This window comes from Amphiprion ocellaris, chromosome 22 (genome assembly GCF_022539595.1).
Source record: "Amphiprion ocellaris isolate individual 3 ecotype Okinawa chromosome 22, ASM2253959v1, whole genome shotgun sequence".
NCBI classification, from domain to species: Eukaryota; Metazoa; Chordata; class Actinopteri; family Pomacentridae; genus Amphiprion; species Amphiprion ocellaris.
In genome coordinates this window covers 18,719,479-18,862,940 of record NC_072787.1, presented here as the reverse complement: position 1 = coordinate 18,862,940, position 143,462 = coordinate 18,719,479, and the positions used below count along the sequence as shown (strand labels likewise).

The 143,462-nt window shown below is 39.7% G+C and overlaps 7 protein-coding genes, 1 long non-coding RNA gene and 1 pseudogene across 12 annotated transcripts; 4 read left to right on the top strand and 5 right to left on the bottom strand.

Moving 5' to 3' along the window:
• Nucleotides 1–14,202: 14,202 nt before the first annotated feature.
• Nucleotides 14,203–14,677, top strand: LOC111566771 (activated RNA polymerase II transcriptional coactivator p15-like; annotated as a pseudogene).
• A 5,740-nt stretch (nucleotides 14,678–20,417) lies between these two features.
• Nucleotides 20,418–26,022, bottom strand: adcyap1a (adenylate cyclase activating polypeptide 1a). 4 transcript variants are annotated; one of them, XM_023267512.3, is made up of 7 exons: nucleotides 25,701–26,013; nucleotides 25,351–25,455; nucleotides 24,680–24,814; nucleotides 23,958–24,062; nucleotides 22,991–23,125; nucleotides 22,331–22,451; nucleotides 20,418–20,888 (listed from the first exon to the last, which is right to left on the bottom strand). In XM_023267512.3, exons 2-7 carry the CDS (start codon nucleotides 25,446–25,448, stop codon nucleotides 20,880–20,882), a joined length of 603 nt encoding a protein of 200 aa, XP_023123280.1. In that variant the 5' UTR covers nucleotides 25,449–25,455; nucleotides 25,701–26,013; the 3' UTR covers nucleotides 20,418–20,879. The 4 variants fall into 4 exon arrangements, with proteins under 4 accessions (XP_023123280.1, XP_023123279.2, XP_023123278.2 ...); XM_023267511.3 differs by having other exon boundaries at nucleotides 20,418–22,451; nucleotides 25,581–26,020; XM_023267510.3 differs by having other exon boundaries at nucleotides 20,418–22,451; nucleotides 25,701–26,017.
• Nucleotides 26,023–34,006: 7,984 nt separating this feature from the next.
• On the top strand, nucleotides 34,007–60,427 carry LOC111566768 (tyrosine-protein kinase yes). Its single transcript, XM_023267521.3, has 12 exons — nucleotides 34,007–34,249; nucleotides 46,666–46,972; nucleotides 49,086–49,185; nucleotides 49,669–49,767; nucleotides 49,978–50,081; nucleotides 52,089–52,238; nucleotides 52,763–52,918; nucleotides 53,348–53,527; nucleotides 54,332–54,408; nucleotides 54,636–54,789; nucleotides 56,905–57,036; nucleotides 58,867–60,427. The coding sequence occupies exons 2-12, from the start codon at nucleotides 46,675–46,677 to the stop codon at nucleotides 59,073–59,075; spliced, it is 1,659 nt and encodes a 552-aa protein (XP_023123289.2). The 5' UTR covers nucleotides 34,007–34,249; nucleotides 46,666–46,674; the 3' UTR covers nucleotides 59,076–60,427.
• Nucleotides 34,244–37,956, bottom strand: LOC129348010 (uncharacterized). Its single transcript, XR_008600419.1, has 3 exons — nucleotides 37,760–37,956; nucleotides 36,461–36,508; nucleotides 34,244–35,686 (listed from the first exon to the last, which is right to left on the bottom strand). It is a non-coding gene; the product is annotated as an uncharacterized LOC129348010 (long non-coding RNA).
• Nucleotides 60,428–60,513: 86 nt separating the features above from the next.
• enosf1 (enolase superfamily member 1) lies at nucleotides 60,514–67,973 on the top strand. Its single transcript, XM_023267522.3, has 15 exons — nucleotides 60,514–60,687; nucleotides 60,824–60,926; nucleotides 62,594–62,709; nucleotides 64,320–64,406; nucleotides 64,492–64,518; nucleotides 64,605–64,677; nucleotides 64,791–64,829; nucleotides 64,994–65,076; nucleotides 65,150–65,272; nucleotides 65,343–65,477; nucleotides 66,348–66,389; nucleotides 66,476–66,605; nucleotides 67,424–67,523; nucleotides 67,603–67,684; nucleotides 67,801–67,973. The coding sequence occupies exons 1-15, from the start codon at nucleotides 60,607–60,609 to the stop codon at nucleotides 67,891–67,893; spliced, it is 1,314 nt and encodes a 437-aa protein (XP_023123290.2). The 5' UTR covers nucleotides 60,514–60,606; the 3' UTR covers nucleotides 67,894–67,973.
• Nucleotides 67,974–68,219: 246 nt separating this feature from the next.
• On the bottom strand, nucleotides 68,220–72,045 carry tyms (thymidylate synthetase). The gene is made up of 7 exons (XM_023267523.3): nucleotides 71,735–72,045; nucleotides 70,620–70,693; nucleotides 70,354–70,528; nucleotides 69,167–69,268; nucleotides 68,880–69,055; nucleotides 68,723–68,794; nucleotides 68,220–68,632 (listed from the first exon to the last, which is right to left on the bottom strand). Exons 1-7 carry the CDS (start codon nucleotides 71,955–71,957, stop codon nucleotides 68,495–68,497), a joined length of 960 nt encoding a protein of 319 aa, XP_023123291.2. The 5' UTR covers nucleotides 71,958–72,045; the 3' UTR covers nucleotides 68,220–68,494.
• A 931-nt stretch (nucleotides 72,046–72,976) lies between these two features.
• On the bottom strand, nucleotides 72,977–77,368 carry LOC111566773 (clusterin-like protein 1). 2 transcript variants are annotated; one of them, XM_035946917.2, is made up of 9 exons: nucleotides 77,253–77,368; nucleotides 76,482–76,615; nucleotides 76,247–76,395; nucleotides 75,727–75,897; nucleotides 75,201–75,642; nucleotides 74,994–75,122; nucleotides 74,081–74,295; nucleotides 73,562–73,742; nucleotides 72,977–73,202 (listed from the first exon to the last, which is right to left on the bottom strand). In XM_035946917.2, exons 2-9 carry the CDS (start codon nucleotides 76,570–76,572, stop codon nucleotides 73,192–73,194), a joined length of 1,389 nt encoding a protein of 462 aa, XP_035802810.2. In that variant the 5' UTR covers nucleotides 76,573–76,615; nucleotides 77,253–77,368; the 3' UTR covers nucleotides 72,977–73,191. The 2 variants fall into 2 exon arrangements, with proteins under 2 accessions (XP_035802810.2, XP_035802811.2); XM_035946918.2 differs by having other exon boundaries at nucleotides 76,482–76,585.
• A 6,187-nt stretch (nucleotides 77,369–83,555) lies between these two features.
• LOC111584877 (collectin-12-like) lies at nucleotides 83,556–126,876 on the top strand. The gene is made up of 10 exons (XM_055007173.1): nucleotides 83,556–83,823; nucleotides 84,713–84,763; nucleotides 111,495–111,617; nucleotides 119,881–119,967; nucleotides 120,055–121,098; nucleotides 122,031–122,528; nucleotides 123,011–123,147; nucleotides 123,228–123,337; nucleotides 123,853–123,998; nucleotides 126,056–126,876. The coding sequence occupies exons 1-10, from the start codon at nucleotides 83,817–83,819 to the stop codon at nucleotides 126,073–126,075; spliced, it is 2,223 nt and encodes a 740-aa protein (XP_054863148.1). The 5' UTR covers nucleotides 83,556–83,816; the 3' UTR covers nucleotides 126,076–126,876.
• An 80-nt stretch (nucleotides 126,877–126,956) lies between these two features.
• On the bottom strand, nucleotides 126,957–139,413 carry hacd1 (3-hydroxyacyl-CoA dehydratase 1). Its single transcript, XM_023294205.2, has 7 exons — nucleotides 139,216–139,413; nucleotides 134,446–134,563; nucleotides 134,344–134,362; nucleotides 134,155–134,243; nucleotides 133,327–133,448; nucleotides 129,859–130,037; nucleotides 126,957–128,351 (listed from the first exon to the last, which is right to left on the bottom strand). Exons 1-7 carry the CDS (start codon nucleotides 139,332–139,334, stop codon nucleotides 128,269–128,271), a joined length of 729 nt encoding a protein of 242 aa, XP_023149973.1. The 5' UTR covers nucleotides 139,335–139,413; the 3' UTR covers nucleotides 126,957–128,268.
• Between the last annotated feature and the right edge of the window lie 4,049 nt (nucleotides 139,414–143,462).

Sequence of the window (143,462 nt, the reverse complement as noted above, 5' to 3'; positions counted from 1 at the left end):
ACATAATTTAGGCTAATTACCCCTGAGAACAACACAGTGGCATAATTTGATGTCACATTCAGACAATTAGCAAATCTCCCATTTGCAAATTGTTTGACCTCCTCAGGCTCAAAGATTTCAAGCGAGTTTCTGAACATTTTACAATGAGATCCAGACTAATGAGCCAAGATACGGTATCAGTGTCATCTCTCCATACTGAATGCCATCTCTCAAGCGAGTGCTGTGGTTAGCATTGCAAAAATAACTTTTTCGGTACTAGGGAGCCTGACAAAACTGTCAATCATAGTTGATTTGATACTAAATTCAAGTTATCATGAGTCAATGAAATTGGCTTGATAACTATTTTTTCTAGACAGTGGAGCATCTTTTTAAAAAAAATTTGCCAGCTTAAAAACTTGTGTTAATGATTATGACAATTAAGTACACAACACTACAAAAAATCCTTTAAAAAACATAGGAACAATATTTGGAAAAGCTTGATTGCATGAATATTCAGGGAAAAAACTTGTGTTTATGCTGCTAATCATTAAGTAAGTGGTAACAATACATTACATTGCAGAGGAAAAAGTAATTCCCTTACCTCAGTGTAGTTTGTTGGTTGAACATGATTTCATTAGAGGTTGCCAAAGACTTTTGTTGTTGTTGTAGTTTTGTGGTGCCAAAACATGAATTACTTTTTAGAGTGTAGCTTATACATTGGTGTAGATTTCAGGGGATACAGCCTATTCAATATTAAGAACACACACATTTGTGTAAGAACATGAAAGAAGCAAAGGAATTATTTTAGAAAAAAATGTTATGTTTACTCATGAAATCCTACAGAGGCTGATCTAATTTCTTCAGCAGATCAAACACAGAAATGCTTGATAGGGTCTGAATGTGCAGAATGTTTTGAGCAGAAATCTTGCTGAAACACAGATGAATAGTCCAGGCACTTACAGATTAATTAAAATGATGTTAAAAGGAGCCACATATATTGCATTTTAAGACCGGTTACTTCCCAAAACAAACAAAAAAAAGAGAACAGAAGAGTAAATCATATCTGTGTGCTAAACCTGCAGCAATAGTATTAAATGAGAAAGGATGATAAGCTTAAGAGTAAATATTTGAAAGCAATATAGAATATAGGAGAGCCTTACTGCATTATCTTCTATTATATTTTGAATTGTCACCTGGTTCCTGAAATTTGTGTTTTCCTTTACATATATAAAGACGTTTCCACCATACAGTGATGAGGAAGGCACAAACTGGTGCATAAAGACTCACCAGAATGCAGGAAGTTAAAGGTATTGACTTAATGTGTCTCCCACTGTTCAAATGAAATCTACCCCCATGAATTCATGTATTTGTAAAATCTAAACATAATTATTTTCCAAAGATCTAATCTTCACGGCTCTTCCCCTAGATGAAGCTTTACTGTGCTGGTTCTCAGATGCAGCAAGGTCATACTGCAAGTAAACCCCACGGTGAAGAGGCTGCCAAATTATTTCACACAGGGAAGGACAAGTGTCATAAGGACAGGATCATTTTTATCGCTAAATCATTTATGACATTTTTATTCAAATCTTGCCCCTAAACTTAAAAATTTGTGAGGCATGTATAACCAGGACACCGCTAGCAGACAGTGAAGGACTCTCATCTGAGCCAAGTCCATCAATATACCATGAGGCCTGTTTCCTCTGTGGCCTGCAGCCAGGTGAGCTGCAGATACCTGTCCTGCTCGTACATACAGACAGAATGGAGTTTAACAAGTCACTGTTAGCGAAAACATTTTTGAGTTTTCGCTACTTTTAGCCAAGTCTGTGCTGTTTCTATAAAGGTGCAGGATTTTATTTTGCTGTGAAAAATGAATAAAAATGTGACACAAAGACACCCAGAAACTACTTTGGACTCAGAAGGAAAAAGAGAAAACTAAAGGTCTTCAATGCTTTAAAATCACACAAAAAATAATTATTATTAATAAGAATTTTACTGTCAAAAATATTACAAGGATTCTGTAATCAATAAAGCCAAAAAACAGCCTCTCAAAGAAGAAATTCTGGGCATTATTTATTGAAATAAACAGCCATATCTATGAAGTAAACTGATTACATATTGAAGCATTGTGCAGTAGTAAGCCTTATTTTGCCAGTGTACATATCTGGTCTGTTTTATGTTACAAATCTGTATCATGCTTGTGCAGTAATGGATTATTTTCTGTTTTTGTATGTTACTAATTGAGATTTGTCTGTATTTATCTGTAATCAGGTCCAAAAATTATCAGTAAACCTATTTTATTCAAATTTTTTCAACAATAAAACACTAGATATTTTAATATGCTGTCTTTTTCAGTAGATAGAAGTGTGAGTGTGTGAATGTTGAATCTAAATATAAAAGAATATGGATCCTATTCTCAGTCTGAATGACGCTGAAAATGAAAAGGATCTTAATTTTGGGGTTCAGATATGATATGAGTTCTGGATTTACTGGAATGAATCCACATGGTGATTAATGATGAGCTAGCAGACAAGGAGAGCTGCACTCAGGAGTTCAGCCACTAATACATTTTCCACTTTAATATGAATGGCAAGACTCACATCAGCTCATCAGCATACAATGAGGTTAGCCAAGTAGGCTCTGTGGGGGGAAAGAGTGCCGCAGCTTCGTATTATTAAAACGTCTGTGCGCCTGTATTATCCATAGTGCTGTGGGCTTGTCTTATGAAGACATTATGGCTATTAAATGAGATTGTGGAATCATCCCTCTTCGTAGTTTATCACCAAGAGGCTGTGATGTGGTTCAGGAGTTGGCTTCGTGAGCACAAACTTGCCAGGAGTGAACTTTTGAAGGGAGGTCATTTCCTGGACGAATACATTAGAAACAAGCATCAATCCTTATTACGGCATCAAATATTTACTTCTTGTGTTTCTGCAAAACAACAAAATCTGTAAAATTTCCAAGAAGATGTTTAGCTGCGAACAAGACATCAGCTCAGATTAGAACAGATGAGGGTTGGAGCCCTGTGGATCGAGGATCATCGTCCCTTGAGCTGCAGGGGCTCCACACTCATGTTGCCCATAACGGTAGCAAGCCAGACAGCGGCAATTATTCACCATAAAGCAACGTAGCGCTGGCTGGGAGTAAATTACTGAGAGAGCCTCGGCCAATTACTTCTTGTAATGGTGAGACAAATCTCATTTGACACTAAAACGCCCTTGCATTGAATGGAGCAATAATGAGCAAAGTCCTCGGCCCTACAAAGCAGGAGGAGGAAACACTCGTCCTGGTGATGCATCCTCTCAATTAAGCACTGCACGAAGAAAGGTTTCTGACATAATTACACCAAGCTCACTGATACTTTTACTACCGCCTTGTAATGATAATATCCCTTTTTGAAGCAGCGTAATTTACACAACACGTCAACATGACAGCTGGTGGTCAAATCTTGGATCTTTTTCCTCACCAGGTAGATTTTTCTGATCCACCGGATACCCTTGAGGTGTGAAATTCAGTGTGAGTTCAGGCCCAGAGTGTCATTAAAGAAACGTCACTGTGCACAAATGAAAATGTCTCCGTAAGACAACACAAGCCCTAACGAGCACTATTAATAGCACCTTTCGGGATACTACCAGGAGGTCACAGTCTGATGTGAACTTTAGCTTTGCGTGATAATTATCTGTTGAAGCCTGAAAATTACAACGTGGCTACAGGTAAAGGGAGACTATTTATAGCTGGAGTGGGGTTTGCTGTTACGTAACTTTCATCTTGTTTATAAGGAAGTGCCATTTTTTAGCGCATTATAGCTGCTAGAAGAAGACATTTAGTGAAAAATGCATCATCCATGAATGCATTCAAGTGTGATTGAACCTAAATGGTCAAGTTGAGTTTCTAGAAAGCACAAAAATCATTATCAGTAAACTACCATGGGATACGTCAACCTTCTCTGACTGATCTTAGAAGTCAACAGAAACTATTTCGTTCCATTGTCTTTTCTCCTCTCGTTTTTTGGAAGTTACCCAAAGGTTAAGTGCAAAATTTTCCCTAAAGTTTAAGCATTTCCAACTTGCGTGGACATATCTTTGCTAAGTTGGGCCTTTAAACAGTCACCCTCCTCCTAAGATCCAGTCTGAACACAAAGCAGTGATAAACATGTGAATCTCCGGTCCAATAGTGGCCTATTGAGGCATAATTTCGAGGACAGAGTGGTTATAACCAACATAAGAAAATGTAAACATATTACACAGTATATAAAAGCAAGAAAATCCTTTGAGAGCACAGAAGAATAAGGAAGAAACATTTTTTCACCAGCAGTTGAACTTCCTGTTGCTAAGGAAACCGGCACAGTTGCTATAGCAGCCGCAGTTGTTACATCCGCCATCTTATTCAACTTTTGTCAAGAGCAAAAAGGCATTTTATCTATTACCCAGATGCTTTGTTGGAGTATTAACTGGAATTGTTAACCAGCTAACTTCTAACCAAGATAGTCATTAAATTAGCTATCTGTGTTGCTAATGCCACACTCACCTTTAAGTCCTCTGGGTTTTGGGTTGAGGTCTCAGTGGATCAGCTAAAGACTGTATCAATCCTGCTCGATCTTGGGCTCTTTGTTGTGTTCCTCGAGCAGTTTTTGTGGTGTGCGATGCCCTGCAAGCTGCTGCTGTTTGGCAGTGCTGAGGTCTTGGTCTGCAACAATGTTTAGAAGGGTGGAACATGTCAAAGTAACATCCAGATAAGTGCCAGGACGCAAGATTTCCCTGCAGAACATTACATTGCAAGGAGATAATCACAGTTATGCAGGCGACCTGTCCGTTGGGTTAACATTGTGGCTGATCAGTGTATAGGAGCACGTTAATTTACTATACAGCCATCTATTGGTATGCTTTAATATGTACTCAAAACACATTAAATTACGGTGATGTACTTCTTGTGTGGAATTTCTCGTTGCTAATACTGATAATTTGGTCATTTGACACTTTATTAGCCTAATAGCCTTATTCCAGCAAACTCAGGCCTACCACTGAGCCTATTTTTCAACAGAGTGGCATAGTCAGAGGAGTTTTTCTCCATTCTGTATTTCATTTTGAGGTTTTTCTTTGAACTTTAAAATATTAGATTTTTCTTAGCACAGAAACACTGAACTCTACGGCAAAACCTTTAAGTTAATGTCATGGCTTGAGCCTCAAACAGTGGAGAAAAAGCCAGTTAACGGACTTGACTATTGCAGTTGTTCACAAAACATTAAACCCAACCTGCTGAATTCAATCAAATCTGACACAAATTAAAAACTGAATTAATTTAAGCTGTAGATTTACAAAGCAAGTTTATAAAGAGCATCTATTTATGCTCTGAGACAGGATTACTCAAGTCGCATCTACATTTAAATAAAACCAGACCTAGATTATAGGTATCATTTTATTTAAGTATTTTTTGACTTTTGCATTGACTCTTTATCAGTCAATTTTGCTTGAGTTTTCAGACAGGGTTTGGTTAACTTTAGGCACCAGCGCTACCCGCTAATGCTTGCAAAAGGATCTTAATACCTGCACTCTAAATTCTCTTCTAAATTTACCGCATGTTAAAAGCTCCATTTAAAAAGTTGTCATGCACTTATTCACACTAACACAAGGGGCTTCCTACGTTATCTGGAGAACTTTCTCTTTAATATTGATCGGAATGCATAATAACACATCTACTGAGCCTACTAGAAGGTGGAGGAGGTCCTTACTGGTCTATATGTGAATAGATTTGCAGTGATAACAGCCATTTAATGAGCTGATAAAGTCTAAATCAGGTGGTTGTTAATCATTTGAACTGACGACAAAACTGCAAGAGTTTTGTGACAATCTGAACTGTGGAAGACTGTGAAGAACCATGAGTCACCGAACATTTCCTATGGGGATAAATAAATGGGACTTTGATTTCTGGAAACAGACCATGCCTGAAATAGCTCCTCCAGCTCCCAGTAAAGCCTTTAAAGGCCAACTTTGTCTTCAACCTTTATTAGAAGTGCAGCTACACTCATATTGAAGGCAGATGTAAAACATTTCAATGAAATGAAAGGCAGTAAATATGAGGTAGAGATGTTAGAAAATGGTGAAACTCTTTAACATCAGAAGTTGCAGAAGGCTTCAGCTCATCAGGAGCATTGTAGGAATAAACAGTTTGCTGTGAGTAATGTTTGAATTCAGGGTGGATACATAATGGTGCAATAGAAGCATGTGAGCTGTTTATGTTGAACTTATTTCTGATGGTCAGTGATAAGAAATAAGAGTCTCAGTGAGTAAAGAAGTCCTTATGGAAGATCAAGGACATTTTCTACATGATAATAAAAGTACCAAAAGAGTACAGAAGCAGAACTATCAGCCAGTTCATGTCCCATGAAGTGAAATTTTAATAAAAGAGTAAATCTAATGTACAATTTAGACTGCATTTTGCCATGGTTAATCCCAGCAGATGTGTTCACGCCACTATTGTATAGGAAAAAAAATTTAATGTTTAAGGTTTGCATAATTCAGTATTTTTTTCCATTTTAGCTCTGAGTTCAACTAAAGTTTAATTATAGCAATATTAAATTTAGTGTTTCCTAAAACCATGCAAGCTCAAACAACCGCAGTTCCTCCAGAGACAAATCAATGAGCATTATAATGGAACCATTAGCGATTGTTGCACACGCCATCCAGATACATAAATGATACAAACAGACGCATAATTACTGACGATTTCTGTTGCTTCCTCAATGACAATGTCTGGAAAATAAGTTCAGACTCATTGTCAGATAATCTATTTCAACTGTAGTTAAATAATAGCTTGTGATTGATTGTTATATAAAGGTTTAAAGATCGCTCACTAATACTTTATTGATCAATTACGAGCCACTAATAAGAATCACTTATTAGATTGCCAGGTTGTGAAATACTGACTATGACTGGTTGTTGCAGTTTTTGTAATAAATATGAGATGTCTCAAGCCATTTCGTCTTCAGTAATCTTGTTCAAGATTTTCTGCACCTTGTCTTCCTTCACCTCAGTAGACTATTAGAGGGATACAGCAACTCAGACCAAAACAAATGGACATATTAGAAATACCTTCCCTGTTTGTTTGTGTGTCATTGAAATGAGAAAGATTGTGTGAATGAGAGTCAACAAAAAACAATCCAGTCACAACCATTAGCCCACAATGTTACTGTAAAATACGTTGAATGGAGAGATGCTGTCAATTGGAATAAAGTTATCTTCACTTCACCTGTCTCTCCTTCCATTTGTTCATGTCTGTTCCACTCTGTTTGTGTCTGTTTTCGTGGTTTGTCGAAGCGGAGTAGAGCCATGGACAACTTGGGTCGACTCTTGGAGTGGATCTTTAAGTGGAAACAAAGACACAAAAAACTGTAGTGGAATAGAGATCAGCAGAAATAAAGCTTCGGAGAATAAAACAAACAGCAGCAGAGACTCTTACATTGAGCTGAAAGGAAACAAACAAGCATTAATAAGGTAAAAAAAAAATGCAAAAAGCAATTGGTTTTCAAATTTGTTGATTTTTTAGGGCACTGTGTGAACTTTGGATTGTACTTTTGCCTTTGCTTTGTGGTGTAGGAAGTCACTATTGATCTGTTTTTACAGTACAGAGGGCCAACAGTTTCAATGGGAGGGACTCACATGCACGAACATGAATGAGTGGCTGAAGATAAGATAAATTTTTGTGCTGGATATTGCTCAGAAAACAAGATTACATAACATGAAAAGTGCATTGCCCAATAGAAGGCAATAAGCTATATGTACAATAGATTACTGAAAATAAAATAAATACACTAAAACAAGACTAGAATAGAAACGTGACACTGGCAATGACACTGAGGTAGTGAAGTTAAATCGCACATAATAATGAAATGAAATGGAGCAGAGAAGCCCAGATTACAACATACAGAAATACTATATAGCCGGTATTTTGTTTCCTGCTATATGAATGATGTATTTATTTTCAAAATCTATATTGCACCTGTAAAGAGTAAAAAGCCTTACAAAATTATGAATGGCTTACAACTGATTGATAAAGGAGTAAAAACAGTTTTTTTTTAACATCAAAACTTGCAGGTTATCAGTGGGATGAATGATAAAAACAAAGCTGCCCGATTACACAGTTGTATTATCTTTTTTTCAAAACTAGCGGAAGTAATGCGAGACAAAAGCCAGTAACAGACACTTTCTATTTGTGCCTTTAACAGTGTGATCATCAATCTAAAAAATGGCTCTTTTGTGAGTCTCGTTAAGTCACATTGGTGCTGGATGGTGCAGTTGTGCAAATACATGACATAATTATATTGTTCAAACAGAGCTCCAAGACATAAGAAAGAGCAGAACGTAGAAGCGATGACACCAATGAGCGTCGCCCCTCCACATGTTCCCAAACACTAAGAACAAGGCTTTGCTGAATGAGTCCGGTGTGTCAGCAAATATAGCACACTCTGTCTTTTTTAATAAGCTCTGAGCTCAACTGTACAGTTCACTGTTTGACAGTAATGGTGCTGATTTTGACATCTGGGTTTTTTGCTGCTCAGCAGAGACTTTCCAGTGTGTGCAGGGGACAAATAAATAAGCATCATGCATTTTCCAAGACTTTAAATTTGATGAAAACTGTCAATTTCATGTGAGGAATACAACTTTTTCCGTTGTCGCACATCTTTAGAAGTCTCCAGCAGTCGTGATGCTGAGTTATTAACTGCTGCCCGCCTTTCTAATACGCTGGGATTATTTATCAGCGACAAAATGATGATGTCAATGCTTTTGAGTTGCTGAAAGTGTTCTGGTTGTTCAGTCATTTGCTCCCCGCTGCTTCATCAACACTTCCGCCCGGCAGCATTACCTCAGGAGGAATCCGACAAGACAAGAGACTTTATTTCAGGAGCAGTCACTGTCTGCTAAGATGAACTGTGAACAGCTAAAGATAGAGGCTCTATTTTGGTAACTGGAGATATTAAAGATACATATGAAAGAGGCAGCAGAGAAGACAAGAATGATAGCGCGCTCATTCAGATAGTATGACGCAACTTTAATGAAATATCCAAAGGTTATCTTCAGACAGTGACCACCAGTGTAATTATGGATGTTTTACTGACAAAGGTTATTGAGGTGCTGATTAGCAGTCAGGTGCAAATTAGCTCAACATCTTATTTTGGTCATTAACCCACTCACTCATCATGTAAGTACATCAAAAAGCCAAACATGTTCTGATTTATTAAAAAAACAAAACAAGAAACTTTGCCTCCTAACAGAAGCTTTTAACATCAGCATAATCCCTGAAATGCACAACAAAAGCCTACAAAAAAAACAAGTGTGACACTGTTAAATGTTCTGCTAGACTGCAAAGAGATGTTATTAATATGTAAAACCCAAAGAGGGATGAATGACTAACTTGCTTAACCGTGAACAGGATAACATTCAGAACAAGCTGCCTAATCATGTATGACAGGAAATTAATTTATGCCACAGAGCAGATTGTAATGGTGGTGTAGCTATTGCTCAGCTGATTTAGAAATATGTTTCAGTTTGAGTCAAATCTAATTAGCTTCCTTATTCATCACCTGTTTGTTTACATGTCATTACGACAGAGGCCACTTAAAGGGGTTAAAAGAATCCATGAAATCTTATTAGGCTGCCAAATCCCCTATAAAGATGAATAACAGGAGTCTTTTCTGAAATGTCAGCCTGCTACGTCTGCTGTGCTGAGGAATGAATGGAGTTCTCATAGAAAGAATGCAGATTTGACCATTTAGATATTCTATTTGGATAAATTATATATTGCACAAACTAAAACAGAATTGCAACCAAATTTTAAAGCTGTTCTCATCAGTATTTTATGGATGATTGAGGCTTGTAATGACAATTATAATCCAACTCTGCAGGTTATCTCAGCGAAGCATTTTAGCATATTTTAGCTATTTGTTTGGTTTAATGATCTTATAGGCTGATTAGTCAAAATAATTACATCCTCTGTCATTTCCTAAAGACTTTCCCTCGATGTCAATGGAAAAAGGAAAGCTGTGAAGGAGAATTCATAACAGCATAGGAAAAGACAGCTTCTGTGCCATGATCGAACATTGCTGTTGCAAGAAATTGCTGGATGGCATTTTCTGCTTTTATTTTGTAAAGGATGGTCCAGTGTATCCAGCTAAAGGAGTTAAGAAAGGAGGCATTGAAGCAACTTTCCTCATCATTTAGAAAATTTATGGCTGCCACTGATATACTTTTTGGACATTTCATGGAGTTAGGATCCTTTCTAAGCAAAAAAAGTAATTCACTGGCAACTAAAGAGACTTAAAAAGTAGGAGACCAAAATAGAGCAAAAAAACAAAAGCAAATATTGGACTCAAATTTGTCAGATGGTCAGAAAACTATTTTAATCTTACATCATGCCAACTTGCTAACACATTCCTCACAAGATAATACTATATCACTATTGCATTTATAGGTTGTTGTGCTGCCTTCAAGTGAAATAACACTCAAAACAAAATTATAGTATCATTACCGAACTGGCAATTTGTGGTTCTGTTTTTGAAGGAACAACTTTACAACTTTAAATAAAACTTTAACTTGCTTTTGACATTATATAAAAATGCCCTATAAATTTAGCGGTTTTATCATATGAAGTGTCATAACTGTCCCAGAAGGTGGGTTTACTTCCACTTAACTTTGTATGCCATCTGGCCTGTGGGACAAAAGGATGAAGCACGTTAACCTGCTCACTTTTTCACAACTTTTAACCACACCCTATGATCTTCAGCAGCAAATCAGTTGCTCAGTTGTTATGCCAATAGCTGCTTGTTGTACCATTTTTTTCTGTGCTGTTTTAAGACTCTCTTGTCCATACTGACTTAAAGGTTTAACTTATTTTCTCCAGAAGGCCATGAAAAGTTAGTCAAAGCTCCTGACAAACTAGTAAGTAGTTTGTCTGTTCAGTTTGTTTCGTTAGCTTCGTTTGACATGTTTTAAATGTCATGCTAAGAACTGGCAACTTATCTTTTGCTGTTTTAAGTTTGCATTATTACTAATTATAGCCCTGAAAAATAAATGTTAGCCTCCCTAAAGGCGGCGTTCACAGATGAACAAACAACACATTTTTTTCATCTTTTTCTTATTAAATAAATTGACTGAAATAAAAAAACAATACGTGGTTAAAATGTCTTCTCAATGGGCTTCAAAGGACCAGAAGAAGAAAGCTATAAACGTGTGCGTACATCACTATTTGATGCTGTTTGTTAGAGATGACTAAATATTCTATTCTGGTAGTGGATGATTTATTTCTGCATGCAGTGTACCTCCAACAAAAGACGACAGGTATGTTCACGTCAGCACAAGTGAGAAAAATTAACTCCAGTTCTATCTTTAGCAGGATTTAGAGAAAGCAGCTGAACTGATTTATGACCACAGTCTCGTTGTTGTCACATGAATGATGCTCATCTAGATATAAAAACTACACCAAGATACTTCACAGCCTTGTTTTCCCTTTTTTGTTAGGTGCAGAATCACACTGTAATGTGCAGAGAAAAGTGTAATTTTAATTGTGTACATTACTGCCAAATCCGCCAAAGTGTCCTTGACCTTCGTCGTCCTGAATGCCTGCAATGCTACAACCGCCGTCCCTCCCGGTGATGATTTCATGAGGTAATACGGCCTGTTAATGGACTGATCGATAGCGTGACGACAGTAGATGCATATTAACGGCGCTGTGACGCGAGTGTGTGTGTGTCCAGTTGAGCTTCGAGACCTAAAGTATCTCTAATGATGGGAGGGAAATGACATCAGGGGTCAGCTGACAAGCCTGGTAATGAGTACAGTGTTAAGTCCAAATCCAGGAACATGCTCCCCAACCTCTGGCCTCTGAACCCAGACTGGCATGACGTCCGAAGCAGGAGAATGCTAATTGGGCTCTGATGTACAGTACAATGTCCACCGGGACAAAGAGAGAGGAAAGGTGGAGGACACACAGGAGGAATGAGCTGGGTGTGTGATACAGATGCAAATTTAACTCGAAGGACTATGGAAATAAAATGCTGTGGTTTTATGTGTTAGATAGGAATCTTTGTTCAGATGAATTCTCCGGTTCGTAATGTAAATCAAATGGCCTCCGACACTTAATGCTTCAGTTGGAAAGGTGGGATGAGAAGCAGAAATTCCAACCACTTACCAAGGTACACTGTGAACTGCTTTCAGCTCTCTGTGTAGCAGCCCCTTGGATGCATTCAGCAAGACGCAAAGAGTTTCAAACGGGTGTTGATTTATTCTCACTCTCGACCAGCACCGGGTACCATAAGCACCGTGAAAACTACAGAATTCAACAGAATACAAAATGCCTCACTGTAGTATCACAAACAATTCACATATAAATCATGTTCACATCCAATACAAATAAATGCAACTCATTTGATAATAATGCATATTTGACATTTCATACCTCACTGCGCCATTCCAAGGGCGCTAATTTAAGTGTTAGCCATCAGCTAGCATGCTCTCCAGCTCGACATACACACACACATACACACACACACGTCGCTGTTCAGAGCTACGAATACAGGATAATGAGGTAAATCACAATGTAAATCTTTCCTTAATACAATTCAAACAGATAAATGTGATGTATAACTACTGTTTTTAGACAGCTTTTACCGTTTCTCCGACGATGCATGAGCACAACGTTGTTTAGACAAAGAAACAGGAAGTTCGGCGTCACAAAAACCGCAGAAGAAGAAGAAACGCGCGTTCAACAAAATAAAAGCGGAACAGACCACAAGGTGGCACTGCAGGACTACAATGTCTTCTTAATACATAAATAATACTGTGCAGGAGAATAATACAATTTATCAGACATTTACTCTGTATTCCCTGTACACTGCACCCAGAGCTCAAATTAAGAGACAAAAACACATATCTATATGCACTCTGTAACTTCTTCAAGCAAAGAGACAGTCTGCTACACCTACACAGAAAATTAATTAATTCTTCAGTTCTTCTGTAAACGAATGACACTTCAATAGAGGATGTGGCTTAGATGTGAGCCAATTAGAAAAGTCAAACATGTAGCGCAAACTTCAACAAACTGACTGTAAATTATGTGAAAAAAATGTATAAAAAAGAGATATTAGCTATGTGAGTGGACAAAATTGAACTTTTTTCACGAGTCTGATGATTTTGCATGAAAAAGTGTTCAAAAACTTTCAGAAACACTCGAGGACAGTTGTGCAAAACAACTGAAAGAATTTGTGTTTGCTAAAGTAGGGAGCACCAGCTTCTGGGGCCTTTTTCCACAGAAAAATACATCTGTTGCCTTGATAACTCACCTTAAAGAGACTGAATTCTCACTGCAGAAGCTTGTATTTGATCCCAAGTCATCCCTTGTCTTTCCCCCCTTTCTTGTCTCTCTTCAGTTGTCCATATAATATAGGCACAAAAGAGCAAAAAGTACTCTTAAAACTGTCCATGTGTGATGCTTTTGTTGAATAAGTGATTGAAAAAGCTAATTTCCTTTGGTGCATTGTCCCTGTATCCCATTTAAATCTTTAAGCACTGCTTCAAGGACAGCCTGCATATCCAAATACATCAAAAAAGCCAACAATTTCTATAGAATATATTTACTTTTTCACATAGAAACACTTGTGCCAACAGCTTTCAAGCTACAGATCACATCAGCATTTACACCTGCATATTATCTTTCCTGAAAAGCAGCATCGCATTGTCACATTGACTCTTAAAACTCTCACTCCCCAGCTATAAGGTAACTAATCCTTCCATTTGCAGGTTGCATTATACATATGTGTGCTGCGTGGGTGTCAGAACATGCAGTGTCCTTGTGTTGCATTCACTCAGTATGTATAAAGGCTTTGTAATGTAAGACACACAACATCACGTTTGCTACTATTGACACTAGACTGGCTGTGCAGCTGCAAAACTCCTGAGAGCAATGAGTAAACCAAGGTTGCCTTTTGTTGCTGTAAATTTAATGTTTCATTTGTAAGAAGAAAAATAAGCAGTTTTTTCCTATCTGGTGGTGTCACGTTGAAGAGGCCTTGAAAGAATCTTTCCTGTGTTTTCTCTGAAAACTTTTCACCATTAGATTTTTTCATAGAAATGTGGCGATTGGTATAAAATGTAGGAGATCTGTTGCTTCACTGCAACAATGCTATTATTGGGCGATGAGGTTAGTCAAATGATTAATGTTTAAATATGTTTTCCTAGCATGCGTAGATATCTGACTGGGTAAATAATGTTAGGAGCACTGTGTGTGTTATTTCCTCATTAAAAAGTTACAGAGCCTAATTTTGAGTGACTAATTAGCCTTAATATACAAAATTAAAAGAAGTACTGTCTTCCACATCTGGAAGTGACTCGGACAGTGAGGTAGGGACCAAGGCTAAGAGAAAGAAGCACCAGAGAAGCCGGTCAAGAAACCAAAAAGTGGAGAGAGTTCCAAGCCAGGAGGCTCATCCAAGGGCAGCGGTAATGGCGAAGACAACATGTTACAGATTGGAAAGATGAGATCTATCAGTGTCACAGACTTCAAGGGTGAAGTGCTGATTGACATCAGAGAGGACTGGATGAACCAAGATGGAGAGATGACACCGGGGGAAAAGGGTATCTCCCTGAGTCCTGAGCAATGGAACCAACTGAAGGACCAGGTTTCAGAAATTGATGATGCCATTAAGAGAGGATGAGCATTCCTTTCAGCGTTATCTGTTGAACTAATTGAACATGTTGGCTAATTAGTTTTGTTAAAGTGAAACTCAAGAATGTTGTTAATGGACATCAGACTCTTCAGAAGCTGAAGCACCCAAAGTCAGATTCTGTCCACTCACATATTGCATTGAAAAAAAGCGACATGTCACCAATGAAAACACAGCAATGGATTCCCATAAAGGCTGAACTTTTGCACTGTGCTGCAGTCAGTCAAGCAGGACCCAGAGGGCGGCACTGATGAAAAGGCTTCACGTGGATTCCCCCTTCAGAAAGCTGTCACTCACAAAGCCCCCCGGAGGAGAAGAGGGGATCCTGAGTTGATGCTCGGAGTTTAAGTTTGTGGCGCACATGTGTGAGAGACAGTCGGAGTATTTTAGGCAGCACTTTGCCAACAGCAAAGTCAGATTTGACCCAAATAGAAACGATGTGGAACAGCGCTGTCTGTAATCTTTTATCCGAAGGCGGCTTAGAAAATGCAGATGTTTGGAGTTTGATTCTGGATACGGCGCTGAAACACTCACATACTGCTTCATGTTTGAAAAGTTTATCCTTGAATTTAACCTTCTAACACGTGGCAAAAACTGCAAATGTTAAAAAAAAAAAAAAAATTCTGTTCTGTTGATTGTACAAACTTTTTGTTCTACAGCTGATGGTAATGTCAGGCTATTGGTTAGTCGATCAACAGACTGAAGCATTTTAGCAACTATTTAATAGATTGCTTTGTCGTTTGTTTGGTTTTTTTACATTGATTTCCCCCTGACTTTTACCTAGTATCACTGGAACATCAAAAATTTCACATTTCCAGTGAAATATCTCAAACTCTAACACATGGATTGGCACAAAATATTAACATTTCCGTTTCTCCTACCATGAATCCTGAAGATTTGTTCGTTGAATCATTGTCTTCTGCTAATCCGGGACAGTTGGTGAAGGAGGTTATTCCAGGTGTTTCTATCCCCAGCAGCGTCTTCCAGTTTCTCCTGAGGGATCCCATGGTGTCCCCGCCTGAAAACCACCTGAAAAATCACACAAACCCGAGGATTGATTGGCACATGATACTTAAACAGAGTCCCTACAAAGACAGTTCAACATAGCCAGACTTTCTTTGTGTTAGTTGGATCAAGTAAACCTAAAATCCCAAGCAGAGATCACAATAGTAGTTTTCAATTTTCCTTTATAACTCCGGTTTCTGTTTTCATAAAACCTGATGTTTGATATATTAACTGAGTCTTCTTCTGCACAAAATGGAGCGATTGTATGCTGTCGACTTCAGTCGAGAAGAATAGGTTGTTATAATGGAGAGCTGTGCACAAGAGAGAAATTATTACAGTAAAAATCAGTTCACTTACTGCAATTGATGCAAGACAGGAATGCTGGTCGAAAACTATTAGTAATGTAAGTTTGGTTTTTTTAATCACTCGGTGCATCCTAATACAGCGACTTATTTCTAACCAGACAGCTGCAAATTAGAGCTCCTACTTCAAACTTCATTCATTCAAACATGATATTCAAGAAGTGCATTTAGGTCTGACACTGTCCCATAATGGACATGTCAGAATCACTTCAATCTTCGTCCAAATGAAAGCTGTGTGAAATTATTGTTATGATTAAATATTCTTTGTGATAAATACAAATAGATTACTCAGTTATCTAATGTGTGTTCTATTAGCTGCAGCACCAGCAAGTGTAAAACGGACTTGGCAGCAAACCAGCACCAGGACAAAGCACATTTATGCATTTTCTGCATTATCAGCTGAATACATGTAGGTTTCTATGACAACGCACACGTACACATATGGGTTTCCTACTGTAGAGCTCAACAGGTTTGCAGATAAAACATATTCCCGCAGCTGAGACTTTGTTTGACTCATACAGAGTCATCAGTAAAAAGAACAGCTGAAGGGGTGGCACGTTTAACAGCTGATTTAAATCCTAAACTCTGAACAGAACCTCGTCTGGAGTAAGTTAGCTGTTCAGCATCACTTAAAGTAAAACAAGAATTAACTCCTCGCTAATCCATTGATCTTGTGTTGTTGTCCTCCCCCCCGGTCAAAATTTCACAATGCTTCATTTACAACCAAAAGACAGCTTCATTATGGACTAAATAGGAAATGTTGTAGCGAGGTGGCAAACATAGTAAACGTAAACACCTGCTAAACATCAGCATGTTAGCTTCCATCCAATAGCTGTACCTGCCTTATAATGTAAAATATCACAGCTGACATCAGACGAGAGGCGGGGACACCACGTTCACAACAGAGCTACACAAACAGACAGACACTTAGGGAAAATTTGGAGTTAATCTACCAATCACCAATTAACCTGCAATGCTGCAACATTTGGTAAGTGGCAGGTGAACCCTGAGAAAAGCCCTACAGGCACAGCGAGAACATAGAAGTTCCACAGAGAAAGGCTCCATGAACCCAGAAGCTTTTTCTATGCAGTTTTAACTCCTTCAGCACCATGTCGTCCTGCATTGAACAAACTGACACATTTAACTCAAATCAGTGCTGTTACTGAATGGAGGCACACAGAGCTGCTAGCATCTTAAGGGCTAAAAATCCTTAAAACAAGACAAACTGACATGTTAAAATCTAATATAGCTTTCATCTGCTTCCTCAGATGTACAATTCGTATTTTCTCCGCAGATTGATTTGACTACTTTAGCACTTTTTCTGTCTGTTACATGTTTTGTCTGTGTGATTCATTTGTGAAAGCCTTGTGTGTGTTCCATGAATCACTACGGATTAGTCAACCCCTGTTTTCCTGAAGCTGAGCCTATTTATCAGCTCCTCCCTGCAACTTGCCATTTCAGCCCGCAGCAGACAACATCGCTGAGACCGAAGGCATTTGAGTGAAATATATCCACCAGTGATCTTTCGGTACTCGGGAAGGCCACTGACACCCCACCCACTCCCCACGCATCCTCCTGGGACCGGTTGCTTGGCAACACTGGCTGATTGGGTTAGCAGGGTTAAGAAAGGGTCTGGCACGGGCCACAGGAATCAGATCACTCCCATTGATCATCCTCTGTGTGCACTCCGCTGAGAGTCGAGGCCGCGGCCGCAAAATCAAAGCCCTGCCTTCATGTCTGAGAGGGGTTATTACGCACACAGGGGAGCCCAGAGAGACACGCCAGGCTTTGTGTGGTCGTCGCTCTAACATCCCATACCGCACATGGCTTTGTGCTGCTGCAAGTACTCACAGTAGCCAGCGATGTGATTGTAATTGAAGCCCTTTAAAGAGATTTCAGGCACTACAGAGGGCAGGTCTGGAGAGCAGAGAAGCCTCCGGCGTCTAGAAATGGTGCTGCTCTCTGGTGACCTATTATCAGATATATGGGGATCTATTTAAGGTCATTAGCTGTAATTGAGACCGACACACATATATAAAATGGTGTCACTTGCGGGGAAAGACCGCTGGGTGGAGGCTGCAGGGAGGGTGGTGGTATTCCAAATGCCAGCCAGTGTGGGAGGCTCAACAGGAGGCAGACACACTGAACTGACACACACATCTGCGATTTGTATATTCAGCCATCTACTGTTGCATTTTTGTTGATAAAACTCAATTTCCCAGCCTGACACGGGACACTGAATGCAGCACGGTCTCACATCAAAATGTGTAATAGTCACACTGGGCCACACTGGAAAACGCTATAAATGCTGAGATGCCACTGTTTTTTAGGGCTATTCTTGCAGTGAGTCACAAACTAGAAAGTAACTTCATGATCTGCATTTGTACAAGTGTATTTCAACCAACCCAAAAAGTATGGTTTCCTAAACTTAACCAAGTAGTTTTGTTGCATAAACCAACAAACACTGAGTTAAAAAAGTGCAAAAATAATGAGACACTGGGCTCAAATTCTACTCTACAGGTTAAAAGTTCTGTTTTTTGTTAAAGCAGCTCCTCCAACCTCCTGATGTGAACTCTGTTGCTCTTTTTCTTTGCAAAGGAGAAAGAAACATGAGAATCATTTGGACAAAGGCCAGTAGAAACGATTGTGTTTGGCAGCGGTACAGTAAAGTTTACTGATAAAACAACATTGCTTATACAGTGACAATGAAACCTTGTCAGAGCACATTTAATCGTGTCATAGCAGGAAAGAGCACAGATGTAACTAAGGAAGCATTAATAATAAGCAAGTTTACAATGTCTACAACTGAAAATACAAGTCTTCTGTATTGGCACTGGACACCAAAAAGAGAGCTAGAAGCTAAACAAGATCTGTACAGAGATATTGTAGACCATTATTGACATCAAAAAGCTATGTGTATTTAACTCAAGACAGACAGGGGCATAATTATAATATATAGAACATAAAGAAAAAGATTGCTATGCCACATCAGCAACCGATGTCTCAAATGAATATGAGCAAATGTCTTGTTGTTTACTTTCAAATGTCTTAAAAAGTGGAAAACTAGACTCTAATATGAGTTTTACATGGATTATATCATCATTGATCGTGACAGTTTTTGTAAATCGTTGTGAAAATGATCATTTGTGTTGCTGTTGTGTTACAAATTAATGACAGGTAAGGCTAATGTCAGTATTTAGTACTACCTATATAATGAATGAACCAGGCTTCACAACCCAGTATCTGTGAATATTAGCACTGTAAAATCACTGTGAAGACTAATGAAGCCTCTGGTAAAAGAATAAAATGAGATGAGAAAATGTTTCAGATGCAGACATTTACCCCAAATGCAGTATATTGGGGAATATTACTGTTGTGTCTTTGACTTTCCTACTGTTGTAGTGTTACTTAGTATGTAAATAATGCATATATGTGACATTTTCCTGGTTGAAAAATGCTGCTAAACTCTGGTTTGGAACTATTTGGGGCACAAAACCTCTAAAATCCCAAATTATTAAATGATCTTTCAATTATTTTTATAGAGAAAAATGTTTTCAGTCCCAGAATTACTTCAGTTTCAGTTTTCTGGGTTCTTGTTTTAGTCGAGTGCACATTTAAATGCTTTAAACGCGTCTCCAAATGTGTGTATTCCCTCATTTCTGTGCACGCTTGGTTCAAACCAGTCCACTCCAGCCCTCTTTCACGTTGTTGTGTTTGGCACTAAGTGCGTGTAGCAGCGTTGACACCGGCCAACTGTTCCATCAGTCCTGCAGGCCTTTGGTGGCGACTGCTGAAGTCCTGGAGAGGTGTAAAGTGCAGCGAGGCAGTGTGTGGCGCCGGCCGGGTGATCCCTCCCACGTCTTTTTACTCATGCTGTCCCGAGGGGAGGCAGACACCCGGCCAACTGGTGTCACTGTTCCGCCGCCAAAACCCACTGAGTCACCACCGAAGTGGGGCAGAAACGTGGGTCTCCTGATCACCGGTTTGCTCTGTTTCGCTGGTTTGCTGATTTATTTTGAAGTTACGGAGAATCCACAAGAGTACAACACATAACGCCCACACTGATGGGGAAAATAGTGATGGACTCTTCTGATTTTTCAGCTTGCAGGTGTGAGTTTTGTCTTATGTATCATGCTGCTAATGTTTCATATTGTTCCCCTCTCCCTTGTCTTATTTGATCTGCCTCCTCTCATGGACTGTAACCTCCCAATAAAACTGTCAAAATAAAGTCTATTTCCGTTCCACTGTTTAGGTTTTCATAGCTAGTCCTCTCAAACAAAAGGGCTTATGGTGATATTGGCTTCAAAGATTAGACGAAATTTTTGTTGTTTACAAAAATTTATTCATACAAATCTTACAACACGTTATTTTTTTTAAACATTTATTGACCTGACGCTTTGCAGATCGCCATTTGAAGTAGTAATCTACTATTCACTTTCCACACAGTAAATATATATATATATATCTTTGAAGATTATTTCATTTTTAGTAAGGCTATTGGCGCTTCTTTCATTATCATACATATAATGTTTCATGGAGAGCAGAAACTGCTCCTTAACCTCTATTTTCACAAAAAATAAAATTAAATAAAAGCCTACATCTAGTGCTCTAAAATCAAAGAAAGCAGTGCAAGCAGGAACGCTTGACGTCTAAGCTGGATGATGCTAAAGGTCCTATCAAACAACTGTGCAACACAAAAACGACAACAAAAGGGTGAAATGTAAGCTGATGATGTGCAGCATTGTAGGGCCACTAAATAGCCATCTGTGATTCATGGCGATTTTAAAGTCGATGCAAGGCACCACAGCCGCAAACTGCTTCCTGCGTCACAAAGCCTAGAGGGGAATGCAAAATTAAAGAAAGATTGATACAGTAAACACAGACCGAAGAATGTTACCCTGCTGTGTGAAAACTAAAATCCTCAAAATCTGTATTCCTCCCTCACAAAATTGTGCAAAACTGGGGAACCAAAATGTTTTTGCTTTGATTGTGTTTGTTCTATGAATTTAGCCTCGTCTAACCTTTCTAAATCAGAATGTTCATTATCATGTGGCCCACTTCTGCTTCTCTTATTTGGCATCTTTCTAACTGTGCTTTCTCCTTGTGTTCTTACATCTTAACCTTCCTCTTTAACTGTAATCATTCTTGGCAGCTTTTGTGCCAAACTTGCAGGTAAAGATAATAAAAAATGACCACTTTAATCATCCACAGCTTTTTCTTCAAACACAATTTAACAGTAAATTACAAAAAAAAGAGCTCTCCACTTGTCTGAGTAACAGAACCTATAAATCATGACATTAGACTGAGAAATTCTTGCCAGCAGTAAAGTACATTCAGAGTGACTCTCCAATGGAGGACAAGGTTTAACATACAGCTCGTGTAGAAATGTAAGTGAGGAGAACAAGAGCACAAAACAACATCCAGAGATGACAGATAATGCATGTTTGTAGTACTCAGAAAGCAAGCAGAACCATCTAGTTGGAGTCGTCTGCACAGATGCGGTGGCTTTAGTGCAATTACTTTAATCATGCAATCTACTGTAGTTTTTTTTTTTTGTTTTTTTTTTTACATTGGTTCACATGACAGAAAAGGGAAGCACAATAGACCCAGAAACTGCCTCGAATGTCTCTCACAAAGAACAAACTGATGGATAAGTCACCATGTAACAAGTATCATTTCTTTTTTTGTCATTTTTTTTCTTAAGTTTTGCCTGATGGTGCTTGAGATGTGAGTGATACTTATTATATGGGCGGAGAGAGACGTGAGAAAGCCTTCAGCAGGATAAGAGGTTTCCAAACACAGAATCCAGTTGATAGAAACACAGGATTGGCACTTTTACATGAGTCAAAGGTGTAAGCTCACTTTGTAAACACTGCAGAAGAAAAAAGGGCAAGAAAAACCTCAGAAGTACTCTGGTCTTCATCTCAGATTTAGTCTATTTGACTAGAACTTAACTAAAAAAGTGGCATTTTGGATGTTTTAAAGCCAACCAACAGGGCTCACATCTGGTTTAACCCAGATCGACTAAAATCAATCAGTCTGTAATGATATGTAAACATATTATCCTCCCCCACATTCAGGCTGCATGTGATACAGGTGGAGCTAAAGGTTCAAATCTGTGAGACTCTCGAGAGACAGGAGCACGAATGAGGTGGAAGAAGAAGAAGAAGTTGGGGTTTGAGTGTTTGGATCACAAGAGTTGAAGGTGAGAAGAAAAAGGGAGACATGAGAAGCCCCCCTGCGAGGACACGGCCTCAGGAAAGAGCCTGAAACTCACCGGAAATTCGGGAGAAAACTGTTTCAGCCAGTCTCCCAAAAAAGCCTCAAACTCATCCCCGTCCGGGAGGGCATCAAAGTCTATGTCTTGTAGGATTTGGTGAAAACCTATGTCTTCAAGGCTGTTGTGAATAAAGACAACTAAACTCTTAATGTCACTTTACAAAAAGCAGCATTCAATACATTGATTGTCTTTTAAACTATTTATTTTCCTCACATTCATATCTCTCCACTAAATGTTTAAAAGACAGGGCTGTTGGAGCATATCATCATGTCAAACAATTGTGTCCTCCTCAATAAATAAGTCTAAAAAAAGTAAATCAATGATTACATAAATAGAGGCTATTGTTTTTTTCTCTCTCAAATGAACAAAAATTGGTCCACAAAGTAGATATGTGCGTCCTCAAGTGCTTTAAGTACAAAATAAAAAGCAATATTATTATCAAAATATTCATTTTAATGGCTTACTTCATACATAAATACATGTTTAAGAACACAAAAGCGATCCACTGATTGGTCAGATCTCAAAATGACTTCATCTGGGGGCTGCACACACTTAAATTTTTTGTGGTTTTTTTTTTTTCTTTTATCAGGAGGGGAGAGAGGAGGATGCTACAAATATGCCAGCCGCCGTCCTTTGTTTCTAATTCTCTGTCTATACCTTTTCCCCAGGACTGCTGCCAGGTATTTCTTGACTGCCATTTGCTTTCGGTAGCGGCTGTAGCTGTCTGTGAAGATCCCGTCTGAGTGTCGCTTGGAGAGGGGCTCTGAGCTGTCGTCCAGGGCTTTCCCCCCGCTGTGTGGAGAGACAAGAGGCAGATCTCAGTACCATCACACTGGTGCATGTGCAGTCATATGAGCCCTCCCCTCCCCACTGTATGGTGCTGAGGAGAAGAGCTTGCATGGACACTTGAAGGAAGATCTCTGTGCCTCCATCTTAAAGGCAAAAAAAAGAAAAAAATCACTGGATGATCCCCATTTTGAGCAGAACACTGCAGCCTGGAGAGCTGCTGTGGAGAAACCTAATCTGTGTCCTCATTTTGGAGCAAATAACCAGATTTAGCAGCAAAAACAGGCAGCAGGAAAGTGCAGCAGCGTCATTTTGCATGAGAGGCTTTTAATTTGGAGACCTGTTCACATTCTCTCCGCTTAACTTTTAACCCTCCCGTGCGTAATTTGGCACACATTTTGCACTACGATGCTGCTCATAAAGCCAGAGCAACTGCAGCCCTCCCTCCTCCTCCTTCTTCCATCGGGAACCACTGGGACTGCGGCCTATAAATTATTCATATGGAAATAAATTTAAACCTGTGCGGGGTAATTCTTCCCTCTGCGCCTCACACTGCAGCGAGCGCAGAAAATGACACTTCCCAAATCAATCAAGTGCCCGTTTGTGCTCTCCCCCGACGACTTTATAGCATTAATAAAGGCTGATTCAGAGGCGGAGGGCGCCAGATTGAGCGGCATGCTGGGAGATAATGGGGGCGCACAGACACGTACAGTACGTAGAACAGCGTGAATTATGAGCTTTTAAGGGATCAGTCAAAAGAAAACGCACAAAGGACAGAAAAGAAACATTAAGTACAATAAAACAAAAGAAGAGGGGACAACCAAGAAGATGTTCTTACCCTACACGTTTTGCCATCAGAGAATGAAGGTATTTCCTTGCTGATAACTGACCCAGCGCTTTCCTGTAGGCTTTATTAAACATGCCGTCTGCATGCCTTTCCGTTCTGGGATGATAGATAGCCACACAGTAAAATCACCACACACCCAGCGCAAGAGGCAACAATGTCAAGTGAGCTACACTGCAAAAAAAAATCCATCTTGGAATAAAAAAATAGGCCTTAAACTCCCCCCTTTTGCCATCTTTTCTGGAATAAACAAAAATCCTACAAGTTACTGTGAGAATATTTCACTTATATTCTACTTAAAATGTGTTTTCTTGCATTGTTTTCTCAGGATATCCTACATTGTTTCCGTTTGTGCAGAATATTTCACAAATTTACAGGAAAAATTTTAAAACTCTACAGACGCTCCCTTGCAGCTAGTTATTGCTGATTTTCTATTCCTTGTGATTTAATCGACTAAGTTTCCCTATAAGGATTCAGTTTAACGAAAAAGACGAGACTAATTTGAACAAAAAAAATAAAAAATCCAAAATGACAGTTAAACAAAAACTCCTTCTGTTTGTTTGGAGTTACATTTCGACGATACGTTGATTCAGACAAAAACATAACAACATACATAGACAGAAATAGGACTACAGTAATGAGATGTGAATGTCTCCAACGCCGAAGAGGGGGAAAGAAAAATAAAAAAGTTTGCGTAAAACGGTGCTGATAGTCACCTTTTCTCCGGTGGGTAGTACAAAGTGTAGACGTCGTCCGCGACAGACGGAGCGCTTCTCACATCCATTTGGTCTCTGTCATAATCCAAGGACGGGAAGGAGTTTCCATCCTCATCATAAACCTCACTGTCAAGTCTGAATTTAAAAAAACAGACACATCTTTACAGTCTCTTTTCCAGCTTGTGCTACATGTAAATATTATTCTCACATTTAAGCAAAAATCATTCTGAAAGAGAGGAGACTTTCATGCGTAAAAACGCGAAGGAACTCTTATCTGTTTCTATCTATTCAGAAATGTTACTTTGAAAAAATCTGAGCTTAAACGTAACTTTTATGACCAAATCGTTTGCTATTAATTATCTAATCATTTAAAATGCTCGATTGATGGCTGCAGGACAGATTGACTGTAATTCACTGGCTCAGTAGCCTAAATTGCATTACCGCCGCTCCCTGGTGAATGTTCCCCAGCCCTATGGATTGGCTGTCAGAGTCAGTAATCCAATAGGCTATTATGGCCCCAGACATAACCAACTGTAAAGCAGATATGCTCTTTAGCCTGTGCCCTGCCGATGCTGCTTAGTACAGTCATGTAAAGCTCTCCTCTCCGTGCGTAAAAATCAGAAATCAGCACCTGGAAAGTGAAACTTGAAGGCAGATGAGAGTGTACATACCTAACACTGGGAAAGCTAAGACCCACAGGTGAGCAGTTGACGCTGTAATGCATTATGATTCCATAGATGAGTAATGCTAAAGTCGCTTTACTAGACATTGTCTTGCTGCAAAAGAAAACAAATGACATCAAGTCAGTGAAAAGGCGCACAATCGAAATCCACTCATTAGAACAGCTCTTGGATGCACTGATTTAGATTCTCTGTGATATTCAATTACTTTTACACCATACCTGTGAGTTTCCTAAGAGCAACCAATCAGCCACACCTGACTTTTTCCAGAAACTCTCCCCACTTTTACGCTGCGTAAAAAACAAAAAACAAAAACAAAAACAAAAAATGCCCCTTCTTACCAGTTGCGAGATGCTGGACGCGATCCGCTGAAGATCTCAACTGGGAGAGTGAGATAGGATCTCTATCTCAGTCTCTCTCTCTCGCTCTCTCTCCCCCTTCCTCTCCTCTTCCTCTATTCCCTCAGTGAAGCGCCTCTTCAGTGTCCTTGTGCTCGTTCCGGGTGTGCAGCCCTCCCGCAGCTCACTTCTCGGGTATTTCTACATGTACTCGGTCCTGCAGCGAATGGAGAGCGCCGAACATTTGTCTGCGGAAAACTTTCCCTGCGTCCTGTGCAACTTAACTCCAGTGGGTTTTTTATCCATGAATGCGAAAGGCATGCCTTTTTCACTTGTCACGTAGGTGCGGGGAGGGAGGGGGGACGGAGAAGGGAGAGGGGGAGGTGGGGAGGTGGGCGGCTGCGTCATCGGCCCCCTGTCCCATTGGAGAGCATCCTTCTTCCGCGTCAATGAAAGACCCCGAGCCAAGTCATAAAAAAAAGAGGAATGGGTCTTCAATTCAAACATTACCATTAATTAAACAGTGAATTAATGTCAACATTTGACGTCACGCTATAAATAGGATCACGTGGTCGGGCCCCTCTGAAGCCCGAGGAGGGGGGAGGAAGGGGGGAGACGTCGAGAGACTAAATCTGCGTCGGAGCAGCTGAAACAAGATTGGCAGGGTTTGTTCTAGAAAAAGTTTCAGAGATCAGTTACACAACCAGATTTTAAAGCATTATTACACCTGAGCAGGTTAAAGCATCCAGAATGTCTGAACTTTTACATTCTTTTAATAGTTGTATTCCCATTATGCATCCACACAGCTCTCTGATTGACATATTTATACACATACACCTTTACACTGTCTTGTGGGGCTGTCCTCTCTTCTAATTAAGGCACCAATAAAGATCTCTGTGGCACCTGACTTAAGCTATAAGCATAAATTTAGTTACTTTTCCCATTTTCACCCAAGTTTGTGGCTGTGTGCCTTATTTCTAGTAATAAATTGCCCTTCAGCTTTCCAAAACAGGTTAATTTTCAGCTACTCCAGAAACCGCTCAGTCCATAAAGAAACTACTAAGGGAATGGCGTTAGTTCATGTCAAGAATCCACAATCACCAAACTCTAAGACAAACTTTGGTTTTCATTTGAGAGCAATGAAAAGGTGTCATTGTAGTTTTTTAATATACAGTCTGTAATAACAGCTGTTGTCTCGTGGAGCTGTCCGGTGCTGAAACACGATTGACAGACACTCAACTCTGACAGTTTCTGCACCAAACTGCTCAGATTAATAATGTCACTATGATTCTTTTTTGCTGCTTTAAATTACACTCATAAAATCAAAAAAATAGCATGAAGAGTTTGAATCTGAGCCACTTAAGTAAGAAAGAAGCACAATTTCAATCACCAACGAACAACAAGAATGCAGTGGAAGAAAAACACTTATCTCTCACTCAAATAAAAGTAAAAGCCCTACTTCAATCAGAAGTATTATCAGCAAAAAGTAAAACTACTCCCTGTGCAGATTGGTCTATTATCACATCACTTTTAATCCTGATTCAACATCATTCTGCTGCAGCTCGTCAGTGTGGAGCTACTTGATGTAAAGGAGTTTCGTCTAGTGGTTCTCAACCTTGGGGGCAGGCCTGTTCTAAAGGCCACAAGAAAGTGACGCAGGAAGGAGGAAAATAAGCAAATTCTCCTACATAGACCTGCTAGACTTTGTTCTAATTGTTGCTTTTTTGGCATATGTTTTATGCTTTTATCCCTTTAGGCCCTGAACAGTTAGTAATTAAAGCATCGGAGAGGTTTGGAGTCGAGTGTTGCATCTTTAAATGTTGGCCCCAAATGAGGAACAGCCTTTAATTCTGCCAAGTTTATTCAATTAATGAGGCATGAATGAAACAAACTGAATCTGAAGTTTAAAGAAGTAAAACTGGCAGCAATTTGACTAACATCTGAAACACGAGGGACTTTTTTTTTGTTTCATAAATGGAAATGAATGTTTTTAAAGTAAAATCTTGCTATCAGGTAACTAAAGTACCTATAGATTCTAAATGAAACTTGTGTTAACTTTTGGTTTGCTGCTCAGCTGATTCTTCTTTCCACACATGCATCAGGACCAAGTGTTGAATCTTTAGTGAGTGATTCAGACCAGTCCATCTTCTTGGGCCTCTGACGTCATGTGACGGTTTCCTTAGCGAAAAGAGAGGCTTCACTTTGAATTCTTTAGAATAATCTCTGACAAAGCTCCTTCTAGCTGAGTTCTTTTCTTGCTCTGAGTCAGCACTGCACCCCAGTGGTTTAGAGAAGAAAGTACACTGTGGTCTATCGGGCTTTTTATGTCATGAACTGCAGGTAGAGATTTAGCAGATTTAAAATAGAAACGTAAAAATATCATTTTCTCTTTTCAGCTGTCATTATTTGCAAAGTGACACTAACTTTAAATCACCATGTTCTCTTTAATTATATTGATTTTCAACTGGGTTACCTGCCCCGTGGACCGTAAATATGATTAACTCAGTTATAAAATGTCTCACGCTGAAATGAATCACCGTAAAATGGTGATTACTCATTCAGCTTTGATCATCTCTTAATAAGTGTTTGTCCTGATGTTAGCAGGATATCGCTTTTCCTAAATCTAATTAAGGCAGATAAGAATATTTATCCAGCAAAAACACATTTTAAGTGCCTTCCTGTAATAATCACGGTGGAATATTAATAAACCTGCTGCCCTGAGCAACCAGTTTATTGTTTATTGTAGTAATTTCATCTCTAAGATGTTTGATTGAGTCTTTTCTGGCCAAAAAGAATCATACTCCCAGTGTTGACGTAACATCTGTAAGTGATAAAGTGGGACATAAAATCCACATACTGTAAGTTTTAGTGGTTGCACCTTACAGTAAGCTAGAAAAAGGTCAGATGAAATGTGCCTCTGTTTGCTGAGATGAGTCTGCAGACAGGAGTTGTATAAGATCATTTGACTGGAACGAGCTGTGAGTAATCAGACCACACAGTGTATGACTGAACATGACAGCAGAAAGAACATATGACTCACTCTAATTTTAGCACTATTAGCTTTTTATAGCGGCGACCAGCAGCGGTGGCGGTGACATGATGTGTTTGAAGACTTTTATTGATCTCACCGTCTCATGGCTCAAGTAGGCGATACTCTGCTCTTTACTGTGACAGGTGTTGACAGAACACGGCTCCTGCAAATCTAATTGTAAGGCGTGGGCTTGTGTATGTCATGTTGTAGGAACATAAATGTGTTTATACAGTCACACAGTGGAGGCTTATAGGCCCTCCTCATGATATAAATCATTACATTTTAGTGTGATGTCTCAGGTTAAGCCTCTTGGAAATGGATGTGTGTCAATGGAAGTGATAAAAACACGACTGCTTGTTTGATTTGTCAGAAATGAGACACTGTGTTTGTTCTTGCTAAATGACTGTTGGTGTTTATGGCTCATCAGTGGTGGAGGATGTATTCACATGCTTTATTAGTACTTTTATCAATAAAAACACTAATGTATCACTGTGAAAATACTCATTGAATATGTTACTTAAGTAAAAGTATTATTATGAAAAAATACTGAAAAGAAAATCACTAAATGTAGAAAAAAGCTTCTTGTGACTCTTCTATTATTATATATCATATATAATATTATGAGATTATTATTATTAATTGTACATTAATGTAAAATCTAATGTAAAAATCTGAAAATCAAGAGGAATCTATGTTTCAATGATAACCAAATAGTTGTCAATTTTCTGTCAATTCACTAATTGATTAACTAACTAATCATTTCAGCTCTACTTTGGTAGTTTATTCAATTGCAAAACTTTTTTAAAAAGTTCTTTCTATATTTTGTATGGAAAAACCTAATTTTCAAACTAATTAAAGCTGGAAGAAGTACTACATTTTCCTTTAAGATTAAGCAGAAGTAGTATAAATAGTAAAATACTTAAGTGCAAATACTTGTACTTGAGTACATATTAATTGTACTGAAAAGAAACCTCCACCATTGTAGCTCATTAATGCAAGTTAATACTTCATATTTTACATGTGAAAATACTTTGAATCTCCAAAAATTCGCCTTTAAAATTTTAATTTACACATTTTTCAAAAGAGTTTTTATTAATTGATATAACTTAATCAACCCATAAGGCAACTGTAAACCTTAAGTTTGGATATTAAGTTAACAAGAAGATAGACAATTTTAAAAATGATTGTTTAAAACCGGGTTGATAGCAAATAAATACTGAGAACATTGATTTACAAGTCTGAAAAGTGCCTGCTGTTGTTTGTCGAGTACGAAGATAAAGAGTTTATTTAATGTAATTAATGTGGTGTTTGTACTAAAAGGGTTCAATAAGCAGATGGGAGGAAGTAAACAGCAGATATCACAGAGCAGCTGTCAGTAGAACTGTTTTATTGTAATTACAGTCTGCTGAAGAGGATACGATCACGAGTGCAACACAAGCAGCATTTAGTGTCAACACCGGGAGCTTCAGATTACAGACACACTATCTCCACTTCATAAAGGTGCACAAAGCTGTTGCAACAACACAGAAATGTTTCTCACTGCATTTTTAGCACTTAGGAGCATCTTGTTAAGGTGTTTTTTCACCGTGAGAATAAGTTTAAACTCTTCTCAGACATGTCATGTAAAGATGTCAGATTTAGACATTTTTGGTTTTAGCAGCTCATCAGTAATAATTTAGGTACCAAAAATAGAGAAAAGCTTTAAAGTTCAGTCAAAAAAGAGCATTTTCCCATTTTTTTTCTGTCTTTGTTCTGAACAAGCTGACATTTTGGATTTCACATTAAAACTATTTTGTAGTATTTAGGCCCTTAAAAGCAAAGTGAGACAACTTTAATTCAAATCTCTGATGTTGTTTTTAAAACAGTCATCCTCTCCTTCATTATAAAAGCAGGAAATTAGAGTCACTACTGATAGGCTAATATACTGTTGTCTTAATAACCGTCTAATCACAGTTGACATAAAACAACTGCAAACTCGTAAACTGTGGGTTATAAATCTGAGATTGTCTTTACCACAGAGAGAAATGTCAATAACCTAGAGATCTTATTGGAAACTATAATATGAGATAGTTTTTTAAAAAGCATACATTGATTTGTCCTTTTTCCCCCAACATAATGTAACTATTTTTGTTGTGTTGTATTAAAGCAAAACAGTCCCAAAGTGCTGCTATAGAGGAATACCCAAAGCAGTGTGGGATTGTTATCTTTATTATTTAAAAGTGCATGTAAATGTTATAAACTCATGTTGTGCCACTCATAACTTTCTTTAAAGGGTTGCTGCAGTGATTCTGTCTTGTTATTAAATAAAATTAGGACACTTTCATAGGGCAGATTTGAAAAATAATTTGTTCAGCAAATGTTATCATTATTTTTAATCAGTAGTATGGGTTTTGTATTCAGAAGAACTAATCAGAAATGTAATCATCATGAGCAATAAAGTATAGAAATGATCTTCAGTCTCAACTAAACTGCATCACAAACTTCTCAAGGGAGACCAGTGAACCTGCATGTTGCTTCTAGTAATATATTTGAAACTAGAATCTGTGCAGATCTTTCATTTTTGGGTAAATTCTGCTTCATGTAAGGCTCCACACTGTAGCTGTTCATTTATCTTTGTACTAAACATCAACAGATCATGTTTGTTTGAACATCCAGTTTGCAGCATAATCTGTAACTCAGGTGTAAACATTTGTCCCACAATGAAACTAGAAAGTCTTTCATTGGATGCTGTCCTTAAGGTGAAAACCAGAATCTATCAAAGTGTCCTTTATAAGGTAGCCTTGCCTTTAAAAACGTGTGGCCTTACTCCATAAATAAAACACTCCTGTTTAGGAGCTGTAAATTTTTATCTTCACACTTAAAGTGATCTGATCATGTCTAAAGTTAGTGGAGTGTCCCTTTAGTGAAGATCTAGTAAGTTTATGTCACCCTCTGAACTGCAAATGAACATGTTGGCAATTTTGCATAAAAACACAACATATTTTTGCTAAATATAATGGCATATAAATAAAGCTAAAAATGAAGAACTAAGCAGTGTAGTTCAACAAATTAAACAGACGATGTATATTTTTCCTGCCATACTACAGAGCTACTTAAGACAAAAAGTATGAACAAAATCTGGACGTATTTCAAGTCAGTTGTATTTATTAATGTGAGGATAACTGTACTCAGCAGCTCAGGTCAGCAAATATAAATAAATGAACACTGTTAACCACCAGGGCGCAGTCAAGTGATAGCTCTAAGTGGCCATAGCCCTCCTTGGACTGCAGGAAGAAGCCTCCTTAGTTCTATAATAACAAAACATGTTCACGTAAGAATATATCTTATGTATATCTAATGTATATCTAATGCATATCTATCTATCTATCTATCTATCTATCTATCTATCTATCTATCTATCTCTCTATCTATCTCTCTATCTCTCTCTCTCTCTCTCTCTCTCTCTCTCTCTCTCTCTCTCTCTCTCTCTCTCTCTCTCTCTCTCTCTCTCTCTCTCTCTCTCTCTCTCTCTCTCTCTCTCTCTCTCTCTCTCTCTCTCTCTCTCTCTCTCTCTCTCTCTCTCTCTATATATATATATATATATATATATACATATTTAGATTCATCTATTAAAGTATTTATTACTGTTTCCTAAAATAGATAATAATATTGCCACCACCATGCTTGATGTTAAGTACACACATTGTTCTTGAGGTTAAAGGCCTCATCTTCTTTCCTCCAGACATACTGTATTTCTCTCATTGTGGCCAAATTGTTCAATTTTTCTTTCATTTGACCAAAGAACTTTCCTCCAGAAGGTTTTTTCTTTGTCCATGGAGGTCACATGGACAAAAGTTTAACTTTAGTTGAGCTTTTAGGTGCTGCTCTTCGAGGAATGATTTCCTTCTTGAACGGCAGAACATGGACATCTGGCCTCTAGCAGTTTTTAATTCATTGCAGATCTGCTTTTTGGCGATTCTTGGTTGACTCTTGCCCGTCCTGACCAATTGTGTCTCAGCAGCAGGAGAAAGTTTGTGTTTTCTTCCTGGTCATGCAGTGACACAACTGTAGCATGTAATTTAAACTTACAAACAATTGTTTGCACAGATGATTTTTGGATCTGCAGCTGCTTTGAAATGGCTCCAAGTGATTTTCTTGATTTATTCAAGTCATTGATTTGCTTTTTCATATGTTTGCTGATCTGCTCAGACTTTTCCACTGCAGGGTTTTTGGGTCTGTGACTCTGACAGGTGTATAAAGTGGGGGCTATTTAAATTGGCTCAGAGGATAGATAGATAGATAGATAGATAGATAGATAGATAGATAGATAGATAGATAGATAGATAGATAGATAGATAGATAGATAGATAGATAGATAGATAGATAGATAGATAGATAGATAGATAGATAGATAGATAGATAGATAGATAGATAGATAGTAATTGACGTGCAAAATGTGCTGGTCAAAGAAATAGCAACAAGGTGCCTAAAATGCTGGTATTTACAGAAATGTGCAAAAATTGGTAGCATTTACAATAAAATAGAGTATTATAAGAGTACAGAATACAATAGAGTATTATTAGGAGCACAGAATACAGTAAAATATAGTATTATAAGAGTACAGAATAAAATAGTGTTATGAGGCGTACAGAATACAATAAAATAGAGCATTATAAAGTATAAAAGGAGCAATGTGAAAATGGAACTAATGATAATGAGTAAAATGTAAATATCTCTTACTATCAAAAGGAATAAAACATTATCCTGACCTGTATGAAGGTAATGCCATGCGTGATGTGTCGAAATGTAAATAAATAAATATTGACGGGTCACTCTGAGCTGCAGTAGCAGTTGTGGACCAGCAGGGGGCGTCACAGACCTGCATGTCGGACTGAAAACGGTACAAATTGAGTCCTTTTTGTACATGAAACCATCCTCCGCTGGCCGGTCTGCTGCGCTTCTCCTCCTCCTCTCACATTTTTCTCCTCTTTCTTGGTCACCTCCAGCTTCAGTGCTCTGCAGCAGCGGCCCTTCTCTCGGCTCTTCCCCCGCTGATGCCTCGGCCGCCGTCGGACCAGCTGCTCCGGACGGATCCGCGTCTGAGGCTCCAGCTGTGAGGCTCCAGCGGTCCCGCAGGCTGCTGGGTCGGCCATGTTGTTGTGTGGGGGTTGATGGAAGTTTAGTAGTAGGAAGTGGAGGAGCTACAAAGGATACTTGCGGATCTGACTTTTTATTGTGATCTCTTTTAGAATAACCGGGTGCCATGCGCTCCTGTGCGCTCCGGGAACAATGACCGTCTCCTCCGCCACCCCTCCTCCAAGACTGCAACACTTGAGCCGCTTTGATTCAACTTCAGCACACAAAAACTGACCACAGTTGCTCTGCTGGATGGATGAAGTGAGGATGAAGGAGGCTCGGTCCCGCTTGGAATAACTCGGGATTTTTTTTAAATTTATTTGTTTGAATTTTCCCTCATTTTATTGAAGGAGAAGAGGAGAGGGGAAACGGAGAAAATACCCAAGAAGGACGCGCATTTGTGAAGGTAAATGTAAAAAAATAAAAATGAAAGTGGTCTTTGTGAGAGCAGCAGGATCAGATAAAGATGGGCCTGTCTGACCTGTCATCAAAGGAAGGAAGCTGTCCTCTGATAAAATGACATAAAGCTGCAGTTTTGCCTGTAAATGTCGTAATTAATGGTTTACATATAAATAAAAGACATCAGTGAAGAGACGGCATGTGCTTTTAATCCCAGAGGAACATCAGTGCAACCATGTCAGATTGCAGATATAAAGTAGCTTAATATGCTCCACTATGATAACATCAGTTATGATAGATATAGTTTAATTATCGTAAACATGAAGCTTAAGGATTATAGTGGTGAAAAAAGACTGAAAATGGAAACTCATCTGTCATTTTTGTAAGCTCTACAAAATGTTCACTTATTTCATCCATTTTCATCACCTTTTCTCATTATTTCTAAATGAAAAGTTGAGGTAAAAGTGCCAAATCCTCATTACAGATATCACACTCAGTCTTTGAATCCTGCTGATTCAGGCTATTATAAGATCAGGATGGGGTTAAGAAGGAAGGAGGTGCAAGAAAAGGAGGTTCGGGTTCTTTCGGTGAAACTGTCATTTTGTCTTAAGTCGCTGATTTTAACAGCTGAGTCACAATCTGAGCTTTATTGTTATTCTAGTCCATCTGCTTTTGCTTTTAAAGCAGTGCAAACTGTCAGGATTAGAGTGACTCGGTAACAAGTCACATCCTGAACAGCTCTGCACTTTTGCACAACTTTGACTGAATCATAGCAGCTTTGAATCCTTATATGGGCTGCTGGACTTGGAGTGAAGGGAGTTAAAGGGGAAAACCACGGTTTTTAATGTTATTAAGATGTGAAACCAACTTGTAGATATGAGCTGGCAGTGATTTTGTCATGCGTTTGTCACACCTTCAAGGTTTCTCCACATAGCAGTGCAAGTTGTTTAAAGGTATAGTATGTCATTTTTCCACCTTAAAATATTTAAAATGGGCACCTAGATTCGGCAAAATGCTTTCAATAGTGTTAAAACTCAGAAGAATCTTTCATTTATCCAATAGCTGTGTCCCATTGCGAAGGATGTGTCCTACTAAGACCACGCCTTCAAAGGATATGAAGGTGCTAAATGGGATGCTTTGGGCTCTAGAGGACTTCCTGTCTCAACAGTCGCGTAGCAACCTTGTTGGTTGAAAATGAAACAAAAACCGAGACTTGTCTCGTTTTGGTAAGATGGAGTCAAAACTTGTGATTTTTTTTGTGTTGTTGATGTAATTTGATCATATACTGGATGAAATGGAGGTGACCCAGTACTTACATTTAAACGTGTAATCTGCAGCTGCCAAAGTTCAGCTTGTGGAGTCTCAGTGTCCTCAGTAGTCCAACTCTCATCCGTGTGCAGTGCATCATGGGATAGGTTGGGTCAATAGGTGGATTGTTGGCAGCCTGGATTAAGAAAGCAGACATTTCTCAGCCACATTTGAAGGAAACAGGACAGGTTGACACATTCGGTCTTCTAATGCAGCCTTAAAAGAATGCAACCTCTAAATTCCATAGCTAACATTTTAGTTTTAGGTTTAAAGATATTATGGCTAAACAAACAAAGGATATCTGATTTGATTCCAGTTTTCTTTTACATACATCACTGTGTGAAACCAACTGAAATCACTTCTATGTAGGGTAGCAGACGACCATTGATCGAATGAAGCGAACTGATAGCAGAAAAACATTATTTTATTTTGGGATTATTGACACAGAATCCATATTTAATGCGGATTCGTCACAATAAGGTCATTTGCTGCTGTATGAGCGGACCAATGCTTCCCTCTAAACAACTCTCTTCTTTTTCATGTTGAACTCTGCATCACTTTACTTGCTTGAGGCTCTGCTTTCTCCGGTATGTGACCGCTGCTCACCATAAATCATCCAAGAAACTAATAGTGAAAAACATATTTTATGTGCAGACAAAAAGCCGAAATTCTTATCAGCAGGCAGTGTAGAGGAGTGGCTATATTACAGTGTAGAAGATTGTTGCCTCACATTGTGCCAAAATCCTATTTCTAAATCTATTATTTGAGAGCAGAGAGTATAATCTAGACTAACACATGGGTTTTACCGTCACTTTACCGGATGCTGACACTTCAAATACCTGGTTCTGTGATGTGCTGACAAATGGATGATTGTAGACACAGTCAGATTTCCAAAATAGCTCACACTCACCTATTCAGGTATTCCCACGAGGCCTCGAAAATGTGTGATGTCTGTTCTCTGGAAACACAAAAAAAAATGACATGAACTCAACCGCAAGCTGTTCAGTGAGGTCTTGTGTTTTGCACACTTGTCAAGTTAAGAGTGAAGTTCAGTGAAATTACTGATGGTACAAATGCAAATACCCAAGACAGCCGCTTGTGTCAAGACTGGAGTTTTAATACTAGAGAGAGAGGAGGGAAAGGGTAGCTGCATTTCAAATAAAAACGGTTGAGCACTCTGCATTCATTTCCAAGAATGATATTCAAGCTGTGTTTAATCGTTCTCAGACTCATCTCAAAGTATTACAGGCCTCAGGATCAGTTTACTGTGAGGACGATCGCAACAGAACTCTATAGCCACAGTGTAAATCTCACTATGAAACATTTATTGATGTTTCCCTCGATGCTCTGAGGCTCCACATCCTCCTCGTCACATGACATTTCTCCAGACCCAGTTTTAACCCTTTGGCATCGGAGGAATGTGGCGGATGGTGGCAGGCAGCATCTGTTGAAGATCTGAAGCCCAGTAAAGCTCCACAGACCCTCCCAGTCTGCAGCGTCAGCCGCTAACAGCTGTCCGGTGAGACGCTGGGCAGGGTTTCAGTCAGACTGCTGGCTGATGGATGGAGAAACTCCTCCATCCAACCACCCTTCAGCTCGGCTGCACCGGCTGTCACCCGGCCAAATATCAGCCTCGTGACCATCCAGATAATTTAAACCTCAGAGGTCTGGAGCCTGTTTGAACTAGTGAGACTCTGGATTTTAAAGTCAGACTTCCGTTCATTTATAATGCATGATATGCAAAAGAAAGATTTCAAAATGCGACAGTCAGATTCAAGTTCTGGGTTAGTTCCACTAATATATACTTCCCCTGTCACTTCTTTGTATTCAGTATTGTGTCAGTATTATATCTCTCTATTTCTGCGTAGGTGTGTCATTTCAACTGGCAGTTAAGCCTTATGAAAATGCTTATAACAGTCCAAAAGTAATAAAAATGTTTGGCGTTTAAAGTGATAAAAAAAGAAGTAAAGATAAAAGCAGAAAATCCTGACTTCTGAGGAGATGGAATCAGCAACGTTGTGGCATTATTGCCAAATATTTTAACAACTATTGCGTTAACTGGCAGAAAGTTGTGGTTTTGAGTGAACAGTGTAAAGGAGCAATATGGAATTTGGTACAGATCTTCGTGTACCCCTAGGGTGACCAGATCTCAATAAATCAATTGTGGGACAAAGAGCATATTTGTGTGGGACAATGTGTGACACCTTACCAAAGCTGAGAGGGGGGTTTCGCATGTACCGTGTCGCTTCACGTCGTATTCCCCACCGTGTGAAACGGAAAACGAACTCTGGAAAACTTCACAGAAAACTCTCTGAGAATCACCTTGCACCGGCTTCACCCAGTGATATGTAGTTTCCCAGTCTTTGTTGAAGCTGCATCCCCTCTTCTTTGCTGTACTTTCCATTATCTCCGCCAAAATCCATAGTTTAGTGTTTATCTCTGCTTTGCGGTGTGTCGCGACCGGTCGCGACTGGCACAATTTACGGCAACTGACAACAAGGTGCGGCAGCAAGACACTGACAGGTTAATCTGGTCGTGATCGCACATCTGCGCTGTTTGACTAACATAGAAAAAAGCCAGATAAAAAACAAAACTCCTAGCATCTGTCCTTTAGAGTTTTAACTTTAAAATTATAGCTGCCAATCAAAATGCGGGACAGCGTCTCAATGGGTGGGACGTGGAAAAAGGGATGAAAATGCTGTGCAGTTCCGCACAAAGCGGGACACTTGGTCACCCTATGTACCCCTCAGAACTAGTTAACTTTGGTTAAACAATTCTTTATCTTGTACAGATAAATCATTACATCATGGTTTTTTTGATACTTTGGTTTTACAGTGGTTTCTTTTGTGTCCAAGTTGCAGTTTAGTATTGCAAATAACACTTTAATTGCTAACTAGGAAATATTAGCATGCTTGCACAAAACCTGAAGTGGTGAGAATGGTAAATGTACAATCATTAGCATCTTAGACTGTTTGTAAAAGTCAGAGGGAACCACCATTGCATCACCCATTGGTTTTTAGACAACTGATTTGAACCCTCAAGTTTGATATTTTAGTTGTAACCATTTTGTTTTGTTTTTTTAATCAGACATGACAGATGAGAACAGTGGGAGATTATTTATGTTTATACATCAGCAACTTGTCAACCACAAGCCAGCCACGCCTAAAACATATCATAATTTATCATCTATTTCACTTCAAATGGGACCATAATTCACTAAATGAGTGTCATGCTATACTGACGGAGACTTGAAACTAGAGACTGAGACCATAAACTCATTAGGTAAATGTTTACTGAGGTAATAAATCAAGTGAGAAATAGTGTCATTTACTCATAGACTTCTATACATCAGACTTGTTTTTGCAACTAGAGGAGTCGCCCCCTGCTGGCTGATAGAAAGAAAGCTGGTCAAAATCGCTTCCATGTTAGCTTCAGTTATTTTATATATACAGTCTATGATTAATACTTGTCCAGTTGCTTTTTAGTCAAGCCCTTGGGATTATCATGACCCGGATGACTGAGAATCTACACAGACAATGACTAAAGCAGTTTGAACTTTAACTGTTAATCATTAAAAGTCTTTTTGTGGAGATTTTTTCCACTCTTGTATCGAGGCTCTAAGGATGTTGTATTGTGTACAGCTTCTTAAACTCCTTGAGGAACATTTTGCGATTTGTGATGGTGGGGTTCCTACACAAAACTGACTTGACATTTTCAGTCAGATTTTAAGTTCAGAATCTGATAATTTACTCTAAGTCAACCTGACAACTGAAAGGAGTTTGTGTAATTTATGTGTAGGTCTGCAAGAAATTTATCAGTTAATCTTTTTAAAAGCTTCTTTAGCCCATCTAACAGTGTGACAGCCAGAAGTGACCAATTAAAATGATACACAACAAAGAAAAACAGCTAATCCTTGCATTAGCAGTAATAATAAGTAGCAGCAAAGTGATGTCCTAGTTTCTGACCACCAGGACTGTAAACACAGATAACACCGCCCTCAAATAATCCTGCACTTTCAGCTTACTCAACTAAACTTTGCCTCTGCAGGCGTCTTTAAAATTCTGAACCATGACCACTGCAAACTTCTTCAGTATTATCAGAGGGTGGGAGTGAGAGAAAAATACTGAGCTCTCCTCCGTCTTATCAGCATTTTGTGAAGCCTCAGTGGAATTATCACAGTGTGGTCGGAGCGGGGGAAGAAGGAAACTTTAGGAAGGTCGTTGATAAGAAGTCTGCAGGTTGAAATTATCACTGTAAGACAAGAATATGTGAAGAATGATTTCACAGCTTTGGAACACAGAGGGGTGGTTTGAACAGCTATGATGAATGTTTTTCTCCTGCAGCTGGTGGTGGATGTTGATTCAACGCTGTATGTTTTTGGTTTAGTGTTTCTGAGCCTCTTATGAACAGCTCATATGGAGGTACATCGACTGAAATCGGGATTATTGGAGCCTATAAATGAACTAATGATAATTAAGTAGGCACCAAGCCTTGATGAAACAGTGAAAGTGTGAGAGTGTGGCTTCAAAATAAGTGAAAGGGTTGTAACTTTTTGAACATCTCAGCTCCTTTATGATCCTCCGACATTCTTGGTCCCTTGAGGGAACATCTGGAGCCTCCTCAGATGTCCGCAAATTATTTTTGGCTTTTTGTTTATTGTGTATTTCCTGTAATGCTCGACAATGCACACAGCCGGTGCTAAACATAGGACAATCTTCAGTCTAAATGCCTGCAAATATGGGCAGGTTTCAGCAAGTCTCTGCTTTGTTGAAGTGTCCTTGAGCAAGACACTGAATCTGTATTAGCTGTCGCTTCTTCAGTGGCTCAATGACCCCACGGACAGAAGAATATCAATCTGTGGCTCTTAACACTGTAAAGAGACGTTGTAATTGCAGAAACAGCAGGTGATAGAAAAGTATTTAAGTGTTTGTGTTCTTACTTTGTCATTTTTCCATACCTTACACTTAAAGCAAGGTTTCTTTGCAGCATTGAATAAGTCTAATACACACCAACCAAAAGAATACACTTTGATATTTCTCTGTGAAACAGCTACACAATGAGAAATCTTCTGCAAATTACAATGCTTTGATTCAAGCTTCCTTAGCCCTCATTTTCTGCCTCTATCTATCTAAGACAATAGCACCAACCCTTCCAATCAGATAGTGAAGGAGCCTTGGTGTATATATGTGTATGTGTGTGTAAACTTCCCCATTTAAACTCTTCACCTTCCTCCCTCATTGTTTCTTTCTGGCTCTAACTGGTGCAACTGGGAGCCTTCTCGTGTTTGCATGCGATCTGCCGTTGTAGGTCATGTTATCGTCCTGGGGGCGGTGGGATGTTGTCCGCAATAAGAGTAAGTTACTATAATTAGCAGTGGGGCAGATTTTCCGTGTGGTTTCATGGCTCCACTGTTCAGAAATGATCCTGCGTTGAGCTGAATGTAAAAGTCAACAGGACATTTTGACATTTAAGATCCATTAAAGCAGCGTCTGGCTGCACAGTTTTGGACTTATTCAGGGGTTTCATTGTGAGTGCTTGACCTTTATGGCCTTAAAATGCCACCCAAGGTGCATTGTCATCTCATCCAGGGTCACTGCATTCACACTATGATGCTGCAAACTGCAGTGCATGTTAAATGTAGACAAAGGCGTCGTTATGTGACGGCTAATCGATTGATTAAGATTAGCCGAGACGCTGTATCATCACAGCCGAGAGATCCTGTCCGACTGAGAGCTCCTTCAGCTCCGCTCATGTGAGAAGCACATGACTGTAACACACATTAACGGCTGCTGCAAGCCAAAGTCACTATAGAGTCTAAAGGGTCCTCAGTCTCAGCTGCAGGCTGGTGGTCACTCCTTTTTTTGTTTTCTGTTATTATCCTCTTAGGGTAAATCCGCTGTCCTCATAATCCTCCTAGTAGTTCCAGCTGGTAGAGCTGGCACTAGTCCCCCCCTCCTCTCCCAGTCAGCCAACCTGCTGTTTCTCACTCCATATACTCTCAATCTCAATCATTTTCTTTCTGCCCACATGGCCACTAATAGGAATTTTATCTGAGTTTTTGGCTCCGCAGTGCTTTACTTATCACCTCGTGCTCGGAGGGAAGGCAGCGTGAGACTTAGATATTGTGTTTATGTGTGTTTTTCACTTCAGCTCAGCTTTCAGTTCAATATGACGGAATATGTATCATGTTTCATACTACTGTGTTAATACAAATCTAATGAGGGAGCAGGTGTGAACCAACACACCCTCTCTGCTGACAGATAAGCTCTACAGCACTCTGGGCTCCAGTGGGAATTTCTGTCTGTTTGTAACAATGTTTAAATCTCAGAATACAAAGAAGAAATGCATCATTACAAGCTTTAAAAAGTTTTTTTTTCTTACTTTGCAAGATATTTCTGCAGAAACACAGAACTTCTACTGTATACATCTATATTATGGATATGATAAATAATAACGGGGATGTTTTTTGTTCCTTCCCATTGTCGCTGAGTGCTTGTTAAAAGGGAATCCAAAACAAACTTTGGATTTGTTGGGTTTCTGCGTTTCCCTGCAATCTGATGACATATATTGTGAATTGTCACTATATAAATAAAACTGAACTGAATTAGGATTGTTACTAACACCTATTTTAATCATTCAGTGATGTATTTGCTACTTTTTAGTTAATTAATTGGTCATTTTCTCTGCAAATTCCTTTTAAACAGCTTACTTACTGTGAACAGAAACCAAACTACTCAATGTTTTGTATTTTATGTAAGATTCTTGTGGCTCTGTGAAGTAGGGGTCGACTGATAAGGCTTTATCAAGGCAGGCATTGATACTGATTATTAGTAATAAAGAATAACAGGTACTTGGAATCGATGTACAGTTGGAGTTACAATGAAAATCCTGGTGTCAAAATTTAGTGTAACATAAACTCCAAAATTTATTTAGTGCTGAAAAGCTGTTGCTGGTGATGTGTAATTATTCAGACAGGGCTGTGGGTGGGACTGTGCTCGAGTGTTGACTACAGATAAAGAAAAATGGCTGCATCAGAGCCACATTAGCGCATTTGTAAATAAAAGCTTTTTTTTTCCCACAAATTGTTATAAAACATACAATAACAATACCAACAAGAAAAAGACTCAGAGAGTGCAGTACCCCTGCCAAGGCTGCTCAGTCGTATGATTTCCAACGAATAAGTCCCGATAAGATTGCAGGGGTGGATTTGTAGTAGGATTGCAATCATGTGATCGTCAGCAAGAAGTAAACGTAGCGTTCACTTGTTGTCATAGTTACAGTGGTGCCATGCCGCTATCTCGCAATGATACAGAAATCGTTAGCGCATCCGTGGATCCAGACTATAAGCCGCATCACTGCCAAAATCTAATGAGGTGGTCCTTGTGACATTTCTGACCTTCCCTGAAAATTTCATCCAAATCCGTTAGTCCGTTTTTGAGTAATGTTGTGCACAGATGGAATAACAGACGGACAGACAAACGTATGCCGATCGTTATATATCTCCGCTGTGTTCCTTGGCAGAGTAATAATCAGCCAGGTTGATAATCAGACAATCCCAAGTAAAAATCTGTAATTGTAGCTTGTAGTATCTCAGCTTTAGCATCTTAGCTTAGCATGTTGGCATGTTAACATTTCTTATTTATCTTTAACATAAGATCTGCTGGTGTTCTGTGTGATACTAAAGCATCTGACATATTCAATCTGATAATGTGGCACATCATCATGGCATATCGAGTCATCAACATCAGTCCATCTTCAACACATTTCACAGCAGCTCATCCAGCAGTGGTACATTATTTCCAGCAAGTATTAAACCAGCATCGCCATCCTTTGTTGCTGAAAACTAACTAAAAAGTTTCAAGCCACTAGACATGTTGATTTATGCACATACTTTTTCTGGGGGCATTTTTATGCTTTTAGTAGAGGTGATGAAAATGAGCGGGACGGGAACGATAAGCTGCAAGGGTCAGCTGTGACTCATCTAACTGCATCAGTAAAAAACATTATGCATAATTATTAAGCAGCCTCCTTGCAATGTATAAATATAAAGTAAAGTAAAGAGGTGAGTTATCTTAAAGTTTATTTTAGAGGCTTCCAAAGTTCAGCTCAGTATTAGTGCATTTATGATAATTTTTGGACGAGTGATGTCACTTTTATGAAACTACTGGTGCCTCGTCTGTCTGATAATAAAATAAAAGCCCACCAGAGTCGACCAAGCCACTAAATGGAGCCCTCTGCTTTCCATGACACCGGTTTCATCTCGAGGTTAACCGGAAGGTTGGCTTGGAAAAAGAAGCTCTTTTTTCCATGCCAACATTCTCCGCATGCTGGCTGCACGTCTGACATCTCGGATCAGATTTATTGGCATATTAAGTTATAAGCTTCTTTTAAAGAAATCTGTATCATTTTGAAACATCTCCGCCACTCATAAAATGGTTTCGTAGAAGACGACTAGTGCCCAACGATCATTATAACCTGCAGTTTAACCGGTTGTACAGTTTTATTGGAGCAAAGTGTTCCGAATCTTTCGAAGGTTTCTGCGGTTTGTCCCCGTTTTGTTGATTTTCTTGGCAGTTCAGCTGAAGAACTCGGTGAACCCTTGATTATGCACCTCCCTCTAGGATGAGGAAAAATCCCTCCCACCTCCCAACGTCAAGGCCACTGTTCCAAAATCAGAGGAAGATGTATTACAGCATCGGTAGATCCTCTTTAACGGATGATTGTATGAATGTGACCCTGTAATTCAATGATCCTTGTCGCTCTGTTTGTGTAGTCTGCTTTCATACATGAACATCCCCCCCTGCCTCAATAAAACCCTCCATTTCACTTCAGTCCTCTATTGTTTTATTTCTTGTAACGTGTCAGCGTCAGTTATCCGGATCGGACTCCTCACGCAGCCGTTGTTCTTGGCGAATGCGACCGTTCTGATCTCCCCCGTGCTCAGACTTCTTTACGAGCGTGTCTGATTGTCTCCACATTTTCCGGGCCTTCACCTCGCCAAAGAATGCCTCAGTGTGACTCCATCCAAATTATGTTAGAAAGAGGAATGACAACCATGCAGATGGAGACACACCGATGTTTTAAATCTTCCAGCGTGGTCTGGCTGAGGCTTAGACAGATTGTGAAACGATGGATCCCTGGGCACAGATGTGTTAAACACTTCCACCCTTCATACAGGGAGCAGGATACACTTACTGGAAGACTCTCTTTGAGTCTATTTTGAGTCTTTGTGTAGACATTTTATGTCTGTTGTCATTTGGAACCTCTTTGTTTGGGTTTTTGGTTATTTATGTATGTTTCTTCTTCTGAATTTGTGGCCATAGTGTGTCTCTTTGTAGTTATTTTGCCATTCTTTGTAATTATTCATCTCTTTGTAATTGTTTTTTGTTTCTCTGTGGTTGCTTTATGTCATTTTGTGACACTTTGTTGCCATCACGTGTCATATTGTGGCGGTTTCATGTGTTGCAGTGGTCACCTTATGTCGTGTTTTGTGTTTCAATAGAGGTTTTGAGTCTTTTGCTGTCATTTCATATCACATTGTAACCAGTTTGCATCTCTTTGTGTTTTGAGCCCATTTGTGTATCTTTGTAGTTATTGTGCATCTTTTTATGGTTGTTCATCTCTTTGTAATTGTTGTGAGTCGTTTTGTAAAAAAAAAAAAGGAAAAAAAAGGTTTTGTGTGTCTCTGTGATTGCTTCCTGTTGTTCTGTGTTCATTTTTTGGCACTTTGTTGCCATTTTGTGTGTTGTTGTGGTGGTTGAAAGTGTCTTCTGTACACTTTCTGTCTTGTGTTGTGTCACTACAAGTGTTTTGAGCCTTTATTGTCATTACATGTCACTTTGTAACCATTTTGCATCTATTTGTAATTGTTTTGAGTCTTTTGTGTTAATTTTGTGTCACTCTGTAGTCATAATGTATCTCTTTGTTGTTATTTCATGTCTTAGTTATTGTGTGTCTCTTGGCAGTTTTTTTTAACTGTTTGAGGTCATTTTGCGTTTCTTTAGAGTTATTTTACATCCTTTTTAGTCATTTATCTCTTTGTTATCATTTTGAGCCTGTTTGTGGTCATTTTATGTCTCTTGTTTTCTGTCTCTGTATATATTGAGTCTTTTGTAGTCATTTCATGCCATTTTGTGCCTCTTTGTGGTGATGTGGTATCTCTGTGTGGCCATTTGCCATCTCTTTGTAATTGTTTTGAGTCTTTGGTGTTATTTTGCATGACTTTGTAGCCATTTGGTGTCCTTTTGTGATCATGTCTTGTGTCTCGGTAATTTTAAGTCTGTTATCTTGCATCTCTTTGCAGTTGTTTTGAGTCTGTTGTAATTTTGTGTCGCTGTTTATATCTTTATGGTTGTTGCAAGTTTGAGGTAATTTTGTATCTATTTGTAATTATTGTACATCTCTTTGTAGTCATCTGTCTGTTTGTAGTTGTTTTGGGTCTTTTGGTGGTCGTTTTGTGTCTCCCTGGGGCCACTTTCAGCCTATTTTTGGTCATTTTGCATCACTTTCTTGTCATTTCATTGTATTTTCAACAAGGAGCAGTCACTGCCACTTAATACAGATGCTCAGGACTACAGGTCCCTAGTAGAACCATTTAGTAACCATGCATGGGCTGAGGACTTTAAGGGGCAGAAGGCAGAAATGTCATAAAAGAAAGAGTGACTTATTTTCTCAAATTCATGGCAGAAAGGTTTCACATCAGATGTAATCTGCCTTTTGTTTGCACACAATAAGAAATGTCTTGCTGAAACAATAATGTCATGCAAAAGATTGCAACAGTAAAAAAAAAATGACAGTCACCTATTTAAGCCTACGTTTTGCACTTTGTACACCTCAGAACATGCGGGTTTGAGTGATGAGTGATTCAAAGCGGATTTAGAATTTGCCCATATGTCCCAGTTACCACATGGCTTATAGTCTTAGTGGTGGTAACAACAACAAAATGATTCACATGATAATATCAGGTCATTACATTTCCATTTTAATAACGTTTGTTGCAGCGCCTACAGGCCTTATGTTGCAGATGTTAATCCCAGACCACCCTTAAAACCCTTCACTTTATTCTATCCCTACTTCTCCACCATCAAATGACCTCTTCTTGTTGTGTCCATGCAGGGCAAGACGATGGGTTGCGTTAAGAGCAAAGAGGACAAAGGCCCGACAATGAAGTATCAGCCAGAGAATTCGCCGGCATCAGACGACAATGCCGTGGCTACCACGCCTCACGTAGGTCACTATGGACCAGACCCCACCCAGCTGCAGCAGAGTCAAGCTGCTTCATCTTCATCTGGCTCTGGGGTTGTAAATTTCAACCACACCCTCACGCCATTTGGGGGATCCTCATCTGCAATGACTCCCTTTGGAGGAGCGTCGTCATCTTTTTCCGGTCCTGTGTCCAACTCGTTCTCTGGTGCTGTCTCAAGTGAGTGGTGATTTACTGTTTAAATACATATTGAATGTATTTATGAAACTTCCATGAAGCCATGTTTGTTATTGTATTGAAATCAAGTTGCAAAGACTTGCCTTGCTGCAGACGGGTAATCCATTGTGTTTTTGGGTCGAGGAGGCAATGGCCATCTGTTGGTTGGCTGGTTCACTTCTATGTCTTAGACTGAAACATCAAAACAACTCCCGGCCCTGCCATAAAATTTGGTACGTTAATGGTCCCCAAAGATTGACGCGTATGACTGTGATGTTCCCTTGATATGGTTCCGTAGACTCTCAGCCGTCCAGGTCATGATAGTCCTGGCTGCTTAAATAGAACGCAAGTGGGTCTCTTCTTTGTCCTTGAAGATATGTCATTCTCGTCCAAGAGGAAGTTCCAAGTCACTTCTTGGTAGTCCCAAGTACTTATATAAGGCCACCTGTAAGTCATGATTCACCTGGGACTTGTCAACAACTCAAAACTCAGCAGTCCACCTGTATCTAAAGAATAAAGGACACTCCTTTGAGGTAACCAATGTCCACATTCTGAACTAAGACAAATGCTTTGAGAGAGGAGTGAAGGAAGCCATCTATGTTAAACTGGAACGTCCATATCGAAACAAGGATGTGGTCTACAGCACCACTTATGAGCCACTTATGATGCAGTCCTGATATCCCTCCCCAGGCAGTTTCACCAACATTCACACTGTAAGTTTTTCTTGGGTCCTTCACAAGTTTCAGGTAACTAACAAGCACCTTGATCTTCCAGTCAGTTAGTTAGAAGGACCTTGGAAAAGATATGAAAAATCCTGAAAAACCAAAAAGTAGTCCAGTTACCTTCCAAAACACCCATATAGGTCCCCTTGATCTGAAACTAGCACCACCGACATGCTGAAAATTTATTGTTTTGTGTGAAAACTGTCAGACAGTTTGGTACACACATTTAGCATAGTAAGCATTATATCTATAAAACAATGGAATATTTGTTTTGTCATTGGTAGCATGTTAGCATGCTGACAGTAACAGCTCAATGCACAGCTGTATTCCTAGATTCCTAGAGCAACTAGCATGACTGTAGACTTACGTTTCATTGAAGTTTTGTACTGTTTGTTGTCATGGTAACAAATGATGGACTACATTTTTACTGGACTGGATTTTAATGTTGTAGCGAAATGAATTGAAAATACTTTCCTGCCATGTAAAGAAATTCAGAAGTGAAAAACATTCCAGCATGCTGTGACAGTTGTCAACACTAATGTAAAGTATTCGTGACTTGTATTACAGTAAACGATAAACGGGATAACACATGCAAACATACTCAGCATTATCTTGACTTGCTGATCTGGCGTTTCGGTGTCACGACTAATGCTGGCCATTGTTATCTTAAGTTGTTAACACGAGTGCTGCTATCAGCTGTGATCATGCAGCTTACAGAGATCCTGAGAGCAAAGAGGACGAGGCTGAACCCTCCTGTTTGGGTGGGATATAGGTTGTAATCCTGCTCCGTGTTGGATTATCTGCTCTCAGAGGGGGATGAAGGTGGCAGTGCCACGGTATTTGCTTTCTGCAGGTGATAATGAGATTACTGTTGACAGCATTGTTGTCAGTGGTGGGTATATGAATGTCATCTGTCTGGGAGTTTGGCTGCACAGTCGGCACAATGGCAGAGAAAGATGAGCTGATTTCTACCGTTAATTACTCAACTAGAACTTGTACGTTTTAATTTGAGCTCCACTTTAAGTGTGACTAATTTGATCTAGATAATTGCAGTAAGAAAGACGATCCTATTAAAAAGTGCTTTCATATACCGATTCTTCTTTATCTTGTGTATGAAAGTCATTGTGTGTCTTTGCATTCACAGTTATATTTCCAAGCAGGCAAAGTGCTTACACAATAAAATTACAAAGAGAATCAATACATGGCGAGACAGATTTATCTAACTAAACTGGCCTTTACACAGTCACACACATAAACAAATCTACCACTGCCTCCTGTACAGCACCATAATGCCCTCTACCTGCATTACTGTCTGCTATCATGTGTTTACAGCACTTATGAGCACAAATTCACAAATTAATAACGTATGTGTGCGTCTGTTTTTGTGTTTTTAGGCGGTGTTACATTCTTTGTGGCCTTGTACGACTATGAAGCCAGAACATCGGATGATCTTACATTTAAGAAGGGAGATCGCTTCCAGATCATCAACAATACGTAAGATTCTCTCTCAGTTTATGGGTCATTTACCAAAAAAAAGAGATTAGTGCGATTCAAGATGCACCTGTTTGCCTCAATGATTGCGTTAGATTGCTGCTTGTTTCCCAATGCTGGCTTTCTGCACAGTACTGTAGATTTTTTGCTCTGGCAGAGATGCCGCCTCAGGTTACAGCATTGTAATGTAAAACAGATTAGTCTCATTCAGTCCCATTGTGACGGCATCATTTGGTCTTTAAAGACAGCATTTGAACTGAATCTAGCAGAACAAATAAGATTCAGGTCCTTTATATGAGCTATGATGGCATGTAAAGTACGGATAATTTTATACAAGGAAGACCCGTAAATTATTCACCACCCGCCATTAACCATTTTTCATCCCGGAAATCGATCACAGTACGACATACGAGTACGAGTCCTTGGTTGACAGTTAAGGGAACGAGTCAGTCTTCTCATCTCTCCCGTGTCATTGTCCCCCTGCAGAGAAGGAGACTGGTGGGAGGCTCGCTCCATCAACACAGGGAAGAAAGGCTACATCCCGAGCAATTATGTGGCCCCTGCTGACTCCATCCAGGCTGAAGAGTAAGACCTTGTTGCTGCCTCTTATAACCTCATTACTCCATCTACAGAACACTAAATGCAATAGGAATGATGGCAGGAGCATGATCTCATCTCATGTGGCTCAAAGCACACAGTCCAACATTACCAGCTGGAAGAAGCTTCATAATGTTGCTGTATCAGTCACCTCAGGAGTTTGATAGGTTTTTTTATCCATATACTGTCTCCTCACAGGTGGTACTTTGGTAAAATGGGACGCAAAGATGCTGAGAGGTTGCTGCTGAATCCAGGGAATCATCGAGGAACTTTCCTGGTGCGAGAAAGCGAAACTACTAAAGGTGATGATCTTCTTCATAAACAGAGCAGCAAAGAGGGTTTCAAGTATCATTTTCTTCGAACAATTGGAGTGCTTGAAGACTTCGATGGACTCAAAACCTTCCCGATTTAGTCTTCATAACAAAAGCTAAGAAGCTGTCTGACCCTTTTTCATGTGGAACATCTGACTTCAAAAATGCAAAACCTCACCCTAGCTTGAAACTTAAGATAATGCTTGATAGGACACCGATAACGCATTTACAAATCTCAATCTTTCATATTCTGGGTCAGTGTTTCTTATTTCTTGGGGCATTTACACCTGTATTAGAGACAGTGTGGGTAGGTAGGAAACGTGGGGAAAGACAGCAGGGGAGCAACATGCAATGAGAGTTTGGTTGGGAATCGAACCACGAACTTACTGCTTAAAGGCATTTACATCCATATAGTATTGTTCCTGACCACTCAGCTATTGGGTCGCCCCAATACTAGTTCAGTGTTAATGAATTTTGCGACTATGGTGCTTTGTTTATTTTCGCAAATGGATTAACAAAGCCCTGTTTGGCCCCTGTGGCTGACTTCTTCTCCATAGCTAAATCAACTAATGATCAAAGGTGTTGTTGTATTTAGTTCACAAAGGAAGCATGCGACATCAAATAGGAAGTAACAGAAGGAAAAAAATGGAAACAAAGAAAGACAATAAAGACAACAACAGCTCTGAGAAACTATACTTCAGTATAACTGGGTTTTAAGTTAAATGCTACTGTCAGTATGCTCAGAAAAGATGGATGTGGCTTGAAAAACCTCAAAAGGGAAGTTAAGCCTGCATTCTACTTTATATCCAGCAAGGGGTGATTCCTCTGGTTACAGAAAAAACATATTGTATACAAATCTATAAGAAAATGACCCTCTTTCTTGTTTAATTTGTTTAATCAGTAAACACTTCCTTTATGAATTTATGATCTCAGTCGCTAGTTTCAAGTCCCCTTGAACACAGAATGATGCTCATTTAGTAGATTATAGTTCCATTTAGAGTTAAATAGTTAAAGCATGGTATGCTTTTTGAGGGGGAGGATACCTTGACAAGTCGCAACTTAACTTGTTTGGGTGTTGATTGTGTTTTTGTCTTTTGACCCTTTCACAGAGTGTTTTCAGTTTCAGAGAGTTGGTGTTTCAGTTTGAGTGAAATTTACAACTATGCATGCACCTTGCTAGCTAGCTAACACTAGCACTGACTGAAAAGCCAGCTCCACCTCTTGTCATGTCCGATTAAAAAAAACAAAAAATCAAGAAGATGTCGACAGCCAAAATGCCAAAATGGAGGCTTCAAAACTGTAGTCCACAAACCAGTGTGAACTCAGAGTAGCTATGGCCATGTCTTGTACAGACTGTGATTTATGGAGTGTAGTGTTTCAATTGTTCACTGCTAAAGTTAGCACATCTTAATTAGTGCTAAAGATGTAGTGCAGGAGACTGGTGGGCAGGTCATTAGTTTTGCCAAGGTATTGTATAAAATTAGCGGATTAGGGTGCTAATTGAAAGGGGTCTGTCAAAGTTGTTGTTTTTCCTCCATATTTCATGCTAATCCATCCAGTGGGTGGAATATTTGAATATATTTTTCACTGCCTGAAGAACAAATTGTCATCACAAAAGCCATGGTACTAATGTGTCTTTAAAAAAATATACAAAAAAAACTCTAAACAATAACTCAGAAAATGAAAAGGTACAGAAGACATTGTTTGTGCCTCACAAAGGCGGCATCAGTACACTGTGATTTTGTCTGACTTCGGTTTTCAGTTTGTTGTCTTGTCAGAATATTTAAAGTCATTCACCATTACAAAGTGACTGAGGGAACAAAGAGTATTACTGTGTTGAGAGGAACAGAAAACTGGGAAAACGGTGGTTAAAAAATGCTGAAAACCAGCGTCTCACCCACTTCGCAGCTCTAAAAATGTGTTTTATAGGTGCCACACTGTCAAATCACAGTCACTTGTGTCTAGATGGATGAAAAACATTTCCTTTGTCTCCCCCAGGCGCTTATTCTCTCTCCATACGAGACTGGGATGACGCCAAAGGAGACAATGTGAAACACTACAAGATCCGTAAGCTTGATAACGGGGGATACTACATCACCACACGAGCCCAGTTTGACACGTTACAGAAACTCGTCAAACACTATACAGGTATGTCGTTTGCAGCACTCGGCGCTCGCTCTCTTTTCCTGTCCCACCTCATTCATTATTCATCGCAGTCTTTCATCACACCTCGAGGAATTATCCTGAAAATTACTCCTAGTCACACCCGCTGCTCTGTGCCATGCAGTTTGCTGTGCTGCCGTGGCGTTACCAAGGGAGACGAATGGCCTTTAATTTTAATAACAATTGATGGTGCAGTTATGATTTTGAGCCTCCCACCTTGTGTTCAGCCTGAGGGGGGCCGAGGTTAAGTCTCCGCGCTCCCACTTCATTTCAGTTCGACTCTGGACAAGGCTCTGGCGTGTTAAAAAGCCACTTCATCTCATTTATATTTTATCACAGTTTGTATAAGAGTGTCTAAATTCATCCACATCAAATGGAATGAACTGATGCACGAAACCGACTGGCTTTAAAACTGTGCACCCTGCTGGTTTGGAGACTCATGTGGGTGTATGTGTGGCACCGCTGGGCGTAATGTAGCGTTTTGATCTCTCCCTCTGGCTGTATCACAGAGCATGCAGACGGGCTTTGCCACAGGCTGACCGCTGTTTGCCCCACAGTCAAGCCTCAGACCCAGGGGCTTGCTAAAGACGCCTGGGAGATTGCCCGGGAGTCCCTTCAACTGGAGCTCAAACTGGGCCAGGGCTGCTTCGGAGAGGTCTGGATGGGTAAGACGTGCAGGGACACGTGAGGAAAAAACGCCTTGTGGTGTCATAAATTGTTTAGTATTTGGTGGTAATTATGCACATGGGGAAATGCAGACACCATGCATCTATATTTGTTGTGTCTATCTTTGACCAAACTGGGGATTTATCCACTTCCTGCAGTTGCTTCCTCTGTTTGTTGTATCTTCTTTATCTTCAGAGATCATCTCACTCAGGACACCAGCGCCGGCCGAATTTATTTGGCAGTTTTTTTAACCCTGAGCTCGTATCCGCTCATCCCTGGGATATTTTTGCAAAGCGTGCACGCATGACGGCACATGTCTGAGCAATTACAAGACCTAATTAATGATATTGTCTCGCTCCCAGCCCATTAACAACACTGATTACCCCTGTGGTCTGTGGGCTTTTCTCTCCCCGTCTTCATCTCTGCAGGCACATGGAACGGCACCACTAAAGTGGCCATAAAGACGCTGAAGCCGGGGACCATGTCGCCCGAGGCCTTCCTTCAAGAGGCTCAGATCATGAAGAAGCTCAGGCACGACAAACTGGTGCCCCTTTATGCAGTGGTGTCCGAGGAACCCATCTACATCGTCACGGAGTACATGGCCAAAGGTACCTGCAGAAGCATACCTGGCAGCCTGTGGAAAAGCTGCAGTTTGGTGTGTTTGTTGTGCAATTACAGTGATTTTCTGAGAGCTTTCCTCCCTAGAGAACAACAGTGCTCAGCTGTTTCCGGTTACATGACACTGATGAGGTCTATTTTTAAAGAAAAGCAAAACAACATCAGGCCTGTGGACTTTTTTTCCAGGCACAAAACCGATCGCATGGCTTCGGTTTGCGACGCACAGGAGTGATGTCACATTAACGCATTTCCTCGAAGGGAAAAGATGTAAATTTTATGGACATTTTAATTAATATGCTGTACATATTGGAAGTCCTTGAGAGTCCCTCGTGGTTCCCTGAAGCCTGGAACTGGAGTGGTTAATAGAAAACTGCAGCACTTTTGTGGGAGGTTTTCATAGCTTCAGCTGCAGTGCATTTTTTAAGGGTTTTATGAGTAAATAGATTTATGTGTGCGTGTAAATTTTAACTCCATGACATGTGCTCCTGTGTGCGTCCAAATGCCTGCAGTTTGTTGATCCACTGTGTGTTGTGATTTCATCAAGCAACCGTTTAAATATTTTCCACAGTTCCTCTAAAATTCCACCTTTGATAGGCCCTAAATGAGAAACATGGATCAGCCATCACTGTGAACCGCATAATAAATTGCAGTGAAGCTTAATGTATTATTCAGTTTGATTTAGCATTTCACATACTGTAGCAGTATATTGGTATGCAGCTCACTCACATCTGTTGCATCTACACTGTATCATGGATCTCCTGCATTTATGAATTCTCACGTTTGCTTTTTTATAGGAAGCTTGCTCGACTTCCTCAAAGAAGGCGATGGCAAATTCTTGAAGCTCGTCTTGCTGGTGGACATGGCTGCAAAGGTGAGACGAACAACGACAGAATTTGTGCCAATGAATGGTTAAGTTGTGAGCTCTATTTTAAGATTTTTAAATAAAGAACCACAGCCTCAGGTAAACACATCTCCCAGATTTGGCTTTGCTTTTGTTCTCACACTTTGTATCACCTTTTCATGTCTGACAGATGCTCAGAGCGTGAGAAGCTAAAAATGATGGCGATTATGAAATGCTGTCAAATGTTTTGTTTGTAGATCGCTGACGGCATGGCTTTCATCGAGAGGATGAACTACATCCACAGGGACTTGCGTGCTGCCAACATCCTCGTGGGCGAGAACCTGGTGTGCAAGATCGCCGACTTCGGTCTGGCCAGGTTGATAGAGGACAACGAGTACACGGCGAGGCAAGGTGGGTGAACGCACAATAACGTGGACTGTGTGAGTCACAGGGGAATGGAAAGAGTGGCGACCTCGCAGCCAGAATGACTCCCTGTTGTCTCCTATCATGGTGAATTAGTCTAATAGTGGAAACCAGATGCTTCTATTCCCTCTGATTAGTAGCGCGTTTTGCACACTGGGAGAATTCCTCTCTGCCATGTCTGCCCCTTAGATAATCAGTTCACCCACCAAAAAACATTTTCACACTTCCCCCTTTTGATATTTACCCATGTGGATAATTTATCTAGTTTTTTTGCCCACATCGAGAGCACCACCACAGATGTCTTCTGCCCCAGATGTTTGCTTGCATGAATATGTAGCGAGCTAAACCCACTTTCAGTCAACAGAAGTTTGCTTCTAACGTTTGTACTGGAACCATACTAAAGACCAAAGGTAACAAGACACACATTCTAGTCATTCTTTGAGGTTGTTCTAAGGTGGCCAAGTTATCTAACATCAGGAAGCTAAGTAATTTGTCTCAAAACGACAGTGCCAAAATGCTGGATTTAGAGCTACTATCTTAGAACTAGGAAAGCGACAAGGCACCCTGAAGAGATTTAAAGAACCTTGATTGCTTTCCAGAGGAACCTTTAAACAGCTCAGTTCAAAGACAAAGCTACTAGAATAACATTTCACAACTCTGAATAGATGTACTGTATAGTTATTTTATGATAAAGAACAAACAAGGCTCAAAGTATTATAATGCTGAAGTGTAGTCAAATATAAAACATTGTTTAAATCTCACTAACAATTAAAAACATAACAAGGAATTATTTGAGGTAATGTTTTTTTTTTTTTTCATTAACTTGTAGAACTCTTTTGAACAGAACTGGTGATGTAGCCTCCTAAATGCACATATTAAAGACTGGTTTTGTATATTTGGGAAAATTGGGATCTTGTCAGCACTAATGTCAAGATCCCCACTTGCCTAAATGTGTTAAAAAAAAAAAAGATTTTTCATTTTACTTAGTAATATCTACAATATTGTTTTAAATTTTTTCTAATTTTTGGGGTAAAAAAACTCATAATAATAATAATGAGTTCATACCGAGAACTCTAATCCAGGCTTCACATTCACAGGTGAGATAGTGTGAAAGCTACAAAGTCCATGGTGGAGGTAAGACGTGGTAGAAAGAGTTCAACAGAGGACTTCAAGTTAGGAGAGTGAGATTTAAATCACAAAGAGGATGTTGACCACTATTTTTGTGTTTATATTCGATCATTTCCTCTTGTAGAAAGGGCTTAGAACTTTGCATTTTCAAATTCTACCTTTATTTGTCTTTCTCCAATTTTTGTCTACTGCAGCTTTAAGCTGGTATAATGTCGGCTACTGTATGTTCACCATAATAGTTTGATTTCTGAGGTAACTGGAACACGTCATTACCGTTGCAGTTTTAACTGAAACTGACTGCTGATCGTTGAACAAGAAATAAAAATTCTACAGAAATGTGTCTGTTTTGTTGGTTAAGCTACAGAATAAGATGGCAGCAATTTCCACAGGGACTATTTCTTTGGTAGGGAGTAGTTTTAAAAGAAATTTTTGCTAGGCTATTGTTTCCTGACAGACAGGGAGTGATCACTTTCAGTGCTTTACGACAGACAAAGAATATTATATTGACCTGTATGGCATTTAGTTGGTGGCAGAACTATCTTAGAGACAGAGTGTAACTTGAGTATTTTTAGCAAACTGACCCGATGAATATTAATGCCAAGTGCCTGTATTTAAAATGACTGAGATATTGCTTTCAAATTTTGGCACTGAAGCATTGCCAAAAAACATTTATGTCATGCTTGGGCTCACAGAGAGCCACTCTGCTGGCCTCATTTTTCACTCTGAACACAAGATCTTCATATGTTATCCTTAAATTATACCCATTCTCATCCACTAAACCTTAAATTTCAGCAGTATACGCCTTATCTCTGAGGAACAAGCCTGCATGGACTTGAATATCAAAATATGACGTCCTAATGATGTAATTGTGGGTCACTGGGCATTGTGATTTCTTGGAACTAAAGCCAGAAATGAAGCCATCTGCCCTCTAGTGGAAGGACGTCACCCCTCTGCTCTCCTTTATTCCACACACAGGAGCCAAGTTCCCCATTAAATGGACGGCCCCAGAGGCTGCACTGTACGGTCGCTTCACCATCAAGTCAGACGTCTGGTCCTTCGGCATCCTGCTCACAGAGCTCGTCACCAAAGGCAGAGTGCCCTACCCAGGTAGGTGACGGGGTCGGCACTAAGACACACACACTGATACACCCCCCCATGTGAATGAAGCTTGCAGCGTGGCAGCAGAAGGCGGTGATTCACGTCCAGAGTCATCATCCTCCAGTCTGTCAGGACACGTCAGGCTGGCGTGCCGGTTAATGTCGGAGGATGAAGTGACGCTGTCTGACATTGTCTGCGCTGGTTGTTTATGCTTTTGCAGGGGGATGCTGACATCCACACACGCACACACACACGGATATCCTTACGCACACATGCACGTTTGAGATTAGATGAGACCATCTGCTGGGGGACGATGGGGAGATTGAACACCACTCTTGTTTATAACCATCTGCCAGACTGATACCGCCCTGGGGAGCCGTGCCAGCACTGCTCTGCACTACCTTCACAAAGCTTGATTTTATAAGAGTATAGACTTAATAGATTAGTCCAGTGATATGAATTATTTTCATGACTGATTGGTTGATAAAAGGCATAAATTGACATTTTGGGAAATATGCTCAGCTGCATTCTTGCCAGTTAGATCAGATACCACTGATGTCTGCACAGTCAATATGACAGCCGCCCATTAGCTTAGCTTAGCATAAAGACTAACAGCCCAACTTGGCTCTGTCCTATCAGCACCTGTGAGGCATATTATTGCGTATTATCTCACTAATAAGTTACAGAATCTGTGTTTGTGTCTGTTCCTCGAATATCTCAGCAACTGTACATCTAATCCAGCACAAACTTGGCAGCTGTATCACTGGGGACCCGAGGGAGGGCAGCGTCGAATTTGAAGTGGATCAAATGGACAGTGGCAGTTATTGGGGGCTGTTTTGGCCTGTAGGTGGAATCTAAGGCCAGTGTTATACTTTCTGCATCCTCCAGGGAAGTACACAAGGATCTACTAGGGACCACGTGTCATAAATTTTGTATTCAACTTAAGTCAGTGAGCATCCCAATCGACTCTCCACATGGCGACTACTCTAAAATGAGCAGTAGCAGTAGTGTTCATGCACAGATTGTTAATTATACAAAAAAAGGGGGTAGAAATAGCAAGTTACGGTTTCATCAGGGGGGTTGTTTCATGGAGTGTTGCTGTTGTCAGTTTTTGTATTTAACACATTTGTTAAGGAGGGTTTTGTCACCTTCAGATGGAGCCAGGTCAGTGTTTCTTCATTCTCAGTCTTTATGCTAAGCTAAGCTAATAGGTTAATGGCTGTAGCTTAATGAACAGATAAGAGATTAGTATCAATGTTCTTGTCTAAAACTCGGCAAAAAAATGGAAAAACATATGTACAAAAGTGACAATCTATTCCTTTAATCATTTAAGTAACTAATCAGGCAAACATTTGCTGATAAACTGAATTAACAGGATGCTGACTGTTGCTTTATGTTCAGATATGATATGACATGAGAGTGGTATCGATCTTCTCATCTGAAACTAGGCAAAAAAAAGTAGAAAAATATCTGTTGCAAAGTCATTTACCAGGCAAACATTTGCTGGCTTTCTTTTTACTCTGCTCTACATTCTTATGAATTTGAATATCTCTGGGGTTCACTTAATTGTGAGGGGTATTTTTTGACACTTTATATGCCAAACATTTAACTGATTTTTTAAAAAAGTATTGTGAGATACATCATAAAAATAGAATCTTTACTTGCAGCCAAAGTAGATCTGGAGACTGAGCCTCTTTCTCCAAGTCATCAGCGATACAGTCCAGCTTTTCTGTATAAAATGTAGCCCTGTGATGCTCTTATCTCTTCTATTTCTGTTTGAAGAAAAATAAATGGCCTGATTGAAAGCTCTAACATCCCTCTGCTTCATGTCCTCCTCAGGTATGGTGAACCGGGAGGTGCTGGAGCAGGTGGAGCGAGGATACCGCATGCCGTGCCCACAAGGCTGCCCTGAATCCCTGCATGAGATGATGAAACTCTGCTGGAAGAAGGAGCCGGATGAGAGGCCCACCTTCGAGTACCTGCAGTCCTTCCTCGAGGACTATTTCACCTCCACAGAGCCACAGTACCAACCCGGAGAAAACCTATAGCCAGCTGTGCATCCCTAAAGACGCAGCAGTCTAGAAAAAGTCGACTGGAAACTGCGTCAGTCGCACAAACCACTACTTGGTCTCCCTTTTTAACAATTATTTTGGTTCTGCATCCAGCCTCCATTTACTTTATGTTGTAGTCTCATAGTTTTTGTTTTCATTCATGGTACTAAACAAGTCTTAGCTGTGTGAATTCTTCATTTTGAAAGCAGATGTAATCACCATAAACAAACTGGCAAAACAACTGCGGTTAGTGGACACAAATCTGAATTACAGCTATGTTTTAAATATACTACATGTGGGATTCTGACTCATGAACACGGTATTACATTTCAGTGAAATAAGCTGTAAAACAGCCTCACAAAAGAAAAACATTGAGAGTAGCTGGCCTTTTATGTCTTTTAATGTGGAAATCTCACACTTATTTGCCTCCAAATTGTATTATCTGTGCTATATTAGTAAATTAAACATAAAAGCGATCAATTATGAAGAAAAATAATATATTTTCCGAACAGAGAGACGTTCTCAGGGGGTCGATGGTTAAGTGATGCTTTCAAATCCACACAGCTCAACTTTATTTACACTTCATCAGTTACTTTGACAGTGCAATCTCTGTGACGTGCTTGTTTTTAACAATGCATTTTTAAAATATTATTATGAATTATTCATATCATCTGGACATAGTTTTATAGCTTCTTTTGAAGACTTTCCTTACAGGCCATCATCACCCACATGAGACTTTTTGTTGATAACAATGCCATATGTCTTTGTGCCCCTCACTGCCCTGGTTATTATAATCTCACTGTAATCACCACAGAGTCATGCTTACATAAAAGTGCTCTGTGTAACGTGTCACTGGTTTGATTGCAACGAAACTCGTGGACTTGTGGCTTCTTGCCAAGCCGGGATGACAGGACACATGCGAGGTTCGTGCCAGTCAAGCACGAAGGAGGACTTTACAGACTACACGGCTATTTTTGAAGCGAACAAAGCTGCCAAATAAGTTGGAAACAACCATTTTATCCTCTGAGATGTGACTGCTGAACAAGCCTCAGACTCTTAACATGTATTCAAGGTGACACTGCATAATCTGTTTGTATTGAGGTGAGATGACAGTTTTTACAGTGATTTTTCTCTTTGCATTTTGCTCCTGTGCGCACTCATCAGGACAATACTATAATGGGAATAACAGCAGTTGACGACAGAGCTTGCAAAGAAGGGCTTTGTATATTATGAAATCCTCATTTTATATGAATATTGATAAAAACTGACAGGACTGCAAATTTATTTGGGGGAGAGGTCATGGGAGGAGGTTTAATGTGGGGAATTTGTACAATAAAAACGTGATTTTACATCTTGTTTTCTTCTTTTTTGAGATTAGATGTTTTGTTGTGTCTCTTTAAGTGTCTTTAGGTAATATTTAAACCGGTGGCAGGGTAAAGTGGGTGGGATCTGCTTCTACAGGTCACCCGAGAAGAAACTACTGCAGACAGGTTCTAAATTACAAGGCAGAGTTGATCTAAGAGTTGAGATGTTGCACAAAATTATTAATTTGACAGTGAGAGATGTGAGATTCCCGACGTCTTTGGAGCAGCACGGCTCAGATGCGATGGTAAGGAAGTTTCTGCAGCTTCTGCAAGAATGCTGCACCGTGTTGCATATTCTCCAGACTCATGCATCGTGCTTACATGTACGTTTTTAAACCAACTCAAACTATGAGGCCTTTCCTGTTTCTGTCCACACTGCAGCACAGCGACCCGGATTATTCCGCCGCTTACGTGGTTCTGGACACGGACTGCGGACTGAAAGGCTTCGGCCTCACGTTCACTTTAGGAAAAGGCACTGAGATCGGTAAGATTTACACCGCAACGCTAATAAATCCTAAAACAACTCATAACCCAGTTTCAAGACAGAAACCACCACAACAACGCTAACTTACTGCTGCGTTCAGGTGCACCTAATATGCTCAGAATTTAGACCGTTTCTGAATTTGACCTGAAGGTTGCTGGATAAACTGAAATATTTTTATCTAATTAGAAGCAATACGTAACATAAATACCCTTCATAGCTTTAACAAGACTACATTGGTGTATAATGTGTATATAACTGAGTTGTTCTGACCAGCCAAGTGACTATATATGCTAATTAGTTTGATGCTAAATTGTGGTACGTACGGTGCATCATCTGATGACTTTATTTCTAGAGGCTGTACCTTTTAGATAAGTAATACCAATGATAAGCCAAAGCAAAATTATGCAAAAATCAAACATAATATAGACTCGCTACCTCTAAAAATGCTGCTTAATATGAAGTATTTTAGATGTTGTCATATTTCTGACTGTACTCGAACGTCACATTTGTTTCCGCTTAGAGCTGAGCTCAACGTCGCCATCTTGTGGAAATGTTAGCTAACACATACGTAGCATCTTTTCAAAAAACACATTTAACAAACTGTACACTCAGCTGGAAGTTTATTAGGTACACATACCGAAAATAAAGCAGTCATATACAAGATTGAAATAATTAGATTTTGTAATAATGGCGGTTAAACGGTCATCGTACTGCCTGCTGCTGGAACCGATTTCTCTTGTAGGATTTGCTCCAAAAGTGGCCATTTAAAAAAAAAAAAAAAAAGAAAAAAAAAGTCAGTTTAAGACAGTTATTTTTTATACTGTTTTTAATTACTCAGTTATATTTAATAAAGTCTGGTCTAAGAAGACATTACTTTCAAAACTAAACTTGCCTGTACTTTAATTCACTTTATTTAAATATTTTTTCTGTTTTTTTGTGTACTTTGTTGTTTTACATGCTTTTCTCACCTTTTTTTTCTTTTACCGCCTTTTTCTCAATCAGTTCTAATTATTTTGTGAAATTTGTGCACATATCTTACTGTATTGTCTTTTTAAGTTAAGTTTTAATTGATTTTTCTTCAATTGACCATTCTGTGTACATTCATTAAATTTTAGTAATTTAACTTAGCCCTGCTGTTTTGTACTGTCTTTTAGATGTGTTTTTGTTGCCTGTTAAGCACTTTTAATAACCTCTATGTATAAGGTGCCATATAAATAAACTTGCTTGCTGATAAAACAGTCCAGCAATTAATCACACCTTTATGAAAATGTCTTTTTTTTTCCTTGTAACTGTCTTAAATCGGGACTAACAACTGCCCTCGTACTGAAAATAAAGTAGAAATGGCTACTGAAAGACAAAAATAATCAGCTTTAACATGAGCTATAGTGCAGTATACAGAGAGGTGTTTGTCTCCTCTGATATAAATGGATGAAATAACAGAAACATCAGTCAGTATAAGGCACTAAAGTTCAACAGCATCACAACCTGCAGCCTCCACAGCTGAATCAACACCACTTTTAAGACAGTTAGAGAAGATTGATGCAGGATTGTTGTTTTAGACCGCCTTCATTCTAGCTTGACTTACCAAACAAACCATCACTGAGGCTTGGTGACACTGCAGGGGTCTCTGGCCGCTTTCATCCTCTTAAAGGCTGTTTTCGTTGCAGTGGTGTGTGCTGTCAAGGCCCTGGCCGGACTGGTTGTTGGGAAATCTTTGCAGGAGATTGTGAGCAACTTCCGTGGGTTTTACCGCCTGCTGACCAGCGATGGCCAGATGAGATGGGTAAGAACAGGCACTGATAAACATCATGTTAGCAGACGTGGATAAAACTGAACCCTTCATTTTTTTTCTGATATGCAGGATGAGAATCAGGGACTAATAATATCATTCGTCTTTGTTACATCACATTACTGCACTTGTCCAATCTTAAGAGAATATTTCAAGTATCAACTACAAGTTATTACAGTTGTAAACAAAATTGGGTAAATTTCATATTTGTTTGCATTTAAAAGGAGCCTTTCTTAAAACAGCAACTTAAAAGACAAAAATATATAATATAGCTGTGGCCAGGCAGGACTAGTCCGCTATGTAAGCACTTTTTGTCTGCTTTCTGAAAGTAGTTAATGGTGTATTTTGAGGTCTGCTGTAGAATCCAATCTCTTTGCACTTTACTGACTGCTGGACATTTGCACCCAGAATTTGCTGATATTCACTTCATGCTAAATTAAATGTGTCACCTGCTGCTACACAACCCCTCAGCTTAAACCTTAAACCCCATTCCTAACGGTGTGAGAAGAAATCTTTCCTTTTTTTTTTTTTTTTTTTTTTGCTATAGGGGTTCCATTACCTTCTTTTCACTGCATAAAATCAACAATATATGGAGTTTGCCCAGAGGTACTCAAACTTTTACAACTGCACCTGGCCTGTCTACTTATGCAGAACTTTTTAACTTATGAACCTTGCCTGGAACCATAAATAAGGAACACTCAAGCCCTGTTGAGTCACTGATTTATGTTCTTTTTAAATATGAAACGGAGAGGTCAAGACAAACAAAGGTGTTTCCACACTTGAATTCAGGCTTTTCAAGTAGTGTCAGGATTAAATAATGCCCTCACGCTGATTAAAAAAAAAATGTCTTCATACTGAAAAAAAGTAAAAACTGCTGCTATAACCCTCCTGTTGTCCTCATTTATGGGCACCAAAAAATATTATTTTCTTGTCTGAAAAAAAAAATCAAAAAATTCAGCAAAAAATTCTCCAAATTTCTGAAAATTTGCAAAACCTTCAGGAAGAAAATTCCAATATTTCCTTAAAAGTTTCCCTTAAAAGTTTTATTTAAAAAAAAAAAAAAATCCCCCAAATTTGGCAAGAAAATTCTTGTAAATATTTTCAAAAAATGAGTAAAAATCTTCCAAAAAAATCCTAAAAATATCTAAAGTGATTATATACATATCAGTAAAACTTCTAATATTTTCTTTAAGAACATTCACAAAAAAATCTATCAAAATCCAGCGAAATTTGCTGGATTTTGGTAATTTTTTTGTGAATGTTCTGAAGAAACATTTTTAACATTTATTTTTTTCCACCAAAAAATGTTCAAAGATTTCCCAAAAATGTTGAAAATGTGGACATCAGAAGTTTCACTGTGAAAATATACATATTTTTTCCACATTTTATAACTTTAAACCAGGTTAATTTTGACCCGCAGGACAACACGAGGGTTAAAGGCAAAAATAATCAGCTGTAACATGAGGAAATGGTGACAAATATATCTTTCCTATGTTAAACACACAGTAGAGTAAATTACTCTCCAGTTGTGCTTTCAACCCAACGTTGAATTTATTAAGTTTACTACGACGGTGGCTTTTTAAATCTGTGTCCTTGTCTGACAGTTGGGCCCAGAGAAAGGAGTGATCCACTTGGCTACTGCTGCCGTCCTGAACGCTGTGTGGGACCTGTGGGCGAGAGCCGAGGGCAAGGTGGGACCTCCAGCTGGGGCTTTATGACTAAACACATTTTCTCTCATGTCACGACTCACAAGCTGTTGTCATCATTTTCCTGTAGCCGCTGTGGAAGCTGCTGGTCGACATGGTGAGTCACAGGTTATTTAGACCATCGATTTATGCCCCAGGGTCTGATCTCGAGGGAAATATGTCGTCTCGCATGTGTCAATCCAGGATCCAAAGCGGATTGTGTCGTGCATCGACTTCAGATACATCACCGACGTGCTCACAGAGGATGAAGCTCTGGGTGAGGCAGCTTTATGACGTGCAGTATACGTCCAGCACGGTTCAAGAAAAGAAATCCCTTCTTTCTGTGGGCAGTGAACCAGCAGACTCTTCCTGCTTCTCTTCCATTTTCAGACATACTTGTGAAAGCGCAGGAGGGCAGGCAGCAGAGAGGTGAGTACACTGGAAGGAGCCATTAATTACATGGCTGAATGGGACTTTGCAGAATTAAAGTGCCTCCTTAGAAATTAGCTGGAGAGCTTTGAGCAGAAATGGCCCATTTTCTCCATTCAAACACACTTCTAGTGGAGTATTTACTGCCTGTGTGTTTCTGTCAGAGGATCAGATGCTGAAGGAGGGTTACCCGGCGTACACCACCTCCTGTGCTTGGCTCGGATACCCAGACCAGCAGCTCAAACAGGTCTCTGTGCTATAAAACATACAGCATCTCTATCTAGAAGAGCATTTTTTAATGACAGATGCTGTTTTTGAAGCTCTGCACAGACGCACTAAAAAGCGGTTGGACCAAGTTCAAGGTGAAGGTTGGTGCAGATCTAGAAGACGACGTACGCAGATGTCGCCTCATACGGCAAATGATTGGACCCAATAACACCCTGGTTAGTTTGCTTTTGCCCCACTGTTGTTGTATTTACATTTGGAAATATTTCTGAAGTGTTTTCGTGTCAGATGATTGATGCCAACCAGAGATGGGATGTAGACGAGGCCATCAGCTGGGTGTCCAAGCTGGCTGAGGTCAAACCTCTCTGGATCGAGGAGCCGACGTCTCCTGATGACATCCTGGGTCACGCTACTATTGCTAAGGTTAGAGATTTATTATTCATTTGTGTTGATGAAACAATTAGGATTTAATTATGAAACATTCAGATTGAAAAAGACCTAAAATCTCATCATGTCAACTGTAGTTATTTTGTCTGTTGTTTCTTTTAGTGGTCACTTTGTATGTCTTTGTGGTGGTTTTGCATCTCTATTTAGGTGTTTTGTTAATTATTTACTTTTTTTTTTTCCTTTGTGGTTATATTCCATCTCTATGGGGTTGTTTTGTATCTCATTTTCTTTGTGTGTGTCTCTGTTAAGTTTTTTTTTGTTTGAGGTTCTTTTGCATTGCCATTTTGTGATTGTGTTGCATCTCTTTGAAGCTTTTTTGTGGATCTTTGTGAGTGCCTTGCATCTCTTTGTGATAGTTTTGTGTCTCTGTAGGTGTTTGGTATCTTTTATGAGCAAATTTGTGGTTGTTTTTAACTTTGTTAGAGTAGTTTCTGACCTCTTTGTGATTAATTTGTGTTCCTTGAAACCTGCCTCCTTCTTCTTTAAAGTTGTTTTGTTTCTGTTGTCTTGCATCCCTTTATGACAGTTTTGTGTCTCGTGGATGTTTAACATTTTTGCAACTGTTTTTGCATCTCATTGTGGTTGTTTTTATTCTCTTTGTGATCATCTTGTGCCTCTTGGAAGACATTTTCTGTCCCTTTGTGATTGTTTGCTTCTCTTTTAAGCTGTTTTCTACCTCTGACGTTTGTATGTCTTTGTGTCTCTTGTCATTTGATTGGCGTTCTAAAAACATCAAGTCAAATCAAACACAGGATCTTCTGCAGGGGGCGCTGGTTGTCTCTTAGCCTGATTCTGTAATTCATCCACAACTAAAGAGTGATTAAAGATGTCTGACTCTTGTTTCAGGCTTTGGCTCCACTTGGGATTGGAGTGGCAACAGGGGAGCAGGTCAGACCCCAAGTTTGTCCCTCAGCACATATAATTGATTAATTACTTCATATTTTTAGTTGGGTTTAGTCAAGTTTCCTCTCCAGTGTCACAACAGGGTCATGTTTAAGCAGCTCCTGCAGGCTTCTGCGCTGCAGTTTGTCCAAATAGACAGCTGTCGGCTGGGTAGTGTCAACGAAAACCTGGCTGTGCTGCTGATGGCCCACAAGTTCCAAGGTAAAAGTTCAAGAAATGACAACAGTCATACATCATATACAGTCCCAAAGCATTAATATGATTTTTTCTCCACTCTATAAGCAGCCAAAGGCTCCTAAAATTGGTCAGCCGAGTCAAAAATATGTGACTACTTCAATTAAAAATCCAGCTACATGTATAAATAAACTGGAGGGTCACAATAAATATAAAGCACTGTACTAATGTATACATTATAACACCAATAAACCTTTTGGACAGCAGATATTTTGACATGAAATAAAAGGTGAACAGTGTTGTTACTAATGATATTAAAAAAGTCTGTCCAGCCTTAATTACTGTGATTAATATTACATGTTTTCCTCCTATTCATGTCAAAATATCTGCTGTTGCAAAGGTTTATTAGTTGGTTAAACAGGATTTTTTTTACCTCTATGTTGATAAAAGAAATTAAGACCAACTTTCATAAACTTTTATCCATCAACTTCTTCATTTTCTTTCATTTATTACACAAATTGGCCATCTTACACAAGTTTATTCAATCTCCTCATAACCTGTTTTTCGCTGTTATTTTTTTATATTTTAAGACGCAATTCCACATATGAATGAAATAAATAATAGAGTAAAACAGAGGTATTTTTTAGATAGAGAAGAAGTTTTATGAAGTTTTAAGTCTGTTTTTCCATCCCCTTTAACTACTTAACTATTATTGATTCTTAAGTAGTTAAATCTATTTTGTTAGATTTTGAGACCTCTAATGGTCTTTGTTGCTTTTCTCCCTTTTAGGACTCCACAGCAGAAACATATTAATGTTTAATTGTAATATATTTCTTTATCCTTAGTGCCTGTGTGTCCTCATGCTGGAGGAGTCGGTCTGTGTGAGCTCGTCCAGCATCTAATCCTGTTCGACTACATCTGTGTGTCTGCGAATCTCAGCAACCGGTTAGAGCAGCTTATTTCTGTCACCGGTTCGAGGTCTTCTCTGATTATAGCTTCACATTGACCTTCCCTTTTCTCCCAGAATGTGCGAATATGTCGACCACCTCCATGAGCACTTCGCTAATCCTGTGGTGATTCAGGACGCCCACTACATGCCCCCAAAGGTAAGAAACCGCCCAGAAAACACAAAGTGAATCTGAGTTGCTCTAAAAACCTTCACAGTTGTTGACAATTACTGCCTCAGATGGTGTCTATATGTGCTGTGCTTCTTGTTTTTTAGGATCCAGGCTATTCTTGTGAGATGCTTGAGTCATCGGTTAAGAGACACCAGTTCCCTGAGGGAGATGTATGGAAACTGCACCAGAACAAATAAGGAATGTGTTTTCAACATTTTACTGCTGTATGTATAATCACACTGGGATAAGTTGTGTGACAATTAAACTAATCAGTTTATATTTTGTACTTTTCCATGTAAATGAGAACTCTGGTTCCCTCTGGCTAAGTTTCTCCTGGAGAATTTCTCTTCTATGTAACATATATTTCCAAGAATGCATGTGCATTTTGAGTCACCTGGTTACATAAATGCACATAAACACTACTTTCCCTCCACTGTCCACGTCGGATTTTAGTAGTGAACATTTAATTGCTACGAGTGTCCTGATGTGTGTTAGTATAATTTCTGTTCAACTCAAGTTAACATTAAAGTTAATCTCTTTTATTTACAGAATTAGAAAATTTGTCAATAAAAATACAGAAAATGAAAGACCACAAAAACCCAACAGTTGTGTCTTTCAGACTCAAAATAAGGGAAGAAACCATCGTCTGTAACTGTTTTTTGCTTACAAATATAGAAAATTTCAAATCTCTTTTAACCCTTTTGGTGATTTGGGTAAACTGAACTTTTGAAAGATGTACAAGTGAAGCAGGCTGCAACATTTCACCAGTAGAGAACATACTGTGGGATGAGGATGGTGTCACACAGCCATCTGCATCTTAATCGTGGGATGTGGGTTGTAGTCGCAGATCTCAAAGTCCTCTGCACGGAAGTCATCAATGCTCTCCACTTGTCTCACGATCTTCAGTTTGGGGAAAGGTCGGATCTCCCTCTGAAGCTGCACATTTAGACAAGAGAGCTCAAGTATGTTTCAAATCAAATAGAACAGACTGATTTAAAAAAAAAGAAGTGTCTCTAACTAACCCACCTGCACTTTGAGAGGTTCAATATGGTTGCTGTAGATGTGTGCGTCTCCCAGAGTGTGAACAAAGTCGCCAGGCTGAAGAGACAGGAAAAAAATCAGATGAGGTGACAGAAGACGAACAGGACAAATTGCATGTTTATTTCCAGTGCAGCGCCTTTACCTTGAGTCCTGTAATGTGTGCGATCATGTAGGTCAGAAGTGCGTAGCTGGCGATGTTAAAAGGAACTCCCAGACCCATATCACCGGAGCGCTGGTACAGCTGACAGGACAGCTCACCATCGCAGACGTAGAACTGGCAGAGGGCGTGGCAGGGAGGCAGAGCCATGAGGGGCAGGTCTGCAACAGCACAAAACAACACAAATCCACATGTAACTGACAGTCCAGCACTAAATCAGATTTAAAACGAGGGCCGGGTTGGTTTAATGTTTACTTTGCTTTGTGAATTACCTTTGGGGTTCCAAGCACACATGATGATCCTTCGGTCTTCTGGATTCTTCTTGATGGTGTCAATGATTTTCTGCAGCTGGTCAACACCTTGTCCTGTGTAATCTGTTGGAAACGACAAATTAAAATGCAAGACACAGTAAGTACATAGATGTGTAGAGCTGCCAAAGATGCACTCTGAAAAGCAAGTATAATGAATGTAAGAAAGAGAAGTAAATCTATGATGTGAACCTTTTCACCATCATATCTTGGTGCTAGTGCCAATTCAAAGTGGTTAAACCTGCAGATTTTCTAAGAACCTGTCTGCTTTACCACAAGCTTGAGAGCAAATATATAGTCTTCACGCCTGGGTATGTCTCTGTTTTCTCAGAAACGCTAGCAACAAGCAGAGCAACAACAATGCAACAGCATCTCTTCTTAAGTGTTGCTTTTGCTTTGCAAGCCTACATTAGCATCTACTGCTCCAGCACATGTCCAGAGTACAAAAGGGAACACACTGCTTAATGCACAGTCCATTTATTATGTGTCCATTTGCACTATAAATTGCTGTGAATTAAGCACTGAGCTCCAGCCTTCTTTTGTACTCTGGAAATTTGCTGTCCTCGAGTTGAGAAGAACATGTTTCAGCTGCGTTTTCCTGGAAAATGTGCAGAACTTGAACCTGTTCTTTGGCTATTAAAACACAAATAACTGGTTTGAAATTGGGACACCAGCTCCAAACTGACCCTCTAACTGCTTTGGTAGAAAAGGGGTCATAGACAAATGGAGGCCGAGCTAAAACCTACAAACCTACTAGCAATTTCTCAAAGGCTTGCATTGAAAATGTTCTTCAACAACTGTACATGTCTGAATGAGATGCTGGTCAGTTTCCAAATAGTTGCACAACCAAATCCATACCTAATATTCAAAGGGTGATGTTTACAAAGTGTGGGTTTTTTTTTTCAATGAATGTCTGCAATCTAGACATGCAGAGAGTTAAAAACGATGTGCATGCCAAGAGTTAAATAAGAAGATATCTTTTGTTTGTGGTTACAGTTGGGGCAACTGGGTCGTGCTGACAAAAATTAACTATTTGACATTTCCATTTGTAATTATTAACATGGTGTACACATTGTAAAAGGGCCTGAAAAACAAGATCCACATGCAATTATTGGTGTCTTTTCACTGCAGAGACCTGGCTGAAGCTGTACCTGTATGCATGTTTTTGTACTCTGCACCAAAGTGCCTCCACTGGAAGCCATACACTGGTCCCAGGTCGCCCTCCTCTCGCTCTGTGAAGCCAAGGTTGTCCAGGAAGTCCCGGGACCCGTTGGCATCCCAGATCTTCACCCCTTTCTCTGACAGCTCCTTGGCATTAGTTGATCCCTGCATCAGAAAAAAAAAACATCAGCGTTTAATCCATGAGCCTGTCAAAGCTGCACGTGAGCATTTTAGATTGTTTTATTATCAGCCTCACCTTGATGAACCACAGCAGCTCTTCAAGGATTCCTCTCCAGAACACTCTCTTGGTTGTCAGTAAGGGAAACTGGTCTGTAAACAAACAGGTTATTTGACATTCCTGCAGATCACAACAGGCAAAAACACAGCAGCTGCTCCTGCACAAGATGTTACTGCAGACAAGATGTAACACAGGAAATTTTAGAGCTGACCTATAGATTTACAGCTATAAGTTACCAGTTATGATATAGGGCTACAACTAACACTTTTTTCCATTGCAAATTAATCTGTGTTTTATTTTCTCAAGTAATCAATTAGTTTTTTGGTCCATTAAACGTAAGAAAATGGTGAAAAATGTCAGCCTGTGTTTTTTAAGTGTCTTGTTTGGACCACAAATATTTTAAAAACTCTTCTGCACACTGTCGAACTTGCAAAAACACATTCATTCACAACTTGTCAGCACTAGATCGTCATCAGGAAAAAAGTATTTACATACATTTGCATGATGAAAATACAACTGGAATATCATGCAAAAGTTTTTATATACATTTGCATGATGAAAATACAACTGGAATATCATGAATCAATGCCTTTCTGCAAGTTAGACAGTGTGCAAGACTTTTTTTTCCAAACTTTTGCAAACATACTTCCTTCCCCTCTGATGAGATAAATGCACAGAGGCCTAGAAAGGGCTAAAAATAAGAGAATTAAGAAACGTTTTCTCCAAAATATTCACTAAAATCATCAGAACAGCTCTAGATACATATGGGAAAATCACACATCTTAAAAATAAACTACATAAATTTGTCATATTTCTTCACTGGTGGACAAACGGTGTCACAGTATCTACATGAGCACAAGAATATTAGGCATTTGGTAATGCAATTTGCTATTCATTACAACCCGACATAGATATATCTTTAACAATAAAAATGTATTAAGCAGGTACTTTTATTATAGTGTGAGGTTATAATAATATGACAAGTAAAAAGGCCATCCTTATGCATGCTTTTAATTCAAGTAATTATTGCTAATAGTTTGCAGCGTTTTTTCCTGAATCTGCACAAGCTCCTAAATAATCAGATTACTACTTCCACTACACATATAAAGTACTACAGAGGTGGTGATGTGTACCTCGCAGACTGTATCTGGCCTGAGACCCGAACACTGAGATGACTCCGGTCCCGGTTCTGTCTCCTTTCTTGCGGCCGTGCTGCATGATGTACTCGACCTGATCCAGATACCCGCGTTCATCACAGAAAATACCGAACTTCTTTTCCGCCGCCAGTTTCTCTGCCTCCTTGAGGCCTTCCTCCCTCTGCGGCTCCCCGATGTGTATTTCTGAAGTGGCGGGCATTTTTTGTGGACGTAAGTACACAAGATCGCAACAACAGAAGTGACCTGCTAATGGACTGTATAGGAAGTTGATCCCGCTTTCTTTCGTGTTTCGGCGCGAACACGCCCCCTTTAACTTTCGCCAATAAAAAAAAACTGCTTCCGCCTGTCAATGTCGCGAGACTTGCTTTATCCAAATCCTTCCACGGACAATACAAAGATAAAAAATCAACTGAAATAAAAATGTCAGAATAATATACATTGTGAGCATGCAAAGGTCAAATAGGGGGTTACTTTACAATATATTTTAACAGGAGTCACATGCTTTGATTTTTTTAGAGATGGTCAACATTTTTAAATAATTCACCTTATATTCTGGTGTTTAGTACTACAGATACTACAATTATTACCTCTACTACTACTACTACTAATAATAATAATACAACTATTACCTCTACTACTACTATTACATTTACACTTTTTACACTTTTTTAATACTTGTTTTTATAAAGCTGTTTGTTGTTATACTGTGCTGTTTTTTTAAAGTGCCAACAAAGTTTTGTTGTAGAAATGCAATAAATAGCCTTGATCCTACTACTACCAATCATAACAATAATGACAATGATAGTACCACTACTACTAATAATAATAATGTAAAATTTATACAGAATAAATATATGAAGAAATTAGCTTGAATTGTCTTAGATTTAGAATTATTGTCTCTGAATTTCAGTGTCATTTTCTCTGCTTCAAACATAGCAGGTGATTGATGAAATCTACTCTGACAAACATTTTAATAGCAGAATCATATCCATTGAATGTTAGAAATAATTTTTTTTTAAAAATTGGCTTAACCTCCTTTCAAAAATACATTACTGCATTCAAAGAGTGTATTTTTACACAATAAATGCAGATTGTTCCAGAAACCATAAAGTAACTGTACATTCAACATTCAAATACTAAATTCAGAATGTAATTGTCTTAGTATGACTTGTGACAAAAATAACAAAATAAAAAAAACACAGAATGACTTGAGCAACATAGCGTACATAATTTTATTGCAGATACATTTAAAAACTATTAGAATCAACAAACATAAACAAGAAGAACATAAGCTGTGCATGTGAAGGTTTAGAGGTCTACATGGTCATTTTCAAGTTTTATAAAGATAAAGCTTAGTTGTTCAAGAAGACTGGAATGGACCAGACTCTTTACGCAGCATCTGGAGGAACCGTGTGGATGATCAGATGATTATATTACTCCATTCCTGTGTAGAAAAGAACCACAGAACAGTTTTGGTTTAAAGTGATATATGTGTAGAGAAGACTGACTAGAGTAAAAAGCAAGTTAGCAAGAATAAATGTTATCTTGGTCACAAATTATTTTCAAATTGATCCATTTAGGTGTTGAGTCAACTGCTATAACAGTTTCTCAGTCAGTTCATAACCTTAGAGTGTAACAAACCGTCCAAATTAGACGTTGTGTCTTTAAATAAAGTGCAATCATCTGGCTGTAAAGTGGGTTTAAATTCTAACAATTCATTTGCTTCAGTTCAATTTGGAGCTCTGTGAGGTGAAGCTTGGAGTTGAACGATGCACTAAAGCACCTCACTAGTGGGATCATTACCTTTATTCTGCCGTTTATGGAGAGTCAGAGCCTCCTGAGCGACAAACTGGATGAAAGCAGGATCATCCACCTCCAGATCTGCTGGGACCAGTATGGTTACTGGGGTTGAGTCCAGTATGGAGACGACCACAGTGCTGTCTGCTTTAGGTTTGTTATTCCTCATCCGCTGCTGTGGATTCACCTGAAAAATTAGACGAGATGTAACACAGATACTAAAAACTAACGTTAGAAATAACTGCAGGGTAAATAAGTTTCTTGCAAGTCAAAATAATTTTCTGCATTTAATGGTATATTTTGTACAAAATCAATAAACAAGATTGGATTTGGCTTTTAACCTTATACATATATTTATAATAAGATTCAAATAACAGGATTATTTTGAATGCACTTTGGCAAAGAAATTCTGATGCAGGCTTAACACTAATCCGTGCTGATTTATCAGGCAAACAGAAATATTAAAATTCCCTTCGTGCTTAGTGCCTGCCTCCCAGATCAGCTACAGCAGCACTGCGAACACACCGAGATCACGCTGAAGATGCTTTTGGGCTCCACCGTGCTGCCGGACAGCTGGCCGATCCAGCCGAACTTGTCGTCCATGCTGCTGAGCCACTTCTGAGTGTCGGCTGTGTGTCTCTGGACCAGCTGCAGTCTGTCGTCGTACTGCTGATGGGAGGCGTTCAGCAACATGTTCATCTCCTCCATCTCAGAGTGCAACGGCTGCACACTGGGACACTCTGAAAGTGGAGAAGGAAAAAAATGATCTGTTTTATCCACCTCTTTGGAGTAAAAGGCAACAGCTTAGAATGGCATTATTGTGTCAGTGCAGTTATTCCACAGCAAAAACTGTCTTTATTAATATTAATTATCAACACATTTTCTGCAAATTTAATCTAAAGGGTGTTTAAATGATTAATCAGTTCATTCAGTTTGTCAGTAGAAAACTCCTCAGTAATATTTGTGATGATGAACTAACAGCTCAAGTGACTCAAAAATGAGAAAATATTCACTATCAAATATGACAATTTGCTACTTTTAGGGATCTTAAATCATTATCAATCGACTAACACTGGTTTCTGAACTGAAAAAATAGTCAAATTTGTGCTCTTGGAAATTGTGATGGGCATTTTTTCCCCCATTTTTAGACATTTTCTCCACTAAATACTAATTGATTTGTCTAAATAATGATAAATATTGGAAATAATTAATGTGAAATATTGTTGGAGAATGGTTTCTCCCTGATTCTACAGTCTCAGGTGAAATATAGTTGAAAATACATCAAAGTGAGGAAGGACACACTGCAGTTTATGAAAGTTTTTAAATGTCCCTGTGGGTGAAAAGCTTATACCTCATGCATTTAAGTACCAAACTGAAAAAAAGGCTTTGTATACCAAAGTGAGACAAGCAGATCGACATTTTTGTGCCAGTGAATTACCTTTCAGCAGGTAGTCTTTGCATGTTTCACACAGGTTTTGGAGCTGCCAGCACTCTGATGCTTGTCTCCTTAGTTGTCTGCACAGATATCCACCTGGAGATTCTCCCCAAGCAGAAAGCGAACCTGTATCTGTAGATTGAGACAGAAATAATGTCACCCAGGAGCACATAATGCCAACAAACACACAACAGACAACGCCTCTCATACCTTGCTGCAGATACTCTTCAGCTTCATGCATCTCCTCAAACACATCAGCCATCGAGGAGCTGAATTTCTCCACCACATTCTTTCCAAAGTCAAACACGGAGTCAAAGATGTGATCCAAACCCACAGTCCTGAGGAAGCCGGCGCTGGGTTCCCCCTGCACGGCTGACAGCAGGCCGGGCTGAAGCTCTGAGGTGAAGGAGGCTTGAAAGGAACGACCGAACACCTGCTGCATCTTCTGCACCACGGTCACGCTGTGGTCGTACAGGAGGCTGATGTTTGACAGCAGCTGGCTGAACGATGCTTCGGCCTGCAGCAGATCCAGATGGGATTTATCCTCTGTGATCTCGGCTGAGGAGGTTCTGTCTGAGTTCTCCTGGTTTTGATTGTAAACATGCTCTGAAGCTTCCAACTGGGCGGCCATTTTCCTGAAAAACTCCTCCACCTAAACAAAATGAGATTCATAGAAATATGTCAGTCACTCTCAGACTTTCTGAGACTTTTTATCACAAAAATGCTGAAGTCAAACCTTAAACGAAAACGAAGCAAAGCCACGGCGACATGTAGACGTGTAGAAGGCCTTACAGGACTCTTCCACACAAGGTCGACATTTCCCAAAGGAGGATTTGGTTAAATCTCGACATTTCTGCTCAGCTTCGTCGAGTTTCTGCTCTGTTTCCTTGGCCAGCTGCATCACCCCCTGAAGGAACCCAGAGCAGAGAATTCTGACACTGATATGTTGCCTCTTAATAAGCCAGAGTGGATAAGATGAGGGTTGAGGCTCTGGCACTCAGCCCTGCTTTTTGTTCTGAAATGACTAAGAAAATATATTAATCTGCAGACAGTTCATTTATCCTGACTGCAGTAAAACTACACCCACATCTTGCTTAACCAGCAGAACTCCCACGTTCATTATTCACTTTGCTTTTATGAGGCAGAAAATATGTGGCAGGTTTCAGAATAATCCACAAAGACTGGCATGACAATGTTTAGAAAGTACAGTCTGTGAATCTGCTTCACTGGTCCAACCTGAAGCAGACATAGCTGACCTTCTTCTTGTCACTGCTGTGTCTCAGGGCGTCCATCAGGTGTCTGTGCTTCTCTTCTTTCTTCTCCATCATTTCCTTCATCTGCTTCACTCCCAGTAAAGTTTGTTTGATCTCCTCATCGACATACTGCTCTCCAGCTGCAGACAGCTCTACACACACACAGATGAAACACTCTGATTAAGTTCTCCAGCAGCCACTCCTGATATGTTTCTCTGTCTGTCAGTGAAGTTCTTACTTTGCAGCGTTTCCTCGCTCAGCGGGTGAGAATCAGCAGCACAGAGCGCAACTACAGTGATGCAGAGAATCTCAACTAGAAGCCTCTTCATCCTGTCTTCAGCTCTGGATTCAATGCAGAATATCTTACTTCTTCTGCAAAAACGTGCAGCAGAAAGAAGCAGTAATTTACCACAAGGTGGCACCATTTCTCATGCAATTTCATTTAGAGGCCAGTTAAAATGTTTACAACGTTTAGAGGAACTAATTACCCGAAAGTTAACTCATTAGCATGTATAATCACATCAGGGTGAAGCCAATAAACAAGACTAACAAAAGGGATCCACAACAGAATGCTGCAGTTAAATCACATATATACAATAACTTTGTATAATAGAGCACAGCTGCATGTTTAATTAACTAAATTGCTTAAATCTTAAAGTGAAATAGGTTTTATTCATTGTTTTAGCTCTTGTTGCTACACAGTGCACTATATTGCTTTTCTGCACATGTGACAAACAACCAAAAGGAAAACAAAAAGTATATGCTGCCCAGTTTAATTAAATAAGTTAAATCCCTGTCCGTGTTAATTATTTTCATCACATTTCACTCACCGTATCGAACATTTTGTCTTCTAGGTGACACATATTTCAAAAATTAAACTTCCTAGACGACTACAACTGTATTTGATGCTCTCTATGAAAATCATCTCATCAAAGTCTGCTGTCACACGCTGAGAGCTGTGCAACTGTGTGACTCTATGCAAAGCAGGAACCAAAGGAATGCCATTTACCTTGAGAGCTACGAAAACATCCGACTCCAGAACAAAAGCTGCAGCTTGTGCTGTTGGAGGGATGAGACTGACAGACTCTGCTTCCTCGAGGATTGTTCTATTTTTATGGATCTACTCAGCAGCACAGATCCTATTAGTGTGTCTGCATTATTGCTTATTAAGCCTCATGCAGACAGCATACCTGCAGACCAGCCATACAGGCTTCAACACACAGCCAGCAGAACAATAGTTTGTAGGTCTGTCTCCCACTTAATTGTCTCTAACAGGCTCCAGAGCCCTCCTCAGGTAAAACTTTATGCTCTAATCTCCATCGGACTGACAGTAAGCCTGGACCTCCTGCAAGGACCTGGCACTCACTGGCATGTTCTCAATCATGGGCTAAGCTCTGCACTGCAGGGCACAACAGGAGCAGGAGGCCTGTGCATGCACATGTGCACGCTGGCAAAAAACCTGCTTGTTTACAAGTCTCAGCTTTAACTACAAAGCATGCACGCTTTTTGATACTCGGACTGTGTTTTTGCATTTGTTTTTCATTTTTCTAGCATTGTAGGCAGCTAGTAGGTTTCTATTCATTTGTGGATAATATGAAAATTTAGCAGCAATCAGATCTGTGTAATCCATCACAGGGAAAAAGGATGAATATATGTCTGTCTATGTCACATTTTCTGTGATAATGCAAGTAGAGAAAAAGGTCGAAACTTTCTTATTCAAAGAACACCAGCATCTTTTGTTATTGTTCTGGTAATTTGCAGTAAATTGACTGAAAAGAAAGCCAAACCACATATAAATAGTACTCTAAGTGCATTTTCTTAGGAAGGTATTCAATTTGGGAGGCTGAAGGTAGTCTGATTAAATAGAAGTTTGATATGTGTGTTAATGTTTAGACTGGTGAAAAAAAGTCTCAGTAAAGTTGTGGGTCATTGTGCTCTTTGGTTAAAACTCTCCAACTCTACAATAGAGCTTCTTTTAATCCATTTGAGGTATAAAAATGAGTGATAGAGCATCCTGTTTAGCATGTTCATCCAAAATCTTCCAATTAGTGACTGTAAAGGCCTCTTAAGACATGGCTAAAGTGGCTACAGGAAGAAGAATTCACACCGATGACAACAGTTCACTAAGATTACCCAAATTAAAATGACATGTTCTTCACAGTGGGGTGAGAAAATGGGTGAAGTCAGAGTTCTGTGGTGTTCAGGAGTGAAACATGTGGGTGTCTGAGGTGAAAAAACCCCGAACCAGACTGTCGGGTTCCTGCAGAGAGGAGCAGAGCGGTTAAACCGTGGCCAAGACTGAAGTAATCTAGGAACACACGGAGCGCTGCAGGTGTTTCCAGATCACGCTAATCAGCCACCTGCAGAACCGACACAGTTACAGGTTCATCCCACGTCAAACCCCCAAAGAACCAAAGGCTTCGTCACACAATACGCGTCATCTTCAGACGTGTCAAACCTTTCAGCGACGCCGTCCCTCGAGGAAACAGCTGCATTTGTTATGTATTTTTCCACATATTATACTTAAAAAAAGTGCCAAGATTTAAAGTTGGCTGTTGATGCATTGAGCCTGAAAGTCACATACACGGATTGTAGTTAAAACCTGGCTTTTTCTATGACTTTTGACCTTTTGTTCACATGCAAGCTTTTACATTTGTTTAAAAAGCAAACTTCTGGAAAACTCCCTCCAGTCTGAACAATGTATTTTGTTGCAGTGTTGACGTGTGGACAGGGGAAACAGAGGTTTAGAGTGCTGAGGTTGTGGTAGTTTCTCCTTTGTTTACATGAGGCGATTGTGGTAACAGAACGTTTTACAAGCTTACACATAAATATACAGTTATTCTACAACGTCATCCCTTCCTTCCTTGATGCACACACACATGGTGGTAGCCTACAGGAACTGGTCATAGCCTTTTTTAAAAGATTTTTATTGACCAAAATGGTTTAAGAGTGAGGGTTACATCGCCACCTATTGGTTTGGAAAGCACCTGACAGCACTTTAAACATGCTTTTACATTTTGAAGGAAGTTTTGTGAGACTAAAGGAGGATCTTGTTCTAAAAGATAGTTATGGATTTGCATCACAGCACTGCTTGAAAGTGCAGAAATGAGCTTTTAAAGTTAAATTTTTATCATAAATAGTGATTATGGCTGCTTTCGTGGCAACGACACGAATAGAGCTGCATTACTATTTATTACACTGCATACTATAACAATGCACATTTTACTTTTTATGCATACCCTTTTGTACTCCTGCTTGTATGTTTTGGGCATATTTTTCTACCTGTGTTTCTCTCTCTATATTTTTTGCACGACTTTTATTTCTAAGACTTTAAATGGGAGCAACTGTAATGTAAGCAATTTGTGATTCTAATTCTGATTGAGGTTAAACAAAGGATGATAACACGGTTGCTTGAATTGCAAAGAACCTCAGTTTTGCAGAGCATTTTAGCATCTTTCAGCTTGTGGTTTTGGTTTTTGTGGCTTGCAGCTTTACTCTTGGTTCACTCTCACCAGGAGCTGATGAAGAAACCTAAACAGTCTCAAAAGAGGGTGAATATTGGACTTAATAAATGAAATTAAACATTCCTCAGCTGACTTGAAGCATGAATCTGAGTGCTAATGTTGCTCTGTATCTGCTGGATGCAACTGTTTTGCGATATAATACAGCACATAAGCTCAAAAACATGTTAAAATGACATTTGATTAAAAACCAGCAGAGAAATCTATGATAGATGCATAAAGAAATACATTTTAAAGGCAAATGTAAGACTTGCCTCCAGGTTGTTGGCTAGAATCCTAAAAAAAATCCTTCATAGTGTATGAATAATGAGTAAAAAAGTACTGTCTGATCTGCCATAGCTCCTATCATAAGATCTAAACATGGCAGCAGCGTGGTAAATGTGGAATTCGTCTGTGCTCTCTGGACCTTCTGTTCATCTGAGCCCACTGCTGAAAGCCTTGACCCAGCAAATGAGGTCCCAACCCCTGAATGAGGAGCAGCAGGAGCCCGGCTGTAGGACACCCGACCCTCAGCTGCTTTTTATCAGGCCGCCACCATCTCTATCGGAGCCCTAATACCAGCCTGCTGCTCCAATTATAGCCGACAGTAAAATAACAGTTTTGAAGCCTTTAGGAAAACAAGTAATTAGTCACTTTATCATCTCAGGCTGCTCTGGAGTCTAATATGAGGCAGACCGGGTCAATCTCAAGCTATTTAGTGCTGAGCCTTGGTTTAAAGGCTGCGTTATCCAAAGGAAGAAGAAAAACAGATCTCATTTTGATGTCTGTGCTGTTTTGTTTTTTTTTTCCAAAAAAAGCTGATGGGATTTCAGAGCTGAGACAGTCGCTGTTATCTCCATCTTTTCCTGTATATCAGCTGGTTTGAAGTGAAAGATTAGAATTGGGGCCACGTCATGTAATCCGGTGACACTAAACCTGTACTGAGAAGACCTGAGAGAGGGTTTGAGTTCTTTGATGTTCCTCATTAGTTCAAGGAGGATGCAGCTGGTTTTCGGCCTTTGATCAGCGATCTGCGTCTGCAGGCCGGAGAGATTATGGACGCAGGAAGTGTTGGAATTATCACAGCACCTGGAAGAGTTCGAGGGAAAAGGCTGCTGGTGCACATTATGGAGGAACTGCGGCCAAAGTTGGCTGCTATATGGACGAAATAAAGTATTGTCTGAGCAAAAGCAAGGAAATGTGGAAGAACTACACATTCACTCTGTCTTGGGAAAATTAAGTAGTGCTTTTGAAGGCGGAAAACTTCAATTAAACAAAGAAAAAAGCAAGAAATTGGTAAATCTACGAGACCTAACAGACAAAATAGCAATAAAAATGCATCTATCCAACTTTTTAAGTCATTTTTCTATATAAATGAGTATGAAAAGTCTATTTTCTTACAAATAAATCACAAAATCAAATTGCAATTTCTTGACTTTAGAGTTGCTTTTTGTTGTATATCATGATACAGATATATTTTAGCAAAGAAAGTATTTATACAAGGCCAGGCTGATATAATCTTACTGCTGAATTATATTTTTCTCTTGTTTCATGGAAATAATCTGGAAATTACTAGGAAAAGTGTAAATATTTGCAGGAATGTGAGATTAAAATACCCCCAAACCCCAGGATAAACCTGTTATAAAACACCACAGAAGGGAGGGAGTCTCATGTCAATATGAAAGTGATTTAACATCCTTGAAGGACATTAAATGTAAATATATAAAAACAGGATAGACAGAAATGTCGCTCTCCTCCACCTTCCCAAACCTTTGAAATTATCTATAATGGGTACCAGGTTTTTCACCCGGGGACGCGATTGCCATCAGCCCCCAGTAACTTAATCTGATCTCCGGCTGCAGGACTGCAGACGTCCCGGGGTCTGCGGCGCTGACAGCCGGCCGCACCTCCTCCATCCCCGCAGGAGAAGCTCAGCGGGAGGCGACGGGACGGTCACCGGGACTCTGAGGAACCGAGGAGCACAGATGTGGCCCAAAGCAGCTGTGATGTCGAGTTAGATAAAAGAGCTGACGAAAGCTTTCAAAATAAAAGTCTGCTCAAGTCAGCATCTGCAGGAAACACTTCATCGAGGTCACAGTATGTCACCTGATGTATTAGTTTATAACACTGCAGGTTCTTATCAATAACATAAGTTAAGCCTGGTTGATTTGTATTCTGACATTGTAGGGTCTCTATTTTAACGTTTATACTATACAGGTACATTTTCATAATCCATTATAGTGACAGATCTAAAATAATATTTAAAGTCACATAAAAAATATTGTAGGGAATTGGCATTAATATTTAAATTTACATAAGTAATATCGTAGGGGTTTAACCTTAATATCTAAATTAGTGCAGTAAATTTGCATTAATGGTATCAGTCTTAACCACATTATTTAAATTGATCAGGTACATTTGCACATTTTTTTTATATTGTAGAGTCTTAATCATAATATTTGAATTCACAAAAATAACAATATTGACCATTATCATTAAAATTAGTGTGGGAAGTTTGCAGAAAGTTTAGGTCTAAAACTCAAAATTAAATTTGTAATGTTAATTTGCATTTTATATTATAATGAAGGATCTTTACTTTAGTATTGTAATTTTGTAAAGTTGCTTAGCCTTAATATTTAAATTCGTGTGGTAATATTGTAAGTCTTAGCCATATTATTAAAATTGGTCAGGTACATTTACATATCTTTTAAAATATTGCAGGGTCTCAACCATAATATCTGAATTCACATAAGTAATAATTTAGAGCATTATTATTTAAATTAGTGTGGGAAGTTTGCATAAAGTTTGGGTCTTAACCTTAATTAAATTAGTAATGTTAATTTGCATTTTCTATTCTATTTAGGGTCTCTACCTCAGTGTTGTAATTTGGCAGGTAAATTTGACTAATTAATGTTATTTTAAGATCTTATCCTTAATATTTAAAATCATGCAAGTAATATTGTAGGGGCTTAGCCCTAATATTTAAATTAGTGCTGCAAGTTTGCATAAAGTTTGGGTCTTTAATTAAATTAGTATAGTTAGTTAGCATGATATAATAAATTGTAAGGTCTAAAACATAAGATTGGAATTCACTATATATTGTAGGGCTAAGCATTATTTTTAAAATTACAGTGGAACTTTTGCATAAAGTTCTTAACGTTAACAATTCAGTTAGTAATGTTAATTTGCATTCTATATTATATACCTTAGTATTGTATTTTGGTAGGTAAATCTGACTGATTAACATTATTTTAAGGTCTTACCAGTAATGTTTAAAATCACATAAGTAGTGTTGCAGGTGCATGCCCTTAATATGTGCATTTATACAATAAGTTTGCATAAATAATATCATAGCATCTCAACCTTAATGTTTATGTTATTCAGGTAAATTTACATAATTAATAACATGTTAGGGTCCTAAATAGAAAACTTAGTCAGATAAACTTGTGTTTAATATAATATTGCAAAATTTTAATTGTAATATTTAAAATTGTCAGGTAAATTAAGTCAGGTATTTCATTTTATTTTTTACAAAGATTGTAGGGTTTTAAGGTTTGTTATTATAGAGAATAAACGTGATAGTTAAATCAGTCATATAAATGTGTATGATTAATAATCCTGTAGGGTCTTAACCTTAACATTTAAATGAGCAGATATGTCTATAAAAATCAAGAGATGAAAGAAGATATTGATTCTAGTAGAATTTTAATCCTTTCTCAGTGGTAACGACACTTTTATACTTTTATTCTGAAAGCGGCACGGGATGTGCAGCTCATTATTTTGTGTGACTTGACTCTTTAACTCTCCTCCTTCAGCGCTGCGCTGGAAGACGAGGCTGCAGATCATCACAGCTCCGCTACACAAACTTATCACCGAGCAGGACAACACAGACGATGGGATTTTAAACTGCAAACCGAACATGAGCTCAGACTTGTAGCTTCATTCCTCCTTTAACTGTACTGACGTCGGTCTCTGTGGAGCAACTTTACACCTTTTGCACTGGATGCTGAGATGCGCAGAAAGTGACAGGAGTCCTCATCTCTTCTACAGTCCTCAACGAGCCACAAAACGCCATGAAAGGTACCAAGTTCTCTCGTTAGCTCACATACAAGTGCATGATTTTTTTTAAAAATCTAACGCTAAATAAACCTGTCTCCGGAGGCTTTATTGAATCTGTGTGTATCTCTTTGTGGTCGGTGAGTCACATCTGGATGGCATTATGGTGCAGAAGTTGTGAAAGTTCTGTAACTCCACCAGTTGCATCCGATTAAAGGGAATAAAAGACCTAATTAAGTTTGCATAATCGGTATTTGTTAAACTCATGCTGTGAGAATGAGAAAAAAAACATTTAACATCTGAGAAATAAAAGCAGTGAGCAACACCTGCAGTTTCATCACTAACTTCTGTATTTGAGAGCAAACTGCATGAGTAGCATCAACATTTTAATCATTCTGAGGCAAACTGAGTGACTTATCACCCAGTAATGTGTGATCCAGTTGGCATCTATCTGACTAACCTCCCACCAACAAACAGAGCTCATCCCTCCCTGTCTCCCCCATGCCGTCTCCCCCCTGTCGGCCCCCCATCTGTTAACCATTAGCAGTGATGTTCTCTGTGCTCTGCTCCAGCCTTCAGTGTACTGGAGCAGAGTGTAATTAGGGTTTACTGTCAACAACCCAGAGAAACCGCAGCCTGTGGCTTTTACAGTTCTCTGGACCCCCAATCTCCACAAAAGACACGATGCCTCTCTATCTAGATCCTAAATCCTCTCTGGCTGCCTCTGCTTTGCTAAATCATTGCATTCAGGGACGTCATGATGAGTTTCTTTGGCTCCGTGCAGCTGCCCCGTAGTGTTTCTGTCTGCTTTATTTTGTTTATGCAGCTCCTTCCATCTGCTTTAAACACAATGTACCCCCAGTAGCGTGCCGCTGACCTATTTATGTCATATGTTTCTGATTATGTCACGCAGACGACTTTGCAGACGAGGAGGAAGTACAGTCTTTTGGATACAAGAGGTTCGGTGAGTGAGAAGTGACCTTTTTTTAAAAAAAAATTTTGCTTTTGGTGGAAGAGAGACTCACTCGGAGCTCTGATCATAAAACTTTTATGGTTTTGTGAATGAATTAAAGCCGCTAAGTGTGTGGGCTCTCACTGTCTTTCTTACCTAGAATTACCTTTATATTTATGTGCATGCTGCTCTGTGCTGTCTTCATGTTTGGCCCAAATGGTTTAGAGTCTGTGGATGACAGTCTGTGAGGTCCGGCTCACCACAGGCCCAACAACTTGCTGACAGAACCTCCCAGATCAAGAAGTTTTCAGAAACTCTCCTCTGTCCTTTATCCACTTAGAATGAGTCACTTCAGCTTGTTAACTCACACAAATATGCCTCTAAAGTGTGGTTACTCCAAATGAAACTGGAGTCAACACATATCTGAGTGTTGTGGTGCAACTAAAAAGTTCACATGCACATTAGCGTCATGTACACATGAAGCTTTCCCATCACACTTGCAGTGACCCCATCCAGAGAGATAAGGATAAAAACGAACACTTTCAGCATCAGTTCACCCAAACTGAAAACAAACATATTTCTCACTAGTAGTATCAAACCATGCAGATAGTTTTGGTTGTATTTTCTCAAGTTCGTTGTGAGATATTCCCTTTTTCTTCCTCAACACAGTGACAGTTATTAGATTTAATTGTAGCATTTTAACTCCAAAAAAAGGCACGGAAAACTCAAATTGTGCACAACCCAACAGTGAGGTCACATCTTCTCAGTAGCGTTTTTTTCTACCAACACAGTTCTTGATTGTAGTCTCATGTTAGTCTATTGAATGTGGACTATTCCTGCCCTCTAAAGATCATTCACAACTTTAAAACCACTGTAAATAAACCATATATATCTGTTTATGGCAACAACAGTGGCTTCTTCTCCTGCATCACTGCAAAAATATTTCAGGAATGGTTCGAGGAACATGAGCAAGAGCTCAAGGCCCGTCCTCCAAACTTCCCAAATCCTAATTTAATCAATCAATAATAGGATGCACCAGAATAAACCAAAGCCATGGAGGCCCCACCTAAAGTCTAAAACACTAAAGAACCCAAAGGATCTGCTGCCACTATCCTGGTGGCAGAAACCACAGGATACCCGGATCAGAGTTGGAATCTTCACCTATTAGTCAGGTGGTGTTAATGTTGTGGCTGATCGGTTCCTTTTCTCTTTACACCATACGACATTCTAGAAAATCCAACAGTACGATGTCTTTCCAGAGAGAAATTACTCTCAATAATCCATAGATCTCACTGTTTTCACATATTTGCTGCCAAACAAAGACTTCATGTGACTAAAACATCTGATAAATTGGAAAAATCTGTCTTTTCTAGTTTGGGTGGACATCATTTCTTCATTGCAAGTGCTAACACGTTCCATACTGTTCCATAAATGCACTCATACATGCTCTTTAATCATGCACAATCTCGTTTTTTGTTGCAAGGTTGCTGCCAGGTTTATTTCTGTAGGGTTTTGTGAGGCACCAAGTGCATTCAGGATTTTAGATAAAGATGAAAAAACGGCACCAAATGGCAAACTCTTGGTCACTGAAAGACATTCTTAAACATCCAACAGTAAGAATTCTTTCCAGAGAAAAGTTAAATTCAATAATCCATAGATCTCACTGTTTTCACATATTTGCTGCCAAACAAAGACTTCATGTGACTAAAACATCTGATAAAATGGAAAAATATCTTTTTGTAATTAAAGTGGACATCTTTTCTTCGCTGCAAGTGCTAACACGCTCCATACTGTTCCATAAATGCACTTTTCTTTACTCATAGATGCTCTTTAATCATGCACGATCTCCCTCTTTGTTGCCAGATTTACCGCCAGTTTTATTTCCGCAGTTGCTATGGGGTTTTGTGAGGCAGCAGGTTCGCCACGGAGTGCATTCATGCTTTTGGATAAAGATGAAAAAGTGGCACCAATGGGCAAACTCTCTGTCACACACACTCAAACACATCATTATTATTCTCCTTGGAAACGCAGCACAAGCTCCATCGCTGTTCTGCTGGTTCAGCATTGATCTGGGAGCCTGTGTGTCTCTGTATTCAGGGTGTTGCTGCTCTGTGAGTCGTTCACACACAGTTCGGCCTGAGAGAGTAGATGATGGGAGGCAGCGGACTTCAACGTTCTACCAGCACCGGCGGAGACGAATTCAAACTGTGTCGGAGCAAAATCTCTTTCATCCGAGTCACCCGAGTCGAGGCATCCTGTTTGTCTTTCTCTGTGAGCGCGTGAGTGCCGCTCATGGATTAGATTAGAGAGCAGTGGGGAGGGGAGCCAAATCCAGCTCACTTTTAACTTTATTCAAATGAACTCTTGACATTGTGAGGAGTAGGAAGAGAGGGCCGCTGAACTCCTCTCTGGCTGGTATCCGTCCTCTCAGGGACTCGTCAGCTGTTTGGAAGCGCCGGCTCCAAGCGTCTGCCTCACTCCTCCAGAGGCTTTGTTGTTGTGCAACAGAGCTGCGTTCATGCAAACCATCACAGGCCTCCATTCTTCCACCATTAGCGCCATAATGTCAGTACTCAGGGGGAACAAACAGTTACTTCCTCTCTACATGTTTTGCTGTAATTCATTGCAGCCTCCCAGGAGACCGATGGTGTTTAAACTGTTGTGACATGTCGGGGCTGCGAATGTTGTGTCCAGTTTATAAAGTCACCAGCGAGCTCAAAAGGAAAGATGGAACACTTAATCCTGCTGGTTTTACAGAGTGAACACGAACAAGAAACAGTGCCTACAGTACCAGCGGGCTTTTGTTTTTCTTAGCCTATTTACATAGACGTTTCACATACTTTGCATTACTACTGACCAGTTTTTAAAGCGATCCAGAAGTTTTTCCAGGAAGCCGCAGGCCTCCATCAATTCCTGCTCACTATGAAAGTCATCGTGCAGAGTTTTGAAGCACGGATACATTAGAAATGAGCGGCTGTCAGCAGGTAGATCATACTGTCCACATTAGGCCTCTGCATGGTAGCTGGCTGTCATCAGCAGGAGTGTCTGTGAACGAGTGAATGGGCGGCAAAAAATCTAACTATATCCCTGGAATATACTTGGATCTTGTAGTTCTGCACGGGCTTTTTACAGTACGCTTCACACTTCTGCAAAAAAATCAGCTTTAAAACTAAAATTTCACAATAGGAAGTGGTGCTTCCAGTGTTGTAAAGGCTTTCAGCTAATTGTCTAAACACAGCGTCTTTTCTGCAGAGATCCAGCACAGTTGTCGGATCAAAAAATTGGAAGAGCAATGACTCGTGTGCTTTGACTCACTCTATAAAGAATACATTAGAAAATATAAAGGAGCAACAAAACTCCACATGGTTTGATCGCTGGCTTCATCTTCCCAGATGGACGTTCACGAAGTTCTCCTCCAGTTCTTTGAATTCCAAAATTCGATGCACTCATCTTCAGTTTTGTAATAAAGTGCAGTAACGCAGCTGTAATGAAATCCGACACAGCTTTCATTTGGTTCCTTCACTGTTCTGGCTAAAATTTATACAGATCAGCAAGAAGTCAGGCAAACTTCCTACCTTTGCCTTTTTCTAAGGAACTTCATGGGGTTCACACAAAAAAAGATCAACGTCTAATATGAGCACAGCACATGGACGATAACACATAGTGACCATGTGTTGAAATATCTTAAAAAGTACCTTTGGGGGGTGTTTGGACTTTTGCTGACGTGCAAAGAAAGAAGTGAGTTTTCTGAAGGTCGGAAATGCACACACACAGACACACACACACACACAGACACACACACACACACACACAGACACAGACACACACACACAGACACAGACACACACACACAGACACACACACACACACACACACACACACACCCACACACACACACACACACACACACAGACACACACACACACACACACACACACACACACACACACACACACACACACACACACACACCCACACACACACACACACACACACACACACACAAACACAAACAAAAGCAGGACAAGCTGTTTCTGATTCTTGTTCTTGCTCAAGTATCATCCATAAAGAATGCACACATCATGTATATTTGCAAAAACACATGTATAGATACGCATTTTCCACTCGCTTGTATACAATTGGGAATGTGCTCACACAGACACACACACACACACTTGCACCAGTACATACACTGAGTGAATTCATATGGTAATCCCATCTCCCTCCCTGCCAAGCTGAAGCCAGGCCGGAATCGCTTCCACAGTGTTCAAGGTTTGAACATATTTATTTTCCTGTGGGGGACTGACATAAGAAGGCCATCAGAATAAAAACAGAATCTACCTGAGCTTTGGCTGAACCCTTACAGCCCCATTAGGGCTCGTATAATCACTGGTCACTGGGAGCCGGCAGCTGGCCTTGGCCTGAATTAAACCAGGAACCTTCCAGTCACAAAACAACAAACCATTGTTAAAAGAAGAAACAGTGACATCCAAGAGGACACATAGTCAACCAAACCAAAAGCAGCTAAGAGACATCAGTGAACATTAGCTTTTGTTGCTATAATCATGTCTTTCTCCACCTATGTGTATATCATCCATAGTTTAGGACAATGCACATGTTAAATTAGGATGCAATAACCAGTGATAATGGTGGCACATGTTAGCAAAATGCTAATGGAATCCACTGGAAATTAACCCCTTAGACAGTGAATAGAATAGAATACATTTCCTTGTCATTGCATCATTGCTGGAGAAATTTGTGGGATTTTTGAACGTTATTTAGTAGCAGAAGTACAAAAATATGTAAGGTATTTGAGAATACTCACTTTTTGATTGAGTGCTAATTCAGGACAGTATATAAAATGATGTATGTTGAGATTTCCCAAAGGTTTATCTGTAGAGGACATAGATAAATGAACACAAAGTTAGAAATACGCAAGACGGGTTGGCAGAGTCACTGCACCAAAAGATAAATTGCAAGACTCCCTGTCATATTAAAGACGCAGAGCTCTGGGAGTCACAGGCGGAGGATAAACAGTGATTTGAGCTCGTCCTCCTGAGACCTGCACTGATGTCTGGATGGGGTCTCGCTGCCTCGGCCGGTGTCTCCCGTTCCCACACATGTGGGTTTGAAGGGGTCGGACTCTGGAGGTTTGCGGCTGGTGTGGAACCCAGAGTGCACTAATCTATTTCCTGCACTTGTTATGGTTTCTCCAGCAAGGCCCGGAAAATTCCTGGAGCCGAGCGCGGTGTCGGGCCTGTCCGTGCCTGGAACCAGCTGTGTCAGCACAGCTGGGGCTCGGTTCGGTCCGACGGGGTTCTTTTGCGGCTGAAGAACATTCCCCGGCTCCAGCACCACCTTCAGCTGCAGCCGTAATGACACCTCACCTGGCACCTCATCCATCCTGGTTAACAGGGAATCAGACATGGTTATGTTAACATCAGCGTCTGTCAGCCACTGACACATTTAATACACAAAGTCATGTGATACTCTGCAGTGCATTTGTCAGAATGTCTGACGGGGATTTTTATGCACTTTGCTGTGGTTTCTGCCTTTTTTCTTGGAGTGTTGTATTGTGGGATTCTCAGATTTTGCCTCTTAGTTCTTCCTTAAAACTGCGTGGCAGCTTTTGATCACTTTGTAAAGTGTACATTCCTCATTCGCTGGCTGCCATACCACTGTCAAAGTTTTTTCTTTGGCCTTGAGACTTTACAGTCAGCGTGTCTTTGCAAACACATGTACTGTGCGTGTGGATGAACACGTTCATCTAACTTTCTTTTATGTTTTTCGTGTATAAGATTCTCATAGTCCAATGGTTCACAATCCTTACTCCCGCTACAAAAGCTAATATAATCTGCATTTTTTTGCATTATAAATTGATAGAATTCTGTTCTTTCTAGTCTAGAGATGACAGAAGGTTAGAGACGAGCTAATATTGCCTTCATAAAATGGGTTAAAACAGAATAATTTAACAAAATTTAACTTACATTCATTTGGTGTGCTCAAATGCAGCTCCAAATGAACAGTATTACTCCTCCATGTGACTAAAAAGGTGATAATATTGTGTTAATGGCGTCTTTCTGCAGCTCCCAAGAGGCCAAAAATCACTTAACGCAGGTTTAAGTGAAATGACCTCTTTTCTTCTTCTTGAAATAAGCTCTAACGGAGGCTCCAGACGTGTAAACCTGACCTGAGCCTGCAGCCTGTTAGCACCTGTTAGAGCAGAGATGGGAAAACACTTACCCAAGTCACCTGTTGAACTGAGAGCAGACAAAGTAGTAAAACTCTGGGATTTTTTTTGGACTTTCAAGGGCTTGTCTAGTAAAAATCAGGAAGTTAAAATTGGCTTAGGCATCACAGAGGTCTTGTGTTGAACTCGTCATGGTGAAATCATTAATTTTAAAACTCCTAAGTGCAAATCCAGAGACAAAGCAGAGCAGTTTGGTGGATTTCAATGAAAACTGAAAGCAATTTCAAGGGATTAAGGTAATTTTCAATCATTTTTAAGCACACAGACACACATGTTAAACCTCGTCTGCCTCTTTACCACCTGTTACTGATTGTGATTTGCTGCGTCCCACCTATTGCTTGTTCTGTAATGACGCTCATCCAGTATAAACTGAGGCTTTTGCTGTTGTTCTGTTTCTTTATTCCATCTGGCTTCATGAGCAGGAGATTCTCTTTCATGCTTTTGCTCCTGTTTTAAGTTTAATAGCTGCAATTCCGCAGCAATCCGATGTTTTGTCTCAAAAACATTTTGCACCCGCAAGCTTTTAAAAGCAGCTCCTCAAAGCAGGTTAGAGGAAAAACTGAGAAATTAATGTGGTGACAAGAGGATGCAAAGGAGAATCGAGAAGTGTTTGTGCTAGCAAGAGCGAGAAAAATGCAGGCAGACACCACAGATTTATCCCCCGAGGCGACACCCACAAACAAAGAAGTACGACGTGATTTTAAGAAATCAAGTCAGATGTCGGCTGGCGGGTTTTAGAGCAGCTTCGCACGTCAGACTTGTTTTCTCTGCAGGGAGAGGAGAGTAAAACTAAAACCTCAGGGTGTAAATGAAAAAAAAGAGACAATGTGCAGACCAGGAATGAGGGATTTCCTTGTATCTGGTTCTAGAGGAATCTCACACCACAGGAGAGGAGAGATGGATGCTGAATAAGCAGCAAGAGCAGGGAAGATGGTATTTAATCCCAGGAGATGGGAGGGAAGGGAGGGGAGAGGAAGTGGGGAGAAGGTGGAGGAGATGCAGCCGGCGAGGTGGATGGATGGCTTCGGAGGAGTACGAGAGGAACTCTTTGAGAGGAGATAAGGGCTGTGTGATTCAGAACAGATAACGAAGCCGGAGGATGTTGTAACCGAATAAGATCCAGCTGGAGGTGGATGTCTGAGAGACACACCTTTCTGACATGAGAGCATAAATACTTTTGAAAAAATAATCAGTTTATCAGCTCACTTTGTCACAGGCTTCACTCTCAGACGTTTACACGCCCTCTTATCTCGGTTATAAGTCAGTTCTTTCAACCTGGAATCCCTGCTGGACTGTCTGACTGTGAGGAAAGACAGCCAGAGGGGGAAATGGCAGCGAACCGCAGAGGAATTTTACAAACACATCATTTTCCTTTTTCCTGGAGTTTTCAACAGTGTATTCTATCTAAACAACTAAGTGCAGTTTTATGTTATTTTATACGGATGGATGGATGGATGGATGGATGGATTTATACTTATCTTATAAATAATCCAACTGTTGATGAAAACTTGGTTGAAGTTAAAATTCATTTCACGTCAGCTACTGTGATGTTACATTTTAAAAAAGGCAGATTTGTACTTCAAGTCTGCCTTCTGAAGATAAAGATTGCACAATAACTATTTGTATGTTTGATTTTGAGTATATTCTGTTGCTTATTCTTCCATTCTTTAGCCTGAACCTGCTCTGATCAATAGAGGAAGATGTTGTCCATTGTGATAAACACACAGACGATCATCTCCAACTCAGCAGATCAGATTTAGCATTTTAGCATCTTTCGGCTCATTGTTTTGGTTGTAAAGCACACAGCTTAAATGTTTTGGTTCAGTCTCATCACTCAACTGTTTAGATGTGTCAAAAATGCAGAGTCAGCATCTAGCTGGCAAAGATAGTGGCGCTAAAGTGGCAAATATTTACGTCAGGAGCTGGTGGAGATCAAAATAGTGCTAAAAGAGAGCGTGAATACTGGACTAGAAGGATGTTTCTTAGAGTCTGCCTGATGTGTGCATAAGCTTGCTAACACTTTATTAACTTTACACAGTGATATTCGTCGTTCCTTGCATTCCAAAGTTCAGATATACATTTTATCCCAAACTTTCTTCTTATAATTGAGTGGTGATAGATTCACCAAATACAGTGATTCAGAACAGCTACTCCATATAACTGAGCATTGAATGACAAGTTGAGCAGTCATGACAACAGGAGAAGTGGAGTTATTGTGACTATAGAGACTTACTATGGGTGAAAAACACTAGAAACTAAGCTTGAGCATATCTATTGTGTAATTTGGGACTGGTCCAAGTTTGCTCTTCTATATTTCTTACCTGCCAGGTCAAAGCCCTCATCTTTTAAATTCAGTGTTTTGAGTTAGTAATGAAGCTTTTCTGTTAAAATCCAATTCATGATACCTGAATCACATTGAGACTTTAAAGAACTGGTTCACAGTGTGAGTGGTTCTGTTTATAGCTACTCAAATTGAGTTTGACGTCAAATTGATGTAGGGCCACTTTAAGAGAACGATCCGAGGACATCTCTCACTTTCTGACAGCAGGTAGAGAAAGTAGATGGTTTTAACATCACAGTCCATTCTGACGGATCCTGTAAACCGTCCAAACTTTTCCACCTCCTCCTCCTCTTTCTCTCTCTGTTACGCCTTCATTAGCTTGAATAAAACAGCAGTAACATGACTCCGGGCGCTGAATGCGAAGAGCAGGCGTCGATCAGTGATGTTTTTGCCAGAACAACACATGTGCTGGTAGTTAGCTGCTATTTTCAATCTGGCTTGTGACCATCCGAGTGTCACTGACTTTTCTGACTCACCTTTGAGAGTGAGGAAAAGCAGCAAACCCCACCGTGTTCCTCCTCCAGCTCTCACACACCATAATAATCCCGGTGTCCTTGACGTGACCCACATGCAGATGTCAGGGGAGGGTTTCTGGAGTTCACTGAGGCCTCTGTTGAGTCCCTTAAACAGGGGGTCTGAGTCACTGATTGAGTAATTAAATAAAAGAATAGCAGAGCAGAGCAGAGAGGAGGTTTTCCAGGACACCTGCGTTCCTTTAAAGCCTCCTGTCACTACGAGCTCAGTTTTGGCGAGCTGCACTTTTTTGTTCTGCAAGAAACAAGCTCGTACATTAGATCTTACATCTGTATTCCCTCCGGTGTGTGTGCGCGCCATTTTGTGTGTGTTCAGCTGTAAAATAACACACAACGTATCACTTCAGTACTACAAACCGATAGTTTTATGTGTTTGAGTCTCTTGTGTCCACAAACACTTAGATTTCTCCAACACCTCCGGCAGCAGAACACACAGGCTCACTTTTACAGTCAATTTGGGGATTCTAATTTCTCCTCTTTTAGTGTGAGCAATAAAGACCCCTAAATCTGCTATTCAGAGTCCGAAATGTTAATGAAAGGGTGAAAAAAAAGCGCTGCGAGGGTTGCCAAGATCAACCCGCAGCTTCCTGGTTTGCAAAAGGGAGTTGAAGCGGAGAGGAACAACATTCAGCTCCAAAACCCTGTCAGATGTATAATGACTATCACATTTTCCATGTGTGGCTCAGACTGCAGACAGAAGGAATTCACTAAATTTATTTTCTGGCACCTTAAAGAATGCATATTAAGCATGCATGGTTAATTAATGCATTTTAAAAAAGGAAGTTTGCTATTCCACAGATCACATACCTGATACGGTCGACTGCACTCTGTTCGCATCTCTGAACACGCAGACATCGTGTTAATGTTGTTCACAGTAGTCTGTAATCAGTGACTCCATATAGTTTAGGAGGCTGCCAGAAAACTGAGAGTTGATGTGTTGGTTCATATCTAATGTGTTGTGCAGATACACAGTAGCAGGACTTTAGAGACGGAACTGGAGTACTTGGAAAGAGCTAACAGATCACCTGATCATTGGGGAAAATTACAATTCAAGTAGTTTTAGATTCCATTTGAGAGGTTTGTTGTGCTGATCTGAAACTCTGTAGTTGAATAATTTCAAAGCAAAAGCATTAGACTCTGTTTTATGAAAAATGAAGGAACAAATAAAATTCCCCTTAACAGATGCAGCATCAGAAATTCTGTCATATTTAGTACCACTGATGTTCTCAAGAGGTTCAAATTACTAAAAGGTTGTACAGGATTAAAGGGGAGACACAGTATTGTAGTGTACACCTTTGATTTTGATACATTTGAATAGATGTCTGACATTATTTGAAAAATGCTGCCAGATCAGTGTTTTCCATTAATTTATTTGTGACGGCCCTCTAAAATATTAACATTGACCATCTTGTATTTTCTATTTTTATGCTACTTAAAATGGATAAGTTCCTATTTCACTGTAGAAGTGGGCCTTGTTCTCTTTCTCTCTTTCAACTGAAAATGAATCCATCTGTGAACAGCTCCTCCTGTCTGTGCAGACTCTGAATCAAAACATCCAGGGGAGGAATGATTATTATCAGCTTCTCCCTGCAGAGCTGAATCAATACAGAGTTCACATATGGGTCGTATCATCAACATCTCTGCACACACTTGTCCAAAACAGATGCATTCAAGTTAATTCCTGGTAAATCTCTTCTTAACACGATCTCTGAGACCACACTCTTAACTGGTTATTATAATTAGATCCATGGATCCTGACTGTGTCTTTGCTGAAGCCTTGTAGATGCTAACTAGCTTTGACTGTCAGGACCAAAGCTGCAGTGATGACAGGCAGAGAAACACAGTTGTAATGTTGCATAAACTTGGCTGTTATTTCCTTTTCTGAGCCAGTGAGCACAGTACACAGTGTTTGGATAACTTACACTGAAACATGGATCTGAACACACACTTTATAGCCGATGACAATAACTTATTCACCTTTGTTGCCATGGAGCTTACTTATTCAGTGGATGCTTTGAAATGCAGTTTTTCAGGATAGTTACTTACAAAGTTGAATTCTCAAGTAGTCACTGTTAAACTGACAAAATAAAATGACAAAAAATGCCTAAAAAATAGCTCCCAAACAAAAACTAGTGATTTACTGAGCCAAACCTGATAGCCGCCACATTCAATACATTGTTTGCCGATTCCCTCTCAGACCAGTAGAATTAATTTGGCAAACTTTGCGACACTACAATGTCACCTGAGTTCCTCCTTTGCACAATTACTCACTGGAGCAGATTGTTACATGAACTTAAACACATGTCAGTATTTGGCATACTGTAAGTCAAATTGTCAACAGATATATAAATCTTCAGCAAGCTTAGAACATATTGATACATGTATGACATTTCTAAACAGCACAGCTCCTGGTCACTTCAATAGGCTCACTTGTATAATTCAGTTAAATACTGCACATCTGCTTTATAGTCTACATTCAGGAAGATGATAGTGTTTAGTTTTTCTGTATACACAGATGTAAATTTTACTATTACTGAGGTAGTATGTACCTCAGGTGTTGCTGGAGTGTATATGTCTGTTTGTGCATGGAAAATGTGAAGTTTTCAATATGGTATGAATGGAATGACAGATCACCTGAATCTGCAGCCAAGATTTTTCTAAGGAGGTCGATACATTTATCTCAGTTTATCTCTTTTTCTTTAGGGACACATTCTCCAAAGAAGTTAAAACCCTGCTACTGCCTCTTATTTTTATCATGAAGTTGTTCCATGATGTTAACTGGGCAATTTTCTTACAATATCTGTGATCAGAGTGCAATTTGGAGGATGCTTCACTTCCTTTTTCTGCATTGTAGACATAGCTGAGCTGTAAGAGGAGATCACGAGGGCCCAGAAGCTTGATCGCAAACTGTTTTTGGTAATCAGATCTTGCTGTTTAGAGTAATAAAATAACCCTTCTGGCTGCAGAGCATCACAGATTCAGTTCCTCAGTCCTCCAGAGAGGGGTTTCCTCTCCAGCACTTCTTCTAAATTACTCTAAACAAACAGTTGTGTGGAGTAATTTAAAGACATTGTCTGGTGTTGATTACTGCTTTTCAGTCGGCAGCATCGCCTCCGTGTGATTCACAACACAGATGTCAGAGAAGCTCTTCCTGCCTGCTGATGCTCTTCTTGCCTGCAGGCTGTTCAGAGGTGGAAGAGCGTGCCACCCTCACGTCTGCAGCGTGTCCGTCTAAACAGGCTTTAACAGGAAAACGCGGCTCTTATTCCTGACCTGGATGGCTTGTTGTCGTTCACACTGACATGGCACACCCCCGCATCTGACCACAGATGTGCAGGGCCACCCAGAAGACACTCCAACACCCATGATGCTGCACTCACAGAAGGCATTCCCATTGTTTCCCACTTTGCAGAGCATCCCGTCAGTCTGAAAAGCTGCTACTCTTTGTGTTTTGTCTTGTGGATTTTGGAGATTTCTGAGCATTTGGAAGAAAAGTGAACATTCTGCATGTGGTTTGCTCTCACGCTCTTAAAAATGAACTCATGTGGGGAGCAATTCACACATGTGATTGTAATTTCTTTCTTTCCGTTTGGAAGTTTCCACCTTCTGAGAAATGCATAGTTTGATCAAGTTTGCTCCTGTGTTATCATTGTTTTTATTGCTAAAACTGCATAAAATGCTACCTTAAAAATGATGAAATACAGGATACTGTAGCCACTTGTTCATAATATTTGCCAAATTTGCATTTAAGTCCAATTGCACCATGTGTGTTTGAATTAAAACTAAGCTCCTTTAACTACCTGACAACACCCAGACCGCAGTCATATTCCTGTTTTATAGCACTCCATGTTCTGTCAAAGCGACTGGTTAATGACAGAGCTTCTCATTGCACAAAACCCTAAAATCACAGAGCGGCCTCTTCCATGATGACCATAATGCTATACTGACGTTACCCACAAGCAACACCCGAGGTAGTGAGCAGAAACCATCGAAAATGTCAGTCTGGGTAGACGTGTTGAAGAGGAAACATATTTCTTCACGCTGTCAGAGAGCAGCAGACGAGTGTCGGTGAAGGCCGGTCCTCCGTCCATATGGCAGAGTCAGCGGTGGATGTGGCCACCGTGGAGATGAGTTTGGCTGATGTGGGCACGCTCTGTAAAAGAAACGTCCCGCAGAGATTTTCCCAACCAGTTTCCTGTCAAGTATCCACATGACTCTTTTTCTCCTTCAGTGTTTGATCTGGCTGCACCTCTGCAGACCAGGAAGAGCAGCTCAGTTCACTGACATGTCAGACACTGTTTTAGGAGGACATGAAGCAAGACAGCAGACTGAGAAAAATGTCACGAAGATTGTTAGGTTTTGTCAGCACAGATGTCTGATGGACAGAAAACATTCCTGTTTGTTTGAGGATTTTTAGTGCATATACACACTACTGTTCAAATGTTTGGGATCACTTAGAAATGTCCTTATTTTTGAAAGAAAATCATTATTTTTCAATAAATATCACATTAAATTAGTCAGAAATACATTCTAGACATTATTAATGTGGTAAATGACTGTTCTAGCTGGAAGTATTATGGTTCCTGTGAAGCTCAGTCATCTGGAGCTGTTAATGCATCGGTCAGTGTTATTCTGATGCTATGCTTCAATCTCTGACTCCATCTGCTTGTCGTGCCACAAATGCGGTTTTGTGGTCCCGTGGCTGGTATGGACTGAAGTAGCTGAAGTGGAATTAACCTCATTTTAACCTTCACTGTTGTTGGAACTTCATGTTAGGTGCAGCTTAAGAGAAGAGAAAACGCTTCACTACACATTAGTTTTTCATTCCTGTCTGAGGTGGAGCATCAAGTCATCATTAGGCTGCTTTCTAGTCTCAAGTCCTAGCCTTGGAGGCAACAGCTGTGCGAGCTGTTGTGGCTGCAGCTTAAAAATAAGGTTACAAATGTTCTTCTTACCAAACAAAGACTTGAAACAAAGACTTTTTGCATTCAGTATCCCTCAACAAAAGACCTAGTGTGCATCTTTGAGGTCTAAGTGCATTTTCTTCCTGTAAAATACACACAAGCTGATTTTTGATCATTTCGGAACCTAAATTATTTACACCCATGTTAGTAGTATGTTCCTCGGTGTGTTACTGCCACCCATAGATCAGTAGAAAAAGCATTGTCTGGGCAACTGACGTTGGTGAGAACAAGCAAAATTATACAAGTATTTGTATAAATAATGCACCAAAGCAGTGTGTTTAAAATTCCACAAGGTAACACTGAGCATACACTATTTGCAGTCCAGTTGTTTTAACACATCTATGACTTGTTTTGGGAATAAAATCTGTTAATGGTTTATTAGCAGCTAGATGCAAAGTTTTTGACCCATTTTTGGACTTCATACAAGACTCCTAGTAATGGGCTAAGATGACAGAAAAAGAAAATAAAGGTAGATTCAAAAAATGTATCAGAGGAATGACGATGCCTTTATTTCCCATTCAAATTTCCAAAAGTACCAACAAACCTGGGAGTCACAAGGGCCATGCCACAGATACCATCTTGTGGTTTATTATCCCAGCTGCTCATCAGAGGGAGAACGCCACATTATTTATTTTATTTCTGGTTTTCTCCAACTGGTGACATTTAGCTGCTTGTTTTTCTTTGAAGTACTTGCCAGCGCTCCGTCGGTTCTGGGGGTCTTTGTAGCGGGTTTCACATTTTGACTGGCACCTGAAGCAGCTAACAGGAGACCTGATCCAGGTTGGACAACATCGATCAGATGAGGTTTTGGAGGCAGAAATTCTGTTCCAGGTCTCTGCAGATGAGAGACGACTCTGCAGGAAAGATCCACAACTTTCTTAAATCCAGAAAGTGCTGACTGGAAGCGAACTACAGATGCTGGGTTTTGTCTCGTGTTGCGTTTTCATTTGAAAGGGAATATGATGCAGACAGAAATCCAACACAGCGATGTTATTAAGTGCTGCATTTGTGATCATTTCTTGCAACTGACAGAAGACAAACAGCCTTTGAATCTTGATCTTCACTGGATAAAGTGTTTCTTCTGTTTTTCTTGTCCTGCTTTCCTGCGTTCTCACTTTGAACTCGCTTCTCTTTCTGCTGATGGTGTTGTATTTCTTTCAAAGCTGAGCGTAGGCAGGCTGTCGGGTTCTGGATGCTAATGTGATGGTCATTAACCAGTGGGCCACACACACACACTCAGACATAAAGAGACACACACACTTACTAGAGAGCTGCAACGTTTGGAGTGGTTAGGCTCCGATGTTTTGCTTTGTAACTAAAACCCAAGTCACTCTGTGGGCCCCAAATCCCCGAGCTGAGTAAGTCCATTCCCACTCCCTACTCCATTGTTGATGAAATTTTCTGGAAAGACGACCTGTTTGTGTAGTGCTGAGGCTGAGCAGAGTCGAGCAGGGCCTCTGGGCTGGAGGTAGGAGGCGGCTGTGGATGCTGTCTGACCACAGCTCATCTGAAAACCATTTTGGAAGTGTTTATTTCTCTACCTTTTACTATCAGTTGGCGAGATGTCATTATGGGAGGATGAGGAATGGGGAGTCCTGCTCGTTCTTCATAGGAGGCCAGCATCGGTTGTATTGTTCCATGACATCTGTAGAGGGAATGATCTTAATTTTACACAGAGGTTGCACTAATCAACATTCTGGATTATCAGTTAATCTACACTACTCTTCAAAAGCTTGGGGTCACTTAGAAATGCCCTTATATTTGAAAGAAAAGCTTTTTTTTTCTATGAAGATATCATTAAATCAATCAGAAATACAGTATAGACATTGTTAATGTGGTAAATGACTATTCTAGATGGAAACATCTGATGTTTAATGGAATATCTCCATAGGGGTACAGAGGAACATTTCCAGCAACCATCACTCCTGTGTTCTAATGCTACATTGTGTTAGCTAATGGTGTTGAAAGGCTAATTGATGATTAGAAAACCCTTGTGTAATTATGTTGGCACATCAATAAAAGTGTGAGTTTTTTTGGAATACGTGAAATTGCCTGGGTGACTCCAAACTTTTGAACGGTAGTGTATGTGAGGTCAACGGGGTCACTTATGATGATAATCTCCTTGCACTGTTATTCACTCCAGCTTTACGGAGCCTTTTAGCCTCTTTTAGCTCATTGTTTTGGGGTCACAGTCCACAAATTTGCAGCCGCAGCAGGCGACTGTTTCTAGCAATAAAAACGTATGAGTAATTAGCCTCTAGCTGATGATCATAATGAAGCATGTAGCATCCAACGAGGTGAATATTTCCCTCAGCAGTTGGTAGAGACCAAAACGGAGTCAAACTGGGGCTTTGACGTCTGGTTTTCACATACCTCTATACACATAAACCACTTAAGTAGAACTCCATTCATTTTTTATAAGAGTCTCTGTGATCGCTGATGTGTTTGCAAAACTCCGTCTTCTTTTTATGGTCCGGGATTTGCCTCAAGTACTTCAAATTTTTTTAGCTTTTGCAACAGATTATGGAGAGACTGAATTCTGTGTTGGAAAAATGAAATGACTAACAGGCTATTCAGTTGTTTGATTATGTAAACAGTCAGTGTGTAGCTAGTTTAGCACACGCTAACTGTGTAACATACAGAGAACACACATGCTGTAGCAGTTAGTACATCCAATAACTAAATATTTTACCAAACTGGCTTCACTTGTGGCAGGAGATTGTCCTCACTTCTTGATGCTATGCATTACTGGTCCTGTTTTAGTTTTCTGTAATTCTTCGTGCACATATTTCATAAAGCTGGACAGCAAAAACTGATAAATTCTAATTAGCCTCTTCTGTATTTCTGCAGTGAAGTTTCAATCCATTTGTAATATAATGTTTTTAATGATTTCCTTGCATTGAACAACACGGAGCACAGTCCATATATTATACAGATTTAAGGACATGAAGACAAACTGTGGAAACGAGGCATAAGTGAATGATTATCTTGCTCCGTGTCATTTCAGTGTGTACATATGCAACTTTTTGCAACATTTTAACAACTTTGTAAAGTAAAAGTTCCCCTCCAATCACCGTTTAAAGCCCTTAAAGCTCATTGCTGTGTATCAAAGTAATGTATTTGAACATAATCTCTGGTTTAGATGTGACTCTACCTCACTCCCTTTAGAATATACAGATTCGTTAAGTCTCAGTCTCTCTCACTGAATCTCAAGCACACCAGCTCACCTACAACTCTACTTCAACACTGTAAAACTACTCTCAACTACACAGTTGCCATTATGCTACAAGTCTGGAATAATTTAGCCGTTCATGTACGAACAGGAAACAGATTCTGAAGAATAATAATACAGAAAGTCCTGCCCACAAGCTGACAGGATTGGTCACTTATATTTGTTACATATGAAACCCCAGAAGTCTGAATTTGTGTTTTTGAGCCTGTCATCAGTACACTGCAGTTTCAAGGTGGAAATGTCCTGCCACGGTGCTTATTTCATTCATGATGTGACTTCTAGCATATAAAAAAACACCATACGAACATGTTAACTATTTAAAACACTTGATTTTCTCTGCAGGGAGTCTTCAATTCATCAGGTATTTAACCACGTCATTTTCTTGAGACTGTCTTCCTTCTGGGACATTAAGGCAGATATTTTCCAAAATGAAAACCCTGCCATTAGTAAAAGCCGCCTGCATCTTTCAAAACTGTTTATTAAGTGGAGACGTTCTGCTGTCAGTATTTATCCCGTCTGTAAGCTGATATACAACCATGTATTAACTAAATGCTTCGTGCCTCTGTCTTTTTAATTTACGTCCAGTATAGCCATGGAAACCTGTCCTCAGATCAAAGCAGGTCTGACAGATGAATTAGATCTTTATGTGGAAAGAAAAGTCCTGCGTTTCTCCCCCACAGCGAGGCAGCAGACAGCTGGAGCCTGCGAGAGCTGCTGGATGCTGTAATCTTGGTTGCCTCAGAATTTGACAATGTCTTTTGTTGGATGTGATACAAAGCACAGTCAGAAATATCCTGTCAGAGAGGCACCACTTTCCTCTGCTGCTTCAGTTCATACGTGGACGATCTGGCCCGTGTCACAGTCCCTGAGAGGTTCTTGGCTTGTGTTGGGTTGAATCTGACAAGGATTACTGGTTTTTACAGTTCATCCATCATTTCTTTCTCTCCACCTCTCAGATCTTAAATCATTTTCCCTCTCCCTTCTATTGCTCGTATTTTCTCACATGTCGTCTCTTCTCCAACATCGTCCTTTTGTGACTGAGCGTCCTCATTTTCTCCTGGCCGTGAGCGTCATGCCCGACTGTCTCGTGTGATGGAAGCGTATGGTTTCCATCACATGCAATAAAAGAGATGGAGCCTAAATCAGGCCACACATGAAGCTGGGATGGTGTCGGTTTCCTGCAGGGCCCCAGAGCCATCCCATGAACTCAAAACCCTCTGGCCCTAATTCTACATTTCCTCTGATGGCGTCATTGACAGGTACGGCGTTGAAGTGAGTGCAGTGGGCACGTTGTTGGACAAAATATATCCTCCATGCTGTTAAACAGCCCGTTATTAGGTGGAGCAACCACACAGCCAGGACCTCCAGTGCAGGAGGGGATGGTATTCAGCATGGATGCACTGAAGCTCCCTCTGCATGCTCCTTTAGAGGAAAGTCCACCCAGAAGCGCTATTACAAGAGCTGTTGGTGATGAATCTTTTGTTTGATGGTTCCAGACTTCTGTATAAAGACATTAAACTCACATTTTCTCTGATGGAAAATCTCCTTCACCTCTTCTTTCCAAGTTGCAGATCTAAATGGAGCGAGTGTACAGTGAATGCACTCTAGGAAGTCAAAACTTGGAGGAGCTCATTTAAAGCATCGCAAACTTTCTCCTGGAGAGCATCAAATATCACGGACTGTTGATGGAAGATCCAAAAGAGGGGTTTCTCTTTAAAATCAAAGCTGCAGTTCGAAGTACCTGAAAAGCTCCTGATTTATGTCCACAAACACTGAAAGTCATGGACCGGTGCACTTGTTCGCACACACACTCAGCGCATGATTCAGTACAGGCCACCTCACCGTGCCACAGAGAAAACCGAGCCGTGCATGACTCACGCTCTGGGCCATCATCTCCCTGCTGACCGTAAAACAACTTGGCTTCCATTACTGTGTATCGGAGAGCTTGTAAAACATTGTATTCCTGTTTGAGTAATGGAGGATAAACGAAAGATGGCAGCTATCTTTTAAAAAAAAAAAACAACAGAAAGAAACACCTAAGAGTAAAAGAAATAGTATGTTTAACTGAAGTGGGGCTGTAGAGGGGGAGATGAGATATATTAACTCCTTGTCTTCTTCTTCTTCAAGGTTTTTTCGCAGGTGGCAAACTGTTTTTGTTTCTGTTCTGTTCTATTCTGTTTATTACAGCCAAGGTTAACATAGCCTATAGCGCCACCTTCTGACAACATTACACCTAGTTTATTAGCATCAAATCATAATTTTTTGCAACATTTCAAATATTCATTTTAAATTTGCATGTCAATCACATGGAAACATTTACAGTGGCAGTTACAGGTGTTTCTTAGATCTTCTCTCCTTCCATGACCTGGAAATGGTTACCGCTCCACTGTCGTAGAGGATCTCCCTGAAATGCACTCCAAGGAGAGTTGAGGCTTTAGGAAGAATTCAGATTGAAGAGAGACAAGTTTGGTCTCATGTCTATTAGTTGGATCTCTCTCCACAGTGTTCTTTGGGAGGAGCTAAGACATGAGGACATGGTAGCCTAATGAAAAGCATCGAAAGGAAGCAAGTTGGAAATATCAGATTTTCATTTATCCTTGCTGCTAATTTGCCCTAGTGTCAACTCATGGTACTGCAACAAACTGTTGGCAAAATAGCTCAAACTGCAAACAAAGTAGATAATTACTCTTTATATTGAGTGTTTTAATATATGTATTTATGTCTGCAACAGATTTCCCATCAATAGTGGAGGAGAATGCTTGTATGTGTCACTATGAAGGGCATGGATGTATTTTCTTTCTTTTTCTTCTCTTTTCTTCATTAGCGTCCTTTTAATATAAAGCCTTTTCTGTCAATGTTCATTGAGTTTTCTTTGTCCTTTTTATTTCCTATTTGTCTGTCCTTTACTGGCTTTCTTTGGGTTCTTGTTGTGTAGGTTTCTTTCTTTCTTTTTTTCTCGTTTACTTCTTGTATGGCTACCTCTACCTCTGTAATGGTTTTTATTCCACTGCTGCAGTTTGTCTTCATCTCTCTTTCTCTTTGCTGCCCGGTGTATAATTCCCTGATTGCCCTCTTGGAGTAAATCTGCACTCTGGTTCCTGGAAGGAGCTTGAGAGTGTGTTAGGCAAGGCAGCGATCCAAATCACAGTTTGGGTGACCTCAGCTCACAGCTTTGTGTTCTCATCCGTTACTATAGCGTCCCTGCTGCTATTTACAGTAAATAAACAAGGTCCTTTAATGAACACGAACCATGCATCAGCTGGGCTTCGCTGTGGCCTCGTGAACGTTATTTTGGCATCTCAGGGGCCCTCGTGAGATGAAAAAGCTGATGTTTGGGTAATCCTTTGTTTCAGGAAATGAGGCTGGTGAAAGATGCAAGCTTGGAGACACTTTATTATCACCAAGGTGGACATTGTCCAGACATCATTCCAACATCGAGGTTTCACAGAAACAATGGCTGACTCTGTTCAGCCAAAACACACAATGACAAAGGGAATCCATTTACATTTAAAAGCCCCGCTGGTGTGCTGCTCTGGTTTCGGAGAGGCCCTTTGTGTGCGGGGCATCGTTTTTGTTTTGCTGTGAGCAGTAAAAGTGTTGTCAGCCTGCGGTCTGAGCATCCTGGACGACGGTTGTTTTTGTGGTTGCGGTTGGTCTGATCCAACTGTGTAGGCGAAGGGGAAAGATGATGAATCCGTGTCCGCTTCAATGATGGATGCCCAGACTAAAGGAAACCTAGTCTCTGATGGTAAACTGTGAACAAGGAGCTCAGTATTCATGTCTGTTTTTCCACCGTCTCCCTAAAGTTCCCTTCTTCCTATTCGGAATATTTATTGAGAAATTTGTCACCGTAGAAGCTTTTTTAACTCCAGCAGCAGGCCTGAACACATTACACTTTACTCCACAAGCTTCATGTGCTACTGACCTCAAGATATTTTATCCATGTGTGAGGATTCGTGCAGCTGGGCTTTGTTAGTCTGACAGATAATGTGAGAACGTGTGAAAGCTGTTTGTCGTGACGGTTTCATTTTCATCTGGACATTTTCATGTAAAGTGAAGGGATGTTATTCTCCCAGCATCTCTGTTACCTATTATTAATGTTTGGTTTTCTGTGCTTTTATTTTAAATGTACAGTCAAATGTTATGATTTACTTCTTTTTCTTTGACCATTTATTCGTCGTTTTGAAACCCAAACCGTGCTGTTTTCTGGCGGAGAAACGTGGCAGTATAGTTCAGAAAACCACAAGCAGGTTTTAGTAATTTGTAGGTTAAAAGACATTGAGGCGTCCATGTTAAAACTTCAGTTGAAAAGGCTGTAATTTCAATTTTAACTTGGACTTGCTTCACTTTGAGATGTAGTCATTTAAACATTGCTGAAACAACAACTATATGCAGCTTAAACAGTCAATTTTAAGCCATTTTAGGCCTTTTTTTGGGTGGGATTATTTCCTGGAATATCTTTTATTTCTCTCTTTAGGATGAGTCTAGTTTAATTAGGGTTGGACATCAGTTGGTTGGTCTAGTTCATTCTCTTTACTTTGGTGAAACCATTTCTAATAGACTTTATTCACTTAGTCAGAATGTGGCTGTGGCTGTTTGTGTTTAACTAAACATTCAAATAGAGATGTTTTAAATTAAAAAGACATTTGCGCTGCTCAAATTAACATCTGGTTCTGGTATCAGCAGGTTTTTTTGTGCTTACAGGAATTTTTGGTGCCCACAAATAGGTTTTAGAAAAATCACCAGCGCCAAAATAATGAAAAATTAAATTAAATGGCAAATCCATTTTTTTAAACTACTTTTGTTAACTGAGGTTTCATTCACATAAGCATAATAAACATTTTCATTTCTCCATTGGTCAAGAATAACAAGAAAATATAGAGATTTCTGTCAAATTAGGCAACGTAAAGGTTAATTCTGAGCCAGGAAGAACTCTGTATCAGTACTAAAACTCAAGTACTGCTAAAATATGATAACTACTGACAGAGATATTGGCTGATGTTGGCATTTTTTATAGATATGTAAGTAACAAGAAATTATAAGTATTAAGAAAATGTGGTACAGAAATGTTGAACTAGATTTCGAGTTCAGATTGACAAATTGGCTGTAAAATGCGCTGAAAATAATAATCATTTCCATTGCTGGTTAATTAGTTTACTATTTTATTCATCAATGCATTCATTATTTGGTTTATAAAATGTTAGAAAATGGTGAAACATATCAATAAGTGTTTCCCAAAGTCCAAAACGACATCCTCAAATGTCTTCCTTTGTCCACAACCCAAAGATATTCAGTTTACTGTCATTGCCGAGAAAAAAAAAATGGAAAATACCCACATTAAAGAAACTGGAATCAGCAGATTTTGACTTTTGAAAAAGTATTTTTATATATTTGTCAAATTTATTAATCGACTATCAAAAGTTGTCAATTAGCATTATTTCCTTAAGTATGTTATTTTAAGTAGCCCTGCTTTAGCATATTAATTGCTAGTCATGTTGGTCCTGGCATTTTTGGGTCCATTGTCCAAGATTTTTGATCAGTCAGTGCTGTTTTAAGATATGCATCTCAACAGATATACATATTTGTCTCTCATAAATTTGTGATTTTAACAGTTTTCCATTTGACTTGATTTATTACAGGCTTGGTTTTTTGGATTTTGTGGCTTGTGCAGTTATGGATCTGTAATACTTTCCACCTTATTGCATGAAATTAATTAAGGTTGACAACTAATCGATTAATCATTGAAGCTCTAGAGGATTCTGTAAAACTGTAATCAAAGAAATCTATCATAAGATCACTTACACTACCATTCCAAAATTTGGGGTCACTTAAAAATGTCCTTATTTTTGAAAGAAAAGACATTTTTTCCAATGAATATAACATTAAATGAATCATAAATACAGTCAAAAAAATTGTTAATGTGGTAAATGACTATTCTAGCTGGAAACACTGATTTTTAATGGAATATCTCCATAGGGGTACAGAGGAACATTTTCAGCAACCATCACTCCTGTGTTCTAATGCTACATTGTGTTAGCTAATGGTGTTGAAATGTTAACTGTTGATTAGAAAACCCTTGTGCAATTATGTTGGTACATGAATAAAAGTGTGAATTTTCATGGAAAACATGATATCATCTGGGTGACATAAAACTTTTGAACGGTAGTGTATGTCATTGTTGCATTTTGTAAACTCTTAGGTATCAATATTATAAGTCCAGTATCAACTGGGCTATCATTTTTAATAGATTAGACGCTTTTATCTCTATCCTTAAGCATAACACAGCTACTAGTAAATCAGACAGGAAACACACACGACTGACTCTCAGCGGTCCAGCATCTGTCTGTGTCCTTATTTGTCCGGCTCATCCAGGAAGTGACCTGCTGGGTAATGAACAGCAGGCGGGTCGTGACCCCTGATAGAGCCGGACGGCCTGCTGGTGTGTTGACACTCAGGATGAATCAGCTCATCCATCTGATCCATCTGAAACTGTCAGCCACGTGTCTCGTGTCGTGCCAGTCATCCTCCGTATCAGACAGCCAGCTCAGAATCCTCCGCTTTCCCCCAGAGCATCTGAACACCATCACTCACGGAGGTGGAAGAGCCTCCTGGCTGTGCGATAGTTTATACCCTTACAAAGTGTTTTGGGATATTTCAGCGCAGCATATTTGTAAACACTGTCAGAGTGTTTGGATTGGAGCAGCAGCTTTTTGCAGCAGCACTTTGATTACTGTGATCGACTGATACGCTTGTTTTATTGTGGAAACAAGCATGAGCTGACACATGTCTGCAGTTATGAATGATTCAGAGATGCAATCATTTGTCGTTTTTCCCAGAGTGCACTTCTCTGCTTACAGTTAAACCGGTGGTAACTCCTGACCTCTACAACACAGCTGTGGTAATCGCTTTCTGCTGAGTAACTCGCTCCACGCCCAGAACTGGAGCCGAGTTTTTACCACACAGATGGTTTTCAGGCATGAACACTTCAGGCTTTAAGGAGGCAGCTGAGGCTCTTTAGATGAAGTGGATGTGACCATCAGGCACATTTTGGAGCTCTGAAAGCTGAGGTCACTCTCAGGTGTGTGGTTCGATAACATAAAAAACAATATTCTCTCATTTGTTTGACTCATATGTCTCTCTTCTTTCTCCACATAATGACACGATGCCTTAAAGATGTGAATATTTTAGCAAGAAGTCACCAACAGACACATTTTGCGTAAAGAAGTCGTGCTTTGAAACAGTTTGATGAGATTAATGGGCTTCTTGGAAACATGCTCAAGACAGATTTCTTTTATTTAAACTTGAAGCAAAAAAAAGGCAGTTTTTAATGGCAGCGGTATCATCCGAGTTAAAACATTTTTGATCCCAATTTAAAGCTGCTGCAATCAGTCTTTTTATATTAACAATCAATCAAATGACAATATGTAGTTTGAAAGATGGTTAACACCTGTTTCTGCAGTTTGCCTCACTTTGACAGATTGTTCTGAAGTTTGATTCACCCAAACTGTTTCCATTGTTTCCAGCAAAAAAATTGTAAAAATTAACGAACATCTGGATGCTAAGAAGCAGATATTTACCAAATAGCTGCTACGTGTAGTGCTTTACTATGAAAGTGAATGCTTTTTTTGACAGTTTTTAATTTTTAAGTTAGTTAATTTTGCAATTTTTTCCCCCAATTTTGTTAAATTATGGATTATAAGAGGTGCAGAAGTTTGGTTTATATGTAACAGTTGGTAAGGATTTCTTGCTTAATGCTGTTAAAAAAAATACAGCTTTAACTGCTAAAAGACACAAGAAAGGTTCTGCTTCTGTACTGTCATGACTCCGGAGAATTATTTCTCATTGCTGTCGCTAGTGTGAGCGAAGAGGAAGCATATCTCAGTTTTGTGATAAGACAAAAATTTAAATTAATCTAATTAAATCAATATATTTTGATGACCTCAATGAACTGAATCAAATATTGGAATTTGGGAGTCTAAAAATGTAGAAAAAAAGGTATCGAACACACATCCTAACATGATTTTGGTACAGATTCATGATGTTCGTCTGGTTTATCTTACACTAACCCTGTAATAGTGTATTGTTAGCCAACACATACACTCTGCAATAAGCTATGCTCAGTCCACCTCTGCTGAAGATTTCATGCTTGAACCAGTTTAGATATCAGGTTTGAGTCACTATTATTACTGGGAACTTTTTGAGCGCAGCTTGAGGCAGATGAAGTAAAGTGAGTTTGTTATTTGGCCTGTGAAGCACTAGTGTCATTTGCGTTGGTAAAGACTCAAACACATGGAGGAATTACATTCAAAACCTCTTTTTCTTTTTTTAAAAACTCGCCCGTGCTCTTACGGTAAATGTCACGTTCTCTCAGGTTGGCCGGATGCTTGGCCGCCCGTCCAGCTGGACTCGGCGTTTAAATTCTCAGCGATCATTAACAATCCCTTCACACCCATAAGAACAAGTCATGTTGTTATGTTTGGCATCTGAACTCCCGCTGAGACCCTGACGAACCAATCGGCGGTGCATTTTTAATTTACTTAGGCATTACCTCAGCATGTAAAACACTTTTGAACAAGATGTGTGGTGAAATCTGTGGCTCTAAATGTTTCTTGCAGGTTGATGGTGACTGAGTGGCTGCTGCCAATCTGTCTTTATATTTAAGGTGAAATGACTTTCATTCCAGGTGCATGAAAACCAGACCCCACCACCACTCTCACACACACTCACACACTCACACACACACACGCACGCACACACACACACACACACACACACACACACACACACACACACACACACACACACACACACACACACACACACACACACACACACACACACACACACACACACACACACACACAGCACGCCAAACCTTTACTCCACACGCACAGACACACGCTTCCTGCACTGAAAATGAAACACAGCTGTGTTCCCGTCAGCACTGTGGATCTCGCCACTCGTCTGTCATGAAAAATATCCTCGGAAAGAAATATTCCACAAGTGTCCTCGCGAGCTGAGGGCCTTCAGCTCGACTCCACAGTCCTGGCACTGCAGCGCCTTAATTGAAAGACACTGCGGCCTACAAAAGTACATCAACGCTGATTTACTCTCCGTTCACTGCTGAGTAAAGACTGAGTTCAGGAAAATAAGCATGTCGCTGAGGGTAAACAAGTCAGTGGGGGGGGATTGTTTTTGTGTCCCCTGCCCCTTCACTACCCGGGCCCTCGGGGAACCGCTGGGCTCTTTTAATGTCGACTCCAGGGCTGTTTGTCCAGATGTGGGACTCCTGGACTCACAGAGTCCCTAACTAACACCAAACTCTACCCACATGTCCATTTTAGATGTTTCTGCTCCGGAAAAATGCACAATAGGCAACAAAATGTGTCGAATCATGCGGTATTCTTCATTGTTTTCACACAGGCATCCAGGAGGGCACCCAGTGCACCAAGTGTAAGAATGAATGGGCGCTGAAGACCTCCATAGCTCTGCTCTATGTGCTCTGTACTCTCCTCACCATCGCTGTAGCTGTGCTTGGATATAAAGGTAAGACCAGGTTACTTTCCCTCCGTACACTCTGCTCTTCTATCACTGTGACTCAACAGGTACAATCAGAAGACGTCAAACACTTCTACGATGATGCATTTAGTTTCCTAAAATGATTCACTTACATTGTACTGAGAGAACAGCCATCCAAACATGTCATTAGGTTACTTCTCGTGCTGCCAAGAGCATTGCAGCACAATGAGTGCAATAGTACACTAAGACCTCCTGTGTTCCTGTAAAACATGAGTTTTTCGTCCCTGGAGTGGCCTCCAGCATGCCCAAGTATGACATTCTCATTATTTAAATCCAATAGACCAGTAATGGAAAATATTACAACAGGTCCGCCACACCCACGGGAGAAAAATGTGCAATTTCGTAGATGCACATAAAGGGACAGTTCACCCAAATTACAATAACAACTCTTAATTGAAGAGTTTTACATTTTGGGGAATATACTAGCTCGCTTCCTTGCAGAGAGTTAGATGAGAAGACAGATGCCAGTCTTGTGCCAGAATATAAAGCTAAACAACAATCAGTTTGCCCATCATAAAGACTGATGAGTGCTCAGATTAGATTGGACAATCAAATATCCTGGTGAGCTGAGTATATGCTCAGGCTGAAAGTGTTACACTTTTGAGAAATAAATTTGCATTTAACTCAGGGTTTTATGAATTTACTCCAAACGAACACAGGCAAGAAGTAAAAGAACGTAGGGAAATGAAGCAAAAAAGTAGAGGATTCAGCTGAAATCTGAATCCAGTCTTCCCCTGAGCTGAACACAACCTCCCTGATACATGATCGGTGCAATATTTACTGCTGAAGTCTAAGACTTTAAATTCACATTTTACAATATGTCACATTAATATTGTTTGCTTGCTCTTGTTGATTTAACTCCAATAGGTCACTTCACCAGCCAAGAAATAGTCCTGCACATAACACTGAAAAATTGTTTCATAGATTGATAATGTCTGCGATAAATATGAAGCTACAGCCAGTAGCTAGTTAGCTTATAGACTGTCTTGACGTTGGATAAACACTGTTTCCCTTTGTTTCCCTTCTTTGTGCTAAGCTAAGCTAACTAGCTGCTGGTTGTAGCTTCATATTTATCGCAGACATTATCTATTGTCTCATCTCTTCTTAACTCTTTGCAAGAATGTGAGGAATATTTCTGCAATTTTTTTGAATGATTCCTCCAGTGCAGGTTGTTTTAACTCCCCAAGTTTAGAGATATCTTTGTATCAGATTGGTGTTGCTGTCCCAGTGTAGCAGATGTCATTTGTAGTGCACAGAGTTTTAAAAATGTAAAGCACAGTCCACAAAAAATACATTCTATTGATCTCCTTGTGAATGTTTCTAAGGGTTATTTTTTCAGCAGAAGTCCAGAAGTGAAACTATTTTCACATAAACTGCTGGCTGGTTCATTAAATACACATTTATTTGCCATGAACAAATCTCAGTAAGACCTAAATCTATCTGCATGATCAGAATTCAGTGAGAATATAAAGTATGTTCCTTGGTAATTTAGGTGTACAGACCCTTTAAATCCCATGTCCCGTCTGTCTCCACCCCACTGCCTCCTCTCAGTTTATTTTACCAACACCCCCAAAGCTCACACCTCCAGAGTAGTTCTTCAAGGTTTGTGGAGGTGAACTTCCTGGTTGGCTTTTTCTCATTTTTTCCAGTTGGGGAAATGGTCCCACCGTCTTTCGGAGGATTGAACTCCGAATGTTCCTGCCATAATTGTGTTAAACATTCCCACATGTGCCTGCGTTATGTCCTCTCCTTGCTTTCAATTGGTGCAAATGGCGTGAAGTGAACATGTTCAGGGGTTATCTGTGTGTCTCGAGTGCATGAACAATGATGTCCCCGTTCGCTCTGAGCTCGGTCGGTCCTCCTTGTTCCACGCTGCGTGTTTTCATGCAGGCCTAATTGATCCCAGATGAACAGCGAGTGAACTCCGTGCAACTCCAGCAGAACCCACTGAAATTGGGTTTTTACTGGCACTGAAGCGCTGCTCCATCAAGGGAACCACAGTTCAGCCTAAACACACTCCCAGCTCCAGATGGTTATGTAGTGAGACCCAGAGAGCTCTATGCACTTAACATGTGTGCTTCTCTCTGTCCTCCATCACTGACCCACAGAAACGTCCTCAGTGTGGCTCCTTTGTTTTGATGCAGCTCAACCTCAGAAGTGTAGCTGGGATTCGGTGACCTCTGTCTTCTCTCCTGCAGCTTTTTATTGTGATTGACACAACCAAAAGCAATATGAGGTCATTCCCAGGGCTTGGAGGATTTAAGTCCCATTAGTTTTCCTCAAAGACAATAAGAAAATGGACCAGAAGACCTAACCTTTGTTTCTGAATGTCTTTTTTCATAGGCACAAAACACCAAAGCAGTAAAACACAATTATCAATTTGAAATATTTCAGTACAGTCTCAGAAAAACAGTTGCTGCCAAAGTGACACAATGCAGCTTTGGAAATAAGACCCAGTACACTCGTCATTCCTTGAATTCACAAGCGCTGTTGCTCAATTCACTACATTAGGGGTTTTGCTGCTGCTAATACTTGATCAGGCAGTAGCATATGGTGGCTAATGATACAAAACTATAGCAAATTTGAGTGATTTTAGTACATAAGTAACATCCATGTCAGTGCAGATTTGCATGTGTGTGCATGTCTGTTCATTCCTATGGGAACCTTTGTGACCTCTGATGTATTCATGAAACTTCTTTCCATTTTTTCCAGTCTGGAATCCATGACCATGTTGTAAAATTTGAACTTTTATAGGTAATTTTCAGTGTACTGTTTACCTCAAAGTTGGAAAAACGAATTAGCAAACAGTTGCTCGACTACGCTGACACTAAAATTGTGTAAATGTTTAATTAAAATAGTGATAGATGTTCACACATCTTGAGTCCACACCAGACAGACCAGCCTCCTCACTTATTTCTTGCCATGCATCATTGATCCTGCTTAGCTGCAGTATTGCTATGAGCACAGCAGCGATAAAATTGGACAGTAAAAAAAGTGATCAAATTGCCGCCTCTGAAGTTTCTACACTTGCGTAAGAATTGCACGTCCTTGTATTGAACACTAGGGGGAATAGTCTGTTTATTTTTTAGAATTATGAACACCTAGTCTCACAGCACAGAATGGTCTGACTGCACCAAACTGTCATTCTGCTGGAGCAGAAAAAACTGCTGTTTGTCTCGATGCTGGTTGGTTAATGTCAGAAAGGACAGCAAACGCCATTTGTCGAGTAGCAGGCTTCTCCTCTTAGCCATCCTCTATTAATCTGTTTCCTATATGCTGATAGATCTGGAGTTATGTCCAGCAAATGCTATTTGTTGTTGTTTTTGCACATTTACAGTTCAAATTGTTGGATTTGTGGGATCATACGCTGCAGTGGAAACAGAAAGAATGAAAGGGTCGATTACGGGGCTGTTCTTGGAAATGTTGGTACCATCTCACACCTGAACCTAGTCCCTGTGGTAGAAAACCGTCTAATGTAATAAAATGAAGCAGCAATTAATGTGTCAGCATCCAAAAAATGACAACCCCCCCTAAAATTTATCAGTGTGGAAGCCGCTGTGCCTGCATCATTCTAACTTGGTTTCTTCCAAATCTTAAAAGGACATTTTTTCTGTGTTTTTACCACTGAGGCTGTTCAGTAAAACTACAACATTTTCCTGATGGCTGACAATCAGGGGAGCAGTGACTTGCTGTTGGTTGGCAGGTAGTTGTTGAGGACATGGAGTAACGCAGCGCTCAGTAAATAAAACTTGATGTTGGTGATAAAACACATCATATTTTTGCAAAAACCACTGAGCTGTACATTAAACCGTGAGATTCTTGGCATGTGCCTCCTAGAAATAATAAAATAACCAAAGAATGGGGTTTATAGGTCACTTGTTTCGCATGTTGTATAAGAAAGTTTGATTTTACAAGACAGCCCGGATACAGCAAACACACAGTTTCAAGAACCACCCACACAAAATCTGGACGGAGTTCAAACTGGGTACAAAACAGCTCATTTCTACAACATTTGGACCTATAAGCCAGAATACTGCTCTCCTCTGCAGCCCTGTTGCAATTTTTAACTCTTTGCATGTGTGTTTTATGGTTAATTTTGCCACAGTGTGATGCAATGATCCTCTCTAGAGGCCAGTACATGAGCAGAGCATGTGGAAAAGACCCAGAAGGTTCTGCTTGTGTTAGTTTCTCTATCCAGGTTAGTATACATCTGTTTGTGAATGAAACAATAAGCCATAGGTGCAGATTACGGTTGGTCTGAGCTAATGTCAGAGTGTTTCTTGTGCTCTGCAGTGCTGGACTGAACATCCTGTGTCTGGAAATGTGTCCCGTTTAGTTTCTGTGGGGAACGAACGGACCATTTTCCTGCATAACTAAACATAATGCGGTAATACAAGGATCATTTTTATTGTTTGTAAGTGTTTCATATTTGTTTATTTGTTCCATGAGACAACTTTAGGCGGGTTTCTAGCATGTTTAAGAGGATAAAGAAAGGAAACAAGAAACAGCTTTGACCACATTGATTAAATATTCATTTTCCAATTTGAAGTTCACCAACCATCTTGACATCAATTACTCAGGAAGCAATTGTTCCATGACAGCAAAAGACTTTCTGATGTTGTCTAGTAACTAAAGAATGTTCTTTTTCTGCTTTTGAAACACACTCATCCGTTTTCTTGGAAACTTAGATTAAAAAGTTGATACTGCTCATGTCAGGCCCCTTGAAAGAAAGGTACAATCAGGAGATGTTAGCTTAGCTTAGCATATATCCCCACTTCTATAACTTACTAATTAACATGTTGCATGTTTAATCTGTACAAAACCAAACAGTGAAAGTGACGATCTGCAGTTTTACAGGCGGTAATGTGTCAAATTAGTGGCTGGGACCTCCTTTATGCTAAGCTAAACTAATAAACTGTAGCTTCACCTTATACCTACAGGATTGATTTTATTTAGATCTCTGCAAGAAACAAAGTTAGCTCAACTGAATAAATTTACATAGATGTATTTCAGGCCAACATTTGTGCTCTTGAAACCACAAATAAAATGCTTCATGTTTCCTCATCTGGAGAAATGGATGGATTTACAACAGCTTGTCTTGTCTTTTTGCTTGTAAATTGGGCAGGTCCACTTTTTTTTTTTTGCCGAGTTAGATTAAAAAGTTGATGACACTCATGTCAGGTCCCTTAAAATGAAGCTACAATGATTAACTTAGCATGTATCCCCACCTCAAGATCTACTATTTACCATGATGCATGTTTATTCTGTACACAATCAAAGAGGTAAAGTGACAATCTGCAGTTTTACAGGCTGTAAAGTGTCAAATGAGTGGCTGGGACTTTCTTCATGCTAAGCTAAGCTAATAGGCTGTTGGCTGTAGCTCCATATTATGCCCACAGTGCCGACTTCATCAGAGTTGCAGCAAGAAGATTTCAAAAACTAAACAAAGATACATTTCAGACCAACATTAGAGCTCTTGGAACCACAAATAAAATGCTTTACTGCAGGGGTCACCAACATTTTTGAACCTGAGAGCAACTTCAAGGGTACTGAGTAGTATGAAGGGCACCTTGTTTGATACAAACTTCCTCAATAGCAAACTTGCGCCATCATCTTTAAACAATAATAATAATAATGAAAATAATATGTAAAAGGACTGTCTGATCACATTTATGTTAATTATTCCTTACAATAATTATTAACAATGATTTCCACAACAATGAGGGTAGGAAACACACACACACACACACACACACACACACACACACACACACACACACACACACACACACACACATATATATGGAAATCTGTTTCAGTATTTAAAAGTCAGAGGTATCCCATCTCTGAAACTTTGGTAAATATATTTCTTGGCAGTTTTGTATGAATCAGCATATTTGCAGCATTTTGTTCCAAATCACACCAGTTACATTTCTGTGCAAACTGTCACTTCTAACATTTTTAGGAAATCATTAACTGTCATCAAATCATGCTTCATTTGTGCAAACCACTACCTTTATAACATTTTTGAACAATTCATGAACTCTGTCCCACGTTTGTACAAATTATCAGTTATGTAAGAAAAAAAATCAACTCTTTCACATTTTGAAATGAATCCTATCACATTAGTACTAATCACCAGCATTTTTCACCAACATTGCAACATTTTTAACAGATCATAACAACAAATCATTAAATGTTTTCAACTAATTATTTTTCACATTTTTGTGTAATGGCACGGTGTTTTGAATGACAACATATGTTACCTCTTTCTTTGTCTGTAAATGTGTGTTAGTGGGAAGCCTGGCATTGCAGAGCTTATCATGTCTTACCTTTACCTTGCAGCTCACAGTTCAGATGGTTCAGTTTCCCAGTGATGTCCGTTAAAAATGCAAGGACAAGAATCCACTCAGTGTCCTCAAGCAGCGAGGTGTCTTCCCCTTTGGATTGCATGAACTCTGTGATTTCGGCCAACAGTCACAAAAAAACGCTGCAAAACTGTTCCCCTGCTGATCCATGGGGTTTCTGTGTGTAGTAACAGGTCACCATGTTCAGCTAACAGCTCCTCCAGCAGCATCTTCAATGTCCTGGTTGTTTGGCTTTGGAGCCATTTATGATCTTCACGACACGAGTCATCACATGATCAAATCCGGCCACTTTTGTACATACATATTGCCTGCTGGTGAATGATGCAGTGGTAATGTAGGAATGTTGGGAAGTCTGGATCACCTCTGCATCGTACAATGAAGCCTGCATGCCGATCCGTCATGGAGGAGCCCCATCCGTCGTCATTGAAACAAGCTTTTCTAATGGTTCATTTTTCTCCACGAAGAAACTTTTCGCCGCGTAGTAGATGCCAAAGCTGCCTTAAAGTTCCGGGTTTTTCCGTCCGTAGTGCGCATACAGTCTCTGTGCTACCAGGTGGCTAGTTAGCATGGCTAGTTAGCATGGGTAGTTAGCATGGAAGCTTTGTAGCGGCTACAGTAGCGTCTCTCCACATTGTGCCGCTTTGCCGACGCAATAGTCGCCCCGCAAATAGGACACATACATTTATCTTTCACTGTCGTAAAAAAGAACTCTTCCTCCCAGTCATCGTGAAAATAGTGTTTTCTCTTTCACTTCTCTGCCATGTTTTGGGGCTAAAAACCACATCTAGCTTCCCAAATTGTCTGTGCCCGGATGCTTCAGCAGAGTGACGTGGTGGTTGGACATGCGCAGTGAACTTTGACTCGGACAAGGTCGAAGTTCATTTACACCGAAGACTTTTTATTTTTTTTAATAAAATTATAATATATATTGTAATTTAAAAATCTGCATTAATGTAAGTATTTTTGATTGAAAAAGAACAGCAACTATAATTTTTGATAAGGAATTTCATGATGACTAGTGTTATTTTTAGGATGTGTTGGGGGCAACTCACATGGTCTCTGCGGGCAACCAGGCGCCCGCGGGCACCGTGTTGGCTATCCCTGCTTTACTGTGTCCTCATTTGGAGGAATGGATGGATTTACAGCATCTCCTCTTGTGTTCCTGGTGAGCAGTGAAAACGTTTAGATTTTACTGTTGTCTTAACTGCCGGAGTAAACAGTTGGGATGCAGCTTCCCAGCAGAGCAGCCCAGTTTCAGGCCGTGTCCCCCTGGCGAGGCTGGTGGTAGAAGTGGGCTGCTTTCCTGGAATCCCAGACACATTCCAGAGGAAATGAACGCTGGTGTCGCCTGTGGGGGCGTGAAGAGCCTCCCTGCCACAGTGTCTGTCTCTGCTGGGTCGCCTTTGATCCGCCTGTTTTCCGAAGAGCCCCCCTAGATCACTTCCTGTCCCCGAGGGCCCTCGCCAGTGTCCTCCCCTGCACCTCAACCCTCAGTCTCTGTCATTGACCACCCACTCCATCTCTGCTGAATCAGTGGTTCTGATTGTCTTTTCTGTCTCTCACCTAAATGTAATTGCACTACAACTCCAAAACCCCCTTTTTCTACATCTCCTTACCACAGTCACGGACTAAATCTGGCCTAACCCGAGAGATTACATTACATTATTACATGCCCACAAGACATGTAGACGTATCCCTTATAGTACCTTTCAGTGCTGTTCATTGGTTCCCTCCATGATCCCTTTTATATATTATGTCTGTGGTTGCAGGCAGTTCTGTCATCCCTATTTGGTCTGTTAATAAAGAACCTGTAATGACCCTTAACACTAACCTTTGTCCTACCTAAAATGTTTTCTTTACAGTGGTACAAAGAGTCGACAGTGTGTCTGAAGGTATCGCAAACTATGGAGGAAAGATAATTGCTGTTGAGACTGACTTAAAAAAGCTAGGTATGTATTTTGGGTAAAATGAGAGTAAAAGCTACAGTGAAATGCTGAAACATATTTATAATTTATTGTATGAATCCACATCTACAGATGACCAAGCGGGGGAGAAGTCAGAGAATACCACCACAGAGATCCAGGCTTTTAAGAACAACATCTGGTCTCTGCAGAGGCAGCTGTCTGCGGTGCAAGAACGCATCCACAGCGATCAAGTTAAGCTGAATCAGCTGCAAAACATCGACTCAGACATCCAGAGCAGCCAGGGTTCCATTCAGGGACTGCTGAGCAGCAACACAGCCACCTTGCGCTTTGTAAATGGCACCCTGCAGTCATACGGCAGCATCGTGGAGGGTCTGCAGGACGACACAGCCAGACTGCAGAGAGAACTCCAGCAGCAGGTAAAACTCCAAAACCAGGCGCTGCTCAGCATCGGCAGCCTGAACCTGACTCAGGCCCAGCAGAGAGGCCTCATCGCCGCCCTGCAGCGCTCGGTGGACGACACCAGCCAGGCTATACAGAAAATGCGCAACGACTTCCAGAGCCTCGAGCAGACGGCCCGACAGACGCGCTCTGACACGGAGTGGCTTCGTAGTAAAGTGGAAAACCTGCAGATCTTGGCCAGCAACGCCTCGACTCTGGCTAAAGCCAACAATGACAGCCTGGAGGACGTCGGGTCGCAGCTTGCTTTTATGTCCAGCCAACTGCAGAACACCAGCAGCCTGGCTGATGCTCATGACCAGACCCTGAGGGAGATCATGGACCAGCAGAGGGACTTCGGCAACTTCACATCCACGAAGTTCGACCGGCTGGAGGCGCGGCTGGACGAGTCGGAGCAGAGTATGGACCGAGTGACTGGCAACGTCAGCTTCACCACGCAGCTCCTGGGTGCCATCAACCTCAACCTGAACGGCCTGCGCACTTGTTCGGAGACGGTCGGCCGTCACTCAGACTTCCTGCTACAACTCAACAACAGCGTGACGGACATGACGACAGATGCAACCAGTCTGAGGTCTCAGCAGGAAGAACTGGCAGCTCGGCTGGACAAAGAAGTCACCAGCCTCTTTATTGTCATGGAGGAGATGAAGCTGGTGGACACCAAGCACTCTCAACTAATAACCAACTTCACTATTTTACAGGGTGAGAGATTTATTGCTGCACAGTGTGTTGAACTAAAGTTACAGGAATAATTTGATTTCCTTGCCAAGAGTTGCCAAGACACTCTCTTTTTTTGTGCATTAAGCATGAAGCTCAGGACAGGTAGCTTAGTTTAGCACAAAGACTTGAACTAGGATGAAACAAAGTGTACTAACCAAAAGTTGTAGTTTTTCCAGACTTCATGAGTCAGACTGTTAAGCTAAGCTAACTGACTACTGGCTGTAGTTTCTCATTAACTCTCAGCAAGAAAGCGCATGTTTTTTTTTCTTCTTTAAACCAAAATGTGGTACTGTTCTATAATCTTCTGAACCAGAACCAGAAGCAGTTTCTAGGCTTTTTCTGCTCCTGTCCCCTTTGTTAGGGGACATGAGCAGGAGTTGGGGGCTCATTTTTTATTTTATAAAAATACAAAATTAACAAATTAAATCAACATGTACAATATTTTTCCAAATGTCCACAGATGTTACCAGCACTGGGGGGAAAAAGTGATTCTGTATACTATAGATATTTTACTACTTATGTCTTAAATTTGTTTCCATACTTGTCTGCTTTCTGCTCTGTGGAAACAGCCTGCAGTTCAGCAGAGGAATCTTTATCATGTGCATGTTAGCCTCTCAATTGTACTGAGGAGTACAGATTTTTTTGTGTGTGTTTTACAGAGTCTGACTCAGATATGAATAGATGATTTTGATGAAATATCACAATTTTAAGTTTTATTACAGAAGGGCATGTCAGAGGTGAGTAGTTCAAGGACCAACGTTTTTTGTTTTAATGTCTTTTTAGCTCTAATGAATTGTGTAATCTTGGTCATGTTTTTAAAATATGTCTTGCAAACCATTCAGCTGGTTTTAGTTTTCCGAGGCTTAGATACTTTAAAATATTATCATGAGCTGACAGCGTGTTTTATGTTTCAGGTCCACCTGGTCCCAGAGGGCCAAGAGGGGACAAAGGACCTCAAGGACCACCTGGTCAGACGGGCCAAAAGGGAGAGAAAGGAGAAAAGGGAGGTCCAGGAATCCGAGGACCCAGAGGCGAGCAGGGTAGTCCAGGACCACCAGGTCTTCCTGGGTTAAAGGGCCTTCCGGGTGTGCCTGGCATCCCCGGGTCGAAGGGCTCCCGAGGGTCAGGGGGCAGGGCTGGACCTTCTGGAGCTAAAGGAGAGCCAGGTACTTCTGGTCTACCTGGAAGGGACGGACAGCCTGGTCCTCAGGGGGCTCAGGGCCCACCGGGTATCCGTGGCCCAATTGGACCAGCTGGAGAGCAAGGACCAAGGGGCCTGCCAGGACCTGTCGGGCCTCCAGGACTACAAGGACCACCGGGACAACCAGGAATCCCAATCCCGGGTCCGGTAATGCCTTATGGACCAGTGTCTCTGCAGGATGAGGCGGTGGCTCCTACACTGTGGGCCCCAGGTATGACTTTACTCATGCAGGCGTATTGGTTTCAAAATGTTTCTGTTCACTTTCACCAGAATATGTCCACAATGGCATTTAAAAACCTAGTTCATTCAGAAACTCAGTATGACATTAAATGTTTAGCCTCTTGCTAATATCTCTTATGTCTTTAAATATGAACCTTGCTAGCCACTAGTTAGTTTAGTTTAGCATAAAAGGGGCAAACAGCATGCCTTACTTTGTCCAATAATAACCACAAACCAGTCCCCCTAAAGTTTGCTATTGAAGTTATATGATATTAGTAGTAGTGAAAAAGTGGCAAGATGTGGTTTTACAGGGATTTTACGTCATTTGATAAACTATTTTATGCTTTTATGCTAAGATAACATAAGCATTGTTTGGCTTCAGCGTTGGCGAGGAAACAAATTGATAATATAGCATCAATGATAATAATATGGTGCTATCGGATTCATTAAGTGAAACCATTTGATCTGTTGCAGGATGCCCCGTCGAGTGGCTAAACTACAGAGACAAGTGTTACTTCTTCTCCAAAGACTTGCACAGTTTTGACGATGCAAAGGCGACCTGTGAATCCAAATCTGCGTCATTACTGATCATCAATGATATGGAGGAGCAGGTGAATTTAAAATCCTGTAATGTGAAGTTGCTCGGCGGTATGTCTTAAGTTGTGACTGAGTGTATCTTCTGTGAACTCAGAAATGGCTGAAGAAGCAGACGTTTGGAAAAGGTTACTTCTGGATGGGTTTGACTGACCGGGATCAGGAGAATGTGTGGCGCTGGCTGGATGGAACTGAACCTGCTTTCACGTCAGTATTAAATCAGAAAATGCTCTTATCATCGGGTACATTCTCTGTTCCTGAGATGGATATTTAATTTCAGAGGAATGCTGTTTCCCAATAATGATAATAATACCATCAGCAGATGAAGCTGAAGGTTTTCAGTTACATGAAACAACATCAAATAAACACCCAAATTCCAGTCAAAATCTCAACTTGCCAACGGTTTCTGATTGCATCGACTTCACATTTCAGGTCCTGCTGCCCATTCAAACAAAACAAATACTTTCAAATTCATTCAATCCTTTGTTTATACAAGTGCAGTCTTTTCTGTAAACTTTGAAAACATTTTGACAAATATTACTAAACTGCTGCTGAAATGAAGTAATGTCTAACCCCATAGATTTGCTTTCAGATTTAACCGTTCCACCTAAAGGAATATTCCATAAAAAATACATGCTGCAGATTGTTTTACTCTTTTTTTTTCCCATGAAACTCTTGAGATGAAACCTGATGTGTGATCGCCCCCTGTTGTCTGCCTGCAGAAAGTGGAAGCCTGGTCAACCTGACAACTGGGGCCATGGGCATGAAATGGGAGAAGACTGCGCTGGTCTCATCCACGAAGGGTTGTGGAACGATTTCTTCTGTGAAGATCTCATAAGCTACATCTGTGAGAAGGAAATGGACACCTGTGAGTTCACTTCTGTCTCTTCCTGTGTCTGTTTTTGGGTCAGTTCATCTTAAATCATCAGAGTTTCATGTTTGCTCAACCATTTTTATAATCTTACAATATAGTTATTTGTAAAGATATTTGTGAAGTTTTAGCTTGATATATATATACTCCTTTCCCTGTGGACCCACTTTCAGCACATTTTTCACACACTGACATTTCAAGCTATGTTTGACCAACAATGTCTCAGGAACTATTAAAGATAAAAGCCTGAAGTTTTCACAGTTATTCCTCCGCCATGGGAGGCGACGAAGCTATGTGATGATCGGCGTACGTTTGTCTGTCTATCCGCAATGTTACTCAAAAATGGAATAACGAATTTGGATGAAATTTTCAGGGAAGATGAGAAATGACACAAGGATCAACTGCTTAGATTTTGGTAGTGATGCAGATTATAGTCTGGATCCATGGATTTGTTAATACTTCTGTATCATTGTGGGATAGCAGCACGGCGTCACTGTAACTATGACAAGTGAACGCTACATCAGCTGCCTGCTGATCACATGATTGAGATCCTACTACAAATTGACCGTTGCAGACTTATCGGGACTTTTCCGTCGGAAATGATACAAGGAACAATTGATTAAATTGTGGGGGTGTTTCTGAGTCCCATCAATTCCCGCCGCTTGCTACATATTTAGGTCACATGATTTGGTATCCGTATATAACATACACATACGTAACACACACCTGTGCTCATCACAAGGTCATTTTATTGTGGGTACATCTATATTAAATGACCACATTCTATAGCGCCGTGATTTCTGATCATCAATATTTAACAAAAATATGCTGCATTTCTGACAATGCCATATGGGGGAATGAACAGCCTCGGCGGAGTACTGCACTCTCTGAATGCTTTTGTTGTTTCTTGTTGTGTCATTGGTTTAGAATCTGCAATTTAGGACAAGTGGTTCAAATAATGTCTGTCTTTGGATGAGTTGAAACATGAAAAAAAATGAAGTCGTAAAAAGTCCCTTATTCGTTCACAAATTAACAGAAAAAAATGATGATGTAGAAGTCGACTCGTGATATTTGCAGAACCATACATAGTTGCACACCACAATACTGCAAAACAAAATATAAAGAATACTTTTTAATATAAATATGGAGTATCAAAGTGATTCAACAAATAAAATGTGAATTGTCACTTTATGCATTATACTTACTGAGGTCATATAATTATTGGAAAAGATGTATGAAAGTAAACTCTTCAGCAGTTACTATAAATATACACCAACTCATACTTTCATTTTCTGCACAGAGTTCAGTTTGTGACATTGGTCTTGAAAGCCAAGTTTCCCTTTAAATGTTTACTTTTGTATTATTGTGACATGCAACTACACATGGTATTCACAGTTAATCACAGTTAACCCTCCTGTTGTCTTCATTTACGGCCACCAAAAAATATTGTTTCCTTGTCTGAAAAAAATCCAAAAATTCAGCAAAAAAATTCTCCACATTTCTGAAAATTTGCAAAACCTTCAGGAAGAAAACTCCAGTAATTCCTTAAAAGTTTCCCTTAAAAGTTTTATTTTTTTAAATCCCCCAAATTTGGCAAGAAAATTCTTGTAAATATTTTCAGAAAATGAGTAAAAATCTTCAAAAAAAATCCTAAAAATATCTAAAGTGATTACATATATATCAGTAAAACTTCTAATATTCTCTTAAGAACATTCACATAAAAATCAACCAAAATCCAGCAAATTTCGCTGGATTTTGGTTGATTTTTTGTGAATGTTCTTAAGAAACATTTTTAACATTTCTTTTTTTCCATCAAAAAATGTTGAAAATTTGGACATCAGAAGTTTCACTGTGAAAATATATTTTTTTTTCCCACATTTTCAAACATTAAAATGGGTCAATTTTGACCCGCAGGACGCCACGAGGGTTAATAAAAAGTTTCAGGTAAATCAGAGGTAGTTGGCCATAAGGCCCCTGATGATTTGAAATGTAAAGACCCCATAATAAGTGTATTTTCCTTTGAAGAATCTTTAAATTCTGTCTTTTTTCTGCAGCAAGATCTCCTGGATCGTAGCGACGTGTTGCAAGTGAGCGCACAGTGAGCAGCTAGACTTCCCCCTTGTGGCTCTGGTCCGCAGCGCATGGACAGTCCGTACGGCGAGAGCAAAGGGACAATTTTGAAAATGAGCCCAGAGCTGCAGCAGCGAGCGTCTCTTCAATGCTGACGAGGTGCTTTTCTCCTCCAAAGTGAAGCCAGTCCAACATTACCAGCAAGTGCAATACAGCCGGGCAACCAAAGACGGAGGAGAATCTGTGTTTTTGTATTTTTTTAAATTACCAAATCACCAACTGATTTTTATATATATATATATATATATATATTTTTATGGTTATTTGAAAAACATCTTATTAAAACTGTATACCATGTACATCTGAATATCTGAATGTGTATTTCATTATGCAAGTTTGGTAGTAAAATATAAATTCTAAGAAGCCAAATGGACTCACCGTAATGCTTTTGTATATGAAAAAGAAAAGGTGCAAAATGATGCGCAAAAACATAATGTCGCTGATATGCTATCTGCAAGGAAACTGTTACCTAACCTCATGAATGTCTATATAACATTTTCATTTATGCAACTAGGAATAAATTAAATATTTACATATAAACTTGTCACAATCAGCTTGAGTTTTGGTTGAGTTTACAGTTTATGTACGATCTATTTTTCACTATAAAGACACAAATATGTTCATGGATTCTGCCTACAAATAGAAAATGTGCCATTTTCTGCACTCAGGTATTTTCCTGTTTAAAAAAAAGCAAAAACACTACAAATAAATAAGGAAAAACTCACAAATAAAAATGTAAAACCCACAGTGTTTGTATTTGTTGGCTGATTTCTACATTTACATGCAGACAAACACATCTAGTGCATCACAAAACTCTCCTCGGGGTATTGTAGAATTTAGTTTATTGATTTTGCACAAAAAGGTATTCACATTTCTACTGTTTTTTTCCCCCTTGAAAAATAACTTTCCCATTGAATTTGACATTGGCTTTTATTGTGTTCTCCTCTCTAACCCAGATTATAAAGCAAAAAATGTTGGTTTTCTTCGATAACCATGGGCTATGCAGTTTATTAACTAACACGTCCTTCCAGTCATTTCACATCCTGTTTTCCTGCTTTAGGTCAACTCCGTCACAGTCACTCCTTCAGCTGCACAGAAGATTGAAATGATCTTACAATAGCACCTTTAGTAGGAGGGAGTCTAGCTACCTTTCTATCAATACGGACACCTGATTCTTTAAAAAACAAAACAATACAGAGACTGAAGACTGCGAGTGCTCACATAAATTTGAATTGTAGTCAGCGGCCTACAGGAAAAAAAAAGAAAAAAAGCTTCTACTTTTCGTTTAAGATGCACTCTTGTAAATTAATTTGACATAGTAAACATCAAAACAACATAGAAGAATGCAGGAGCTGAGCCAGGCAGACAAATTGTTAAGTTTGAGCTGTGCTTGCTCTAAGTGACACAGTATGTGAATAAATTAAGAAATATGCTTATTTATTAACCGCTCATTTCACATTGCATCATTTACATATAAGGTAAAACAAACGTACACAAAAGAAGCAGCATATTGTCTAAATGTAGATTTATTGTTGAGGTATGATAGAACTATGAATATTCTTGCTTTTAGAACCTTTGTTTTATTACAGCCACACTATTTGAAATAGAAAATCTGTTGTGGAAAACACTTGGAAATAGAAATTTAAAAAAAGCCAATTTGATGGGCTGGAGGGTGAAGTGGGGGACAATTCGGGAGACTTACAATCTTCCGTCCATTTCACATTTGCTTCTTTCTCCTTCAGGTATGGCTCAGTGCTCGTTTCTGTCAGGCGGCGATGCTTCGGTGCAACAAGATGCAGGAAAGCTGGCCGGTTGGATGAAAAGAGGACTCAGTGCCGAGACACGACTTCTGTCTCGAGCTCCAGCAGCACTGGGACTGTAAACATGTTTCCAATATGACCATTCAGATAGGAAAAGAAATACTCCAGATCAAGTAGTTATTGCTCAGTCAGAACTCCTGTTGAGGTTTTCTGATCATCGCAGGCTCTCGTCAGCTGTGCGGCTCTTCAGGTCCCGTGCAATGAAGAATGTAACGGCCGGCGGTGCTAAAGGTGAGATGGAGGTGAGGCGGCGGCGGTGGAGGGGAGGGCGACGTGGAGGCGGGTTGGCTCAAACGAAGGCGTGAGGAGGAGCTTGTCTAGTCGTCCTTCTCCACTATGACCTCGCCGTGAAGCACTCTTCTCCTCTGCCGCAGCATGTGGAAGTAGAGCTGAGGAAACACTGCGAGGAGGACAAGAAATTTATAATAAATACAATTATTATGTATCTGGGGCAGAAGGAGCCGATTAAAGCACTGAGGGCCGATTAGGACTGTAATAACCTCTGGGGTCTGTTCATGATTCAGCTACTAGAACCAATTAGAGGGAAATTTAACTTCAACTTCACGACTGAAATTAAATTTAAACTGTGAACACAATTATGAAACTGGACAAAATTGTTAATGAGAAACAGCACAGCAGATGTTTTAGTGGACCTGAAAAGAAGAATATTTAGACTATTAATTATAGTACAAAAGTGACTCTCACTTCCAACTAGTTCAGAATTTAGCATTTCAGCCTCCTAGAAACAAAGCTCATAGAATCAGTAACTTATATTAAAATCAACGGATTTATGCAGTGCCGTCTTTTTATTGCTTATAGAGGCTTCATTGCTTTATTGATTTTATTTGTATTTATTATTATTGATACATTGCATCTTGTATCTTTGTGTCTTCTTCTGTTTGGTCTTACTACCTGGTTTTCTTGCCTTCTAGGTATCCAGTTCTTGTTTTCAAAATAAAAATGTAATTGTGATGATTATTATTATTACCATTATCATGCGTATTTGAAATTCAACACAGCAGCTCACGAAAAACAGACAGTATCAGTGTCACTGGAGTAATATTCACTGCATGTCTGCTGTATTTATTGGATGTCACACAGGTGTTAATGAGACTATTTCAATCTGATGTGTACATATAATGATATATCGGCACAAAAGAGCTAATCAACATGGTTGAATAAATGCAAATGGATTCTAAGATGTGAAACTAGAGTTTATTTTTCAGGAGAAATCTGTCAGATTCCCTTTGGCTGGAACATTTATCTCAAGATATCTGTTCCTTTAAGATCACTGGTTGCAGTGAGCCAATGTGGGCAATGTTACAAATCTCTTATCTGCATCGTTTTACCCATTTTATCAGTTGATGTCCACCAGAACATTCAAAACAATCCATATACAGTCCGCAAAAATATATTTACCTAGACTATGAAAGATGATTTTATCCACTTCCTCTTTATAGCACAGAACACACAAATGATCAGTGCAGGCAACATCCTTAATACAACTGGAGGAAATGAGGTTTATAGATTATATATAATACAATTTTAGAAAACTATATGTATAAAGTTGAATAATACTAAACACATAACCGGTGCATGGTTTTGTTGTGTTTCTTTAGTTTATTCTTACAGTTTTTACACAGACCCGCTCCTATTCTGTTATGATTTTTAAAAAAATTTACCACAGTAGCTCATTTTAAGTTCCTGGTTTAACAATAAGGTGAGAAACTATAGAATACCTTTGCAGCAGAGATAAGATTTCTGATGATTTTCTGGGTTCAGTCAATTTAAACAATCCTTTCTGTCTCAGAAATGTTGTACACAAGCTGCTTCTGAGATGTGGTTTGGTGGAAAATGCACTTTCAGATTCTGCTCTACATGCTGTTATTATAAAGTGCAGGACTTACGTGGGATGTAGGACAGCATGACGATGATGAGGCAGTAGTAGTAGTCAAACGACACGTTATACTTGTTGGGGAGCCTCATGGAGTACATTCCAGTTCTACGTACGAACGGCAGAGCAGCGTAAATGGTGAGCAGCTCTCCAACGACTCCCAGGGGGTACAAGACGATGAAGAGGTTGTATCTGTGACAGAGAGAAAGAAAGAATGAGCGGGATGTTTTCAAATCCAGCAGTTGTATGATAGATGAACATGGTGTTAACACACTCACATGCAGGTCAAACACAGAGAGCAAACTGATGCAGGGACAAAACTGGAACTGAGGCTACCTAGAAAAAGTGAGTTCAACAATAAACAGGAACTTCCAAACTTATACAAGAATTAGTTTTTTACCAGTTTGCAAACACAAGCAGAGGGAACTAGTCATAAGAATTAAACATGATACCCTGATGTAACCTGATTAAATGACTTTTATATTGCTTTAGCCTCTAGTGACGTCAAAAAACAGCAAAACTGAAAAACTCGCTCAGAGACACACATCTAATCAATGGAGAGATGAAGCAAACGAGGGGATGGCCTTTACTTCTATTTTCGTTGTCTCTAACACACAGGGTGCACAAACCTAAGTTCTAAAACTTTTTTTTATAATATGGCTTCTTGAAGTGTTTGGATGCTTGACTGGTGCTGTGAATTCTTCTAAGTCAACTTGCACACAAAGCTGTGAGACCAATGAAAGTATTTTTTCTTACTTTCAAGCAGCCATTCATCTCGTTTTATGTTAGTAAGTTATGTTATAACTGCACAGTTTTGCAGCTCAAAACACTCCAGCAGCTGTGGTTTGAATGATAGAGGAGGTGGTCCACTCATTGTGTTGTTGGCAGTTTGATTCTTTAGCCCCTTCAAGTTGCATGGCAGCTCAGCCACCACTGCTGTGTGAATGGGTGCATGAGTAGCACATCGTAAAGCACTTTGCAGAACCTAACAAAGGTTAAACGGTGTTATTTAAGCGCAGGCGTTTTACATTGAAAAGTTTTCTAATGTGGCCCAGTGAATTGGTGTATTTCTTGGAAGCTGTGACATCAGAAACTTAAAGGCTGCTATTAAATTAAACGGTGATCTGTGTACTGGTACATAGAGAACCTACAGGAATATTTCCTTTTCACAGCTGTCATATTTGCCCAATCATTTGTCTTATGTGTGCACATTTTCAACAAAATCAATCGCAAAGCTGACACTGAATTAAAGGCAACTTTCAAATTTCCCATATACACTGCCAGTCAAAAGTTTGGACACACCTTCTCATTCAATGATATTTATTTATTTGAATTATTATTCACATTGTCAATTAATACTGAAGCTTAACACTTTTTTCTTTACAGCATAATGCCATATGTACTCTTTTATAGTTATGATGTCTTCAGTATTAATCTACAATGTAGAAAATAATTAAATAAAAACCATTGAATGAGAAGGTGTCCAAACTTTGACTGGTAGTGTACAAATGGATGACAATGACAGCCAGTGGCTCTGTTAGACTGTTAGGTGTATTTTGCTAGCGTAGTTTGGGTCAGTTTGTCTCTTTACAGCGAAGGGTCCCTGCAAATCAGTACAAAGTTGTTCTGAGCAATCGCCTTCATCCTATGACGAAATATCTAAATGCTGATAGGAGCAATCACCAAATGAGGGAATATATTTTGGAAGAATGGTGTTCATCACTCCAGTGGAGTTCAACAGACTTAAAGAAACAACACCAAGGAGGACTGAAGCTGTTCTCATGGACCATTAACTTATTAAGACACTTTAAGTAGATTCTTCCTTTAATTTCTCATCTATATATATTGTAAAGACACTCAAACACTACATAAAATCAACCAGAAGAGCAAAATGTGAGACAATGGCACCACTATGAAAATAAGAAACCGGAAAAAGGGAGAAAGGTTCGGAGGTTCGATTGCTGAGAATTGGGTCACCAAAAAAACTCTTAGTTTCTACTTTTTAGTAATTCTTCTGACCTTATTTTGAACGCATACAGTACTGTGACCTCAAACCAGGAGGGAGCTGCAGCACTGATGATGGATGGTGACTCAAAGTTGAAACAAACATCAGGGGGTTCCCCAGTGAAAAAGGATTTGATTTGGCAGGATCAGGCTGAGGCTGTAATTTAGGCCTCAGACAACTGTCAGCAGCTAAATCACCGCATTAAACGGTTGACTGCTGCACTCACAATGGACGCTTTTTAGCTTTTCAGCACATTAACCTTTAAATGTAAATATGACAGTCTCTCAATGACTTAACCGCTGTTTCCCTAAAACAGTACAGACAAATATTCAGAAGATAGCAAGTAACTTTGTAAACAAATTCAGAAATTTAACATTTGAAACATGGTAGTAAAATTCAGAAAAAAGAAAATAGAATTCAAGAGAGCGTCTCTCTGCAACTGCGGCTCAGATAAAAACCCTTCACAGACTCCCTTTGTCTCAACCCCTGTAGCAAAGCCTCGTTTTGCGACAGCAGGTCTCTCTCTAGTACATTATTGCCGTGACTCAGGACTACAGGGATCCTGTATTTAGTCGAGACCACAGCAAAGGCTCGGGGGAGCGTCTCAGAGGATGTGAGAGAAATGTTGGGTGAACATTCCATGACCAAAACAGATGGTCTTAAAAACAGGAGCAGCTGAACATGAGCTGCTCTCCGGGGGCCTGGCGACTCCTCCATGCTTAAAGAAAGACGTGAAGGGTGGGGGGGGAAAGGAGGGGAGAGCCATTCAACGAGCAAGAATCAAAACCGCCAACAAAAGAATAGCTGGCATGGAGCTGCATGGACGAACACATGGCACAGAGAAGGGGGCAGGAAGCTTTAGCTGGACGGCCTGACACAGAGTGGTGCTTCTCCTGGTAAACGAGCTGATGTAACACGTAAACCTCACTGTTCTGCAGCTTCTCTGCGCTGTAAGATGACAAGGCTGAGTGTTGGACGGCTATCAATGTGTACAGCTGGCGTTCCTCGCGTCAAATTTCAGGTGAGCTACTCCAACCACGTCACAAGCACTCTGCATACAGCGGAGGGAGGCATGATGTCACTCTGCAGCTCAGAGATTTCCACTGATAATCATCTTAAATGCCTCAATTTTATAAAAAATTTATAAACAGAATAAAAAAAAAAAAAAAACCTTTCAGCAGCGAGATAAACCCAATAACACACACATACAGTTCATCCGAGCACAATGTTAGCAGTTAGTTCACCCACCATCAACAGAGAAAGGCTAATGAGGTGCTAATCAATAAACACACACATGCTTCTCCTGTCTGTGTGAGCCGGCCGATACTTAATACACACTACTTCCTGATGTAAAGCCGGTCTAGGCCCGGCGGGGGCAGCATGCCAGGGGTGAAATCGCCAGATCAGGCCACACAATGATCCGACACACTAATGACAATTCAAGCTCATCCCCGACACGGCCCACGGCATCTCCACCTGGCCCATTTGATGAAGTACGGCAGGTGGTTGAGCAGGTTGAATGTGTAGTAGGAATATCTGGTAATCTCTGTCACCGTCCACACAACCAGGAATAGGATTACGCTTTCTTCATTCTGGATCTTCATTTGAGTCAGGAAAAAAAAAGTGGCAAATACACAGAGGGAGGAAAGAAGTAGTATGCTTACAGGGTTAAACCTGGCAGGTGCTGCTCTTACAGGTCCTGCTACATGTGTGTGATGTGTGGAAATGTATGGAAATATAAAACATAATGGAAAAAAGAAGCTTCATTTGAGATTTTGTTGCAGAAAACCTCATGAAAAATACACTACTGTTCAAAAGTTTGGGGTCACTTAGAAATGTCCTTATTTTTGAAAGAAAAGCATTTTATTTTCAATGAAGATAACATTAAATTAATCAGAAATCCAGTCTAGACATTGCCAATGTGGTAAATGACTATTTTAGCTGGAAATTTTTAATAGAATATCTCCATAGGAGTACAGAGGTCCAGCAACCATCACTCCTGTGTTCTAATGCTACATTGCGTTAGCTAATGGTGATGAAAGGCTGATTGATGATTAGAAAACCCTTGTGCAGTTATGTTAGCACATGAATAAAAGTGAGTTTTCATGGAAAACATGAAATTGTCTGGATGACCCCAAACTTTGGAACGGTAGTGTACATCTTAGAGTTCTGAATGTTATCATTATGCCATTAAAAAACTCATTCTTATGCATTTTTTCTTTGGAAATGTAAAGAAACCGATACGAAACTGTGCCATTTTTCATCCGCTTGTCTAAACAGTAGCAGAGTTGCTGTAATATTTACCTGTCTGATGCCGTTGGTGACGAACCAAACCATGAAAATCCGCGAACACACTTGAACCCCAGTTACAATCACAGAAGTCCTCACGATTCCTGCAGCAGAACAAGAGACCAAACTAATCAACACCTGGACAGATGTTGCTTGGGATGAAAATGCACTTCAATCTAAACTGAAACCAAAATCAGCACATACCAATGGCACAATGTCCAACCTGTCGGACACACAGATACATAAAAACAGTCAGTTAATCGTCTCTTTTCCTTTACTAGAATTAAAGCTGAGATTATAACTTACTTCAACTAATGCAAAGGTCTGGAAAAACTTGAGCGTCCTTGCTATACTTCTGTACAGACCCTTGTGTGTGCCTTTCTGGATGTAGAAGCGCATCATTGCCATGGCCAGAACCAGCCACCTGCAAAAAAAACAGACAAGAATCATCACATGAGGGTGCTGCTGAGTGTGAACCCTGGTGAAGGAGAGAACAGTGTGTATGGGATAGAGAGATTATAGATTAATATTAAACGATAACTCAGCAATGATTCAACTGGAGGCTAAAGAGCAGCTTCATCTTATCCAGGTTTGTCTGCAACTTTTCAAAGTAATTGATATAAATCCTTTATGGCGATGTATCCTTTTACATCACCCAATCAATATGCATCACAATATAGTTAAACAGAGAAATTGTTTTAATAAAAAATTAATGTCTCCCTATTCTGGGGTAAACCACTGAATGAATACCTGACAAGTTAAAAAAAATGCAATCATTGGATTTTCTGTATGAGTCCAGAGCTTAATTTATAAATTAGTCATATAATTTAACATAGTATATACTCCAGTAGGCTCTTTGCCTTTATTTTCAAGTTAGTTTGGTACATTTATAGAATAATTAATATTGTGGGGTCTTAATTTTAACTTGTAAATTTGTGACATCTTACTTCTCTACTAGAAAGCACTTTGCATCCACATCTGCCATTTAAACAACAGTGACTTCATCACACTGAGGCAGAAATTACTCAAAAACTTAACAAGTGTCACAAAACTGGTCTGCAAGGTTTCCCACAAAGGCCCAATTGTACCACTGTACAAAAGCTATAAGATAACACGTCACTGTAAACAAATGTACATTGCCTTTATAAACAGAAAGATATATAGACACTATGTTTATATATGTACAAACAGTCTCTCCATGGCTCCACTGCCTGCACTCTTCTTTCAGTTTTTGCTGTTTTATAACTAATAATATTAAAACAAATTGCTAAATTCAAATCGGTACATCTTCATATTTTTTCCTGTTACATTAAATAAATAATTTTCATTTTTTAGAGGAGCATTCTTCAGCCTAAAGACGCGTCTCCCATTACATTTTGTCAGTGTTTTGACTGGAAAACTAAAGAAAAGAAAAATTCCTATTATGTCTTCACTGCCTGTAGACATCACGGTCCTATTATCACACCTGAATTTGTTTTATGGCGCTTATCCAGGTTGTTTTTTCCCGAATAGATCCTTGCTTGTGTTGTATCTACTCTCAGATGTACGTCACTTTGGACAAAAGCATCTGCTAAATGAAATTGTAGAACTGTAGAAAAGAAGAATCCGTATGCGCTAACTGTTTTTTCTGTGGTACATGGACAGAACCCCAACCAGAGTCGGGTTCTTTTGGAAGTTTCTTCTTATTAATAGAACGTTTTTCCTCCCCTCTATTGCCAAGTACTTGCTTCAGTACTTGTAAAGTGCAATTAGACACTGGTATTTGGTGCTTTATAAATCAAATCAGCTTTTTCTCATATTGTGAGCAAACAAAAAAGAGATATATAAACATTTACTGGTGATTGAATTGATAAAACATGATGAATGGGCTGCATTACATAGATTACATCATAGGTCAAGACTGAAACTGATTGATTTGCTTCAATCTTTTATCAGAAGAACACCTGAGGCATCATTACACAGAAAACTTCAATTTATGTTGCATTTAGGAACAAGACTGAAAATATTTATTTCTCAGTTCAACTGAGTTTTACTTAACTGTGGATCTGACGTCTGTGTTCACATCTACCGTGTGACATAAATGTTATAATGCATGGCTTAAAATGAATTGCATCCATTTTGCACAAGTCTAAAATTTGTTCTTCAATCATCTCTGCTTTGTCTATATTTCTCCTTCTTAAACAAATTTGTCTCAAATGCCCCATTAGTATTATCGTTTTCATGGCATCAATTTTCAGTCAAATATATTTTATCACAATAACATGCATATATTAGAGTTTAGTGCCTAGATTCCTTCTATTCTTCGACTTTTACATAAATAAAAAACTAAGAAAACTATGCTGAAAGTGGGACTCGTAGCTCAACAACTCCTGCAGATGCATGTTTTTTAAAAAAGGGACATAAATGAAATCCAGGTGCAACACTAGAGAGAAAAACTGAAGCAATTACCATCACATCTCTTCTGATCTGACTCAAACAGAACAGCAGTCATTAAAGATGACCTCACAGGGCTGTTTATAGTCGCTGGTATTAACACTTTAGTGGGGTAACAGATGGATTTGAAGACTTTAAATTTGGGCTGGCATAAGGGAAAGAGAAACCTAGTGAGAACAGAGCATGTTTCTTGTTCACATTGTGTATCTGATCGTGGAAATCTGATCACAGGAAACTAAACTTTGCCTCTAAATGTGTGTCTAACAGTATAGCAGTAGAGAAAAAAAACCTGATTATCTTGACAGAATTGTGAAATATGATTGTAAATGTATTTTTCTATTAATTCTGAGACAAATCAGATTTGAAAATTGCTAATATGACATGCTTATGTTATCCTGTCCTAGCAAACTTTAAACTTTGCTTCAAAATATCTAAAAGTGTAGCAGTTTGTCCACAGGGCAGAGAGAGAAATCAGTGTCACTGTGTGAAGAATAAAAAACCTTGTATATCTTCAGAGTTGTAAATATAGCGAAAAAAAATCCAGATGAGCGCATATTTTGTACTGCGGCTTCATGCTGGAGTATTATTTAAGACAAATAAGACTGTTAATGTATTTTTCCTGATCATTTAGGGAGAAATCAGACTTAGATATTGGTCATTTAACATGTTTCATATAATCCTGTTATAGGAAACATTTGCTAAGTTTGAACGTATCAATTAATCCTGATGTGGCCTCTAAATAGGTACCTAACAGTGTAACAGTTTGTCCACAGCCTGGACAGAGACATCAGTGCCACAATGTGAAGGAAAATACCTTGTATATCTTCATAGAGTTGTAAATAAAGCTGTGATCTATAGCGCAAAAAATCCAGATGAGCAGACAGCCTGTAGAAAAATTACATTGATGTCATTTTCTGATCATTCGGGAGAAATTCTACTTAGAAATTGGCACTTCATACATAGGAAATTTTCAATTTTGCCTCTAAATATGTGTCTAACAGTGTAGCAGTTTATCCACAGGCTGGACAGAGACATCAGTGTCATAATGTGAGGAGAAAAACTTCAGCAACTCCTCATGGATTTGTAAATGAAGCAATGATAGATAACGGAAAAAATCTGGATGAGCAAAGAATTTGTTTCTTGTGCACTGTGGCTGCATTTTAGCGAGTTATTCAGGAAAGGAAAAAATGACTGTTGATGTGATTTTCTGATCCTTCTGGGAGAAATCAGACATCGAAATTGGCAACTTAACATGTTTTCTGTAATCTTGTTATAGAAAACTTCAAACTTTGAATCTGAACATGTGTCTTAAAATAAAGCAGTTTGTCTACAGGCTGGACAGAAACATCAGTGCCATAATGTGAAGAAAAAAGTCTTGTATAGCTCCATAAAACTGTAAATAAAACTGGAAGAAATCTGGATGAGCAAAGACTGTCTCTTGTGCATACTGTGCATCTGTGGAGACATGTTGGTGAAGTTTTTAAGAAAGGAAAAATGTCTTTTACTAAACATTCTGGAAGAGGTCAGACTTGGTCATTTAACATATTTGTATAATATTGTTATAGGAAACTTTTCCAAGTTTGAATGACAAAATGATTCCTTCTGTGTGCTCCATACAGGTGTCTAACAATGTGGCAGTTTGTCCATATTCTGAATAGAGATATTGGTGCCGTAATGTGAAGAAAAAAAACCTTATATATCTTCATGGAGTAGTAAATAAAGCAGGTTGTGATACTGGACGAAATCCAGTTGAGCAGAGGGCCCGTTTCTTGTGCATATTGTATGCTGTGGCTACACGTTGGAGAATTATTTAGGAAAAGAAAATGGCTTTTTCTGCTAAATCTCTGAACGTAGGATTTAGAAATTGGTAATTTGTTTTATATAATCCTGTTATAGGAAACTTTAAACTTCAAGTTTGAAGACAAATGAATCAATCCTTCCATATGTGGGCTCTACACGTGTGGACACAAGGCGCACTGAGAAATCAGTGTCTTAATGTGAGGAAAAAACCTTTTATATCATCATGAAACTGTAAAATGAAGCACTGATCCATACTGGAGGCACTGTGCCAAACTGGGAGCGCATTTCCTCCTTATTGATCCAGTGATCTGCCAGCTGACCAGGATCGATTCCCGTGTGTCTGCCTGCTCGTATAAACACGATCCTGTCTTTTCACCTCACAAATGTTCTGTTGTTATTAAAAATCTGCCCATTGAGCATTTCACCGTCCCAGACCTGAGCTCCAGTGTCAGCGCGCTCCGGCTATACTTATCACTGCGACTGTGGGACGCGCTGTGGGCCTTTGACGCTGACGCCGTGCAGTTCAGCCCTATTTGGACACGGCTGCAGCGCCAGTCTGTCACTCCGACCACACGCCATTCATTCATTTTCTAACACAAATACCTCCCTCTGCCAAAATCCACCCTCAACTCAACTACCAAACCGATCGCTCGGAGTTTGACTCCAAATCCAAAGCGAAGGAGATCGGCTGAATCCCCCCCGAGCTGAACAGGCACTTTGAGGCTTGACACAGAGACACACAGTCCTATAAACAGCAACACACGCTTACGGTTTTTTAGGGAGCGGCTAACTTAGCGGCTTTTCTTATTAATAGTGCCACGGGGGCGCATTTTACGCACGTACCCGGCGGTCATGGCGATGTTGTAGAAGGTGAGCCATGCGGTAGCGAGGGCGCTTTTCGTTCTCTTCTTGTTGTTGTTTTCCTTCTCCTCAACCGTGCCGTCCTCCTCGCTGGACGCCATGGTACCAGGGGCAGGGTGGGGAAGTCAGGAAGGGAGCTGACAGCTGGGGCTGGTAGGGCGGGGAGCAGCGGGGTCATCCATCCATCTATCCGCCCACGGAGCTGCTTCTCTCTCGCGGGACTAGTGCAACAAGTGCGTGGCCTGCTGGTGGCTCCGGGACTCAAGCATGAAGTCAGATTATTGACTCCTTTACATGCTTATGGGCCCCTCTTGATTCCAAATTGCCATCAGGAATCCATTTGCAGTCAGATCTGTGCAAGTCTGAAAGAGTTTGAGGGTCAATCAGGCAAAACTCTGCTGCCTTTTAACCCTCCTGCTGTCTTCATTTATGGGCACCAAAAAATACTGTTTCCTTGTTTGAAAAAATCCAAAAATTCAGCAAAAAAAATCCCCCAAATTTCTGAAAATTTGCAAAACCTTCAAGAAGAAAATTCCAATAATTCCTGAAAAGTTTCCCTTAAAAGTTTTAGTTTAAAAATTTGGCAAGATAATTCTTGTAAATATCTTCAAAAAAAATGAGGATAAATGTTCCCAAAAAAATCCTAAAAATATCTAATGTGATTCCATATATCAGTAAAACTTCTGATATTTTTTTTAAGAACATTCACAAAAAATCAAGCAAAATCCAGTGAATTTCGCTGGATTTTGGTTGATTTTTTTGTGAATGTTCTTAAGAAACATTTTTAACATTTCTTTTTTCAACCAAAAAATGTTCAAAGATTTCCCAAAAATGTTAAAAATGTGAATATCAGAAGTTTCACCGTGAAAATATATATTTTTTCCCCATATTTTCAAACTTTAAAATGGGTCAATTTTGACCCGCAGGATGACACGAGGGTTAAGACAATATTTCATCCACATAGTCCACAGGGGCCTACATGAATGAATGTGGCTCAATTCAACTGATGCATATTAAAGGTTTGTCTTAGTTCAGACAGGATTCATAAAATATATTATTGTGCCCTCTGAGATTTTATTCAGACTTCCCTTTTTTTTGACGTTTTTAACACAAGATAAAAGTTTTGTAAAATATTTTATCTGAATGTTTTAGAATTTCCTCAGTTTTTAGGTCTGCAAATTCTGGTATTTTCACCCTTAAAAACACACTTTACCTGGGAAGCAATTCTACAAGTTCCGCATCTCCTAAAAAATATCAGCTGGAAACAATTTTGTCAGTGTCCTCCACAAATTTCAGCAATCTGAGAGATTTCTGGACCACCTCAACACTTACAATGACTTCCCAGATGAGATGTTTTTGTAAAAATACAAAAAAAATGCCAGATCTGAAAACATGAAATTCACAAAATTCAGCCAAAATATTTCATAAAATGAACACATAAGTACACTCAGAACAAAATCGAAGATGATGAAGCAACATCACTTTCTGAAATGAAATGACCCAGATATCAGGCTGGTAGTTTGCCTCTAAAGACCTTTCTTAATCACAAACTCAATTTTACAGAGCATAATGCACAGTGAAATGCATTGTGCACCTGTTCCAGACTGAAACAATAAGAATAAAGAATAAAACATACAAAAAAAAATATATATATGAATGTAGATAGATAGATAGATAGATAGATAGATAGATAGATAGATAGATAGATAGATAGATAGATAGATAGATAGATAGATAGATAGATAGATAGATAGATAGATAGATAGATAGATAGAAGCAAAATAAATATATAAATCAAAGTGTCAGATAGTGCAAATAATATATATATACAAGGTGAAGAGTAATACTACTAATACTAGTAGCAAATGTTGATTTTTTAGCTGTCAAGTGCAATTCACAGCCACATTACATAAACAACATCACAACTAAGTCTGTACCGCACTCCTAAAATTCATACCTCTGCAAATTGTACAAAACAGCTGCAGACTCCTCAAGCAAAATAAACAGAATACTTCTGCTATCCACATTCACTTTCGGACTCCGCTACATCAACACTCATGCAGGTCACACTGGTGTGAAACTGTAGAAGTGTCTACTTTTTCTCACGTTGTTACAGCAGGTCAGTTAAGCCGGATGACTTGATGTCACGTTTCACACTGACCACACCATTTAAAGTCTCTCTCCGGTCGATGACATAACCCCAGAAAAGTCATCCTTGTGCGACAAAGTTACATAATGAGAAGTGCTATCTTTTAAAATAATCTAGTTTTGTGTTAGATGTTCTTCTATACGTAGAAAATGCTCAGCCACGACATTGACTGCTTGTATTTACAGGTATCATTCTGTACTGGAATGACTTCTGCTCTTCTGGAGGCACTGAGAGAGAAAGTGCATCGATGCACAACCTAAAATTAGCTCTCCTAATGACACCATGTAGAAATGTGTGTAAACTAAAGACAGCACCAAATATAGTCCAGACCACCTAATCCTGATCCAGTTACTTGATCAGGTGTTCAGGTGTCTGAGGTCAGCAGCAGCACAATGTCCAGCTGTTTTTGGTTGCGAAATCCAGACTAAACAAGTTGGAAACGGTTTCACTCCATCTTCAGCTTGGACCTCCATTGATACACAGGGTGTAGGAGGAAACATAGAGTGCAGGGATGGTATTTACACTAAACAGACCAGACAAAACCACCTCACCTCAGCTTTTGGTTGACTAAAGGTCTTCAAATGGCTTTTTCAGCAAAAACATCTCATCTTAATGGCACTACTGAGGCACAACAAGTCAAGAAACCTATAATTTTAAAGCACTCACATTTTTCTAACATTTAGTTGCATCACTGTGCAGCCTCTGTATTTTACAGTTCTCAAATTTTGCCACTAGATGGCAACAGATAAATATGAGAAGAGGCTGTATGTTTTCAGTGGTATCTGGTCGTGATGGGAATTCTGGCTCTTTTAAGAGAACCAGTTCTTATGACTCGACTCACTAAAAAGAGCCGGCTCTTTTGGCTCACAAGTGGCTCCTCAGACTTTCTGTTATTTAAATTAACTTATTACCAAAAATAATGTAAAATTATGTGTAAAATGAACATACATTATAACAAATGAGTATTATTTATATTGCTTATTATACTCAAGATGGAACAGAGGGCTACAAATATAAACTTTAAAGTACAAAAACAAATACCCATTCTTTTGACAAAAAGATCTAATCTTTGATTGTATAATATTTATAAACTTTCAACTATTTATAGTGAACACAGAGAAGCTTAGAGAATCCCTTATAATCAATCATAGCCTTTTGCACAAATTGTCTTGTAGACTCTGGTTGTAGGTCTAGAAACTTTTTCACTGGTAGCAAATTGTCACGGGCAAAACACATCACTTGCTGAACATTTTCTTATAGATAGACTCTATAATTTACCAATGTTCCCTGAAGGCCCCACATTGCAAAAGTGACCCTGAAAAGAGTAAACGAGAGCGTTCTAATATCATATTTGTCCAGTACATAACTGAGTGGTTTTTTGTACAGGCTCTGAAAAAAGAGCACATGTAGGTGCGCTCCAGATTTCAGGTGAAGACCACATTTCTAAGTGTGAATACCACTGTACACAAAAGTTATAAAAGTACTACTTTCCACCACTGTGGTTAACACGGTAGCGGCCTGTACCAGTTAGAGCGACACAAATACAGCTTAATGATCATCATGACCTGGCACAGTGCCACCACTTGAAATTTTAAGTCTCACAGTCTGAAAAAAAGGTTGCAAATGCACCATTTTGGTCTCAGTTTGGAGCCCTGCTGTAGACACTGCAGCAGCAGCAACAGTAGACAAACTGACACTTTCATTAGTAGCAGGATCACTTGCTTGTCTTTTTTCCTCCACCTGCACTGATGCATGTACAGTTGTAATGTGTCTATGCAGGTTACTAGTAGAGCAGGCTAGATATGAGATTTGAACCTTGCATACTCCACACTCTGCCTTTGCATTATCGATGGAATTGAAAAGCATCCAAACTTTACTGCAGTCACTCTTGTTCTCACCTTTCCAGCCTGTTGTCATTCTCTCTCTCTCTCTCTCTCTCGCTCCCTCTCAGAAAACAGGAAAAAGAAATAGAGAGAGAGAGAGGAAAAAAACGACTCTGTCTCCCAGGCAGGAACCGGCTCCAAGCCGGCTCTAAGAGCCGTTTCGTTTGTGACTGACACATCACTAGTATCTGGTTGCT

Bases quoted from the DNA above. Each gene is read 5' to 3' on its own strand.
- LOC111566773 (XM_035946917.2), bottom strand. From the start codon at position 76,572: ATGAAGAGGCTTCTAGTTGAGATTCTCTGCATCACTGTAGTTGCGCTC. The intron at 76,396-76,481 runs GTAAGAACTTCA...GTGTGTGTGTAG, and splicing joins GAGCGAGGAAACGCTGCAAA to AGCTGTCTGCAGCTGGAGAG. The intron at 75,643-75,726 runs GTTTGACTTCAG...CATTTTGTTTAG, and splicing joins TTGCTTCGTTTTCGTTTAAG to GTGGAGGAGTTTTTCAGGAA.
- LOC111566768 (XM_023267521.3), top strand. From the start codon at position 46,675: ATGGGTTGCGTTAAGAGCAAAGAGGACAAAGGCCCGACAATGAAGTAT. The intron at 49,186-49,668 runs GTAAGATTCTCT...GTCCCCCTGCAG, and splicing joins TTCCAGATCATCAACAATAC to AGAAGGAGACTGGTGGGAGG. The intron at 52,919-53,347 runs GTAAGACGTGCA...TCATCTCTGCAG, and splicing joins CTTCGGAGAGGTCTGGATGG to GCACATGGAACGGCACCACT.
- adcyap1a (XM_023267511.3), bottom strand. From the start codon at position 25,448: ATGTCTAGTAAAGCGACTTTAGCATTACTCATCTATGGAATCATAATG. The intron at 24,063-24,679 runs GTGACTATCAGC...CTATCATCCCAG, and splicing joins TACTACCCACCGGAGAAAAG to AACGGAAAGGCATGCAGACG. The intron at 22,452-22,990 runs GTATAGACAGAG...TATTCACAACAG, and splicing joins GCAGCAGTCCTGGGGAAAAG to CCTTGAAGACATAGGTTTTC.
- tyms (XM_023267523.3), bottom strand. From the start codon at position 71,957: ATGCCCGCCACTTCAGAAATACACATCGGGGAGCCGCAGAGGGAGGAA. The intron at 69,269-70,353 runs GTACAGCTTCAG...CGTTTCCAACAG, and splicing joins GTACAAAAACATGCATACAG to ATTACACAGGACAAGGTGTT. The intron at 68,633-68,722 runs GTGGGTTAGTTA...CTAAATGTGCAG, and splicing joins TTGAACCTCTCAAAGTGCAG to CTTCAGAGGGAGATCCGACC.
- enosf1 (XM_023267522.3), top strand. From the start codon at position 60,607: ATGTTGCACAAAATTATTAATTTGACAGTGAGAGATGTGAGATTCCCG. The intron at 60,688-60,823 runs GTAAGGAAGTTT...TCCACACTGCAG, and splicing joins AGCACGGCTCAGATGCGATG to CACAGCGACCCGGATTATTC. The intron at 64,519-64,604 runs GTGAGTCACAGG...GTGTCAATCCAG, and splicing joins GGAAGCTGCTGGTCGACATG to GATCCAAAGCGGATTGTGTC.
- hacd1 (XM_023294205.2), bottom strand. From the start codon at position 139,334: ATGGCGTCCAGCGAGGAGGACGGCACGGTTGAGGAGAAGGAAAACAAC. The intron at 133,449-134,154 runs GTAAATATTACA...ACTCAAATGAAG, and splicing joins TCACCAACGGCATCAGACAG to ATCCAGAATGAAGAAAGCGT. The intron at 130,038-133,326 runs GTGGAGATGCCG...TCTCTGTCACAG, and splicing joins TACTTCATCAAATGGGCCAG to ATACAACCTCTTCATCGTCT.
- LOC111584877 (XM_055007173.1), top strand. The intron at 121,099-122,030 runs GTGAGAGATTTA...TTTATGTTTCAG, and splicing joins CAACTTCACTATTTTACAGG to GTCCACCTGGTCCCAGAGGG. The intron at 123,148-123,227 runs GTGAATTTAAAA...CTGTGAACTCAG, and splicing joins TCAATGATATGGAGGAGCAG to AAATGGCTGAAGAAGCAGAC.